Genomic DNA, 144,179 nt, shown 5'->3' on the forward strand with positions numbered 1-144,179 from the left:
CTTGAACTGTCTGTCACCTGAGTCTAGTGACCCAGTGTATGTATCCAAGTTAGGTACCAATATTTATTCTATCCAAACACCTTATCATTGTTTAATTATCATGTTGTGTAGGACAGGTGGAGTCCCGAGGTCATTGATTCACTAGAATTCACACTTCTGACAGTTTTTGTAAAATTTAGAATAAAATGTATAATGTTACTAGCATGATATTTAAACCCAGGGCACTGGAAATAAGAAGTCCCAGCTAGAAAGGAGAGCAGCCTCTCTTTGACTTTTTTTGGATTGTTACTGCAGATGATTAAAAGATCCCAAAGGTCACCTGAAGTGCCTCTGTGAACTCAGAAGAGGACTGAGTGCAACAGTTTAACATGTTTACTCACAGCCCCCTTCTGCCCCACTCCCATTTCCTCATTTTACAAATTGGGAGGAGCAGTCCAAAACCAAAGTGCTTTGTCAAGGTAACTCCAACGGCCTCCAGACATCCAGAGAAATGTTCTTCCTACTGTTACCCCACCCCAGTTCATTTACAGGTGACTCACAGGCCAAGTCCCAGGAATCTCTGACTCCAGCGGTCTGGCTGATCACCTTTTCACACTGCACCCTGGAGATTAAAAGGGTCTTAGACAAATGTAGAGTCAAGTGCCCACAGGACAAGATAGGAAGAAATCAACTGCAGGAGTGAAGTCCTGCCTGGCAACTGAATGAGAAGAACGCCCTCTGACTATTGGGTGGGTTTTTATGGCTTCCATTTCTTAATCTCTCAACTCAGTAAACATGAATTGAACTCCAATTTTCCAGGCCCTGTGCCAAGTGTAGTTTTCTCAGATGTAGAGAGTCTGAACCCTCAATAAAGGGAAGGGGGAAGGACAGGGAAACAACAAAGTCCTAAGTGAAGTGGCGGAAGAGGTCATTTGGTTGAAGAGAGAAGGTAGATGCAGGCAACTGTTTGAAGCAGTTCTCTTTTCTCATTTGATGTATGTGCACAACCGCTATCTCTCTCTTTATCGACCAGAGGAAAGAAGCTCAGAGATTGAAGAGTGAAAATTCAAGTTAACAGAGTTAACTAGTTACCGGTTAACTAGTTAACTAGTTAACTAGTTACCGGTTCCCACCATCCCTGACTCCAAACTGATGGTGTATTTTTACATCTCTCAGCTTTGGAGAAGAAAAAAGGCTGCTACTCAAAGAGCCTAGTCGCCTGATCAGTGCCTACCGGGGGGCTTGGACGAGCAGAATCGTGGGGGCATTCCACGAGGGGCAGCTTCCCAAGATGGCAAGAGCCAGGACACAGGGGAGAAAACATCCCGTTAAGCTAGAGCAACGCTGGAGACGTCTCCCCAGATGCCCGAGATCCTGAAGGGCTGGAACTCTGGGCTTGAAAGAAGACCCGGGAATGCAAAAGTTTGGAAAGGGAGGAAGGAAGGAGAAGTGGGGCATCCAAAGGAAGAGTTGGGGGTCCTAGCTCAGAGGGCGGCCCTGGGCCTAGCGCATCGCACCGCACAGTCCACTCACCCCGATTTTCTGCCCGCAGGGTTTCAAACCCCCGAGTCCAGCCTCCGTCGGACGCCGGCCGGTCCCCGAGAAGTTGCTTCTCGGCTCTTCAGTTCGGAAAGGACTTCCAGGGTCCGGCATCGGGGGTGCTGCCACGAGCCCAGAAGTCTCCGTTTGGAACCGAGTGGCCACAAGCTGCCGGGATCAAAGGCTCAGCACCCAGTAGTAGGGTTCCAAAGTGGGGAGCCGCTAGAGAGCGCCCGCCCCGAAACCAGCTCAGCTCCGCCCCAGCTGCGGGGGGAGCAGGGCCTGTTTGTGCAAGGACTCAGCCTCAGGCCCCCTTGGCCTCCTTTCTGTGGTTCTGACATGACTAACAGTGGGAAATGATGGAGGTCACTAGACATACTTATTGCAAACACAGGAATTGACTTGAAGATGAGTCTTCCACGTTCTTTTTGAGCCGTAGTCCAGATTTGAATGTAGTCTGGATTTGAATGGAGTAACTGTTTCTCAAAGTTCCTGCTTTGCAAGGGGGGAAAAAAAAGGCACGAACTCTTTGTTTTTGCTTTTTTTGTCTTTTTGACCCATACCCTGTTGTACTATCACTCTAGCACAAGAGTTATTGTTTGTTTGGTTGTTTATTTTGTTTTGTTTGGGGGCCATAAGGGAGATATATATAATATGCATTATATATTTTATAATTAATAATTATAATTGCTTATATAATTATTAATTATATATACCTCAGGGGTTACTATCGGCACTGCACTCAAGAACACCTAGTGGTATGGGAAAGGGGGACCACATGGGATGCAGCGATTGAACCAGGGTCAGCAGTGTGCAAGGCAAATGCCCTACCAAGCTGTACCTATCACTCCAGTCTCCAGGACAAGAATTCTTTTTTTTTTCTTTTTATTATTGAAACCATTGTGATCTACAAAGTCCTTCATAGATGAATTTCAGATATACATTAAGTCAGGGCAATTCCACCACCAGTGTTGACCTCCCTCCACCAATGAACCCAGAGTGCATGCTATACCAATACCCTTTGCCCTCAGACCTGTCAGTATACCAGTATACTGACATTAAAGTTTAGATTGTTAAAGTTTAGGTCTCTTGATTCTATTATTGTCTTTAATTTGGATATTTAGTTCTGTCCTTATTTTTCTCTCCACCAATGCACCTGAGACCATTTAGCCCTTGGGCCCCATCCTCTCTCTCTCTTCTTTTCTTTTCTGAACATCCAAGCATAAATGGTCATTTTGATGATATTTATTCTTCTAACCCTTGAACCTGGAATGTTCTTCCATTTCCTTAGGTCTTCTTCAATTTTTTTCTGAAGTGTTTTGATGTTTTCTTCATATAGATTTTTCACCTCTCTTGTTAAGTTGATTCCTAGGTACTTGATAGTTAACATCCTATTTTAAATGGGATACACTCTTTGATCTCTTTCTCCTCTGAGTCATTATTTGTATGAAGGAATCCAACTGTCTTTTGTGTATTGAATTTATAGCTGGCCACATTACTGTACTGTATTTTTGTTTCTAAGAACATTCCTGTGGACTCTTCAGGCTAGTTAATGTATATCATCATGTTGTCTCCAAATAGAGATAGTTTTACTTCCTCTTTGCAGGTTTAGATTCCTTTGATTTCCTTTTCTTGTCTGATTGCAATAGGCTAGAACTTCTAATACTATGTTGAATAAAAGTGGAGATCGTGGACATCCTTGTCTCATGCCAGACCTTAGTGGAAATGCTTCACAGAAGGTATTAAGGAAGATTCCTGTATTTTCGATGCTTTGGAAGAGTCTAAGGATCAATGGTGGTAACTCCTCCCTGAATGCTTGATAAAATATACCTGTCAACCCATCTGGCCCTATACTTATGGAGAGTTTCTTAATTACTGTTTCAATTTCCTTGTTTGTGATTGGCCTAATAAGGCTTTCCAATTCCTCCTCAGTAAGTATCGTGAGATGATATTTTTCCAGAAATCTGTCCATTACTTTTAGGTTCTCTACCTTAACTGAGAACAGTTGATCATAATTAGCTCTCATAATACATTGGATTTCTTGGGGTTCTGTTGTAATCTCTCCCCTTTCATTTCTGATTCAATTTATTTGAGTATATATCTCCATAAAGTCAAGAGGATAGAAATTGTACAGACTACTTTCTCAGATCACAAGGCACTGAAATTAGAAATTAACTACAAAGGGACACAGAAGAAAAACTTTAACACCTGAAAATTAAACAGCACACTGTTGAACAACCAGTGGGTCAAAGATGAAATCAAAGAGAAAATCAAAACATTCCTGGAAACAGATGGCCAAAAGCACATGAGTTCTAAAGTTTTATACATCACTAATCATCAGGGAAATAAAAATTAAAAGAGAGAGGTCATCTCACACCACAAACACTGCCCAAATAGGGAAAAACAAACAAACAAACAAAAACAACCAATGCTGGCATATATGTGAAGAGAAAGGGACTCTCATTCACTGCTGGTGGGAATGTAGACTTATCCAGCCTTTTTTGGTAAACAATCTGGATATTCCTCAAAAACTAGAAATTGAGCTTCTATATGATCCATCCATACCACTCATACCACACTAGGAGCACAAAAGCACATTACAGAATAGCTCTTTGCACTCCTATGTTCATCACAGCACTATTTACAATAGCCAGAATCTGAAAACAAGCTAGGTGCCTGACAACAGATGAGTGGCTAAAGAAACAGTGGTACATCTATACGTGGAATGCTATGCAGCTGTTAGGAGAGATGAAGTCATGAAATTTACTTGCATGTGGATAAATATAGAAATTATTATGCTGAATGGAATAATTCAGAGTGAGAAATATAGACTTGGAATAATATTACTAATTTATGGGATATCAGAAAAAATGTTTGGTAATAATATCCAGAAACAATAAAAAATAAAGATAAGAGGACTAGTCCATAGTAGGAAGCTTGCCACAAATAGTGCAGTTAGTTTAAGAAATCACTATGACAATGAACCCTAAAGACTCTACCAAAAAGCTTCTAGAAACAATAAATGCATATATCAATGTGGCAGAATACAAAATTAACACACAGAAATCAATGGCTTTTTTATATATCAATAATGATAGGGAAGAAATGGACATACAAGGCACTGACAGAACTTTATAAGAAAAAAACATCTAACCTCATTAAAAAATGGGGAGAAGAGATGAACAAACAATTTGTCAAAGAAGAAATACAAATGGCAAAAAGGAACATGAAAAAAAATGCTCTATATTATTAATAATAAGGGAGATGCAAAGCAAAACAACTATGAGGTACTATCTCACAGATGGTACCACAGAGACTGGCGCACATCACAAAGAATGGCAATAAGCAGTGTTGGCAGGGATCTGGAGAGAAAGGAACTCTTATTCACTACTGGTGGGAATGCCATCTAATTCAACCTATATGGAAAGTGATATGGAGATTCCTCAAAAAAACTGGAAATTGAGCTCCCATATGATCTAGCTATACTACTCTTAGGAATATTCCCTAGGAACACAAAAATACAATACAAAAATCCCTTCTTCACACCTATATTCATTGCAGCACTATTTACAATAGCCAGACTCTGGAAACAGCCAAGATGCCCTTCAACAGATGAATGCTAAAGAAACTGTGGTACATATACACAATGGAATAGTATGCAGCCATCAGAAGAGATAAAGTCATAAAATTTTCCTATACATGGATGTACATGGAATCTATTATGTTGAGTGAAATAAGTCAGAGGGAGAGAGAAAAACGCAGAATAATCTCACTCATCAAGTTTTAAGAAAAATAAAAGACATTTTTGCAGTAATTCTCAGAGACAAAAGAGAGGGGGGCTGAAAGGTCCAGGTCACTACATGAAGCTCACCACAAAGAGTGATGATGTGTGTTGTTAGAGAAATAACTACATTGAGAACTATCATAACAATGTGAATGAACGAGGGAAGTAGAAGCCTGTCTAGAGTACAGGTGGGAGTGTGGTGGGAAGGAAGGAGATTTGGAACATTGGTGATGGGAATGTAATGGTGAATGGTGGTGTTCTTTGCATGACTGAAACCCAACTACAATCATATTTGTAATCAAGCTGTTTAAATATGTATATAAAGAATTTTAAGGAGTTTTAATTAGTTGGTGAGTCCACGGGATCCCAGATTCAAATCAAACAGTCCCAGTTCTTTGTCTCACTAGGTAGCATGGGGGGGGGGGGTAGAGGTAGGTGCTGTTTTTGTATAATTTGTTTCAAAAATGTAGAAGTTGGGGCCGGAGAGATAGCATAGAGGTAAAGCGTTTGCCTTGCATGCAGAAGGGCGGTGGTTCAAATCCCGGCATCCCATATGGTCTCTGAGCCTGCCAGGAGCAATTTCTGAGCATAAAGCCAGGAGTAACCCCTGAGCACTGCCAGGTTGACCCCCCAAAACAAACAAACAAACAATAAAGCTGTAGAAGTGATTATTAGCAAAAGTCAGCTGCAGAACTCTGGATACAGAAACTAAAGGGAGGTTAAAAAGCATTCTAGTTCTTCATCTGTGATGTGTTCTTATCTGAATGATACCCCTGGTTTATGGCTCCTTGTTAACTATGATATTTCTTTATCTTGATACAACCAAACAATGTAGTTTATGGCCCTTCTTTTCTCAGATTTTAATTTCTCGATTTTAAGGAATTTACTGGGTTATAATAATATAGCAGCTCTTATGCCATCACAAGTCATTCAGGCTATGGTATGGATCTGGCTTTATATGGGAGCAGTTACATTTCTGGTATCTAGTGTCATGGCAGTACCTGGGCACAAGGTTAACAGAATTCCTCCTAATGTTCAGTATGCAATCATACCAGACCTCAGTGATAGAAAACTCCTTCATCGTGCTCCCTTCGGCAGCACATATACTAAAATTGGAACTATACAGAGAAGATTAGCATGGCCCCTGCGCAAGTTTGACACGCAAATTTGTGAAGCGTTCCATATTTAAAAAAAAAAAAAAGAGAGAGAGAAAACTCCCTCGTCGACATACCGTATTTTCTGGGGTATAAGACAACTTTTGAAACAAAAAAAGTCAACCGAAAATCAGGGGTCATCTTATACGCCGAGTATATCCCGAAAAATGTTTCAGTATGCCGCTAAACGAAAATTGTCTGAATATTGCCACAAAACGAATTTTCCAACTTTATTCTGCACCAATCACTGCTAGGCTGCTTGGACTGCCACTCTAAATCAGCCAATCCAAGCAGGCTTTTGATGCATGCAAATTAGACCATGTTCTGGACCCGAATCTACACTGTAAAAAGCCTGCTCAGATTGGCAGAGTCAGAGAGGACGTCTATTAGAGTATAACCTTTGAACCTTTGCTTGTTGTGCTTGGCTCACTGTGGTACATACAGTTGCAGCACAGGAACGTTCTGTCAGATACAGCAAATATAGGCCTAAACCTATGTTTTAACTGCAAAATTAGGGGGTCGTCTTATATGCCGGAAAATAGGGCACTTTCTTCATATATATATATATATATATATATATATATATATATATATATATATATATATATAAATGTGTGTGTTGTGTGTGTGTGTGTGTGTGTGTGTGTGTGTACCTCTTCTCCTTGGTGCTCAGGAAAATCTACCTGAAAGGCCAATTTTACTTATCAAGGAGATAGAACTTGACTAACTATGAAGTGAGTGAAACCAGCTCAGGTTTTACCCAGAGAAGCGGAATCTTAAATGGAAGGTGTTTAGAACTTAGAAGAATCTTTAGGTATTTCATTCCTTTCTTTTCAGCTGGTATAAATTGGCTTATGGTTTATGCTATTGTCCTTGTAATTCTGACTCAGAAGGGTTCATCCATATACTCTGTATCTTGCCTTTGTATTGGGTTTCTTGGGCTTCGGGTTACTCTCAAACAAACATTAGTATTATGAATAGGAGCCTGGGGTAATATTGAAGGTGACAGGTGTTCCTACCCTTTGGCCAGCAAGGGTCAACTTCCATCTTCCCTATGTGTTTGGGAGTGGGTATGTTTTCCCCAGGTGATGTCCAGGAAAGAACTGGCCCAAATCTGATGACCAGAGAAACTTTATTGCATTCTAACAATGTTTATATAAGGTAAGAGAACCTGGGATATGTACAGGGTGACAGCAACCAAGACACCAGATATGGACAGTCAGAGACATAGGCACCCAGGAGAAGTTTAACATAAACATTAAGGGTTAGGAACACCTCAGGAGTAACACAATGGATCATAAAGTTATCTTTATCTCTCTCAATCATAGCTCTTTGTGAAAAGAGGGTCATCCCTAAATTATGGGGGAAATGGTGTGGCTCCTTATGCATCCTTTCCCATCTCTGAATCTTTTGCCTCAAAGAGAAACCCTGGAGCAGTAGCTCAACAGGGTAATCCAAAAGAGTTACTCTATGGAGTTTTATCTGTCAGATGACTCAAGAACAGCATCACAGAGGGATCCAACAACAGGCAAGACTTTTCACTTCCTTTGAGACATGGAAAAGTCTGCTCAATTTTAAATTCACATTTGGAATGCCTATCTTTTGATACCTGTCACATTAATGGAGTCACTGGAAATGACATGGCACATGACATACCACATGACAATTAGGAAAGTTACTCTCCCAAGATAATCTAAAGTACAAAAAGGCATATTTCCTCCATCAGCACTTTTACATAGCATCTAGGGAAGCTGAATCATCAAGTACTTTCTGAACCACAAATGTCTTCCTGACTAAAATAAAACCTCTTTATTCTCCCCAGAAACTTTGGTATTAGTAAAGAACTTTCAAAATGGGCAACCTCCACTAAACTTATAAACTTCTAAAAGGACTTCTCTCCAGACCTTTTCTTTACTCTTACAGCCATAACATTACTGAACTCTTCAGCTGGATCTAGCATTCTAAGGTGAAGATATGGATAGATCCTTTACACCAGAAGCCAGAAAAATCTAACTCAACAGAAACCAAGAACTCAGGCTGCAATACTAATCACAAGGACAAAGAATACCAATGCCAACATCTGGAAGATATGAACCACTGAAGTTCTAACATACTGCTTCAAAACTTTCTGTTAAATATATAAGCAGTGATTTTATCTTCCAAGTCCTCAGTACTTATATACATGCCTGATTTCAATCTACATATATTTATGTATAAGATATTCCCTCTTTGTGGAGATTCATCCTCCACTGTTCTACATTTCTTATTAGCTCCTCTTCATCTCCTTTTTGTCTCCCAAGAGTTCAAGAACTCCAAAGAACTATTTAACCAATCATCTTAGAAACTAGCTCTTCCTCATCTAACTCTTTTATTGTTACCCCCTTCAGATGAAGGATGGTTGCGTTAGGTGTCTAAAGAAAAATTACCATCACTTTTACAGCAGAAAGCATCTTCAAAATACACTTTTTTCCCTATAACCACCAGGGGTAGATAGCCCTGGTAGTTCTTGAAAACCACTTAATACGGCCACATCACCCAACCTGAAGACTGAATTAGTAAACCCACATAACCCAGGTCTTACATGCATCATACCTCTTAAGCTATGGTGTAATAAAAATAAAGAGGAGGGCCCGGAGAGATAGCACAGCGGCATTTGCCTTGCAAGCAGCCAATCCAGAACCAAAGGTGGTTGGTTCGAATCCTGGTGTCCCATATGGTCCCCTGTGCCTGCCAGGAGCTTTTTCTGAGCAAACAACCAGGAATAATACCTGAGCACTGCCGGGGGTGGCCAAAAAAACAAAAACAAAAAACAAAAAACAAACAAAAAAAAGGAGTAAGTCCATTTGTTTGACTACCTATATTGAGTTCTCTTTGAACCTGTTTTCCTCCCTATAAAATGGAGGATTAAAATGACACATTCCATGCTGGAGAGTTAGGATGGCAAGTATGGCATCTGACTTATATGTAGCTGGGTTAGATTCCAATCTCAGCTCTGAGTATTACCAAGAACAATCTCTGAGCAAAGAGCCAGAAGTACACCCTGAGCAAAATCAGGTGTACTTCTCCACCACCAAAAAAGACAAAACTTTATGGTCAGAGATGTGACTCGGTTGTAGGGCACTTGAGCATATGCTTGCATGTATGAGACATTCAGTACACAGTGCCACAAAAGAAGAGGAAATTCATTAATTTAGAAATCTAAATGAATTTATTAACATTCATGAAAAGATTCATAATCCTATCTAACAGGACCTGCAAGGACTTGCACAGAATGGAAGGTCTTATAGTAAAAAAAAAAAAAAAAATTAAAAGTCTGATGTGATAAATAATAAAAAGAAGAGAGTTTTTTTATTTATTTGTTTTTTGGGGAGTTTTTTTTTTTTATGTAAAACCATCTTCTTTCAAGAGAAAGAAGATGTGGGGCTAAAGAAACAATACAACAGGGCCCGGAGAGATAGCACAGCGGCGTTTGCCTTGCAAGCAGCCGATCCAGGACCAAAGGTGGTTGGTTCGAATCCCGGTGTCCCATATGGTCTCCCGTGCCTGCCAGGAGCTATTTCTGAGCAGACAGCCAGGAGTAACCCCTGAGCACCGCTGGGTGTGGCCCAAACACCAAAAAAAAAAAAAAAAAGAAACAATACAACAGGTGTGGCATTTGCCTTGCATGTGGCTGACCCAACTTCAGTCCTTATTGTGCATCACAGTCCCCTGAGCACCACCTGAATTGGTTCTCAGGGTTTCACAAATTCAGGAGAAAACTGAGCAGAGCAGGGTGTGTTCACCCTACTGAACCCCCTGATAAAATAGATAACCTTTTAGATGTATTGTTCAGATTAACTCTTTGGGTTGAACAGGAAGTTTCAGATTGGTTACAATTTCCTAGAAAGATTAAAGCTGCAATAAGATTAGGCATTGTTCATTTTATGTCTAACCTTCTCCCTCTGATTCATTCAGCATAATACTCTCCATATCCATTCATGTACAAGCAAATTTTATTACTTCATTTTTCTTAACAGTATTTCATTGTGTAGATGGTCCACTGTTTCTTTATCCACTCATTTGTTCTTGGGCATTTGGGTTGTTTCCAGATTCTGGCTATTGTAAATAGTGCTGCAATGAACATAGGAATATAGAGGGCTTTTCTCTATGTTTCTCAGCTCCTAGGGTATATTCCTATCCTAGGAGTGGTATTGCTGTGATCCAAAAATGTTTGTGCAATACTGGAAAACGAATCCTCATCTCCCCTGAATAAGGAAAACTGTACTTTTAGTTATTTTGCATGTGGAAATATGAAACCAGTTCAAATTTTATGTCACAGGGGAGAAGCTATAAATGGTTGTTATTGTTGTTATTACTGTTGTTGGTGGTGGTGGTGGTATTTTGGATGCAAAGCCTGGAAATTAACTTTCACAATAATAGAAATATGACACAGTGTTGTTTTCTCTACTATATTAAACTATCACTGCAGCACATGACTTCTATCTGTGCAAATAAAAGGAAAAATTTCCTGCTAAATGCTCAATTTTATATTTTTACCTTTAAACTTAGTTTTTTTGTATTATAATATTTAAACTAAAAGACATTATACACACACAAAAAAAGATTAGGCATTGTTTCCAAGTAGAGCAATAAAAGACACCATCGGTGGCCTTTTGTTTTGTTTCTATTTTAATAGGAGTAATTCCTACCTTAGCTAAGAAGACCGCATGCATGCTCACGCACGTGCACGCAAAAACACAACACACACACACACAAACACAATCAGAACATTATGTATATCACTATAAAGCAGGGGAGAGAAAAATAAATATATAATTTTTAAATAGTGGTTTAGAACTCCATGGCCTTGCACACCTAGGACAAACCGTGATTCGATCCCCCAGCGTCTCATATGGTCCCCAAGCCAGGAGTAAACCCTGAGCATCACAGGATGTGCCCGGTGAAGGGGGGGGGTGTTCTTTTTTTTTTTTTTTTTACTAAAACCCAACCACAAACATGTTTGTAATCATGGTGCTTAAATAAAGAAAATTTTAAAACATTTTAAATAAGGATTAAGAGAGGTAGCTGAGTGAGCAGATTGGATGCCTTTTTTAATCCTCAGTACCACATGGTCCTTTGAACCCCCTGAGCCTGGAATATTCCTTGAGATTGCTATATGTGGAAATGATATTGCCTGAAGAAATAAATGTATATGAGCTGTTAAATATCTATTAGATAAAAGGGTTGTAACATGAAGACAAGTGATGGTTGATATGCTATTCTAACACACTGATCCTAAGGACTCCAAAGTTAGCTGATTGCTCTATAATAGTATCACCACATTGGTCATTTGCAGTTGCTCACAAAGACCAATCATTTTTTTTGATGGAAAGAAAGAGCACACACAAAGGTGCTGAGGGCTGATTTCTGGTTTGGAGCTCAGGAATCATTACTGGTAAAGCTCAGTGGGCCATAAGGAGTGCCAGGAATCAAACCAAGCAAGTGCCCTACCTACTGTACTATATCATTTTAGCCCCACAAAGACCTATCTTAGTGTTATAGAGCACACAAATTGGTATGAAGACCACTGAAGATTATCTGAAGGTTCATTTTCACAAGGTCTAAGTAAGGAAAAATAAGTCTCTCTAAACATTCCTGAGAAAGCAGAAAGGTTCTCAAATGAAACATGTGTAATTCAAGTCCTAAAAGGGCTTCTCAGAAATAATTAATAGGAGGCACATAAGAAGCACAAATGAAAGTGTAGAAAGAATACCAATCCTAATCATCCAAACATAATAAATCAACATAATTATCATTAAGTGAGCCTTTAAGTTCATAGCAACTACAGACAAACCACTTCCTTTCTCTGAACCTGAAAACCTCTTGTAAATTAGGGGACTGAGGTAGAGTCTATGCAAATGACAAATATTTAAATAACAATTGATAGTATTCAATATTCTATGCTCTGACAAATTTTAACTTCACAACAAAGAGAGAGCCTTGATGGATGAGTCTTGGTACTATTCCAGATGGGCTAGTCATCCCTCAGCTCTCAGCTCCTGTTAGAGCTCTGAAGATCTGATTAATGTATTTAGCAACTGCCTGGCTCTTCCTCTGAGCCTCTTATGAAACATTTCCTGTGTGGTAATGATCATGCTTTGTGACCTAAGGACTGAACAAGTTAATATCTTCCTCATCACTTAGAAATAAAAGTGTCTGTTCTGATTCTCCAGACATCCAAACCACCGCCAATCCCCTCCTCCAAGCTCTTAGCTCAGCCCTGCACCTATCCTGACATCCGATTTGTCTGTATTCCCAACCCAGGTGCCTCATCTCAGGGAGGGTTCTTTGGGCCCTGATTTGACACTCAGATTCTCAGGGTCACTGCCAATCAACCTGGCACCTCTGCTGACATCTTGCCCTTCCAACTCCATCATTCCAACCCACAAAATACAAAGAACAATGGGGAAACTATGGAGGACGACTGCAGTTGGGGACATGGAGAGAAACCTTTGCAAATCTCCTAGCCTATCAAAAACATCTGAGCCTCATAGTTGAGGACATAAAGTTAACACTTAATGCTTTAGCAACAGAAATCAAAGATGAACTGGCTAGCAAAATTAAGCAATCAATAGATAAACAATTCAACCAATTCAAAAAACTCTTTCAGAAGATTTCATACAAATGAAATTGAAGGAACTAAAAAATACATTAGCAGCCAGTAGCAGAATCATATAGGTAGAGGACTGCATAGACAAACTTGAAGACAGACAGATTATAAGCCACCATCTATAAAGACGTCTACAAAGAAAGGAGAGACAAAACAATAGAAGAAAAATTAAGGTACTTAATGAACAAAACCAAGGAAATAATCTTCGAATTATAGTAATACAAGAAGGGAAGGGGAAAAGGGGAAAATGATGTAGTGAGAGACTTAACAGCAGAGAACTTCCCCTTTCACTGGAAATAGGCTGATGTACAAATCCAAGAGGCCAAAAGCGCCACACAAAAAAATAGACCCTAACAGAACAATACCAAAACATAGAGTAATTAATCCAAATGGCAAAAAAAAAGAGAGAGATGGATTCCTTAAAGCAATAAGAGGAAGAAAAAACCATAATATAAAGGAAATAACAGAAGAATCAAACCAAATCACCCACTTGAAATGATCCAGGCAAGAAAAAAGCGAAATGACATATTCAAATTACCGAATGAAAAAATTTTTAGCTCAGAGTCCACCTACCCAGCAAACTTCTCATTTATATGGGAGGGAAGATAAAAACATTCTCAGACACAAAAGGTCTTGCAACACTCATGCTAACCAAAGTAGCTCTAAATAACTTCTCAGGGTCACTTATATAAACCAAGTACCCAACTGGAACAGCAACAACCCTACTCAATATAAGGACCCATTTCCATCAATAGTTTCCTCAAGTGTGAATGAAATGAACTCTCTCATCAAAAGGCACAGAGTAGCGGCTTAGATCAGGAAATAACACCCAACCATTTGCTGCTTGAAGGAACACTTAAAATCTCAGGATAGACACAGATTCAGGGTAAAAAGATTGAAAACGATTATACAAGTTACTAGAGGGAAAAGCTGGAATATCCATACTTATATCAGACGAAACTGCATTGAGCCTCAAGAAAGTACATAGAAGCAAGGATGGACACTACTAATTGATCAGGGGAAGAATAGACCAAGAAGTACTAACACTGATCAACATTTACACACCAAATATAGAGTGAGAAAAGTATGTAAGGCTTGTGCTCACAAACCTAGAGAAACATATGGACAGAAAAAGTGATATTAGGGGGAGATTTCAACATGATACTCTTACTACTGCACATATCTGTTACCACACCCCTATTTCTCCTGCGTAATCTTACCTGCTAATAGACCTCCCATTTCTGGGAGGGGTCTTGGAAAGGTTAGATAAGGCTTTGGCCGGAAGGGCAAGGGGATTTGCCTGGATGGAGAAGGAGCAGGAGGAAAGATGGCTGGAAAAGGCTAGACGCAGGGCTAGCTGACAAGACCATGTTTAAATAGGTTTATGATATAGGCTACACATGTTGACCAGGGCAAATAAAGATGTTATCTCTCTGGAAGCCTGACTGCATGTGAGTTTTCTACCCGCCACTCTCCTGAATCCAGATACCTACCGGTTGGGGGCATTGGAGCCACGTGGCCTGGGCTGGAGGAGAAAGGCCTCCATCACCATCCAAGCCCATCCTAAGGGCTCTGATGCAACAATATCTACTAGGCAGACATCAGAAAGGACATAAGAGCCTTATATGAGAAATTAAAAGATCTTGGACTAATGGATTTATACAGGACTTTTCCTCCTCATAAAGCTGAATATATTTTCTTCTCAAGTGAGCACAGAAGATTCTCTAGGAGAGATCATATTTTAGGGCATAAATCTAACTTACAAAAAATTATAGACATGGGGTCAGAGAGATAACATGGAGATAAGACATTAGTTTGAATCCCAGCATTTCATATGGTCCCCTGATCATGCCAGGAGCAAAAATCATAAATGTAAGATTCAAGCTAAGCAACTTATCAGACCATAATATTACCAAAATATCCATCAAAATGGTATTGATTATAAAAAGAAGTTGTAGATAAAATCTAACACCTAGAGACTAAACAATATGCTGTTCAATAACAGCTGGATAAAAGAAGAAATCAAGGAAGAAAGAAAGATTCTTTGAGACTAGTGATAATGAAGGAAAAAACTACCAAAATCTATGGAACACAGAAAAAAACTGTAATTAGGGTAAACTCATAGTAATACAGACCTACATAAGGAAATAAAAGAAACATAAAATTAAGTAAAGGCACAACTTAAATATCTGGGAAACCAACAACAAAGGAACCAAAACACAAGCAGAAGAAAATAAATAATAAAAACTGAGAAGAAATCAACAATATAGAAACAAAGAAAACAATACAAAGAATCAATGATATATCCTCTTACACTAGTGAGGATGGCTCAAAATATTGATTGGGATGTGAGAAAGGAATTCTCATTTGCTGGTGGGAATGTTGCCTGGTCCAACTTCTATGAAAAACAATATGAACAAGTCTCAATAAATTAAGAATCAATCTGCCATATGACCCAGTAATCCCACTCTTTGGTATCTGTTCTCAAGATAGAAAAATACATATCCAAACTATCATGACAATGTTAATGAGTGAGAGAAGTAGAATGCCTGTCTTGAATACAGGCAGGAGGTGGAAAAGGAGGATAATGGAGGGCATTGGTGGAAGGAAGATTGCACTGGTGAAGGGGGTGTTCCTTTTATGACTGAAACCAACTACAATCTTACATGTAATCATGGTGCTTAAATAAAGAAAAAAGAAAAAACAGTTATCCAAAATGAAATATGCTCACTGTTATTCTTGCAGCACACAGTACAACATCTAAGAGTTGACATCAACCTAGATGTTCAACAATACAAATATGCAATGGACTACTACATAGCAGTAAGGAATGATGTGATCTGTAATTTTCAGCTACATGGATGGAACTGGGAGAATAATAACAATAATGTTGTAAGCCAGAATAAAAAGGATAAATATACAATGATTTCACTTATGTGTGATATTGAGAATAATGGCATGTAACCCCATTGGATACAGGGGTCCATATGTGATAGCTGTGGTAGAACTGGGATGGCTGCAAGCAAGGCAAACATATTCCCTCTTGTATTATCTCTGCCCCTTATTATTTTTTAAAGTGTCTGCTAGTTTTTGTTCTCCATATACTTATTCTAAAAACTCATGACATAGTATACAGATGTAAGTGTATTTTCTTTACATATTAGGAGCATCACTTCAAAAATTATACTTTCTTTAATGATGTCCTCAGGTTTCAATTTATTTTAGCATTGTGATTATTTTTGTTTTATTTGAATTTTTTAGTTTTTGAAGGGTTATGCATCTGAAAGCCTTTAGTTGATCTAAACTAAGAATTATTCATAAGTAATTTTCTTTGAAGTGGTCACTCAAATTGAAATGAGTTGAAATATGATAGAGATATCAATCAAGAGACTCTTTGAAGGTTCAAAACTCTACCAGTGGGGGTTCAGGAGACAGATATTTAAAATAAATAAGCAAACAATGTTTTCTTTCCAAAGCATACAGTTCATTTGGATATCTCAAAATAAACATCTTATCATTTGCATACATTATTCAAACACAGAAAGATAAGTGTCTGCATACATAATCAAAGGGTTTGAACTGGATGCAAACAGATTCATTTGATAAACTTGTACAAAGCAATCTTGATAACTTTTTACTTATTTTCTCTAATTGGGGAAAAATTTATATACAATTACAGTTGTTGCATGAGCTAGGGAAATTATTTTATTTACTAATATCTTATTCTAAGAGCCATCATTAAGGATTTAAAATACCTGCATTTCTTTAATTGACAATTGATATAAGAGATTAAAACTACTCATCCTAATATATTATGTATGGTGTACTATTCAAACTGTGTCTTGCATTCTAAGACATATATTCCATATACTTATCTTTTTTGTTGCTACATTGTCATGTGGAACTAAAATCTTTTCTTAATATAACTGTGAGTTTGGGTTATGTTTTGAGATTATTTATATATAAGATTTTGAAAATCAAATAATGTGTGTTAGATAAACACTTTTAACTTAAAAGTTTAGTTTGGTTGGATTAGAATAAACAGTGACAGATTAATACTGGCTTGTTTTCTTATAATAAAAACTTATTTAAAACTAAAAAAAGAATAATAGCATGAAAAAAATGCAGTGGCTTAAATAAAATTGTCTAGAACATTTCTGGCCCCAGAGTATAGCAAGGATAAGTAAAGAAATTTAGTGGAGGAGGAAAAACACAATTATGAATATTTTGTCTTTGACAAAGAGTAGTACCTAAAATGTTAATTTCATATGTTACCAAGTATGAACATAAATAGCTAAAGAAATCAGAAAAAAATGGTCTTACCTATTTTTTCAGTTTGGCTTCAGCTGAAGGCATATTTTCTAAATAGGGCAACAATGGGAATCCACCTAGAAATAAACAAGAATTAAAATCAGATGAACAGGAAAAACATAAATATGTAGAATGGAGGCCAGAGGCCAAGAGGTCTCAGGTACATTGGTGGTGTTAAAAAGGAAAGAACTAAATATCCAAGCCAAAGTTAACAACAATGAAATCAAGACACCAAAAATATAACAATCAAATTTAAAATGAGCCTGCTTTGCTGGCAGGATGGGGATGGCATGGAAGGCACTTTGGTAACATTGGTGAAGAAAGGTTGACACTGATGGTGGGATTGGCCCTGAAACATTGTATATCTGAAGCCCAACTATGAAGAACTTTGTAAGTCATAATGGTATCAGTAAAATACTTTTTAAAAATTGGAGGAGTGGTAGTGCAATGGTAGAGCGTTTCAGCGTCCCATATGGGCCCCAAGCCAGGAGCAATTTCGAAGCACATAGCCAGAAGTAACTCCGGAGCGTCACCAGGTGTGGTCAAAAATACAACATAAATAATTAATAATAGACTGTTTTATGTAATTTACCATTTTACCATAATGTTCATGATTTTAGTTTGCTATTAGGAAAAGAACCTGGATGCTCAAGACCCTCTAGGATTCTTCATGGTATAGACTCCTTTTACAGTGCTCATTGCCATATCGCTTTTCTAAACTTGAAAATTATGATTTTTTAAAAATGCTCTATACACAATCTAACCCATAAAGCTTTTCTTTAGTAAAGTTTATCATCAACAATGATGATTGGCCTAGAATGGAAAAACTTTCCATCTGACTTGCTGGTTTATATATATATATATATATATATATATATATATATATATATATTTTTTTTTTTTGGGGGGGGGCCACACCCGGCAGTGCTCAGGGGTTACTCCTGGCTGTCTGCTCAGAAATAGCTCCTGGCAGGCACGGGGGACCATATGGGACACCGGGATTCGAACCAACCACCTTTGGTCCTGGATCGGCTGCTTGCAAGGCAAACGCCGCTGTGCTATCTCTCCGGGCCCTGGTTTATATATTTTTAAGCACTCTGACACATTCCACCTGGGTCAGCTTTTCAACTGTAACACATGGATCCATCCTCAGTGTCTTATCGATGTGTGTGCATGAGTGTGTGTTGGCCACCTCAATGTCTGTCTAATGTCCATCTGTAATACACATGATGCCTTCTATATTGTTATTGTCCTTCCCCCCACCCTTTGCTTACCACTTTACAAATCTCTTTATTGTTTTTTGTTTATTTGTTTGTTTTGGCTTGTTTTGTTTTGGTTTTGGGGTCACACCTGGCAGCGCTCAGGGGTTACTTCTGGCTCTGCTTTCAGAAATCACTCCTGGCAGGCTAAGAGGACCATATGGGATTGAACCTACAGATTGAACCCAAGTCCGTCCTGGGTCAATCATATGCAAGGCAAATGCCCTACTGCTGTGCTATCTCTCCAGTCCTAAAAAATCCTTTTCTAACTCACTATTCTTTCACCTCTAGTCTGTTATTTCCCCCCATTGAACCCTTTTTACCCTCAGTTACTAACTCCTCAGGAACTGGAACATTCCTCTTACACCAGTCGTTGCAACTCCCAAAGCAAAATTACACTTTCACAGCCTGCCTTGCTGCAGCTCCTTGAGAAGAAACTGCCATCACCACTGCTGCTAATTTACTCTCTGCAGCCTCTTTTCTCCCACCTCCCTTCGCTGTGGACTGTTGCTTGCTACATGATTCCGTTTTTGAGAAACCCCCAGCTCAAGAACATTTCCTGATATATGACTGCTGGAACCCATTTTTCAGAATCCACAAAACCTTATCGCATATGAAGCTGTGCTCAAGATTTTATCCCTCACCCCAGACTATTTCAAAAGACTTAAAGGGACATGTATATCTCCTTCAAATATTTCTTTAGATGTATTTCCTTAATAGGTATTATCCTTTTCTTAATACATAATATCTTTATTTAAGCACTGTGTTAGTAGGTATAATTCTTATTGTTTACCTTCTTATGTAAAAACAGTTTTCCCCATTCCTCTTTTTGGATCTATTTAGTAGGAAATTCTAGTAGATACTGTATTTTACAGCATATAAGACGACCCCCTAATTTTGCAGTTAAAACATAGGTTTAGGCCTATATTAGCTGTATCAGACAGAACGTTCCTGTGCTGCAACTGTATGTACCACAGTGAGCCAATCACAACAAGCAAAGGTTCAAAGGTTCTACTGTCATAGACTTCCTCTCTGACTCTGGCCAATCTGGGCAGGCTTTTTACAGTGTAGATTCGGTACAGAACATTGTCTAATTTCCATGCGTAAAAAGCCTGCTTGGATTGGCTGAGTCAGAGAGGCGTCCAAGCAGCCTTGCAGTGATTGGTCCCTTACCATAGGCACCTTTTCTGGCAATTCCCTGGTGACGTCAGTTAATCTCCCCCACTACATGAACCAAACAACACCCCATCCTCGGACCCTAGCACTGAACCACCAACACGGTTAGCTGGGTTTTGCCAGAAGTGGCCCCCAGATCTCCTGAGTACTGTTTGGGAGCCCCCAAGAAAGAGATTTGGAAACTCTGCGGCCTGATTTTTTTGTTTTGTTTAGCGGCATATTGAAACATTTTGGGGGGATATACTCGGTGTATAAGACGATTCCCGATTTTCGGTTGACTTTTTTTGTTTCAAAAGTCGTCTTATACGCCGGAAAATAAGGTAAGTTTTTCTTGTTCTCTGAGTTCATGTTAGAACGAGGTTATAGAGATTGTTTAGCTTATTATTTTTACCCCCATATGCACCTGTAGTACAATGTGGCATTGTTTCTTTTTACATAGGCACATTAAAATGGGTAAATCTTACGTGTGGTAGCAAGTTCTTGTATAATACGGATAGGAACACGTAAATTTTATATTGCAATGGGGGCTTACACTTGTCATAGTAACTTGACTTAGGCTTCAGAAACTCAAACATTGGCCATTCACCCCTGAACCTTGGATCTCATCTATGGAAACAGCACAACTTTCTTTTTTTTTTTTTTTTTTTATATGTGTGCATACATATGTATATATATTTGAGTGAAAGAAAGTGAAACTTTTTTTACAAATACTTTTCTCCCAGATAGTTTTACATCTTTAAATGATTTTCTCCAAAACTTAAATCCTGTATTCACCCCAAATTAGAATTATATAGCTTTTAATAATTTTTTTATTAATTATTTTTTTATTATTTTAATTATGACAACAAAGATGCAAAGAAAGAGGACAGGGTAAAGTTACAGTGGAAGCCCAATCACCCATAAACAGGATTCTCAGTAGTTCCATCGATGATATCCCAGCCTTGAACTTTCAGCCAAAGAACATTAAGAAAAACAAAACTGAACCCATGTACAATACAATTACTTTGTCCCTCAAATCCCCAGTTGTAGTACATATTGTTTCTTAGCAGCACACCATATAATCTAAAGATATTAGACTTATGTAACTCTTTAAACATTGAGGGCAAAGTACATTTATCTAGTTCCATGCACATGCTTACTAGTTTAAGTTAACCTCAAAAGTTTTAATGGGTTGTTTTTCTTAAGGATTGGAGTCAAGAGAACATAGTAAAAAACGATATTAAAGTGGCATTTGTTTGCATAGGCCCACCAAAACATAAGGGACATGGAAAGACAAATTATGGTCTAAATACATGGAGACCCTACCCCTGAAGTTTCCTGGCACAGGACTGACTCTAGGCTCCAGGCAAACTAGTTTGTCCAATTCAAGTCATAGTCTGTAGTGGCAATACACCTCCATTCCTCACATAGTCTCTGTTGTTGGTATCATTCTTCTGTATTAAAGATCCTGGAGTCTGCATATCCCATATTGCAGTCAGGATGGTGCAGAGCATCCTCTCTTTTCACCTCACACTTAAGGGGCAATAGAGAGAACCATGTCCTGTAGAGCAGGTCATCGTTGTTGTCATGTCTTCTCGCAGGTCATTGTTGTTGTCACGTCTTCTCAGTGTAAACGGAAGTGTCTTATTAGGAGGTCGATGTCACACCCTCGGTAGTGTCTTTCCTGGTAGAGGACTGCTTCCAACTGTTGCTATAAAAGACCTTGGATGTTTCGTAGATAGCTTGCCTGGTTCCAGAGTGAATGGAGAATGCCCATTCAACTGAGGCCTATGCCAGGTCATTATATCAATATTCAGGGTGTAAGGTACATTGTAATGAGATTTATTAGATAATAACTAATCTGTATGTATAGTGTTTTCCCATTTTAATGTGTCTATGCAAACAAGGATCAATGCCACGAAGCGTTATTGGTGCATCTGGAGGCAATAGGAACAAGACCAGCAATTTCCATGACATAGTTCAATCATAGGCATCAAACTGAGGGACAGTTCCACCACAATCCTTACTGAACAGCTTACAAAGAAAAGACAAGATGAAAAGTGGATAGAAACATCATGGTAGAAGAATATATAGAGAGTTACAGCAGTTAAAGAAAATAACCATAAAATATTCAAAAGATATATGTGTTCAATATGTGTTCGATTTGTGTCCTTCTAAATAGTTCTGGGATTTGTAAGATCTACTGTATGTCTTTGGTCAGAGATTGAAGCTGTGTGTTACTGAAGTTAAGAAGGGTAAATCTGGGGTACTGATGGTTGGGAGGAGCATATGATCGCGCGGGGGCGCTTGCCCCCGTGGAAACAGCACAACTTTCTACACCAGCACCAGGAATCGGACTTCTACGAGGGTAGGTCCTAATACTGCCCTGGCATTGACTAACTCTAGAGTGGGTTTATATGTCACCCTGATGACTTCCTAACAGCAGCAATCTGCTTTCAGGAAGGGTTCTCTGCACTGCCACCTAATGGTGAGATGAAACCAGAAGACACTCTGTCATCCTGACTTCAACATAGGATCTGTACAAAAATCAGGATCTCTAACTACAGAAACCTGACTGCGACAACCATGTTTATGATGAACTTTTACTGAGACCACAGAGAAAGATTTTGGGTTTAGACAACTCAATATTTCTGGAGCCTGTAGTTGGTCTTATGCCAGGAAGCTTCATGGGTAAAGTCTCCCTGTTTTTAGGCCAAAGTTTTTTTCTTTTTAATTTCTCCATATTTTGCTGTGCCTATGCAAAAAATAAAACAAAACAAAAACTGCCACACACACCTTTTTAATTGTATTTTTTATCTCACCTTTTAAATTGGGGCTCCTGCCTTATTCATAGAACCTTTGGACACGAAGTAGATCATTTTTCCAGATATTCTGGCATTTTTCTATAAAACTAAGAAGAAAAGAATAAAAAATGTTTGGGGGGCCAGGGCCAAGTGGTCTCCGATGCATTGATAAAAACATAAATAAGTACAGAACTAAATATCCAACCCAAAGTCAACAACAATAGAATTAAGGGACCTAAACTTTAATCATCTAAACTTAAAGGGACCTGTTAATAATTTTTCAGAAAGTAAAGTCCCAGTGGTACAGACAGAGGCCAACTCAGCCTTATTGGTGGTGTATGACTCTTAAGTACCCTTCCTGTGCTAGTCTAACTAACTACAGCACTTCACAGAGTGGAGTCTGGAATCAGGAGATCCCTTATATCTGCCTTTGATATGAAGATTATAATCCATGGATTATTGCATTAACCCTAAACGGACCTCCAGCATCTACCCATTTTCAAAACAGCATCTATCCAAAATAAACCTTAATAAATATAGGTTAGATTATGTCACTGCTCTGCATAAAATCCTACAATGGGGATCCAGAGAGATAGCACAGTGGTGTTTGCCTTGCAAGCAGCCTATCCAGGACCTAAGGTGGTTGGTTCGAATCCTGGTGTCCCATATGGTCCCCCGTGTCTGCCAGGAGCTATTTCTGAGCAGACAGCCAGGAGTAACCCCTGAGCACCACTGGGTGTGGCCCAATAATAATAATAATAATAATAATAAGAAGAAGAAGAAGAAGAAGAAGAAGAAGAAGAAGAAGAAGAAGAAAGAAAGAAAGAAAGAAAGAAAGAAAGAAAGAAAGAAAGAAAGAAAGAAAGAAAGAAAGAAAGAAAGAAAGAAAGAAAGAAAGAAAGAAAGAAAGAAAGAGAAAAAGGGGCATACCTGAATAGCTTAATGATGCAACTCATAGAATTAGAAAGTGCTCAACAAAAGGAACCAAAAATAGGGAGACAGATGGAAATAACAAAGCTGAGAGCAGAAATCAATGAAGTGGAAGCCGAAAATACAATCCGAAAGATCAAAGAAAGCAGAAGTTGGTTCTTTGAAAAAATAAACAAGATTGATAGACCACTGGCAAAACTAACAAAGAAAGAGAGAGAAACTTGATAACTCGTATTAGAAATGAAAAAGGAGAGATCACTACTGATATGGCAGAGATTCAAAGGGTAATCAGAAACTACTTTGAGAAACTCTATGCCACTAAAAATGAGAACCTGGAAGAAATGGATAAATTCTTGGACTCTTATAATCTTCCACGGTTGAATGAAGAGGATGTAGCGTATCTAAACAACCCCATTACTACTGAGGAAATTAAGACAGTAATAAGGGGCCAAAGAGATAGCATGGAGGTAAGGCATTTGCCTTTCATGCAGGAGGTCATCAATTCGGATCCCGGTGTCTCATATGGTCCCCCATGCCTGCCAGGAGCAATTTCTGAATATGGAGCCAGTAATAACCCCTGGCACTGCCGGGTGTGACCCAAAAACCACACACACACAAAAAGACAGTAATCAAATGTCTGCCCCAAAACAAAAGCCCAGGCCCAGATGGATTCACTAATGTATTCTTTCAAACCTTTCAAGAGGAACTATTACCAATCCAGGCAAGACTCTTTTATGATTTCATGATTTCGTGAAATCGAAGAAACGGGAACACTTCCAAATAGCTTTTATGAAGCCAACATCACCTTGGTACCTAAACCAGACAGGAGATGCTACGAAAAAAGAAAATTACAGACCAATATCGCTGATGAACACAGATGCAAAGATCCTCAATAAAATCCTGGCAAATAGGATTCAATACCTCATTAAGAAGATCATCCACTATGACCAAGTAGGTTTCATCCCAGGAATGCAAGGATGGTTTAACATCCATAAATCTGGCAACATAATACACAACATCAACAACAAGAAAAATAAAAATCACATGATTATATCAATAGATTCAAAGAAAGCATTTGATAAGGTCCAATACCCATTCTTGATCAAAACTCTCAGCAAGATGGGAATGGAAGGAACCTTTCTCAATATAGTTAAGGCCATCTATGACAAGCCTGTGGCAAATATTATCCTCAATGGAGAAAAACTAAAATCTTTCTCTCTAAATTCTGGCATATGACAAGGCTGTCCTCTCTCACCACTCCTATTCAACATAGCACTGGAAGTACTTGCTATAGCGATTAGGCAAGAAAAAGATCTCAAGGGAATCCAGATAGGAAAGGAAGAAGTCAAGCTCTCTCTGTTTGCAGATGACATGATACTCTACTTAGAAAACCCTAAAGACTCTACCAAATAGCTTCTAGAAATAATAGACTCATATAGCAAGGTGGCAGGCTTCAAAATTAACACACAAAAATCAATGGCCTTTCTATACACCAATAGTAATAAGGAAGAAATGGACATTAAGAAAACAACTCCATTCACAATAGTGCCACACAAACTCAAATATCTTGGAATCAATTTGACTAAAAATGTGAAGGACCTATACAAAAAAAACTATAAAACTGTGCTCCAAGAAATAAGAGAGGATATGCAGAAATGGAAGCACATACCCTGCTCATGGATTGGCAGGATTAACATCATTAAAATGGCAATACTCCCCAAAGCATTGTACAGATTTAATGTGATCCCTCTAAAGATATCCATGACATTCTTCAAAGAAGTGGATCAGGCACTTCTGAAATTCATTTGGAACAATAAACACGCTAGAATAGCTAAAGCAATCATTGGGAAAAAGAATATGGGAGGAATTACTTTCCCCAACTTTAAACTTACTCCAAAGCGATAGTTATCAAAACAGCATGGTATTGAAATAAAGACAGGCCCTCAGTTTAGTGGAATAGGCTTGAATACTCTGAGAATGTTCCACAGACATACAATCAACTAATAAAGGAGCAAGAAATCCTAAATGGAGCAAAAAAAGCCTCTTCAACAAATGATGTTGGCATAACTGGCTAGCCACTTGCAAAAAGTTGAATTTAGATTCCCAGTTAACCTCATGTCCGCAGGTAAAATCCAAATGGATTAAAGACCTCGATATCAGACCCAAAATCATAAGATATATAGAACAACATGTAGACAAAACACTCCAGGACATTGAGACTACAGGCATCTTCAAGGAGGAAACTGCACTCTCCAAGCAAGTGTAAGCAGAGATTAACAGATGGGAATATATTAAGCTGAGAAGCTTTTGCTCCTCAAAGGAAATAGTGCCCAGGATACAAGAGCCCCCCACTGAGTGGGAGAAACTATTCACCCAGTACCCATCAGATAAGGGGCTAATCTCCAAAATATACAAGGCACTGACAGAACTTTACAAGAAAAAATAAACATCTAATCTCATCAACAAATGGGGAGAAGAAATGGACAGACACTTTGACAAAGAAGAAATACAAATGGCCACAAGACACATGAAAAAATGTTCCACATCACTAATCATCAGGGAGATGCAAATCAAAACAACTATGAGGTACCACCTCACACCACAGAGAATGGCACACATCACAAAGAATGAGAACAAGCAGTGTTGGCGGGGATGTGAAGAGAAAGGAACTCTTTTTTTTTTCTAGTAATAACCACATGTTTAATACTGATATAATCAATAACAGAAAACTGGGCAATTTTAAGTGGTTTAGGAATAATTTGTAGAGTACAAGAATTTAAATAACAATGCATTTAAGGTTTCTAGACATGAACAAAATTGCAATTTTGCTACTTTCTCTTACAAAACAAATTCTATATTTAAATGCCCTACAATGAATGATTGGATTACATGTGTGCATAACATCATTTTAGTTTTTTTTAACAAATCACATGTGTATTTATAACCAAATTATAACAATAAGCAATAAAGAAAGGATACCATTCTTATTTTTTATAAAATGTTTAAGTTCATGATTACGAGGATGATTGTAGGTAGGTTTCACTCATAAACAGAAACCCCTCCTTCACCAGTGCAACATTCCCACCACCAATAATACCCCCCATTCTCTCCCCCCACCCCTGCCTATATTCGAGACAGGCACTCTACTTCTCTCACTCATTAACATTGCCATACTGGTTATTAGTGAGAAAGGAACTGTTATCCATTGCTGGTGGGAATGCCGTCTAGTTCAACCTTTATGAAAAGCGATATGGAGATTCCTCCAAAAACTGGAAATCGAGCTCCCATACGATCCAGCTATACCACTCCTAGGAATATACCCTAGGAACACAAAAATACAATACAAAAATCTCTTCCTTACACCTATATTCATTGCAGCACTATTTACCATAGCAAGACTCTGGAAACAACCAATATGCCCTTCAACAGATGAATGGCTAAAAAACTGTGGTACATATACACAATGGAATATTACGCAGCTGTCAGGAGAGATGAAGTCATGAAATTTTCCTATACATGGATGTACACGGAATCCATTATGCTGAGTGAAATAAGTCAGAGAGAGAAAGAAAAACACAGACTGGTCTCACTCATCTATGGGTTTTAAGAAAAATGAAAGACATTCTTGCAATAAAAATTTTCAGACACCAAAGAGAGAAGGGCTGGAATTTACAGCTCACCTCATGAAGTTCACTACAAACAGGGATGAGTTTTGTTAGAGAAATAACTACATTTAGAACTATCCTAATAATGAGAAATAGAAAGCCTGTCTAGAGTACAGGTGGGGGTTGGGTGGGGAGCAGGGAGACTTGGGACATTGGTGATGGGGATGTTGTACTGGTGATGGGTGGTGTTCTTTACATGACTGAAACCCAAACAACACAGTCATGTATGTAATCATGGTGTTTAAATAAAAAATATATTTTAAAAAAGAGTGGTTTTAGAAAAGAATAAATTGTTTCAAAATAAAGATCTTATTTGTAAAAAATGGAATAAAAGAAATTTATAGTGTAGGATGTTAATAAATAGAAGTTAATGAAAGAAGAAACTTGAAAAAAAGTAGTTAGAAAAATAACTACACTGACAACTATCATAACATTGTCAATGAGTGAGAGAAGTAGAAAGTCTGTCTCGAATACAGACGGGAGTTGGAGGAGGGAGTGGGGGGCATTAGTGATGGGAATATTGCACTGATGAAGGGGGTGTTCTTTATATGACTGAAACCCAACTACACTCATGTCTGTAATCAAGGTGCTTAAATAAAGATATTATTTTTAACAAAGAAAGAAAATAACTGTGATCAAACTATATAGAACCAAATAAATTATTATAAGTACTTAAATGGTATTAATATCTGTAGTATATTTTATATTAGTGGGAGATTTGAGGAACAAGAAAGATAGTAACATCAATAGAATGTATTGCTGCCTTCCTCTTTCACCCAACTGTTTCCCTGGGGAAGTGCCTAAAGAATTGAGCTAATCAAGTTGCCTATTAGCATGAACAAGGACCACCTGTAAAGTATGGACACCAATTCCCAGAAGACATTTTCCAAGTTTGATCTGGTCAACATGATGTCCAAAATGTGAGAACTGATATTACTCATCGAAGTTTTCTGGGAGCTGTGGTCTCAAGCTGGACTGATGGATTGTTCTTTTTTTTTTTTTTTTTTTTTTTTTGTGGTTTTTGGGTCACACCTGGCAGTGCTCAGGGGTTATTCCTGGCTCCAGGCTCAGAAATTGCTCCTGGCAGGTACGGGAGGACCATATATGGGACGCCGGGATTCGAACCGATGACCTCCTGCATGAGAGGCAAACGCCTTACCTCCATGCTATCTCTCCGGCCCCGATGGATTGTTCTTTGCAAGAAAAGAAAACTCAATACTGGCCTTCACGTGAACTACATTTTCCAGATTTGTCTTCTGCCTTACAAGAAAAGAACTTCAGGAGGAGCTGAACAGAGAACTAAAATAGTTTTATTTAGTAAATAGGAAAGGAGAGAGAGGAAGGAAGATGAGAATATTTCATAAAGAGAAAGGAACAAAAACAGTAAGAGAAAATTGTGTGTCATGGTTTAAAATGTGGGCGATTCCTAGCTTACCTTTGCAAAGTTTGCTTTATACAGCTTTTACCAAACTCACTTTCGGGATTTCTATAAGACTTTCTGTTTCTAAGTGTATGGTGAAGGGAAAAGATCTTTGAACTTTGTCAGTATTCATTCATGTTCTTATAGCTTTGGGCTCCTAATGGAATTTCTCCTCTTTAAGGGTAAATAAAGTAAATGTTGGATATACAGATTCCAGGATCTTCAATACAGAAGCATGATACCAACAACAGAGACTGTGTGAAATAAAGTAAATGTTGGATATACAGATTCCAGGATCTTCAATACAGAAGCATGATACCAACAACAGAGACTGTGTGAAAAATAAAATTGTATTGGTGGGGCCAGTGAGGTGGCGCTAGAGGTAAGGTGTCTGCCTTGCAAGTGCTAGCCAAGGAAGGACCACGGTTCCACCGTTCGATCCCCCGGCGTCCCATATGGGCCCCCAAGCCAGGGGCAATTTCTGAATGCTTAGCCAGGAGTAACCCCTGAGCATCAAATGGGTGTGGCCCGAAAAAAAAAAAAACTGTATTGGCACTACAGACAATGGCCTGGATTGGACAAACTAGTTTGCCTGGAGCCTAGAATTGGTCTTATGTCAGGAAACTTCAGGGATAAGGTCTCCTTGTATTTAGGCCAAGGATTTTCCTTTCCATGTCCCCCATACTTTGGTGGGCCTATGCAAACGATAATTGCCACACTAACATTGTTTTTACAGTGCTCCTTTGACTCTAAACCTTTAAGAAACCACTAGTAAAATCATCTGGAACTGCACTTTGTCTTTGTTTAATTTCAATTTCCATTCTTGAATATGTCTGTTGGTGTTTTTTACTATTTGTTTCCATTAAGTCTTGAGTGGCTGTGAGATTCTAAAACTATGTTTATTTCCTCTGGATGATTCAATTTAGTTATATAAAATGTGTATACTAATCTGAAAAAAAAAAACGGTTATTGAAAAGTCAAGCATTTGGCTTTAGGTCTCTCTCTCTTTCCCTTATACCATTTTTCTCTTCTCATTTGGATTCAAAATCAAATGGTTGTTGAATAACTTGAAAAATCACAAATGTTAATGTATATTGAAAAAACTGGCAGTGATTCTGTACAAGCACATACTTTCCACAGAAAGACTGATAATTGCTAAGTGTCTTAATCACTATGTAAATTAATAGGTATTCTATCAAGGATTAAAGAAATTGAGATATGTGAATTTAGATTAGCATTGTGTTTTACCATATTTTAGACATCTGACTTGTTATTTGTCTAATATTTTCACTGTTATGCACTGCTTTTCATCTCAATAAAAAATAATTCCTTCAAACTAAAAAAAATCAAAAAAATAAAGATACAAAGTATTGCAACTATGAAGGGCTCAATTCCACAGCTAGTCAAGAGTCACTCAAATAAGAGACACAGTGATAGATCAAAAAAGAGCTTTAGGGACAGGAAAGATATCATGGAGGTAGGGCATTTGTCTTGCATCCATAGGACAGTGGTTTGAATCCCAGCATCCCATATGGTCCCCTGAGCCTGCCAGGAATGATTACTGAGTGTAGAGTCAGGAGTAAACCCTGAGTGCTGCTGGGTGTGACCATAAAACAACAACAACAACAACAACAAAAAGGAGCTTTATTGGTAATAAGCCAGCAAGTTGTTGGAAGAGGCAGACTTTGTATAAAGAGAATAAGAAAGCACATATTTTAGAAATGGTGTCTTCCAGATTACAAGAATTAGCAATAAAATACAATCATGGGCTGGTCTCCAAGACATATTCCATCTTATTTACAAGCTTTAACAAAGTAAGAATTCCCAAAGACTTGGGTAAACTGAGAACCGACTGTCTTCATCATTAGACTTTGGGACTAAAACAGTTGTCTTTGTCTAATAATTATTATCCAGTATAAAGATTCCTAAAACTGATCATTTTAGTTTGTAAATTGTTTATGTAGTCTTCCAAATAAGTGAAGACACTTTTTATAAAATACTTTTATGAGGAAGCTGAAGAGATAGCATGGAGGTAGGGCATTTGTCTTCCATGCAGAAGGATGGTGGTTCGAATCCCAGCATCCCATAGGGTTCCCTGAGTCTGCCGGGAACAATTTCTGAGCATAGAGCCAGGAGGAACCCCTGAGTGCTGCCAGGTGTGACAAAAACCAAAAACCAAAAACAAAAACAAAAACAAAAATACTTTTATGAATTTTATCATGAGATCTTTAAGTACATTTAGTCTTGATTTTAAAAGAACAAAATTTTAATTGCAATATTAACATCTTTGATTAAATGAATAATTAAGTATGTTTCATGATAATCTGTGTAAATGTTTTAAATCTTTTATTTATGTATATGGAGATACTCAGGAGTTACTCCTAACTCTAAACGCAGGAATAACTCTCTGCAGGGTGCAGGGGACCATATGGAATGCCAGGGACCAAAAACAAGAGCCCTACCCACTGCACTCACTCCAGATCCTGGCTTTTTGGTTGTTGTTGTTGTTGTTGTTGTTTTGGGGGGGGCACACCCAGTGAGGCTCAGGGTCCAACCCCTGTTTTAAACCTTTTAATAACTGAGACAAGATTTCACAGGAATGAGAAGTATAAAATAACTACAACAACAACAACAATTTTTTCTTTTCTGGCCATTCGGTGATGCTTAAGAATTACTTTTGGATCTGCACTCATGAATTATTTCTTAAATATAGAAATTATTATCTAAAATTATTTCTGTATCTGCATTCAGGAATTATTCCTGGCTGGCTTCGAAGATTATATGAGGTGTCAAAAATTGAATCTGGTGTTGGCCATGTGCATGGCAAATACCCTACCTGCTGTTCTTTTACTCCAGTCCCCTAAAATCTTAATTGGCTAAGGAGAAAGTATATACGGAAGATGTTAGAAAAGCTCCAAATGTATCTCATACTACATATTTTACCATAGAAAGAAAGGAAAGTAAGAAGAGGTAGAAAGGAAGTAGCAGGGACAAGGGTGAGGGGCCCTAATACACTGTTAGTATAGAGGTGAAGTATGTGTATATGTCTGAACTGCAGAGCCAACACTGCAATCAGGAGATTCAATCTTTAATAACTAAGCTTAAAAGCATGTCTGCCAAGAAGTAGTTTGAAGGGTGAGAGGGAACCTGGGGATATTGATGGAGACCATATCACTCTGGTATAGGATTAGTGTTGGAACATTGTACACTTGAAACTTCTCTTCTGAACAATTTTGTAAATAGTGGTGCCTTGGTTTTTGATGAGTATATAAAATAAATAAATAAATAAATAAATATTTCTCCCATATACGGGGTCGGAGCGGTGAGGCAGGCAGTACGGCATCTGCCTTGCACGCAATTGAGTGCAGTTCCATCCTCAGGCGTCCCTATGGTCCCCGGAGGCAGGAGCAAAGGATTTCTGAGCGTCACCGGGTGTGGCCCAAAAACAAACAAACAAACAAAAATTCTTCCTTTCTTATAGAAAGAAAAACACTTAAAACTTGAGTCTCCCTGGCTTCAACAAGATCTGTAAAAACAAAAAACTAGGATCTCTGATTAAAGAAGCCTGACTGCAACAACCCCGACGAGATAACTTTTCCTAGGACCATGAAGAAAGACCTTGGGCCCTAATACCTTTCACCATGCTTGAACACAGCCTCCTTTCCAGCCTTCCCGCAGCCTCCTAGTGATGGGTTCCAGTGCCATCACTATTCATCTGCCCCTTGAGACCTGTAAGGGAGGGAACAGGGAACCTCACGTTTTAATCCCTTCCACCAAATGCAAATAGGGCTCTCTATTTGGGTCTTTTCCCAGCCTCCTTCTGGATCCTAGAGTCATTACTGATTCTTTGTCAGGCCTGTGTCTGGGCAGGAACAGGAAGGCTCCAGTCTAATCCCCTCCACCAAACTCAAAAGGAGCTTCCTCTTCAGCCTTCTCTCAGCTTCCTTTGGGTTCCAGTGTCATTACTAACCCCCACCTCCCTTCCTTCTCATCAGTCCTCCCTTTCCAAAACTGCTAGGATGCACGAGCTATTTCATTTCCATTTATATCATATACTTCCTGGAAGATTGGATATAGCACTTCTCTCTCTTAGAAAATATACAGCTCAAAGAACAGCTGAACAGATCAATAAACTAGTATGCAATATTTTTTAATCACACTTAGACAATCTTGCTAGTTTAGAAAAATAACCTCTAAGAAGATATACCTTGAGCCACATTTCATACAAATAATTCAATAGATCACTTTCTTAAACACCCTGATACTCCAGCACTCCAAACAACTAAATGCAAAGATCAATGGGAAAGCTAAAGAAGACATCTACTGTGGAGGATATGGAAAGAAATTCTGGGACATCTCCACTTCCACCCAAATACCTGAACCTTATAGATAAGGACCTAAAATCAACCTTAATGGTTTAGCAATGAAAATCAATGAGTCACTAACATGTGAAATTAAGAAATCTAAAGAACAATCAACTCAAAGAAGAACTCTTTCAGAAGATTAGAGAAATGATACAAATGGAACTGAAGGAACTAAAAGACATGTTAGCAAACAAAAATAGAATTACACAGATGCAGAATTGCATAGAAAAACTTGAAGACAAATTACAAGCCAGCAGTGATTCAGCCAAAAAAGAAAAGCAAGACAAAACCCTGGGAAAATGTAAGGTACTAGGGCTGAAGAGATAGCACACTGGTAGGGCATTTGCCTTGCATGCAGCTGACCAAGGAGGGACCTGGTTCAATTCCTGGCATCCCATAAGATCCCTCAGCTTGCCAAGGGCAATTTTTTTCTTTAAAAAAAAAAAACTTTACTTCTTTATTGATTGATTAATTGATTGGTTTTTGGCCACACCCGGTGGTGCTCAGGGGCTGCTCCTGGCCTTGCACTCAGAAATCACCCCTGGCAGGCTGGGGGACCATATGTGATGCTGAGAATCGAACTGAGTCCCTCCTGGGTTGGTCACATGCAAGGCAAAAGCCCTACCTTACCGCTGTGCTATCTCTCCAGCCCCCAAGGGCAATTTCTGAGTGCAAAGCCAGAAGTAACACCTGAGCACTGCTGGGTATGGCCCAACAACCAATCAATCAGTCAATAAATAAATAAAGGGGTTTTTTTTTCCTAGTAGATTGTATTTTTTAATTTATTAAAAGAAAATAAATTTCATAGTTGACATAACTGATCATAATACATTTGTTTCAGGATGACAGAAAGTGAAGTTATTCAAACAGAAAGAAAATAGAGAATTAAAAAAAGATGGAAAAAGAAGGGGAGAGAGTTTATTAGCAGTTTTATTTGTGAAAATTATTTAATCACCAATAAAGTTGCTAATACAATATCTGAAGGTTTATACACTCCCCCCACCCCCCTTTTTTTGAGATGGGAGATACACTAAAAGAGAAAAAATATAAAATAAAATGTGTGTGTGGCAGGTGTCATTTATATTGGCACAGCAAAATATGGAAGGAATTGAAAGGAAAGACCTTTGGCCTAAATATGTTCCTGGTGCTGATGTAGGAAACCACGTTTGTTTCATAGATGGTATCCATGGTTCAGGGCTGAGTGGCCGTTGTCCAATCAATAGGCGTCTAGGGTAAGTTACTATGCCAAGTGTTTAGGGTATAAGGTCACAGTGCAGTAGAATAATTTTTTGTTCCTATCTCTATTAAATAAGAACTTGTTTGAGGCCCAGAGAGATAGCATGGAGGTAAGGTGTTTGCCTTACATGCAGAGGAACAGTGGTTCGAATCCCAGCATTCCATATGGTCCCCCGAGCCTGCCAGGAGCGATTTCTGAGCATAGAGCCAGGAGTAGTCCTTAGCACTTGCCGGTGTGACCCAAAAACCAAAACCAAACAAACAAACAAACAAAAAGAACTTGTTTGAATCGTTAATTTTTCCCATTTTAATGTGCTATGCAAAAAGGGACAATGCCAGAAGGTATTACTAGTGCTGGGGGGGGGGGGGGAGGGCAGAAATGTCAAGAACAACAGTCTCCAGGACCTTTTGCTTACATGATTTCTGAAGAGAATAAATTGCTGCAAACGTGTTAGCGTCCCTAAGAAAAAACTTAGTGGGTTAGATAATTCTTACTAGGAATAAGCGAGTACACAAGGCGGACGAATATGAAATATGAAAATGAAATAAATGAGACCACACAAAATGAATTGTATGGGGACCCACGTCCAAGGGACGAGAGACAAATTTATTTTTCAGCTGATGACATTTTTAAGCACGAGCTCTGGTATGCAGGGTGTCGTCAAGGAGAACAAAGAGTAGGAGAGCAGTACAATGGGGAAACAGGCCTAGAATTTATATATCAGATGACTATTCTATAGGTGAGAAAGACCCCTGTTGGAGGTTGGTGGTGGAAGTTTGGGTAAGCAAGTTTTAACAAGGATACAGGAGGAGAGAGATAGAAATATTTATGATGTTTATCTAGTTGCCGGAAAATAGATTTTGGGGGGGACAGAAATAATTGTTTACCATCATAGAGCTAGACTCAGAAAAACAAGCTGCTGGCGCCAGGTTATACTAGAAATATGAGTCACAAATAAACTAGCCAGCAGGGAACTTTTGGCGGGCTTTGGTACCGACATTTCTTTGTTTGCAGGAAAGCTAAGGCCGAATTTCTATAGTGGGCAGAAATGAATTAAAGGGAAAAATGTTGAGTCACTACCATGTAGGAAGTATGACAGAAATATTGCCAGTGATCCACGCAAAGGGTCAATGATAGACCTCTAAATGGGCCTTCTGGCAGATATTTCTTGGGAGAAAAAATTAGACACTCATCAGGAAGGCAAAAAGCCATGTCTGGTGTGTGCTCCCCTAAGTGGGGGGTAACAATAAATAAAGTTTTTTTTTTAACGTAAGGTACTTAATGAACAAAGACAAGAGAAATAATCTCCAAATATTAGGAATTCCAGAAGGGGAAGAAAACGGGAAAGGGGAAGAACAAGTAGTGTTGGAGATAATAGCAGAGAACTTCCCCACTCTTGGGAAAGATGTTTCTTTCCCAAATCCAGAAGCAAAAAGAGTGCCAAACAAAGTAGACTCTAACAGAACAACACCAAAACATTTAGTAATCCGAATGGCAAAAAAAAAAATAAAGAACGAGATTGACTCTTTAAAGCAGTAAGGGAGAACCGGAGAGATAGCATGGAGGTAAGGCATCTGCCTTGCATGCAGAAGGATGGTGGTTCAAATCCTGACATGACATATGGTCCCCTGAGCCTACCAGGAGCAATTTCTGAGCATAGAGCCAGGAGTAACCCCGGAGCACCGGAGCACTGCCAGGTGTGACCCAAAAACAAAAACAAAAACAAAAACAAAAAAGCAGTAAGGGAGAAAAAAAAAACTCAAGTATAAAGGAAACAGCATAAGAATCAAACCAGATCTTCCATTTGAAACAACCAGGCAGAAAAAGAGTGGAGTGGCATATTGAAACAGAAATTAATATACAATCCCATTTACAATTGTGCTTCAGAAAATCAAGTCATGTTGAATCAATTTAACTAAAGAGGTGAACAACATACACAAAGAAAACAACAAAACAATATTTAAAGGAGTAAGAGAGGTCATGAGGAAATGGAAACATACCCCTTACATATGGCTTAGGAGGATTAACATAATTAAAATGGGAATACTCCCCAAAGCACTATGAATTCAATGCAGTTTTATAAGGATACCCATGTTTTCAAATACATAGATCACATACTTCTGAAATTCATATGGATCAATAAACCTCCATGCATAAATAATACAATCCTTGGAGAAAGGAAGATGGGAACATCACTTTTTCCACCTTAAACAAAATTACAAAGTAGTAGTAGTTAAAATGGCATAGTATTGAAATAAAGACAAGCGATCAAATAAATAGAATAGAAATGAATGTCCTGGGACAAATCCCCAGGTACACGATAAGTTAATTTTTATAAAGAAGCAAAAAAGATGAAGTGGAGCAAGGAATAACTCTTTAACAAGTGATGCTGAGAAACCTCATCATCTATATGCAAGGAACTGAACTCACAAAAAGTCAAATCAAGATGAATTATTGATCTTGGTATCAGACCTGAAAACTTAAATAATATAGACAAAACTTATGAAGAAATCTCCATGTCATTGAAACTAATGGTATCTTCTAGGATAAATATGAACCAAACAGTACATGCAAAGACAAATAAATTAGAATACATTAAATTTAGAAGCTTCTGCACTTCAAGGAAATGAGTACCATGATAAAAAGACTTCCCACAGAATGGGAGAAGATATTCGCCCAATATTCATCTGATAAAGGGTTAATATTTAAGATATATAAGCTATGGTACAGCTTAAAAAGAAAAAACATCAAATATGGGAAGAAGAGATGAACAGAAATTTAATATGCAGCTATTAGGAAAAGTGAAGTCAAGAAAGTTGCTCATACAGGGATGAATACGGAGAGTATTATACTGAGTGAAATGTGTCAGAAAGAGAGGGATAGACATAGACTATTTACATTCATTTGTGGGATATTTTTTAAATCTATATATTTAATAATATTTAATATAATATATTTAATAATACCCAAAGACAAAAGTGATGAGGAGCAAGAGGACTGGTCCAGAAGAAAACTTGCCACAAAGATCAGGGGCATGTAAAAAGGGCAGACACTGGACCACTATGACAATAAAAGTTGAAAATGATTACTCTGGTCAAGAACTGGGTGCTGAAAGGAGGTAAAGTGACATGCATGATATCCAGTCAGTAATCATATTGCAAATGCAGAGTTTAAAGAGAGTAAGGATAGACTGAAAGCTGAAGAGAAAAAGAAAGAAAAATAAACCTCTTCCATAGAGGCAGTCAGCGGAGAGCGCAGGATAGAGGACGAGAGGGAAACTGGGTGGCTGGAAATGCCCACTGGTGAAGGATGTTGTACATGATATGACTCAAATTCAATCGTGAACAACCTTGTTATTGTATCTCATGGTGATTCAATTAAAATAAAAATAGCATGGCGGAAGAAATTCCAGCTATTTATAATAATACGGATGAGCCTAAAGATCATTATGCTAAGTGAAATAAGCCAGATAAATAAAAATGAATTATGCATGATTTACTAATATTTGGAACAGTAAAACCCATAGAAAGATAAAAATGTGATTGACAAGGGCAGGACACAGAGGAATTAAAAATATTGGTGAAAAGTTACACAATAAAATTCTAATGTACACCAAATATAACTATTGAAATGGGCAAGAAGGTATATGCTAATTGTGAGGCTGTAAATTGTTTTATTTTTTACTTGTTTTAAATTCTTTTGTTTAACACCATTGTTTACAAGATTGTTCATAATAAAGTTGGCTTTTTCCACAAAGTTTTTCATGATTGAGTTTTAGTTATACTGCATACAACACCCTTAATAGCTCATATTTCCTGCTACCAGTATCCCCAGTTTTACACCCACCATTCCCCTAGCTCTCTCCCCTGCCATCCTCTGTGGCAGATATTTTACTTCTCCTCACACATGCTTCTTTTCTCTCTTCCTATTTCATTTTTTTTTAAAAACTGAGGCATATAATATTTTTATTGAAGGGGTATCATGCATATAACTGTATCTCCATTCAGAATCTAGTTCCAGAGTGATCGTTTCCATCATGGTCAGTTTTATAATCCTTGCAATCCCTAGCTGCACTCATTTCTCTACTCTAAATGGACCCCCTGCTATTTATGGCAAGCTTCCTACCATGCACTGGTCCTCATGGCCCACGTTTCTATTGTATACGAATAATATCATAGTATCTTTTATTTTATTTTACAAATTAGAGCAATCATTCTTTGTCTATCTCTCTCCCTCTGACTCATTTTGCTCAGCATACTATTCTCCATATACATTCGTGTATAACCAAATGAATGTGCTTATATTTGCTTAAAAGCAAATGAATTTGTAATGAAATTTCGTGATTTCATTTTACTAATAGCCTCATAGTATTCCATTGTGTATATGTGCTATACAGTTTCTTTATCCAATCATCTGTTCTCAAGAATTTGGTTTGTTTCCAGATTCTGAATATTATGGATAATGCTGCAATGAACATAGGAATGAAAAGTGTTTTACTGCATTGTGTTTGGGGGCTCCTAGAGTATATTCTTAGGAGTGGTATTACATGGTCTTATGTAAAGTCTATTTTTATTTTTTTTGAGAAATATCCACATTGTTTTTCAACCTGTTTTTCCCAGCATCCATACCATGACTGGTGTTCTTGATCATTTAGATGTGGTGTAAGGTGATATCTCATTGTTTTGATTTACATCTCCCTGATGATTAATGATGTGGATCATTTACTCATGTGCCTTTTGGCCATCTGTTTTTCTTCTTTGAGGAAATGTATGTTCATTTCTTCTCCCCAGTTTTGGATGGTTTAGGTGGTTTTTATTTCTTGCTAAAGTCTACCAGGGCCTTAAATATCATGAATATTAACCCCTTGTCAGGTGTTTATTTTGTTAATAGTTTCTACCATTCCCACACATGGGCAGTCTTTGTATCCTAGTCACCATTTCCTTTGTTTTTGTTTTTGTTGTTGTTGTTGTTGTTTTGGTTTGGTTTGGTTTTTGGGTCACACTCAGCAGCGCTCAGGGATTACTCCTGGTTCTATGCTCAGAAATCGCCCCTGGCAGGCTCAGGGGACCATATGAGATGCCAAGATTCGAACCTCCGTCCTGGGTGCAAGGCAAACACCCTACCTCCATGCTATCTCTCTATCCTTTAAGGTGCAGAAGCTTCTTAATTTAATCTAGTCCCATTTGTTTATCTTTGTTTCCACTTGCTTGGCCAGAGGTATTTCATCCTTGAAGGTGCTTAGCTTTAATATCATGGAGTGTTCTGCCTATGTTTTCCACTATGTACCTTACAGCACATGTCTAATAACAAGGAACATTTTGATTTGACACATTTGCAAGATATTAAAGAGAGGTCTAAGGTCTATTTTTTATGTAGTTGATCCACTTACCCAACACAACTCGTTAAAGAGACTTTCCTTGCTCCATTTTATATTTCTCATGCCTTTATCAAAGATTATTGATCATATACTGGAAGGTGAGTCTCAGGTCTATTCCATTTATCTGAGAGTCTGTATTTATTCCAATATCATACTCTTTTAATGGCTACTGCTTTTTAGTACAATTTGAAATTGGGGGCAATGCCTCCCATCCTTTGCCCCATGGATTGCTTTAGTTATTAGTGAGGATTTATTATTTCACATAAATTTTGGAATGTCTGTTCTATTTCTTTTTTAAAATGTCATGAGTATGGTACCGGAAAGATAGCACAGCGGCGTTTGCTTTGCAAGCAGCCGATCCAGGACCAAAGGTGGTTGGTTCAAATCCCGGTGTCCCAAATGGTCCCCCGTGCCTGCCAGGAGCTATTTCTGAGCAGACAGCCAGGAGTAACCCCTGAGCACTGCCGGGTGTGGCCCAAAAACCAAAAAAAAAAAAAAAAATGTCATGAGTATTTTCAGAAGGATTACATTAAATCTGCACAATTATCTGGGAAATACTGCCATTTTAATCATATTAATACCCCCAATTCATGACCTAGGATGTGTTTTCATTTCCTTGTGTCCTCTTTTATTTCTTTTTTGGGGGAGAGGGTAAATCTGGTGACACTCAGGGGTTACTCCCGGCTATGCGCTCAGAAATCGCTCCTGGCTTTGGGGACCATATGGGATGCCAGGTTCGAATTGCAGTCCATCCAAGGCTACCGCCGGTAGTAAGATGCCTTACTGCTCTGCGCCACCACTCCAGCTCCCCTCTTTTATTTCTTGAAGCAGTGTTTTGTAGCTTTCTTTTATTAGGTCTTTCACCTCTTTAGTTGACTCTGAGGTACTGGGCTTTCTGAAGCACCATTGTGAATGGGATTGCCATTTTAATATTGCTGTTTTCTCTTTCATTATTTATATATAGAAAAGCCATAGATTTTTGTATTAATTTAGTAGCCTGCTGCTTTACTATATGAGCATATTGTTTCTAGAAGCTTTTTATGGAATTTCTAGGATTTTCTAAATATAGTATCACATCATCTGCAAACAAGGGAAAAGGACATAGTGGACAAGAAAAGGAATAAGTAGGCCTGAAGCAGTGGCACGGCGGTAGGGCGTTTGCCTTGCACACAGCTGACTTAGAACAGACCGCGGTTTGATTCCCAGCATCCCATATAGTCCTCCAAGCCAAGAGCAATTTCTGAGCACAGAGCCAGGAGTAACCCCTAAGTGTCACCAGGTGTGGCCAAAAAAAAACACAAAAAACAAAAAACAAAAAAAAGGAATAAGTTTGACTTCTTCCTTCCCTATCCAAATGCCCTTGGTATCTTTTTCTCGCCAACTTGCTACACCAAGTACTTCCAGTAGTGTGTGCTTCCTTTTATTTTATTTAATATTCTCTGCTCTCTAAAAAGAGCCCACATTCTATTTTTTATTTTACTGAAACAATTATGATCTACAGAGTTATTCATAGTTAAATTTCAGATATATAGTGAGTCAGGGTCATTCCCATTACCAGTGTCAACTTCCCTCCACCTGGTCCCAGAGTGCATCCTACACCACCACCTTTTACCCCTAGCTTGTCAGTATAACAGGCCCATTTAAGTTTAGATTGTTAAAGTTTAGGTTCCTTGAATTCTATTGTTATTGACTTTGGTTTGGATATTTGGTTCTATCCGAGACCACCACTTGTCCCCTAGCCCCCAGTCTTTCTTCTTAGTTTTATAGAAAAATGTGGGAATATGTGGTAAAAACAAATTAATCCATGTCCCAAGGTTCGATATAAAAGGTGGGAGCCCCTACTTAAAAGATAAGAAATAAAAAAAAAGGAAAAGAAAAGAAAAAATGGTGTGTGCGTCTATATGTGAGTTTGTGTGGGGGTATGTGCCACAGCCTCCTTGTCCAGACACTTTAGGGAGTTCTCTGGATCCCCAGGAAAGTGGGTGCAATGTTTGGTGAAGGAATGAGACATTCAGTTGTTGTGGTGGATGATAATTGTGTAACTGTTTATTGAATGTTACAGTGGTGTATTTAAACATGACTTCTATGTGTGAAAGACTCCTACATCTGCTTTCCTGCAAGGTTAAAAAAGTTGTACTTTCTTGTTAGCAACAAGCTTATCAGTACATCCTATTTGATCTATAAGTTTCTTCACTACAGATAATTCACAGGCCTTTAGTTTGGGTTGCAAATCTTCTGAATAATAAATTCCAATTAAAAGACAGAGGGGAGTCGAACCAGAGATTTCTCTAGTATCTAAGGGCAAAATTTAACATCCTAAAGTATTTTGCTCCTAGGCTGGACCTTGGGTGTCAATTCTGATATAAATTAAGAGATTAGCAAGTTTGTCAGGTGTTCCCAAAGGGCTTCTTTCATCTGAGTGAGCAGAATATTTTTTAAAAGACTAACTTTACTTTGAGAATTACAAAGTTATTTTTATTTTTTCTTGATATTGATTTTCCCAGGTAAAGTGATATTTAATCAAGGCCATGTTGTATGTACTGATTTTATCATCTGGAAGTAAATGTTCAAATATATACATATTTAACACAGCAGCAGAGAGATTCTAATTAGACCAAATATATGTTTGCAACTATTGTTTGAAACTATTACTATTCTTGGATTTAAACTTAAATCCAGGTACTGGATTTTCTGAGGCACCATTGTGAATGGGGCTGATTGTTGTTTTAATATTGCTTTCTTCTCTTTCATTATTTGTATATAGAAAGGCCATAGATTTTTGCATATTAATTTTATAGCCTGCTGCTTTACTATACAAGTACTCAAAGTAGTAAGTTGACAAGAAAAAGATACCAAGGATATTCAGATAGGAAAGGAAGACGCCAAGCTTATTTCTTTTCTTGTTTACTGTGTCCCTTTTCCTTGTTTGCAGATGATGTGATACTATATTTAGAAAAAATTATATTTAGAAAATAGACTCCAAAAAAACTTCTGAGTATTTTAAAACATCAAGGTACACACATTAAAAAAAATATAATTTTAGTAACAATTAAATATTAACTTTATGAAGTTAATACCTCAATGAAATTGGAAATAAAGAAAATATGCTGGAGGCAGTTTCAATGGAGTAATATATTCAAGTCTGAGTCACTGAAGTGTGTTTTGCTTTTTTATGAAAGTCTGGATAAATCATGATAATTCTCTGAATCTGTTTCAAGTACTGTCGATGGCATCTGCCCTTTTAAGTTTTTGTGAGAATTAAATGAGACAATGTATGTAAAGTTTTGACAGTGTCCTGCATAAAAATAAAAGTTCAATGTTGAGGCTGAAGAGATAGTATAGAGGGTAGAGCACTTGTCTTGCATGCAGGCAACTAGGGTTCAATCCCATCACCCCATGTGGTCCACCAGTACCACCATGAATAATTCCTGAGTACAAAAACCAGGGGCAGCCCCCTGAGTATTGCCTGGTTTAGCATAAAAACAAAACCAAAAAAGCTCAATGCTGACTAATATAATTGTTTAGTTTAATGTTGCATTATTAATAACATAGCAATTAGGCATGATATATTCTTATAATATAGTAATAGGGTTATTTATTTCAATCCCCACTTGTCAGGCAGGCACCACTACAAATTTCTCTGTTATAATGACAAAAATACAGAACTAGTCACAGGCTACTTGAGCTCATCTTTGGTATGCCAGTTCTATGCTTCTTCATTGTTTAAAAATTATAGAATGAAGAAACATCACTCCCTAGCTAACTAAATTAGAATGTAGGCATCAAAAAATTTCCAAGACACCTAGCAACAGTGTTCATTTGTTCTCATTTGTTAGTTGAGAATACCCACAACATACACGTAGTCCCAATGCTAAGTATTAGGAGGTAACCTGGTAATGCATGTATGAGAAATCACCTCTTTCGACACTCAAAAGTTTAAGATACCCCAAAATGAGCCTCCAAATGAGTCTGTGAGTTTTAGTGGGAAGGCAGCCCGAACAAAATGGTGATGTGTCTGTCAGCTTTCCAGTTATGCTGGAACTCTGTGGGAAGATAATTTTTTTAATATCTTTATTTAAACACCTTGATTACAAATATTATTGTAGTTGAGTTACAGTCATGTAAAGAACACCCCTCTTCACCAGGGCAACATTCCCATCACCAAAGTCCCAAATCTCCCTCCTCCCCACCACACCCCGCTTTTAGTCTAAACAGGCTTTCTACTTCCCTCATTCATTCACATTGTTATGATGGTTCTCACTGTAGTTATTTCTCTAAATGCACTCATCACTCTTTGTGGTGAGCTTCATGTCGTGAGCTGGAACTTCCAGCTCTCCTCTCTTTTGTCTCTGAGAATGATTGCAAAAATGTTTTTCATTTTTCTTAAAAACCCATAGATGAGGGAGACTATTCTGCGTCTATCTCTCTCTCCCTGATTTATTTCACTCAGTATAATACGTGGGAAGATAATTAAAAAATAATAATCAAATCAGTTCAATACTTGGGAGAAAAAAATAGATGCAATAGGGAATCGATTCCTTTCTGAACATTAGCCTGGACGATGCGAGCGGGAAAGACAAGTTAGAAATAAGGAGCAGCTTTCCTATGTGGATGAGAAAGCAACTTAACGTATCAGAACTTCGACCTAAGCCAAGATGACTAAAAGTCAAGGGCACTTCCGCCTTAGGGAGGCGGGGTGGGTGAGACGGGAGATATGCAAGGGGCGGAGCAGAGGGAGAAACTTCCGGGGCGTGGCCGCGCAGGCGCAGATGCACTCTGACGCCCGGGGTGTGGCCGCGCAGGCGCACTCTGACCATCAGGGCGCAGACCGGTCACGTGACGCGCCGTACGGGCCCGGACTGTCCTGCCCCAACATGGCTTCTTTGCTGCAGTCCGAGCGGGTCCTGTACCTGGTGCAGGGAGAGAAGAAGGTTCGGGCCCCGCTCTCTCAGCTTTACTTCTGCCGTTACTGCAGCGAACTGCGCTCTCTGGAATGTGTGTCTCACGAGGTGACGCAGGGGCGCCCCGAGTGTGGGGTGGGTGTGGGTGTGGGGTAGGCCTGCGCCTTGAATGCTGATTCAGATTCATTCCTTCCTTCCTTCCTTGCTTGCTCGATGTCTCTCTCGATGTCATTCAGTTCCGCGATTTCCTTCGCTCCTGGCGGTCCTTCCTGGGGTGGGGCTTGGAAGTGGGGGACAGGGAGAGGCCTAGGACCTCGGACCAGGCAAACAGTGCTGCTCTGTTGCCCTGGCTGCAGATGGAGGGAATGGGTGGGCCCTCGCTGAGTGACTTTGGGAGAAGAAAGTGCGGGGTTGCTTAGTGGGGGCTCCTGGGGCCACGAGGGCTTCTTCCCGAGATTGATTGGGACCCAGCGATGGGATTAAGGCATGCACACGCCTTATGTTATATATAACATATATATATATATATATATTACACACATATACACATACACGATGGGGGGTAAGAAACGCACAGGCACCCGCATATATACACACTCCCTACACCCTCACACACACAAACACACACACATACACACACAAACACCTACCTACCTCTCTGGTCCTGGAATTCTCTCTCTCTCTCTCTCTCTCTCTCTCTCTCTCTCTCTCTCTCTCTCTCTCTCTCTCTCTCTCTCTCTCTCTCTCTCTCCCTCTCTCCCTCTCTCCCTCTCTCCCTCTCTCTCGCTCTCTCTCTCGCTCTCTCTCCCTCTCTCTCCTCTCTATCTCTCTCTCCTCTCTCTCTCCCCCCCCACACACACACAGTCCTGGAATTCTCTGCCCTCTCTTGTATACACACACTGATTTCTGGCTCAGGCCAACCTTGTGGCAGGCAAGGTGTTGGGATTAGTGAGCTAAGTGGAAAGCGAAGGAATAGGGTCTTTTTTTTTTTTTTTTTTTTTTGGCCCTCAGAAACTCCAAGTTGCAACCCATGTGGGCGTTGAGGTGGGAATACTCAGAATTGAAAAGAATTCCGTTCTAAAACTTAAACAGTGCCTGGCACATCTTACTCATTCAGTAAGCACTTGATATTCAAAAAAAAAAAAAAAAAGAAATGGTGATAGGACTTTTGCCTTGCACGCGTCCTGGCATCCCATATGGTACCCCAAGCGTGCCAGGGGTGATTTCTGAGCGCAGAGCCAGTAGTAACCCCCCGAGCACTGCCGGATGTGATCCCACACCCCCAATATGGTAAAAATCAGATTCTGCTGTAGATAAACTCAGTCAAAATCGAAAATGAACAGAAAAATTACATATACTGCTTATTCAGTATATTGTATGTGCCTTGTATTTTTAATTGTCCACAAAACTAGTGAGTATCATAGAATGCATACTTTGTTAAAAAATCATTTTTACAGGTAAAGAAGCTGACATGTGATTTTGCCCTAAATGAGTCTTAGAAATGGGAAGGAGGGTCAAAATCGAACTCAAATAGTACATCTTCATTGAGTACCACTGGATTGTTAAAACGCACACACACAGACACACACACACACACACACACACACACACGAAAACATTCCTATAGAGACCACTCTACACACAGTAGTTTGTAATAGGGGAGAACTAATAAGCCTAATCATAGAAAATCAGTTAAAAAAAATACAACAGAAAAATCAATGCCATATATGTAAAATGACAATGACGTTTCTTGTACGTTTCTTCTCCTATTAGGATTTCTCCTACTCTCTTTCTTTCTCTTAGCTTCCTTAGCTACTTTTTCTCCTTTAACCATAATTTCTTTCTTTCTAGTTCTCCATTGGTGGGCATGAGGGAACTGTCTCTATGGACAGTTACTGATGTCATTAGTTAGGAATATTCCGCCTGTAAGTGTATCTTATTGGTGGGAAGTGGGATCTTACTCTGCCCCTCCACCATATATTCAGTCCGTTGCTTTATCTTTGGTCCCATAACTGCATTTTTTGATACAAATTGTGCCCATGAAGTGGAGGTTACTAGGTTACATCCTTTTGGGAAAGAATGTGGCAATTGGTAACTGCAGCTGTTCAGAAATGCAAGGTGAAGTAGAATAAGGAAAGCTGTTATGGATAACTGGAACTTGGAGAGGCAAGGAATGAGTTATATGCCTTTTATGATGAGTCACTGTGAATATTGTATTATAGCAAATTATATTATAATTATATAATATATTATAATTATTGTGAATATTATATTATAGCAAAGCTGTGTTCTTGGAGATTTTTGGGAGACAACAGCTTTATTAATCTTCTCAAATATGGTCCTTTTTTCAACAAATGATAAACAAATAGCCACTTTCAAGTCAATACGTTTTTCCAGTTGCAGGTGACTAGAGTCACATAGGGTCTATGGACATTAAAAAAATGTATTTAGAACTTAAAACACAATAAATTTAATGGCTACACTGTTTTTAAGTTAAATGCAAAAGGGTTATCTTTTTGTTTTGTTTTGGGGTCACACCCAGTGACCTCAGGGTTTACTCCTGGCTTTGTGCTCAGAAATCACTCCTGGCTGGGGTGGGGGATTGAACCAGGGTCCTTCCTAGGTCAGCCTTGTGCAAGGCAAATGCCCGACCGCTGTGCCACAGCTCAGGCCCTGGTTATCTCTTTCTGAATGGTTTCATTTGTGATTGAAATTTTTAATTGGTTGGCCACAGCTAAATTTCTTTGTGTGGGGGGCACCCTTAATACTCATGGGTTATTCCTGGCTCTGTTCAGAAATCACTCTGGCTGTGCTCAGGGAATCATACCTCCATAGGCCATAAGCAAGGCAAGTGCCTTATTCTCTGTGATACTGCTGTCCCTACAATTGAATTTCTAATTGTTAATTGATTTCTGTTCTTCAGCAAGTCTCTTCAGTAATAAGAAAACTTGTTAAAGTGCTTCTAATTAGGTGTGGTCAAGTTATAGCTATTTGATAAATTTATAGAAGATATTTGATCATAGTTTTATGGATTGAACTATTATTCTGCTCACTAAATTATAGTTTTTCTTATGTATACAAATTTTACATATCTAATGCTTAAAATGCTGATAAAAAGGAAACAGAAAGATGAGAAAGGGAAAATAAAAGGGCTTGGAAAAATCTGAATTCTTAAAAAAAAAATCCCAAAGTGTTGGTTGAGGAATAAATTCTAAGCTGAAAGCAGTCCAGGTTCTCTGCTAAATCTGTTTTTTTTGACCTGCTAGTGTACTGTTTTAAATTATACTTTTTGGCATACTCACATATACAAACAAAATTTACATATTTTCCTTTCATATTTTTTTAGTTGCAACCATTGTGATTTACAAAGTACTTCATTGTTGAGTTTCGGGCATACAATGTATCAGGCCAATTCCACAACCAGTATCAACCTCCCTCAACCAATCCAAAAGTGCATCATCCCAGGCCATGACCCCTGTCCCAACCTGCCACATAAGTCCCATTTAAAATTTTGATTGTTTTCATTGTTGTTGACTTTGGCTTGGATATTTAGTTGTCTCTTTTTAACACCACTAATGCACCTGAAACCTCTTGGCCCATGGCCCCCACCCTTAGTATTTATGTTTCTCTTATTCATCTGATTTTAATTTTTGTTTCTCTCTAGGTGGATTCCCATTATTGCCCTAGCTGTTTAGAAAATATGCCCTCAGCTGAAGCCAAACTGAAAAAAAATAGGTAAGACCTTTTTTTTTTCTTTCTGATTTCCTTAGCTATTATTTTCATACTTGGTAACATATGAAATTAACTCTTTTAGGTACTACTCTTTGTCAAAGATGAAATATTCTATTTTTAAATAAACTTTGTTTTTAGACTTAGAATTATTAGGAAGTTAGTTAGTACAGAGAACTTCTATTTTCTCCATACAAATCTTTCCTCTTCTAGCATCTGGCATTAGTAGAGTACATTTATCTCAAGTAATAGTATTGATACATTATTATTCAATAAACTCCATATTTTATTCAGGTTCCCTAGGGCGTTTTTCCTATTGGGGGGAGGAAATCCTATTTAGGCTACCTACATCTTTTGTTTCGTTTTATCTTAATATCTGCACATAGCACCCATGTCCTCACATTCTTATATTTAATAGTTAAATTTCTTAGATTCATTTGTGACTTTTTTTTTTTTTTTTTGGTTTTTGGGTCACACCCGGTGGTGCTCAGGGGTCACTCCTGGCTGTCTGCTCAGAAATAGCTCCTCGCAGGCATGGGGGACCATATGGGACACCGGGATTCAAACCAACCACCTTTGGTCCTGGATAGGCTGCTTGCAAGGCAAACGCCGCTGTGCTATCTCTCTGGGCCCCGTTTGTGACTTTTTTAAGACTGTGCTCAGTTTCTATCATCTTTATAGTTTTGAATACTGTTCATATTTTTTGGAGATTGTCCCTCAGCTGGAATATGTCTCATATTGTGTCAGTTTGCGGAGAAGGGTGCCCTTTAAGGATCAGGGATTATGTGGTGCTAAAGGTTGAATCCAGGGTTCCCACATAGCAAAGCACATATTTTAGTACTTTTCTTTTATAATTATCTTTATTTAAACACTGTGATTACAAATATGATTATAGTTGTATGATTACAGTCATGTAAAGAACACCCCCCTTCACCAGTGCAACATTCCCAACACCAATTTCCCAGATCTCCCTCCTCCCCACCACCCCTCACCTGTACTCGAGACAGGCTTTCTACTTCCCTCATTCATTCACATTGTTATGATAGTTTTCAGTGTAGTCATCTCTCCAACTGCACTCATCACTCTATGTGATGAGCTTCATGTCATGAGCTGCACCTACCAGCCCATATCTCTCTTGTCTCTGAGATTCTGTTAAAAATGTCTTTCATTTTTCTTAAAGCCCATAGATGAGTGAAACCATTCTGCGTCTTTCTCCCTCTGACTTACTTCACTCAGCATAATAGATTCCATGTACATGTATAGGAAAATTTCATGACTTCATCTATCCTGACGGCTGCATAGTATTCCGTTGTGTATATGTACCACAGTTTCTTTAGCCACTCATCTGTTGAAGGGCATCTTGGTTGTTTCCAGAGTCTGGCTATTGTAAATAGAGCTGCAATGAATATAGGTGTAAGGAAGGGATTTTTGTATTGTATTTTTGTGTTCCTCGGGTATATTCCTAGGAGTGGTATAGCTGGATCGTATGGAAGCTCAATTTCCAGTTTGTGAAGGAATCTCCATATCGCTTTCCATAAAGGTTGTACTAGACAGCATTCCCACCAACAGTGAAAAAGAGTTCCTTTCTCTCCACATCCCCGCCAGCACTGCTTGTTTTCCTTTTTTGTGATGTTTGCCAATCTCAGTGGCGTGAGGTGGTACCTCATAGTAGTTTTGATTTGCATCTCCCTGACAGTGATGCTGAGCATCTTTTCATGTGCCTTTTGGTCATTTGCCATTCTTCTTTTTCAAAGTGTCTGTTCATTTCTTCTCCCCATTTTTTGATGGGGTTAGTTTTTTTTTTTTTTTTTTTTCTTGTATAGTTCTGTCAGTACCTTGTAAATTTTGGATATTAGTCCTTTATCTGATGAGTATTGGGTGAATAATTTCTCCCACTCAGTGGGTGGTCTTTGTTTTCTGGGCACTATTTCCTTTGAGATGGAGAAGCTTCTCAGCTTAATATAATCCCATCTGTTTATCTCTGCTTCTACTTGTTTGGAAAGTGCTGTCTCCTTAAAGATGCCTTTAGTCTCAATGTTCTGGAGTATTTCACCTACATGTTGTTCTACATACCTTATAGTTTCAGATCTGATATCAAGGTCTTTGTACATGGTGTTAGCTGGGGGTCTGAGTTCGCTTTTTTGCAATTGGCTAACGAGTTGTGCCAACACCACTTGTTGAAGAGGCTTTCCTTGCTCCATTTAGGATTTCTTGCTCCTTTATCAAAAACTAGGTGCTTGTATGTCTGAGGAACCTTCTCTGAGTACTCAAGCCTATTCCACTGATCTGAGGGCCTGTCTTTATTCCAATACCATGCTGTTTTTATAGCTATTGCTTTGTAATGCAGCTTAAAATTGGGGAAAGTAATGCCTCCCATATTCCAACATATTCCAAGGAGTGCTTTAGCTATTCGAAGTTGTTTATTGTTCCAAATGAATTTCAGAAGTGTTTGATCCACTTCTTTGAAGAATGTCATGGGTATCTTTAGAGGAATCGCGTTAAATCTGTACAATGCTTTTGGAAGTATTGCCATTTTAATGATGTTGATCCTGCCAATCCATGAGCAAGGTATGTGTTTCCATTTCCATGTGTCCTCTCTTATTTCTTGGAGAATGTTTTATAGTTTTCTTTGTGTAGATCCTTCACATCTTTAGTCAGGTTGACTCCAAGATATTTGAGTTTGTGTGGCACTGAGGTGAATGGGATTGTTCTCTTAATGTCCATTTCTTCCCTATCATTATTAGTGTATAAGAAGGCCATTTATTTTTGTGTATTAATTTTGTAGCCTGCCACTTTGCTATATGAATCTATTATTTCTAGAAGCTTTTTGGTAGAGTCTTAAGGGTTTTCTAAGTAGAGTATCATGTCATCTGCAAACAGTGAGAGCTTGACTTCTTCCTTTTCTATCTGGATTCCCTTGATATCTTTTTGTTTGTTTATTTATTTATTTATTTATTTATGTATTTTTGGTTTTTGGGCCACACCCGGTGGTGTTCAGGGGTTACTCCTGGCTGTCTGCTCAGAAATCACTCCTGGCAGGCACGGGGGACCATATGGGACACCGGGATTCGAACCAACCACCTTTGGTCCTGGATCGGCTGCTTGCAAGGCAAACGCCGCTGTGCTATCTCTCTGGGCCCTGATATCTTTTTCTTGCCTAATCACTCTAGCCAGTAATTCCAGTACTATGTTCAATAGGAATGGTGAGAGAGGACAGCCTTGTCTTGTACCAGAATTTAGAGGGAAGGATTTTAGTTTATCTCCATTGAGGATAATATTTGCCACTGGCTTCTGGTAGATGGCTTTAACTATATTGAGAAAGGTTCTTTTTCCTATCTTGCTGAGAGTTTTCATCAAGAATGGGTGTTGAACCTTATCAAATGCTTTTTCTGTGTCTATTGATATGACCATGTGATTTCTATTTTTCTTGTTGTTTATGTTGTTTATGATGTTGATAGATTTATGGATGTTAAACCATCCTTGCATTCCTGGGATGAAACCTACTTGATCAAAGTGAATGATCTTCTTGATGAGGCACTGGATCCTGTTCGCCAGGATTTTGTTGAGGATCTTTGCATCTGTGTTCATCAGGGATATTGGTCTGTAATTTTCTTTTTTGGCAGCATCTCTATCTGGTTTTGGTATTAAGGTGATGTTGGCTTCATAAAAGCTATTTGGAAGTATTCCTGTTTTTTCGATTTCATAAAAGAGCCTGGCCAGGATTGGTAGTAGTTCCTCTTGAAAGGTTTGAAAGAATTCATTCGTGAATCCATCAGAGCCTGAGCTGTAGTTTTTGGGCAAAGTTTTGATTACGGTTTTAATTTCCTCAATAGTGATGGGGGTGTTTAGATATGCTACATCCTCTTTATTCAACCGTGCAAGGTTATATGAGTTCAATGTATACTTCCTTTAAACCTGAAAGTGAGTTTTGCTGGGTGCAGTATTCTTGGTGAAGCATTTATTTCATTGAGTTTTGTCACTATATCCCACCACTGTCTTCTGGCCTTGAGTGTTTCTGGTGACAGGTCTGCTGTAAATTTCAAGGATGCTCCCTGGAATGTAATTTCCCTTTTCAATCTTGCTGCTTGCAGTATTCTATCTCTATCTGTGGGATTCATCATTGTGACTAGGATGTGTCTTGAGGTGTTTCTCCTGGGGTCTTTTTTAGCTGGTACTCTTCGGGCATGCAAGATTTGGTCACATGTTTTCCTTAGCTCTGGTAGTTTCTCTGTGTGATGTTCTTGACTATTGATTCTTCCTGGAGATTTTCTTCTTGGGTCTCTGGGACTCCAATGATTCTAAAGTTGTTTCTGTTGAGCTTATCAAAGACTTCTATTTTCATCTTTATCTTTGAGTAACTTTTCCATTGTCTGATCCTTTGATTTAAGGCTTTTTTCCAATCTCTTCTGCTGTGTAAAGTTGTTATGCATCGCATCTTCCAGCGCACTAATTCTATCCTCAGCTGCTTTTAACCTGTTGGAAAGCTCATCAATTATGTTCTTCAATTGGTCTACTGAGTTTTTCAGACCTGTTATTTGACCTGATATTTTAGTTTGGAGTTTTCTGATTTCTATCTTCATATTCTCTTGATTTTTATTAGTGTTCTGATTTATACTTTTTGAGTTCTGTGAGCAATATTTCTTCTCTAAGCTCCATTTCTGAAAGACTGCTTAGGTGGTTGGTCATTGTTGGGTCATCAGAGTTTCCATCTTCATTCTGTATGGCTGAAGTTGGTCTGTGTCGTTTCCCCATTGTCACGCTTATGCTGTGGGTTTTTTTCTATGTGTTGTGCTGGTATTCATTGGCTAGGTGGAGTTGCAGAGCGGCTGCGCTCCTCTCCTTCTACCCCTTATAGGTGGGCTAAAGGGGGCCAGCAGAGTCAGCTTTATCCGCAACTTCGGCCCGAAAACACTCACCTCAGCAGAGGCAAAATGTCAGGGGATGAATGCCAGAGAAGATCAAAGTTCCCAGGTTGAAGCAAGCCCGGATATTTTAGTGCTTTGAACAATCTCTTAACACTTTTTTTTTGTGTGTGTTCAATTTGTTCAAACTTTGATCATTGAGAATTCCTTAGTAGATTTCTGTATTCCTTTTACATACCTACATCATTGGGGTAATTAATTAGTGGATTGAACACACTTTTTTGACACTAGAAGATACATTAGACTCATCCTCTGTATTTTTGCCTCAGTCTTAAAACCTTCTGAAACACCACCCATCACCAGTGCAAGATTCCCATCACCAATGTTCCAAGTAGTTTTCTATTGTGCATTTACCTGTCCTTTTTTGTTTGGGGGCCACACCTGGCAATGTTCAGGTGTTACTCCTGGATGTGCACTAGGAGTCACTCCTGGCAGTTCTGTGGAGATAGTGCAAGATGAGGGGGATTCAGACCTGCTTGACCATGTGTACTCCTTTCTTACCCACTGTACTTACTATCACTTCAGCCCAAAGGCCTGTCCTCTCTTTTTCAGATCATCATGGCCTATACAAGCATAGAAAGAATCTGAAGTAGTTAACTTTGTTTTTACTTTTCTTTGGGGCCACACCCAATGTTGGTAAGGACTTATTCCTGGTCTGTGCTCAGAGGCTCTATAGGTTCTTCAAAGACCATATGCAGTGCCCGGGATCAAACCAGGTCTGACTGCATGCAAGGCAGGCCCCTTACCCCTGTATTAATTATCTCTGGCCCAACTTACAGAACGTTAATACTGATTCCTTTAATGTAGTATTGGTTCAGGTTCTAATTTTTTCAAAAAAAATTCAGTGATTTTAACTTTTTAAAAATAATGAGGATCAAAGCAAGTGCTTAGCAGGGTCTCTTTTGAACACTACCAGGAGCAACTCTCAAGCACAGATCCAGGAGTAACTTCCAAGCACTGCCAAAATAATTAAATTAAAAATACAAAAAAGTATATAGTACTTAAGAAATCTTAAAACAAAGCTTTTAAGTATCTAGCCCTCAAAAATATTTTGTCCTTCTGCTTTGAGAGACAGTTTATGTATATAATTCTCTTGAATGCGTAATATCTAAGACAGTTGTTGAATGAATGCATGAATGACTGGTTGGTTGTTGTGTCCTAGATGTGCCAACTGCTTTGACTGTCCTGGCTGCATGCATACCCTCTCTACCCGGGCAACAAGTATTTCCACACAGTTACCAGATGACCCAGCTAAGACCACCATGAAGAAAGCCTATTACCTGGCCTGTGGGTTTTGTCGCTGGACATCTCGAGATGTGGGCATGGCAGACAAGTCTGTGGGTGAGTAAATTTTAACATAAGACAGAATTTGGCAGTGGTGTAATTGCCCACACAATCATTAGTTTCTTTACCCATTGGTCATATAATATAAAGTTAGAGTATTTGGTCATTAAATCTTTTGTATTCCCCATTCTTTTCCATAGGACAGATTGTTTCATCTAAGGCTGAATAATCTACTTAGCAACCATGAGTTAATAAAATAATTTTTGTGAGTCTAACACTTTCTTAGACTCCAATATTAACGTTTTTCCTATAAAAAATAAATAAATATCCCTAGGTCCTGGAAGATAGTTCAATAGACTAGAGCACCTTACATTCAAGAGGCCCAGATTTTATTCCTGGCACTGCAAGGTACAGGAGTGACTTTCTCTAAGGGGGAGGTGGGGGCCCACACTCAGCGACACTCAGGATTACTCCTGGCTCTGCACTCAGAAAACACTCCTGGCTGGCTTGGGACCATATGGGGTGCCAGGATTTGAACCACCATCCATCCTGGTTCTGCTGCGTGCAAGGCAAATGCCCTACTGCTGTGCTATCTCTCCAACCCCTCTAGACTTTTTTTTTAAGTTTTCATTTTTAATTATAAGAACAATGATGCAAAGAAAGAGGACAAGGTAAAGTTACAGTGAAGGAGTCACCCATAAACAGAGTTCTCAGAAGAAATCCCCTTGCTGACGCCTAAATTTTGAACTTATAGTCAAAGAACATTAAGAAAAATAAAACAGAACCCATGTACAATTACTTTGTCCACAAGTCCCGAGATTGTAGTACATATAACATTTCTTAGCAGTGCCATGAAATTTATGTGACTCCTTAAACATTGAAGGCATAGTATTTTTTTATTTACATGCTCATGCATATTAGTTTAAGTTAACATCAAAAGTTTAAGTGTTTTTTTTTAAGATTTAGAGTCAAAGGAGCACAGTAAAAACAGTGTTAGAGTGGCAAATATTGTTTGCATAGGCCCATCAAAATATGGGGGACATGGAAAAGAAAAGCCTTGGCCTAAATACAAGGAGACCCTACCCCTGAAATTTCCTGGCATAAGACCAACTCTAGGCTCCAGGCAAACTAGTTTGTTCAATCCAAGTCATTGTCTGTAGTGCCAATATAGTTTTATTTTTCACACAGTCTTTATTGTTGGCATCAGGTTTCTGTATTAAAGATCCTGGAATCTGCATATCCTACATTAAAGTCAGGCTGGTGTGGAGCATCCTCTAGTTTCACCTCACAATTAAAAGGCAATGCAGAAAGCCCTGTCCAGTAAGCAGGTCGTTGTTGTTGTTGTTAAGTCTTCTCAGTGTTAAGTGAAGTCTCTTTTGAGTAGGTCGATGTCAGAGCAGCGGTAGGGTCATCCCTGGTAGAGGATTGCTTCCAGGTGATGTTATAGACAACCTTGGATGTTTCATAGATGTCTTCCCTAGATCAGGGGTGAATGAAGAATGCCCATTCTTCTGAGCCTGTGCCAGGTCATTATGTCAATGTTCAGGGTGTAAGGTCCCATTGCCCTACAAGATTTGTGGGTTCCCATCTCTATTAGATAAGAACTTATTTGTATGTATAATATTTTCCCATTTTAATGTGCCTATGCAAACAAGAAATAAAGCCATGTGGCGTTATCGGTGCATATGGGGGCGTAAGAACACGTCCAACAATACCCGCGACTTGGTTCAAACATAAGCATTAAACTGAAGGACTCTTTCACCAAATTCCTTATTGAAAAGTTCACAAAGAGAAGAAAAGATAAAAAATGGGGGAAATCGTCACTATATAAGAAAATATTCAGCAAGAGCTATAGCTGTCAAAGAAAACACACGTAAAATGTTGAAAAGATATACGTGTCCATTTTATGCCTTTTGAAATAGTTGGGGATGGTGTTAACTCTAGTGCACCACTTTGGTCTGTGACTGAGGACTCTGCAGTACTGAAGGTAAAAAGGTTAAATGTAGAGTAATGATGGTAGGGGGTGAGAGAGTTAAAGAGAAAAATGAGCTTTTGTAGGGGTGTGCAAAAGGGCAGAGTACAAAATGGACATTCTGCATACAAAAAACATAATTCAAAGATAGGGAGTACTATTAATGTATCTTGTGCTTGCAGGGGCACTAGCCCCCGCGTGGTTTTGAACATATAGATTGGTAAGAAATTACCAGTGACTGCTTTAGTGTCACCGAGCAACTCTCAGCACCCACAAGTTAAGCCTAGGGTAATCTTCAAGCTCCTCAAGGGACCCACCTCGCTGGCTTGCCCAGGCATGTGGCCCAGGGGACTTTTGACTCTATTTGTATCGGTCATTGTCTTACTACTTAAATTGTACTTTATCTCTATGTATCTTATTTTTTCTGTTTGTTTGTTTTGGTTTTTGGGTCACACCCGGCAATGCTCAGGGGTTCCTCCTGGCTCTATGCTCAGAAATCACTCCTGGCAGGCTCTGGGGACCATAAGGGATGCCGGGATTCGAACCACTGACCTTCTGCATGCAAAGCAAATGCACTACCTCCATGCTATCTCTCTGGCCCCTATTGTTTTGTTTTATGCCTTACTGCAAACAAAAAATTTTGTATCTAATTTTAATATTGGTTTGCATAATTCTGGGGGAATGCATTTTAGAGTTTTGAAAGTTCTCAGCTATCCTGGTGCATGTTTCCCAATTGCTATGTTATATTGTGTTATCTTACGTAATAATTTATACATATATCGCTGTTGTATCCCTGTTATAGATTTATCAATAATGCTTCTGTAATAATACAAAAAAGGGGGCCCGGAGAGATAGCAAGTGGTGTTTGCCTTGCAAGCAGCCAATCCAGGACCAAAGGTGGTTGGTTCGAATCTTGGCGTCCCATATGGTCCCCCGTGCCTGCCAGGAGCTATTTCTGAGCACTGCCGGGTGTGGCCCAAAAACCAAAAAAAAAAAAAAAATACAAAAAAGGTGGAGAATGTGGGTCTCCCCTCACCCAACTTCTTATTTCTCCTACCTGAGTGATCAGAACTGCCCACACCTGGAATGGGCGGGTGAAAGAGGCTGACTTGGGGGGAGACAAGGGATAAGAAGGAGAGTTAGAGAAGTGTAGGAGAGGCATCATCATTAGAGATTCAGCATTAGCAATTGAGCATCACTAAAGGGAGTTAGTCAGCCTTTTCTTATGGTGCATAAAAAACTTGAGTATCCTGAGATTTTGACATCTGTCCCTTAATGTGTTGGAATCATACCCTTAAGGATTTTAGAAAACAAAATAGCAAAATACTTATTAAAACTTCATGCAATAGGTTTTAAGACTGATGAGTCTATTCAAAGGGCTGTGATATATACTTTTTCTAAAATGAGAACCCTGGGTTCAATACCTGGTACCACAGTTTTCCTTTGTAACACCAGAAATGCCCATGGTTGGAGAAAGGCTATGGAGAGAGGAAACTGTTAGGTATTAGAAAGAATATATAAAATAGTGCTTCCTAAACTGTCTTGGAGATAATTTGACATCCATTACAGTTTTGTATTGCTCTTATTTTTTCTGCTCAGTAATCCCCATGTGTCTATCCTGAAGCACTGAAACATTAGCTCAGAAATAATCAATAACAGAAAAATGTTTTTGTGCTCAAAATCACTTAGGGTTTTATTTTATCTCTCTATAATTTGAGTGCTTCAAAGCAGCAATTGCACTTTATTAGGTAACTTTTTTATATTTCTAGTGCTCCACAATTAATGAAAGAAAATGAGAGTATTCAATATATTCAATATCAGTTCAAAATTTATCCATTACCATTTTTCTCCACTCCTTTTCTTTTGCTGCTGCTGTTGTGTTAGCTAGGGGTCACAAACACTTAGTTGTATTGATTCCTATGAGTCCACTTTTGGTTACAGTGCTCCCATTTCTGACTATAGTGTTTGCTAGGGAGTACACAACTTTTTATTGGACTTTAAGCACATGCTACTGGGGGTCACATTCTCACATTCTTTTATTTCTGATGCTCACTCACATATTATTTATATTAGGTATAATATGTCTTTAATTGTGGCTCTCTCTAGGGTCACATTCTAATAGTTGCAATTTTCAGACATACTTATGGTGCACACTCTGTCATCTTACAGGGCTACTTAGCAGGATCACATTTGGAACATGTAGACAGTCTCAAGTGTCCTAAGAACTCTTGGCCTCAGGCTAGAGAGATAGTATAGATAGGAATATTAGTGGATCGTGTACTTCCATTGCATACAGCTGACCTGGGTCCGATCTCCAGCCCCAAGCAAGAATGATACCTGGGTTCAGAGCCAGAAGTAACCCCTGAGCTGGATATGCCCTCCCTTTCCACACCCCACCACACCCCCTTCTGCACAATATAACTTGGTCTCATGCTTGTAAAGTCGCTACTTTATCCCTTGAGCATTTATCCCTATAATAATCTTCTTTTTCATTCAAACACAAAGATGTTTGTAATTGAATTTCAATCATACAATGTTCAACACTTTCACCAGTGTACATTTCCCACCACCAGTGACCTTATTTCCCTCTTTCCGACCCTTCTAGCTTCTGCCTCTATTGCTGGTATTCTCTCTCGCTCTCTCCCCCTCTCTCCCTCATACTCCCCCTCTTCATTTCCCTCTCCCTTTTCCTTTTAGACCCTGTGGTTTACAATAATGTTACCTAAGGTATATCATGCATATTTCTTTATCTTTTTTCAGCGCCTAGTTGTTGTTCAGAGCGATCATTTCTAGCTGTCATTGTCATAGTGATCCCTTCTCTGCCGTAACTACACCCATCCACTATTTGTGACAATCTTCCTGTCATGGACTGGTTGGTTCCCCTGGTCCTCCTGGTCCTTGTCTCTATTGGCTTTTATTCCCAGGTGTTGTTGGGTTTTCTTTTTTTGTTTTTTTGTTTTTTTGTTTTGTTTTGTTTTGTTTTGGGGTCACACCCTGCCACGCTCAGGGGTTACTACTGGCTGTACACTCAGAAATCTCTCCTTGCAGGCTCGGGGGACTATATGGGATGCCGGGATTCGAACCACCAACCTTCTGCATGCAAGGCAAACATCTTACCTCCATGCTGTCTCTCTGGCCCCTGTTGTTTTTTAATGTATATTATTCTAACTGATGTGAGATGATGGTTCATTGTCTTTATTTGAATTTCCCTGATTTTCCTTTCTCCAAATCTTGGATGTTCTTTCCATGTTTTCCTCAATGTAGTTTCTGAATTCTGTCCTGATCTTGATTCTAGTTAGATCCACTTTGAATTGACTTTTGTGTCTGAATTGAGGTTGCCATTTCATTTTCCTCAATAGTGATAGGTTTATTAAGGTATTCCAGATTATCTTGGTCAGTTTTGGGAGCTTATAGGAGTCCAATAATTTATCCATTTCTTCCAGGTTCTCATTTCATGGCATAGAGATTCTCAAAGTAATCTGTATGGTATCTGTAGTGACATCCTACTTTTCATTTCTGATTCAGTTTCTTAAGTTTCTCTTCTTCTTTGAGTCTTGCTAATGGTTTATCAATCTTGTTTATTTTTTTCAAAGAACCAGCTCTTGCTTTCATTGATCTTTTGGATTATTTTTGGATGTCTAGTTTATTTAATTTCTATTCTCTCCTACCTGCCTTTTGGCTCATTTTGTTGGTCATTTTCCAGTTTCTTAAGCTGTGATGCCATTAAATTACTTATGTATGCCCTTCCTGATGAATGCTTGTAAAACTATAAATTTTCTCTTAATACTGCTTTTACTGTGTCCTAGAAATTCTGATAATTTGTGTCTTCATTCTCATTTGTTTCCAGGAAACATTTGATTTCCTCTTTGCTGTCCACTCAGTTCCACTGGTTGTTGAGTAGTTGCTGATGTTGTTAGTTGGGTCTTTAGAACTACCATTTTGTTCACTAAATGTGGTGGTGGGTTGCATTGCTTTCCCATTGTCACCTTTGCAGTGTGGTAGTGTATTTTAATGTGTTGTGGGGCTCACCACAGTGCATAGCTTCAGAGCAAAGCAGAGAGACTGCACTCATAAACTTAGTTCAAAATGGCTCTTTTGATTTCTAAAAGCTGCCTGCGACTACTGATTGTGTCTATCTCATTGTCACACATTTTTCTGGGTGCACTTGCCTTAGTTTAATATTCAACAATGTCGGGGCCGGTGAGGTGGCGCTAGAGGTAAGGTTGTTGCCTTGCAAGCGCTAGCCAAGGAAGGACCGCGGTTTGATCCCCCGGCGTCCCATATGGTCCCCCCAAGCCAGGGGCAGTTTCTGAGCACTTAGCCAGGAGTAACCCCTGAGCATCAAATGAGTGTGGCCGAAAAACAAAAAACAAAAAAAAATATTCAACAATGTTTCTTTTTTTAATTTTTATTTTGATCATAATGGCTTACATATCTTTCACAGTAGTATTTTAGGTACATATCAACATTGAATCGGGAATACCCATCACCAAATTTGTCCTCTCCCTATCTCAGTTCCCCTTCTGCAACCCATATACCCCACCATCACCCCCCTCCCAGACTGCTAGAGTAGGTGGTCCCCTCTTTGTGCTGCTCACTATTAGTGATCATTGATCTGTTAGATCCTGGTACCCTCCCCATCTCCCCTTCTATTTAAGAAGCGGAGCTAGATAAAATAGAGTTATGTGGCTTTATATCCAACAATGTTTCTTTAGGTATATGAGTAGAAGCTTTATAAACTTTGCTGCCCCCATTGTTTAGTACATATATGTTGGTAAGAATTAGTACTACTTGATCTTTATTTTCCTTATCCAGTTTATCCCTATCTCTAAATACTTTTTTCACATGGTATGACTCTCCATTTTGGTGGAGGTCTTTTGTTTTTGTTATTTTGGGGCCATATCCAGCAGCGCTTGGGTTATTCCTGGCTCTGCGCTCAGAAATCTCTCCTGGAAGGCTTGATATGGGATGTCGGATATTGAACCCTGGTCGGCCATGTACAAGGCATATGCCCTCCCCTCTGTGTTGTCACTCAAGCAGCCTTGCTGCTATCATTACTGATGATTCAGGTGCTATTTGGTTGGAAAAGTCCACTGAAATGGCTTTAAAGGAACCCAGTGAAGACTGGCTCTAACGGGTTAATAGACCACATCTTTTGACTTTAAGGTTCCCTCAATCTCAAACTGAGATATGTGTTTGGTGTAGATTATTATTCAAAAACAGATTTCTCTCTGTGAATCTGTTAGGAGAAATTGGAATTGAGAGGTTCTCATTATGATGCTAGCCCACACTCTCATTCACTGCTAGTGGGAATGCCAACTGGCTCAGGATTTTTGGGAAACAATATGGCTATTCCTCAAGAAAATTAGAAATTGAGCTTCCATATGACCACACAAGACTATACCTAGAGATATAAACTGGGAACCCAAAAACACAATGCAGAAAATCCAACTGCATTTTATGTTCATTGTAGCACTATACACAAAAGCCAGAATATGGAAACAACCCAGGTGGCCGAGAACATTTGAGTGGAAAAAAAAACTGGTATATCTACATAATAAAATAAGATAGGGGCCAGAGCAGTGGTGCAAGCAATAGGGTGTTTGCCTTGCAAGTGCTGACCTAGGATGGACCATGGTTTGACTCTCCCCCCCGCATCCCTATGCCCCCCCCCAACCCAGGAGTAATCACTAAGCATCACTGGGTATGGCCCAAAAACCAAAATAAATAAATAAGATACTATGCAGCTATTAGAAAAAGTGAAGTCATGAAATTGTATCTATGTATTTTACACATAGATGGACAGATATGAAGAGTATCATGCTGAGCCAAATAACTCAGAGGGATAGACATGGAATGATTGTACTCATTTGTGCAACATAAAAATAAGATAGTTTGATAATAATACCGAGAGATAATAGAGATGAGGGCCAGGAAGACTAGTCAGTGTTAGGCAGCTTATCATAAATGCTGTCAAAGTGCAGTTAGAGACCACTGTGACAATCATAGTTAGAACTGGTCACTCTGGATAAGAACTAGGTGCTCATATGGGATAAAGTTGTATGTGTGATACCCCTTCATCAATAGTATTGCAAATCACAGTGTCTAAAAGGAAAAGGGGAGGGGAGTAAAATGCCTGCCCTGGAAGCAGGCAGAAGGAAACTGTGAACATTGGTGGTAGGGGATACATGGTAAGACTGAAACTTAATCACGAGTTTTGTAACCACAATGTTTAAATAAAAAGAAAAAATTTTAACAAAATGATACTGGCCACAAGAATATGAAATGGAAAAAGACAGCCTCTTCAACAAATGGTGTTGGACAATTGAATAACCATATGTAATAAATTAAAAGTATCAGATGGACCTTATATAAAAGTCAACTCAAAGTGCAGCAATGACCTTGAGATCAGACCTGAATCGAAATAAAATACATTGAGGAAAATATAGGCAGAATACTCCAAGACCTACACTAGTCAATGATATGATACCAATGACAAAGGCTACAAAACCAAATTGAACAAATGGGATTACATCAAACAAAAAAACTATGAAAAAAAGAAACATGAGCTAAGGGGGCTGGAGAGATAGCATGGAGGTAAGGCATGTGCCTTTCATGCAGGAGGTTATCGGTTCGAATCCCGGCACCCCATATGGTCCCCCGTGCCTGCCAGGAGCAATATCTGAGCATGGAGCCAGGAATAACCCCTGAGCACTGCCAGGTGTGACCCAAAAACCACCAAAAAAAAAAAAAGAAAGAAACATGAGCTAAAACTTAAAGATAGCTGAGCGGGGGAAATTTTGCATTCAATACATCAGATAACAGATTGATATCTAGGATATACAAAGTACTCACAAAGATTTAACCCCCTCCCCCAAATAAAAGCCCCTTCAAAAATTGGGAGAGGAAATGAACAGAAACCTCTTTGAGGATGACCTCAAAGGATGATCCTTTGAGGATCACCTCTTTGAGGTGGCACATGAAAAAATGCTCATCATACTTATCATTAGGGAAATCCAAATCAAGTTTCTTGGCCCTCCCTTGCTTGGTAATACTAGTTTTGTAATTTAGGACCAAGATTTGCTATCATTAATTACTGAATATATTTAATGGTAAAATTTCTTTAAGCATTCTTGTCTACAACTCTTAGATTTACGATTTTATGTTTAACTTTAATTTTAACATGATACACAGGTGACCTGTATTTATAAAAATGAAATTGAGTTGGAGTACAGCAGATAGGGCACTTGATTGCATGAAACCAAGCATAGTTTGATTCTCAGTATCACATGGCTCCCAATCCCTGCCAGTAGTGATTCTTGAGTAGAGTACTGAGTACTGCTGAATGTGACCCAAAAACCAAAGCATTGTTTCCTTCTTGGGCCACACCCAGCATTCTCAGGGTTTGCTCCTGGTGTATGAGGGTAATAATTATGGGATGCTGGGGATCAAACCTGGGTTGGCCACATGCATGGCAAGCAGCATCCGAACCCAGTGAACTGTTACTATGGCCCTACCAAAACATTTTAATGAAATTGTCAAATTATTAAGGTTGTTTAATGTCTTTGTTTTGCAGCTAGTGGTGGTTGGCAAGAACCTGAAAATCCTCATACACAGCGGGTAAGTAAAGAGTCATCAGAGAAGTTGAAATGGGAAAAGACACAACGAAAGACTAAAGCTCTTCCATTTTGTCAATGGAAAATCAGTCTATATTTAGCAAGCCTATACTTACGGACCAAAGAGGTAATACAGAAAGGGCACTTGCCTAACATTTCAGTGACATTGGTTCCCAGGCATTCCCAACCCCTAAGAACTACTAAGAGTTATAAACAGATAAGAGTAAACCCAAAATGCTACCAGATGTGACCCAAAAGTGGGTGGCGGGGGGCTGAATTGTTTGATGGGATCATAATATTTTGGTTTCTTCTACCCATAGAAAGTGTTTCTCAACAGGCAGAGTATTTGCCTTGTACACAGCTATGTACTCAGATATGATCCCAAGCACCCTTTATTCTCCCGAGAAAAGAACCAGAAGTAAACCCTGAGCATTGCCAAATGTCACCCAAAAACAAAAGACGTTTCTTTTCATTCAAAGATATTAAGTCACAGTGACCGTTTTCCCAGTCTAGGTGGTTTTATTCTACTCGGGTTGTGGTACTTTAGGTAAAGAGAAAGATATAAACTAACTTTCCCTATATTTTTATCCCTGTTAAAGTTGTATGTGTACTCAGTAGGTTATTTGATATAAGCAAAAATGACATACCTGTCTCTAAAATTGTAAAATATAAATTTAAATTGGTAATAGATAATACTTGTGGGATAGGTGGCTTTGGACAGTAATTAAAAGAGAAGCTTTATTTTTATTCTTTGTTTATTTTACAAAAATTTTATAATTGAACTGCTTTTATGAAAACTTATAGTTTAAAAATAAAATGACATGATCAATTCATTAGGAAAATGTGATAGAAAATGTCACATTCTTAGGTAATCCTGTAAGCATGAATCTTAAAAATAGCAGCAACTATGAGAAGAAATAAGCAATGAAGTCAAAGACCAGTGAAAGCATGAAATTTCCAAACTTGTTATTGTCAAACCTGTTTGGAATTTAAGTTTCCATTTCAATTCTGAGAGTAGATCAATCATAGAATGAAGAAAAATCATCATCAAGGAGCAAAATTGCTTTGCTTAGTAGTTTGTCTTTAACTGTCACATCAATATAGTTGATTTATTTTGTGTTTCTGTTCATTTTACTAATGAAAAATATACTTTATATTTCATATCTTACAGATGAACAAACTAATTGAATATTACCAGCAACTTGCTCAGAAAGAAAAGGTTGAACGAGATCGTAAGAAACTGGCACGACGTAGAAACTATATGCCTTTAGCTTTTTCGGTGAGGACTTGGCATAAAAAGAGTTTGTGAATTAATTCAGTGTCTCAAACTGTGGGAATAGGGGCTGGAGTGATAGCATAGTGGTAAGGCATTTGCCTGGCACAGGGCCAAAACAGGATGACCCCCCCTGACCCCAGTTCCCATTAGAATTTCGCCATCCCATATGGTCCTCTGAGCCTGCAAGGAGCAGCTTCTGAGTGCAGAGCCAACAGTAACCACTGAGCACCTCTGGGTGTGACCCAAAAACAAACAAACAAAAAAATAAATGGTATCTTTAATGAGGTAATTAAGTCATTGTCAGAAGTTTAGTTAACTCTTCTTGCTAGCTAACCATTCTTTTACTTCATTTGTTTCTGAATATTAGGTGGTTTCAGATACACATTGGTGTCTAGATCATTGTCTTACAAGGATGACATTGTTTAGCAAAAGTGGAGTTATCAAGTGACCTCGAATACAACCTCAGGGTCCAAAAATTCCAAATACTGTTGCTTGTGGCTTTTGTTGGACATGTTTTTGGCTGCCAAATGCCAGATGGGGGGGTGGGGGGTGGGGTGGGAAGTGCCTGCACTCACTCCAAAAAAAGTCCTGGTGATATCAACCCAAATACCAGCATACCTAGGGTTTTGTTCAGATTTGTGTCTCTACATAGACTCTTAGAAATTTCCACGTCACTTTCCTTTATTACAATTTATTTCCCCCAAGAGACTTTTGTATAACTTTATCAGTATCATAAAGCTCTTCAAATTTCTGGATATTACAAAATGTCAGGTAATGGGTTTTATCCGTATTAATACTAATCAATATATAAAACAGAGACTTAACACAATGAATTTGTATGTTTAAATAAATAGTAATCTGTGCAAGAATAAATTTATTTTTGGAGTACACCTGGTGGTAGTGAGGGGCTATGCACCACTCTTCAGCATGACGCTTAAGCCATACTGTTATAGGGATCAAAACTGAAACTCATTCAGGTAAAACATACACTCCAACTCCAGCCCTTTGAATCATATCTCCATCCTGTAAGTATAACTTTTGGTAGAAATTATTTATGAAAGTTGAAGCTTCTGTTATTGACTCTTAAATTTTGTTTGCTGCAAAACAGTTTATTTTCTGTGTATTTGCTGGGAGCCACGCAGGATAAATTATATTTATTGAATAACAATGATAGATATCAAGCACTGTACTAATAAGCATCTTTCTATTATTTTATTTACCACAAATAATCCTATAAAATTAGTTTGTTACACTACCCCCACAAGAGAATTAAGTATTGATACTCTTATGATTAGTTCAGTTCCTATGAAAATATTTAATTTAAAACTTAACACTAAAATCTGCCAAAGCATCTAATTTGACTAAGACTTTAATGACGTTTTAATGAATTTTCTCAACTACGTGACATACGGTATGATCTATAGATAGGCAGTAGTATATTTAGAAGAATTAGAAATTAAATATATTTTTCTAACATTTTTTTTACTACCTGCTTTTTGTATGAGTTTGCTTCTATCTTATGCTGCACTTTTTTTGTCTCTGTTGCACCCTGCTGCTATTTGGGGGCCTACAGCAACACACTATTCATGTAGTGGTAAGTTCCCTTTTATGTTTGCTAACCCTGAAAAAGTTAGCAGATGGTCACATGTTACAAGAAGAAATTTAGTTTAAATCATGTATTTTAGACATTTTCACAGTCTAGACTAAGCTATACTTTATTAGATATTTTTAGATTAACAGTAAAAAAACATTACATTTCTCAGTTTTACTGTATTAGCATGGTTTAAGTTATTGTATGTTGCTTTTATAAACTTTCTTGGTAAAAATCATACAGGGCTACATACTACACACATTAAAAGAAAATTTTAAGTTAGCTTGTATTCCTTTGCTTACCCTGTGCTTCTCATGCTTTCTTTTGATAAATGTGTAAACATGGGAATTGTTTTGAGGGGTGAATTGGTGTTTGGAAGCTACTTTTGCCTCCGTGTACAGGGGGGTTACTTCCAGCAATGCTTGAGGAACCATTCCTTGCTGGAAATCAAGTGAAGATCAGCTGCATACAAGGAAAAAATCCTTTAACCTCTGCATTATCTATACCTTTGGCCCCTAAATATGGAATCTAATAGGAATTTCTGAATTTTGTTCAGGACAAATATGGTCTTGGAACCAGACTTCAGCGTCCACGAGCTGGTGCAACAATCAGTACTCTTGCTGGGCTTTCGTAAGTTCGCATATTAAATTAATATAAGAAAAGTAGAAAAGAAGAGAAAAGCAGTTATCAGAATATATACTGAAGCAAAAATAAACATTTTAAAAAATTATTGGTGAGAGCTATAGTACAGTGGATATAGCACTTGCCTTATATATAGGAGGCCTAGTACCACATGCAGGAATGATCCTTGAGCACAGAACCAGGAGTTAGTCCTGAACGGTACCATGTTTGATCAAAATAAACAAAACAGGGGCCGGGAAGGTGGCGCTAGAGGTAAGGTGTCTGCCTTGCAAGCGCTAGCGTAGGATGGACCGCGGTTCGATCTCCCGGCGTCCCATATGGTCCCCCCAAGCCAAGGGCCATTTCTGAGCACATAGCCAGGAGTAACCCCTGAGCGTCAAACGGGTATGGCCCAAAAACCAAAAAATAAAAAGTAAAACAATTTTAAAGAATGAAAAAAAGTATTCATATTTATTTTTTTTAACTAAATAACATTGCTTAATCATTTTTCTTTTTATTTTTTATGGTACCAGGGATCAAAACCCAAGTTCCATATATGCTTAGCATGAACCTTAACAACGTAATGGTGAACCACATATCTCCAAAAACAGATTTTTTTTAATTGGTCAGAGTTTTTGGCCACACATAACAGCATTCCAGAGGAATTCCTGGCTCTGTGTTTGGGAGTGACCCTTGAAAATTCAGGGGTGGGGCAGTGGGGATGTCATATGTGGTTAACCAACATGTAAACAAGTACCTTTCTTCCCATACTACATTTCCAGCCCTCAAACACCCCCACCCAAAAAAAGGTGGTAAAATGTTAACACTGCGATACAATACATGAAAAGTGAGAATTATGCACATACTGTTTAAGAAATGTGATTATCCCCTCAACACTCCAAAATTATCAATGGGGAAACGATTCTTATACATAGAAAAAGCCTAAAAAGAAAGTATAATACTTGCTTACATAGGTCACTTTGATACATATGAAAAGAATTTCTAGTTCTTTGCAATAGAAGAATACTTCTATTAGTATCATAGAATTGAATATTATTAAGTAAAATCAGAAGAATTACTGCTTTTATGTTTTAGCCTTAAAGAAGGAGAGGATCAGAAAGAGATAAAGATTGATCCAGCTCAGGCTGTAGATGAAGTGGAACCACTACCTGAAGACTATTATACAAGACCAGTAAATTTAACAGAAGGTAATTTTATTCCTCGTGGTTCTTTTTTTTTGTTTGTTTTTTGTTTTTGATTTGGGGGGGGGGGTCACATCCGGCAGTGCTCAGGGGTTACTCCTGGCTCTACGCTCAGAAATCACTCCTGACAGGCTCAGGGGACCATATGGGATGCCGGGTTTCAAACCACTGTTCTTCTACTTGCAAGGCAAAGGCCTTACCGCCATGCTATCTCTCCATCCCCTCCTCATGGTTCTTTTATTTTTATTTATTTATAACTAATTATGCTTTTCTTAAATGGTATTATGAGGCTTTTTTTTTTTTTAATTTCTTTTTCCTTTGGTTTTGGGCCCACACACAGCAGTTTTAGGAGCTTGCTTCTCCTGGCTCTTGCTCAGCACTGCTGACAGTGCTACAACTTTATGTAGTGCCAGGATAGAGCCCAGATCAGCCACATGCAAGGCAAGCAACTTAACCCCCAAATTATTTCTCTGACCCTGCCTCTCAAATTATCCCTTCCCTCCCATTGCAACTCATCAGTTGCACACTTCACTTTGATGCTCTTTTGGGGGAGGGAGGGTGTCATACATTTTGGTTGTGGTGTTAGCACATACTTGATTGTGGTATCTGAAAAACTAACCTTTATTGAGGCACTAGAGATCACAGATTGCAGTGTTGCAGGATTGCATGTAGAATATGGGAGAATGCTGGGGATAGGATTCTTAGCCTCATGCCTAGTGCTCTAGGTAAGTGCTCTACCACTGAGCTCTTTCTAGCCTCTGTGTATGTTGAGATTTCTTTTCTATAATGCATAGTTGTTACTAAAATAATTACGTAAAAAATGAGATACCCCTGACAAGAGTTACCTCATTGGTGTTGATGTTCTTATAGCAGTGGGCAAAGCAAATGACCCTTATTCATTCTATCTTGATGCCTGGGTTGGTGACCAGAGCTATTTCATGCTTAGGGCAAATTAAGAAAAAAGAAAGCAATAGTTATTCATTTGAAGAACTTTAAAATGTTTGACAAGTTTCTATACTGTTTTGAAACATTTCTCAAAGGCAATATCTTCTCAGTAGTTAAAATATGCTGAACCTAGTTTCTGCCTTTCATGATAGTGACTACTCTTCAGCAGCGCCTTTTACAGCCTGACTTCCAACCAGTTTGTGCTTCGCAACTGTATCCTCGTCACAAACACCTTCTGATTAAAAGATCCCTGCGCTGCCGGGTAAGTGTTCCAATTTATTATGTTCATATTTGTGCAGAAGAATAGCAAATTAAATGTGATTTATATCTGTTCGTGACCAAAATCCCTGAAATGTAATAGTATATAAAATATTTAAGAGAATGTACTGTGTGTTCAAGGCACTCTTTTAGGAGCTGCATTTTATTTTTTGAGAGATGTGAGGGGTGTGTTAGGCACTGTTTTTAATTCTAACCTGTTGAACTTTTGCTAAATTGATCTCTCTGAAGCTAAACTTCATAGTGCTAATTCCCGAAAGAATAGTGAAAATCATGGACAGTTTTTAGGTTCATATAGAAGGACTACAAAGTCTTAATTAAAAATAAACCAGTGTAGGGGCCGGTGAGGTGGCGCTAGAGGTAAGGTGTCTGCCTTGCAAGTGCTACCAAGGAAAGACCGCGTGGCATCCCATGTGGTCCCCCAAGCCAGGGGCAATTTCTGAGCGCTTAGCCAGGAGTAACCCCTGAGCATCAAATGGGTGTGGCCCAAAAAAAACAAAACAAAAATAAAATAAAGTAAATAAATAAACCAGTGTATCAGAAGCAATTACCCTGTGGATAAGAGGGAAGTGGACATTGGACAGGTGTTGATGTATACCTGAAACTCAATCATGAATGTTTGTAATTTCACAGTGACTACTTAAAATTTGCTTAAAAAATTAAAAAAAAACCAAGGGGCCGGATAGATAGCATGGAGGTAGGGCGTTTGCCTTGCATGAAGAAGGACGGTAGTTTGAATGCCGGCATCCCATATGGTTTATTCCTGACTCTGAGCTCAGAAGTCACTTCTGGCATACTCTGGGAAGTCCAAAACGTGTTTTGTAAATTTTGATCATTGGTAACATGCATTATCTTTTAGAACATTTGGTCTTTTAAGTACAATATAAATTTCTAGAATTTAGTGCTATGTAAAAAGGACATCTGATATGTACTATAACACTTGTTTTTAGAAATGTGAACACAATTTAAGCAAGCCAGAATTTAATCCAACGTCTATCAAATTCAAGATTCAGCTGGTTGCTGTGTGAGTATTTTAAGACTGAATTTTGTTACTGTTTCTTTGGGGTTTTTATTGTTTTTAATTACATGTTAATATATAAAAGATATAAAAGAATAACAAAAAATAAAAGAACAATTCGTTTCTTCCTTATAGGTTTTTAAATGGATAACATGAAGTTTAACGCAAGCCTGTTAGCAAAGTATCAAGGATGCTTGTTTACATCTAGTTCAGGAGTGGTGTGGTCTGGGATATTATGGCACATTGAATATTGAAAAGTCACTACCCATTTATCACAGATTCTTTTTTTGTTTGTGTTTGTTTTTATTTAGGGGGGGCACACCAGACAACACTCGGGGGTTACTCCTGGCTCTATACCCAAATAACTCCTGGCAGGCTCAGGGGACCATATGGAATGGTGGGGATCAAACCCAGGTTCTTCCCAGGTTAGCCACATTGCAAGACAAACGCCCTACCACTGTGTTATCACTACAGCCCTTATCACAGATTTTTTTGGGGGGGTTGGTTTTTGGGTCACACCCAGCAGCACTTAGCTCCTGGCAGGCTCAGGGGATCATATGAGATGCCAGTATTCAAACCACCGTCCTTGTGCATGCAAGGCAAACGCCTTACCTCCATTCTATCTCTCCGGCCCCAAGAGTGTTTTATAATTTTAATCACCATAAGATAATGGTTTTCTTAGTTTATTTTACAATGTAGAACTTTTAGAAAGGAACAGTGTTACAAAAATGGTACAAATTTCATTCCTGAGTAGTAACTATACTTTATAGAAATTATAAGTTGCAGGACATTCTTATCATCAATACCTTACATTTGATTTGAAAAAATGTCTTTTTCTAGTAACACTTAGGAATCATTTGGGGAAGGGGAGGTTTTGCACCCAGCATTGCTCAGGGGTTGCTCCTGGCTCTGTGCTCAGGAATTACTCCTAGAGGTACTTGGATCATATGGGATGTCAGGGCTTGGCCCCAGGTTGGCCACATGCAAGGCAAATGCCCTACCCACTGTACTATTACCTGGCCTCTTACCTAGGAATTTTAATACAGATACTCTGGCTATTGATCAAAACCATTTAAATTCAGGGGCTAGAGAAATAGCATGGAGGTAGGGTGTTTGCCTTACATACAGAAGGATGATGGTTTGAATCCCGGCATCCCATATGGTCCCCCGAGCCTGCCAGGAGCAATTTCTGAGCATAGAGCCAGGAGGAACCCCTGAGTGCTGCCAGGTGTGACCCAAAAACAAACAAAAAAAAAAAAAAAAAAAAACAACCAAATAACAGATTCAAATCTCCATTAGTGGGATTCTTGAATTTAAGTTCTTTAATTCTGGTGGTGATCATAAAAAATACATAATTTGAAGCTAAATAATCTATTCAATTCTAATATAAATTAATCCCAGCTATTAGTGTTTTTGCAACAATGTTTTGTCTTATGTTAATTTATTAAGAATAATTAAAAATTAGGCATGTTTGGACCGGAAAGATAGCATGGAGGTAGGTCATTTGCCTTATATCCAGAAGGACGATGGTTCGAATCCCGGCATCCCATATGGTGCCCCGTGCCTGCCAGGGGCAATAGCTGAGTGTGACCCAAAAACCAAAAAACCAAAAAAAAAAAAATCGGCATGTTTTAGATGCTTTCCCACCTATTATTTGAGAAACAAAGATAAAAATAATCTGAACGTATAAAATCTCAAAAACTGGGACCCAGGAGATAGTTCAAAGGGTGTGGAGCACATAACTTGCATGCATGAAGCCCCAAATTCTGTCTTTGGCATTGCATTACCCAGCACCACCATTATCAACACTACTGTCTCACACTGCTCTTCGGAGTGTAGCCCTAGTGACACCCAAAACCAACCTTGATGACTTTACTGATCTCTATCACTGGTGGACCAAATAATATTGTTGCGATTGGCCATTGGGTTCTAACACTACCAGGAGTAAATAAGTAGATAATGACTAGATAATTCAGAAAATATCCACACATATTTGTATTATATAAGAAAGTTATCTGCCATTATGTACATACTTAGATGCCTTAAACTAGAATATATAAAATTACAGATGAAACTCACTGCCAGTTCAGACCTGAGTTTTCACTTTTTTTGGCCAGAGGTTGTTAGGTTCTGGGACCATACCAGGAATAGTTTAGAACTTACACTTTGCTCTGCTTAGAATTACTCCCTATGGGGCTGGAGCAGTGGTGCAAGCGGTAAGGCATCTGCCATGCCCACACTAGCCTAGGACGGACCGCGATTCGATCCCCCGGCGTCCCATATGGTCCCCCAAGCCAGAATCGATTTCTGAGCACATGGCCAAGAGTAGCCCCTAAGCATCACTGGTGTGGCTCAAAAACCAAAAAATAACAACAACAAACGAAATTATTCCCTGTAATGCTCAGGGCCATGCTTACATACAGTTTTGGGAGTTGAACTTGGGTTGACTGGATATGGGAAAGCACCTCTAAAAGACTGCTGGGTTATTTGGCATGTCAAAATCTATATGAAGAATGAGTCTTTGCTTCGCCAGCTATAGAAAGTAACAATTTAGGGACTGGAGTGGTGGCACAAGCAGTAGGGCATTTGCCTTGCATGCGCTAACCTTGGACAGACCATGGTTCGATCCCCCGGTGTCTCAGGAAATTGCCAGGAGCAATTTCTGAGCGCATAGCCTGGAGTAACCCCTGATTGTCACCAGGTATGGCCCAAAAAAGCAAAAAAACAAAAAAGTGACAATTCGAAAAGACTTCAGTGAATATTAATATCTTTTTTCTTCTACATAGCAATTATATTCCAGAAGTGAGAATCATGTCAATTCCTAACCTTCGTCACATGAAGGTTAGTAACATATTTATTCCAGGAATCAAAAGAATGGATCAAATATGTGTGGGTTTATGTTGGTGATGGCCATTTATGTATTTAGTATGCGATGCAACGATCAAGATATAGAAAAGAAGTTTGTAATATAGAAACAAACCATTTCTTTAAACTAAAACTACTTCTAATATCATTTCTAAGGTGCGTGTGGAGGGTGTTGTGTACATTATTTGGAAATACAATCTTATGTGCAGAAAAGAAAAAAGATGGACCCATACCCAGCCTCCATCCCCAGACAGCTTTATCTTTTCTCCAGTCAAAGAACACTTCACCATCATGTGTGCCTGTATGGTGTTACCAGAAATCAGCTAGCTTTTTTTTTTTTTAACCACAAATTTTCTTTGAAATTCTGTATGCCCTTTCCTCCTCGCCCTTCCCAAGTGAATTACAGAATATTCTACAGCAGTTCCTTTATTTTTCCTTATATGCTGCTCAGGGAGATATTTATATACTCCTGTTTCAATTTAAAATTTATTTTCTAATCTTAAAGAGTATACCAAACAAAGAGATATTGTAAGTTAAGGAGTCTTTAAAGTCTTTACACCTGGTAGGAATGATCCTGATCACTTAATCCCATGCATTGTTGGAGATCAAATCTGAACCTCCCTCATGCAAAACAGCATTTCTGTCCTGTTACTTACTTATCTTCCCATCCCTAGATCATAAACTTTAAATTTAGCTAAAGTCACTTAGAATGAGTAGACATTCCTCAAAATTTTGCATCTAGTAATTTTTTTTACATCTAGTAATTTTTGCATCTAGCCTATTCTAGTGGGTTTGTTCTGTTTCTTAAATAAATTAAGCATAATTCCCGAGAGTATATAGCTTATTACATAAATAATAGACCAGGAATTAGTGAGGACTTTGAGAATTCAATGATACAGAAACATGGGTATTTCAGATACTCTGAAATAAGGGTGTAGAGGAATATGGTAAGGATACGATGGTTTTGTGAAATATTTGAAAGAAGCGTTTTCTGTTCCCCAGGAGAGCCAGGTCCTCCTGACTCTCACGAATCCAGTAGAGAACCTCACCCATGTAACACTGTTGGAATGTGAGGAAGGGGATCCTGATGATATAAACAGCACTGCCAAGGTAAGATTATGTCGCCTTACATTGGACTAGAGTGGTTTTATTTACCTGACCTAGAACTGCACCATCTTTTATTTAAACATCCATATAGTTGTCTTTTGGTACTATCCTGTTTTGAACTTCAACCTCAAATACACTTCTGTTACCGTATTTGAAGGTCTTATCATTTCTTTTCCAAATGATAGTTGTAACTTCCTAATTGACCTTTTTTTTTTTTCCTTTGACCCACCTCGCTCCCATCCTCTGTCTCATCAGAGTTATCTTTCTAAAGCATCACATTAGTGCTAAACATTTATTTGGCTTCCCTCTAATTGAAGTGAAGTCCAAATTCTTGGGTAACATAATTGCTCCTTTATGTCTCTATCTCTGGTTTTATTTTTGGGATTTAGGGGGGTCGATGGTAGCTGGGGGTAGCTGGTTGTTTTATTTCTGGGCTTCTGGTGGTGCTTAGGGGCTACTCCAGTTCAGTATTCTGGTTTGCTGCTTACAGTTTTAAGAGGACGAGGCAGTTCTGGAGATGGAACCCAGGGTTTCAACATGACAAGTTTGCTCTAAGCCCTTGAGTTACTCTCCAGCCCAAATGTCCTCTCTCTGTTCCTGCAGAATATTCTTAAAGATGCCTAAATTTAGCATTCTAGATAAACACTACATATTAATGTTATTCTCCAAGCAGATCCAGTGGTTATGAACTTACATGCTGAAAAATTGTGTGTGTTTAGGGATGGTGGGGGGTGTTTGGGGGCCCTACCTGACAGTACCTGAGGATAATCTCAGCTCTGCTCACAGGAATCACTCCAGTGATTACTCGGGAGGACTATATATAATATCAAGGATTGAACCCAGGAAGAGCCTTACCTGCTGTACTATCTCACTAGGCCCTAGAAAGTTGTTTGTCTCTTCATTTTATTCAGTAGGCCTTCTTTCTTTCCTAACCTATGATGATTATAGCCATACCTTTCTCTTAGATCAGGGGTCTCAAACTTGCGGCCGGCCTTCAAATATCGCAGTATTCGTGATTATTCGCTTACTTTTTTTGTGTGTGTGAAATTCCTTATGCGGCCCTGCTTTACCCCGACTTTGCCTCCTGCAGCCCCCAGGTAAATTGAGTTTGAGACCTCTGTCTTAGGTTAATGCATTTAGGAAGAAATGGGGGGAGGGTGTTGTTTGGTTTTTGTAGGGGCCGTGCCTGCCTATGTTCTGGGCTTACTTCTGGCTCTGTACTCAGGGATCACTGCTGGTCAGGCTCAGATATGGAGTGATGGGGATCAAACACAGTCAGCCACTTGCAAAACAAGTATCCTTTCCCCTATTCGATCTTTGCAGTAGGAAATAACTTTTTTTACTTTATTTAAAGATTATGTATCACATAGTTGAGATAGTTGGTCATTTTTAATTTTTAATTTTTTTTTTGTCTTTTTTTTTTTAACCACACCTGGCGATGCCCAGGGGCTATTCCTAGCTTTGCTCAGGACGCCTTCCTGGCATGCTCAGGGGGCCATGTGGGATGCCGGTGACCGAACTCAGGTCAAGCACATGCAAGGCAAGCGCCCTACCTACTGATCTATCGCTCCAGCCCCAGTTGGTCATTTTTAAAAGAACAGAAAAGAAAAAGAAGAGAAGGGAAAAAATACAGCGACAAGCAAATTTGTGAAAATTATTGTATCTCCAATGAAGTCGTTTTTAGAAGGTTTAGTAAGCTCTTGTTGCTAGCTGTTACTTCATTTGTTTTAGAGCAATAAATACACATTGGTACCTAACTTTTTATGTTACTTATACGGATGAAAGTATTAAACAAAAATGAAGTCATTTAGCTGCACAGTCAGGAATTCAAAGCACAATTTCTGCTACTGTAGTTTTTATACATAGAGTGTGTTTTCAGCTGCTAGATCTTCCAGAAGTATGAGAAAGCAGGGGAAGGGTGCCTGCACTCATTCCAAAAAAGTTCTGATGATATCAGTTCAAATATTAGCATACCTGAAGTTTGGTTAAATTGTTGTCTCTACAAAGAGCCATAGAGGAATGGTGAGGTAGGGTCATAAGCAAAGTAGTGATTATGGGTGATGTATGCAGCAGTCATGACTTTGACAGGACGGGTGCTTGGCCCACCCTCTCGTGAGATTACTTGCTTTTAGCTGCATGGCTGGTGTAGCCATGATTTTTCACAGCTAGATTTATAGCTCTAAAACAGTGAGTCTATGGAACTGGACATGTACAGACGTAGTGATGAATTTTGTTTCTATTGAGTTTATCAAAGACTTCTATTTTCATCTCTTCACATTCTTGTTTGTTTGATTGTTTTAAGGCTCTTTTCAACCTCTTGTCTTGTATGGAATTGTTCTGAATCTCATCTTCCAGCTTATTCTGTCCTCAGCCATTGTTACTCTGTTGGAGAGGCTTTCCAGTGAGGTTTTCATTTCACCTACCAAGTTTTTCAGTCCTGTTATTTCAGTTTGGAATTTTCTCAGTTCTGTTTTCAGTTCCTCTTAATTCTTATTTGTGGTTCATTCAACTTGGTCCATACTTTTTTTGAGTTCTATGAGGATCCTCCATATTTCTTCTCTAAACTCCTTATCTGAGAGGCTAAATTGGTGGTTGGCACTTTTTGGGTCATCGAGGTTGCCATCTTCATTCTCTATGCATGGTGAAGGCCTGCAATGTTTCCCCGTTGTCATGCTTGTAGTGTGCTGTTTTCTACTGTTGCACTGGAGTTCATTGACTAGGAGATGTACGGCTTCAGAGTGGAGTGGCTAGGCTCATTGGCTCCACCCTTTCTTTAATTATCTCACTTATTAGCTTCATTCCCAAAAGGAATAGAACTTAATCTATCCTTCCCTTTTTTGTTGTTTTTAATTTTAGGTTTTTGGTTTGTTTATTTGGCTGGTTTTGGGTTTTGTTTTTCCTATGACACTAGTAAGTTGTTAAAAAAAAAAAAAAAGACAAAAATAAGAACCTCGTGCTTATATCTAGCTTAGTACTCTTTTTCTCTCCGTAAGCCCTCCAGCCACACTTGTATCGTAACAGAAATAAGGTTGACATTATCTGTTAGCCTCCAGTATAGTAGGTGAAGTATAGTTATAGCATTTGAGTCTGAAGAATACTTGACTATTTTCCATGTGCATAAACATGCCAAGCATCCCCATTTCAGAAAATACTGTTAGAATCAGTGTTTCTACTTTATAGTTCGTTTGATTTTGGTTTTTGGGTTACACCCAGCTATACTCCCGACTACACTCAGCTAGATGCTTGGGGGACTGTACAGTGGGAGATCAAATTTGGGCTTCACACATGCAAAACATGCATTCTAGCCCTTTAAGCTATCTCTGGTCCCATTTTTTAAAAAGGTTTTTCTTTTATTTAATTAAAGAACCAAGGTTACAAAGTTGAATTTTAGCATATTTCAACATCATTCCCACAACCGTTGTCAACTCCTATCACCTGCTTTTCCATAAATTTATTATCCTCCAACCCCCTAACAAACCTCCCCTAGCCCCTGCCTGCCACCTTAAAATATTAAAGTTTGGTAGTTTTAGCTTAGATTTCATGCTTTCAGTGTTGCTGAGTCTGTGCCTTGGGTATATATATATATACACACCATTCTCCTTCATTCCCACTATAACCAAAGCCAGATACCTGTTCCCCCATTACTTCCCTTTCTCATCTTCTTCCCTCCTTGATTTCTTTTCTTCTCTTTCCTTTTCCTCCCAAGGCCCTGGGTCGAGGATGGCCTGAATTTCAGTCATACAATGTACAATACGCGTTACCAGTGCACATTTCCAGCTACCAATGTCCCCACTTTTCTTCCTCCCACCATTCCCCCCTGCCTGCCTCTGGGCCATTTTTCTTTTCTCCTCTTCTGGGAGTAGTACTGCTGGGTAAAAGGAGACTCAATTTTCCAAAAGACTGGGCCAGCCACCCCAGCAGTCCCATATCTACACCAGCACTGGTTGTTCTTTGTGTTGTATGCCAATCTCTGTGGTGTGAAATGATATTTCATTGTTGTTTTCTTTAGCATCTCCTTGGTCTAAATGATGTGGACCATTTTTTCAGGTGTCTTTTAGCCATCTGTATTTCTTTGAGGAAATGTCTGTTCATTTCTTCACATTTTTGGATAGGGTTAGATTTTTTTCGTTTTTTTCTTTTCTTTTTTTTTTTTTAACTTTGGGCCACATCCGGTGCTCAGGGGTTACTCCTAGCTATGCGCTCAGAAATCGCCCTGACTTGGGGGAACCATATGGGACGCCAGGGGATCAAATCACGGTCTGTCCTAGGTTAGCTACATGCAAGGCAAATGCCCTACTACTTATCCACTGCTCTAGGTCCAATTTTTTTTTCTTGCTAAGCTCTACCAGTGCCTTGAAGACCGTACATATTAACCCTTTATCAGATGGAAATTGGATAGTTTCTCCTAATACAGTAATCTTATATACTACAGATAAGTGAGATTATCCTGCGCTTCTCTTTCTTCTTCTGACTTACTTCACTCAACCTGATTTCTTCAAGTTCCAACCAGGTTGCATCAAATTGCATGATTTCATCATTTCTTGCAACTGTGAGTCCTGGGGATAAATACCCAAAAGTGGAATTGCTGAGTCATGTGGCAGTTCAATTCTGATTTTACAGTGGTCTCTATACCATTTTCCACAGTTGAACCAGACATTCCCACAAGTAGTGGGTGAGTTTCTTTTTAACCACATCCTCAACAGCGCAGATTGTCCCTCCCACTTTTGATATGTGCCATTCTTCACTGATATGAGATACCTTATTGTTGTCTTGATTTGGATTTCCCTAATAAGTAATGCTGAACACTTTTTCATGTGATTAATAATTCACTTTTATTCCTCTGAGAGGTAGTTGTTTGTTTCCTCTCCCCACTTACAGATAAATTTTGAAATTTTTTTGTTGATTAACATTATTACTTTATATATCTTGAATATTAAGCCCTTATCTGAAGTAGTGAAAGAGAATATTTTCCCAGTTAGCTGTCCTTAGTAACCTATGTTTCTTTTGCCATGCAGAAGCTCTTTAATTTGATGTAGTCCCATTTGTTTATCTATGATTTTGTTACCTTTGTCAGTGGTATTTGATTGTAACACCATTGAAGTCCAAATCTTCCTGTTTTCCTCAATGTATTTCTAGCCAAGTCTAGTTCTTTGATCCACTTTGAATTGACTTTTATGTAAGATATGGATCAAGTTTTAATATCTTACATCCAGTTTTTCCAACACCATTTGTTCAAGAGGCTATCTTTAGTACATAACATGTTTTTAGCTCCTGTACCAAAAATTGTCCATATATATGGGATTTTGTCGTTGGGTATTCAATAAATTCTGATTCAGGTAGGGTAGTCATTTTAACAATATTGACTCTTCCAGTACATGAACATGGAATATTTTTTTATTTTCTATGGTCTTCTCCTTATTTCTTTCTTTCTTTTTTTTTTTTTTTTTTTTTTGGTTTTTGAGCCACACCCGGCGATGCTCAGGGGTTACTCCTGGCTCTCTGCTCAGAAATCACTCCTGGCAGGCACGGGGGACCATGTGGGATGCCAGGATTTGAACCACCATTGGTCCTGAGTCAGTGCTTGCAAGGCAAACGCGCTACCGCTGTGCTTCTCTCCGGCCCTTCTACTTCTTTCTTAAGCAACTTAAAGTTATCATGATATAGATCCCCCCACATCTTTTGTGAAGTTGATAACTTGGTATTCTTGGATACTTTTTATTTTACAAGTTTTTCACAGTTGTATTTCAGTAACATAGTGACAGTGAATTAGAGCCGTTCCCACCACCAGTGTTGAAGTCCCTCCACCATAGTTCCCAGAATACATCCCTTACCTCCACATCTAGCCCCCTTAGACTGCTAGCATAACAGGTCCATTTTGTGTATAGCTTGTTATAGTTTGGGTTTCTTGATTCTACTGTCATTGAGAGCTAATCATTTTTATTTTCACTCTATGCTCCTGGGACCGTTTGGCCCCTAGGTCCCATCCACATTTTTCGTTTTCTCCTTTTCTCAGTTTGTAGGGAGACATATAAATGTGAGGCAATACCAAGTAATTCGTGTTCAAAAACAAATAAATAAAAATAAAAAAGACAAAGACCAAAAAAAAAAAAAAAAAATGAGTAAAAAAGGGGGGGGGGCAGGGGCCCCTATCTAAAAGCTATAAATATAAGTAAAATTGAAAGAAAAGAAAATAATTAAATTGTGGGGGGACAGATTTGGCAAGTGGTTTTTTGTTGTTGTTTGTTTTTTTGTTTTTGTTTTTGTATAGATGCAGTAAATGTTGGGGAAATTAGAAAGAAAATTTCTTTAGCCTAAGAGATACAGGGTATCCACCCTTGAAGGACACTGTCATGAAACTAACTATAGGCTCCAGGCAGGTTAGCTGTCAAATTTGGATACTATTTTAAATGGAATAAACTCCTTGATCTCTTTCTCTTCTGATTTATTTTTTTGTATATAAGAATGCAGCTAATTTTTCAGTATTGCTTTTTATAATCATCTTGGTTGCTTCTAGGAGCATTTCAGTGGACTCTTTAGGGTCTTCTATGTATCTATGTCATCTATAAATTTATAAATTTCCAATTTGTATCCTTTTGATTTGTTTTTCTTGCCTTATTGCTGTAGCAAGGTTTTCTAATATTACAGTGAATAGTGGAGGTAGTGGACATCCTTGCCTTGTGCCTGATCTCAGAGGAAGTGGTTTCAGTTTTTCACCAGTAAGAATGAGACTAGCTCTGAGTTTGTTATAGATGGACCTTAATACCTTGAGGAAAATTTAAGAGTTTCTATCATGAATGAGTGTTGGATCTTATCAGAAGCTTCTCTGCATCAATTGATATGTTATCATATGATTCTTATCTTTCCTTTTATTAATGTGAGATATTACGTTGATTTGCATATGTTAAAAAATATACTTGAATCCTTGGAATGAATCCCACATGCTCAGGGTATATGATTTCTTTTTTGATAAGTTGTTGGGTTTGTTGGCTATAATTTGTTTTCTATAAGCAGCAGATGGTTGGATATTCTTTCCTGATCCACCCAGCTACTCTTGTCTTTTTATAGGGAGTTCAGTCCATTGACATTGAGAAAGATTGGTAGTAATAGGTCTGTGCTTTCATTTTTGTATACGTGTGTGTGTGTGTGTGTGTGGTGTAATCTGGTTGTATTGCAAGAGTCTATTGTTTATCTTTCAGTAATTCTTAGAGGATTGGTTTAGTTGTTGGAAATGGTGTTTTGATTTTTTGTTTGAAAAAATTATTTCTTTTCCTCCCTCAGTCAAAATGATATTTTTTCAGGTTAGTGAACTCTAAGCTGGAATTTTTTCATACAATATTTTGAATATTATTCCACTCTTTCCTAGTTTGTAAGATATCATATGGAAAGTCTGTTTGATTCTTACGTTATTTACCCTGTATTTGAGTGTATTTTTTTTCTCTCAATGCTTTAAGTAGTTTTGTCATTTGATTTTACCATCTTGATTACTGTCTTAGTGTTGTTGTGTATGTTTGGTACTCTTTGGGCCTCTTAAATCTGTGCAGAAACCTCTTCAGAGATGAGAAAGTTCTTAGTGATTAATTCTACCTCCAGCCATTCTTCCCCTTCCTTTTTTCCTCTTCTATCTGGTATTCCATGATTCAAAGATTATTCCTCTTCCTATTATCTATCACAAATCTTACATTTTCTTCCATTCACTTATCTAATTTCCTTTGTCACTTCATTCCTTGTAATGGCCAGTATTTTGGCTTTGTTATCACTGTTGAATATTGAATGTTCAATATTTGTTGAACATTGAATTTTCTGCGATGTTAAATTTTGTTGTTATGGCTGGCTTTTTTTTTTTAAAGTTCTTTAATTCTACTTGTATGGACTTTTGACACCCTGATCAGTTCCTCTTTCAGTTGGTTAAATTGTTTTTCCAATGATTTCCTTATTTCTGTGGTTATTGCATGGAGCATTGCTTAAGTTCTCATTAATGAGTCTTGGGGCTTTGTTTGAGCTTGATAATTTGGCAGGACTAGTGACCCTATCTACCAAAACATGTGAGTTCCTTTGTTTCTTCATTGATTTTAGAGATTGTGGGCTCTGTGATTTGATATTCAGATTACCGACTGTCTGAGATCTAAAATATTTTTATTTCAGGGGCCAGAGTGATAGCACAGTGGTAGGGCATTTGCTTGCATGCGCCCAACCCCGGACAAACCTGGGTTCAATCCGCAGCATCCCATATGGTCCTCTGAGCCTGCCAGGGGTGATTTCTGAACACAGAGCCAGGAGTAACTCCTGAGCACCACCAGGTGTGATTCAAAAATAAAATAAAATATTTATATTTCAGTACAGTGTAACTCTCTCTATAAGCTGTTAATCTCACAAGGTCAGTGCCCTAACATACTGTTTCAGTGTTTATGCAGAATAACTCGTGAACCTCTTTGTCAAGAGGGCTGTTATATTGAAACCAGAAACCCCAGTTAGTACAGTGGAGGGGTGAAATTGCCACATGGTTTTGGGTTCTAGAAGTGGATGGTGATATAAGCATCCCATGCAGGGCATCCAGGGAGTAATGGCACAAGGTGTGAACCCAGCTCCATTTTTTAAAAACACACCAAACTTTTCAGATACATTGGAAAGTATAAAGAATAATGCAACCAACACTTATGTATCCTTATCATAGTGCTGGGGGAAAAAAGCACAGCCCATAAAAACTTGCCTTATATACAGAAGACCCAGACTTCATTCTTGGAACCCCTTATGGTACCCTAAACACTACCTGGAGTGCTTTGGGGTTTTACCCAAAAACTTAACAGATTAATAAAGCATTAAAAAAAACACTGTTGAAACCTCCATATTCACCCACTTAAGTTCCCCAAAGCAGTCCCAGGAAAGTAAGCACTTTTGTCTATATCCTTCCCTCAAATTTTCTGTTCTTTATTTTGTTAAGAAAGTTTAATATTTCTGCTTTTATTTTTTTTATAATTTTTATTTTAATCATAGTGGCTTATATATCGTTCACAGTAATATTTTAGGTACATATTAACATTGTATCAGGGGAATTCCCATCACCGAATTGTCCTCCCTCCACCTCTGTTCCCATCCTGCCTCCCATATCCTCCACCCTCACCCTTCGGGCTTCTAGAATGAGTTGTCCCCTCTGTGCCTAGCTTACTACTTAGTGATCTTACAACTGTTTGGTCATGGTACCTCCATTATATCCCCCTCTAATTAGGAGGCGGGACTAGATAGTTTTTATGTGGTTTTGTTTGAAGAAAAGTAATAAAATGGGGTAAAAATCCAATATGCCAAAAATGGGCGGAGTCCTTCTAGAGGCTCTCATCCTCGGTTTGAGAGACAAAGGGGGAAAGAAGGAGAAATACCACAACGGTATAAAAAGAAGTACCAAATAAAATATCCAGTGAGCACTACAGCAATAAAAATAGGCACCACATAATAGCTATGGTCTTGAAATAAAAAACATGACAGAGCACAAAACAGAAGAGAAAAGAAGAAAGAAAAAATAAATAAAAATGGAGACAAGTTTAATATCCACACCAAATCAAAGAAATTGACAAAAACTAGATAGATAAATAAAAAAGATTATATTGTGCTTTTTGTCTTTTTTTCTGCTTTTACTTTAATTTTTTTTTAGTATTTCTGCTTTTACTTTTTTTAATAATTTACGTAAATGTGTGCAATGGTGTTGATTATATGGATGTATAAATTTATTGCAATTCACCAGTAACAAAATGTTCCCTTTTTTGCCCCTTTTTTTTTGGTATGTAAATATAAGTAAAATAATGGTATACATTTTGAAACTTCCTGCTTACTTCTCTGTGTGTAGGTCATTGTAATGGTTTGCATTATTCCCTTGAATGAATGTCCTACAATACACCGATCTCTTGTGAAGCAGGTCTCTGTATTACTCTCCAGGTGGTGGTGCCACCCAAAGAGCTTCTATTAGCTGGCAAGGATGCAGCAGCAGAGTATGACGAGTTGGCCGAACCACAGGACTTTCAGGATGATCCTGAGTGAGTGATACTTTTGTGAACTACACACTCCATAATTGCCTCATCCGAAAGGGACACGTGCTATTTTTTAATAATTTATTTCTTCCTTCTTATAAAAAGAACTACTATGAGAGAGTACTTGCCTTACATGCAGCCAGTCCCAGCACCAAAAATGGTTCACAATCCTGTGTCAGAGCAAAATACAGAAATATGGGCTTTGAAGCTGAAAAATAAATTGGCACAAGGAAATTCCAGCCTATAGACAAAAATCATTACTTCGTCAGTAAGAGAGCATAAAGAAGTATAGCATGGGATAGGTTGAAAAAACTGAGTGAGAACAAAGGTGAATTAAAGTTGGTGAAGTTAATCAGTGGCAGATAAGGCTTAACTTTAAGAAGTGGCAAGGCTGGTGATTGATTACTGTATTGCATCCCAGAAGTTTTCTTCTTTTCAAACTAGGGTCACTTCTGGTGAGGCTTAGGTATATGGGATGCTGGTGATTGAGCCCAAGTTGTCTGACACCAGACAAGTTCCTATCCACTGTACTGCTGTACTATCTGCAATCAACCCAGACCCCGCCTCCTTTTCCATTTTTAGCTTGAAAGTAAATTTATTTAATAAATTTAATACAAAATTCAGTTACTACAATACAAAATATATTCTTTAATACTTTTTGTAGATTCTTATAGAATTTAAGGTAAACTAGAAGAATTATATAAGATAGAAATTATAGTTAGATTTTACGGTAGAGTGAAATGTTGATTCTATTGTACTTTGTATTTTATGGGAATTTTAGATCTCTAGAAATTAGTGTTACCGTATTTTCCGGCATATAAGACGATTTTTGAAACAAAAAAAAAGTCAACCGAAAATCGGGGTCGTCTTATACGCTGAATATATTCCGAAAAATGTTTCAATATGCCGCTAAATTAAACAAACAAACAAAAAAATCAGGCCGCAGCGTTTCCAAATCTCTTTCTTGGGGGCTCCCAAACAGTACTTAGGAGATCTGGGGGCCACTTCTGGCAAAACGTAACTGTGTTGGTGGTTCAGTGCTAGGGTCCAAGGACGGGGTGTTGTTTGGTTCATGTAGTGGGGGAGATTAACTGATGCCACCAGGGAATTGCCAGAAAAGGTGCCTATGATAAGGGACCAATCACTGCAAGGCTGCTCGGACGCCTCTCTAACTCAGCCAATCCAAGCAGGCTTTTGATGCATGCAAATTAGACAATGTTTTGGACCCAAATCTACACTGTCAAAAGCCTGCTCAGATTGGCCAAAGTCAGAGAGGAAGTCTATGACAGTATAACCTTTGAACCTTTGCTTGTTGTGATTGCTCACTGTGGTACATACAGTTGCAGCACAGGAACGATCTGTCTGATACAGCAAATATAGGCCTAAACCTATGTTTTAACTGCAAAATTAGGGGATCGTCTTATACGCCGGCAAATACGGTATATGATATTCTATGAATATATAAAGGTTAATTCTGGTAGCTTCTGAGATAAAGTTATCATTTTCATAGTTGATTGAATTCTGTTCTTTTCATTTCATATGTAGTGGAGAAAAATGACAGTGCCTTTAACTTACTGAAAGCAGGTTATTAAGATGATGCCCATTTATACAACTGGTAGTCTTGAATATGGTTTAATTACCAAAATGGCAGTCACATGTTAATGTAAAACTTAAAGTACACTTAAAGAAAAAAATTGTACTAGAAATAGCAACTAAAGAGAATTTTTTATATTCTAATATACTAATTTATAGGAATTATATGTAAATTATATGATTTAGTGTTGCAGAAATCCCTTTAAAGCTCTGAGTCAATGTTTTTATGGAAAATATACCGCATGATGCAGAGGTAAATGTTAAGGGGTATTTATAGCACCATTGTATGTAGTGGAGTGAAGTGACAACTGCCTCATTGTAGACAGTTACAGTAAATAGATAATAGAATACTATGCAGCCATTCAGTACGACAGAAGAGAATATGTATTAATATATGTATAAAGGTATTTGTGGGGGCCAGAGAATAGTATTGTGGATAAGGTGCTTGCCTTCAAGCATGCAGCCAACCTGGAATTGATCCCTGGTATCCTATACAGTCCCCTGTGCCCACCCAGAGTGATTCAAGTGCAGAGCCAGGAGTAACCTCTGAGCACTGCATATTATGGTATGCCGTCACCCCAAAAAATGTATTTGTGGATTATTTTTAAGGATATACTTTTGTGTTGATCAAAAGCACAAGCATGTGATTGAGCTCAATCTAGTAGATTTCTTGTGCTGAAAGGGGAAAACTTACTATTTTACAACTAAATTTATTTTGTAATATTAAAAAAGTAAAGAGATTAATTTTTTGCTGAAGAAACTTTATTGCTGATAAACAGATAAGGACATACCTTGCCATCAAAGATTTTTTGTTGAAAAAAAAATTAAATATTAAAAGGTTTTGTTGTCAGTAAAATAACTAAGACTTTGTGGATTGGCTGAACAATGAGCTGCCTAACATTTATGCTTATTTCCTTCCATAGCATCATAGCCTTCAGAAAGGCCAACAAAGTGGGTATTTTCATCAAAGTGACCCCACAACGTGAGGAGGGTGAAGTGACCGTGTGCTTTAAGATGAAACATGATTTTAAAAACCTTGCAGCCCCCATCCGCCCCATGGAAGAAGGTGACCAGGGCACAGAAGTCATCTGGCTCACCCAGCATGTGGAACTCAGTTTGGGCCCACTTCTTCCTTAAATGTTTCCCGTGGCAGGCAGAGTCTAAAGGATAGATTACCACAAACATGTATTAAAATTTGGAAGCTACTATTTAGGCCTTATTTATAACAGTGTAGTTATTCTCGATTGAATCCTGTTCCATGGAGATAAGGTGGTAGAGGCCAGGTTTTGAGAACATAGGCCAGTGGTGTTCCCCTTACTTTCATTACTGTTAACACTAGTAAATCTATGTTTACCACACTGAAACTTGCACGCTGAATAACAACATTGTGGTTCACCCTAAGAGAGCAGATGACTTAGAGTGGCGTTAGATTTGCCACCTGAAAAACTGACCATGCTGTCTTCAAAATTAACCACAAAGGATCACAGTCTCAGATAAAATTGGAAGATAAAACATTTTTAAAGCTTTTATTGCTTTCTGCATTCCATTAGCTATAACCTAGAAATCTAAACAGACCCGTTCAGTTGACATCATGGTTTCAACTTTTCATAAATTTCTATTTGAGGGGAAAAGTAAATATTAACTTAATGTGTCTGATTGAAAAATAATCTGCAATTTTTAAGGTGCTCTCATTTGGTCTTGACTCATTGAATACAAGATCATTATCAACAGTAATTAAAAGTTTTTCCAGTACAATACTGAACTTTTAAAGAGAATTTGAAAAGCAGATAATTGATTATATGTTATGCCAAAGGTGGGGGCAAGGGAGAGATGGAGGAGGGTTGTAAAAATGCCTTTTTAATTTAAATGCTAATATCCCTGGGTTAATTACTACTAGAAAGCAATTTTTATATGTCTCACTCCTTTTCCTTTTCTTCTCTGGCTCTTTAAAATCAATAAATTGGGAACCTGAGTGATAGCACAGTGGTAGGGCATTTACCTTGCACACGGCAGATCTGGGACCAACCTGGGTTCGATCTTCATAATCCTATATGGTCCCTTGAGCCTGCCAGGAGCAATTTCTGAGCACAGAGCCAGGAGTAACCCCTGAGCACTGCTGGGTGTGGCCCAAAAACCAAAAATAAATTAAAAAAATAATAAACTCAGTAAATTGTGCTGTGTATTTGGGACCTGGGAAAAGCCCAATGAAATTTGATAGAAAAGTTCTCTTGTGGAATGCAGAAAACATGAGGCTATATTTTTAGCATGGTTTGAATGGATGTTATTGCCATTGAATTAAAACAACTATAATCTCTTGAATCCAGAAATGTATTTAAGTTTTTGACTTTCATCAGATGTGTAAGTAGTTCAGCAAATAGCCAAGAACACTTCCTTACCTAACACATGCTATTTTTACTTGTTGTCCTGAAGTTGCTAACCCTAATTCTGTGGTATTATTAAAATAGCACTTAACAAAGCAAATTACCAGCTGTACCACAATTTTTGGTATAGTAACCACAGATTTTGGAGGGAGGAAGAAATTTTTTTTAACCCTGATTTTTTTTAAGTTTAAGCCTTTAGGTTTTTGGTTTTTTATTTTTCTTAAAGCAGGTACCCTAAGATAGAACATAATAAGGTCATCTTGAAATAAAATATTGAGGAAACTTTTAAATACAGGATAATTTTAACAAACACTACTCCACAGAGTAACGTTTTTGATGCATTCTAAAAAAACAAACCTGACAATGAAAAGTACAGTTTAGCTTAGAAGTGGGGGGAGGGGGGCAGGGAATTATAATGACAAGTTTTCAAACCACAGAAGTTAATTTCATTTTTTATAATACAGTAGAGTTATTGTTTTTCAACATGCTAGAGCCTACTTTGAAAGTGGTCAAAGTGGTTTCAAAGATTAAGGTGTTTACATGCTTGCATAGACTGTACACTAGTTGTAGTGCATTTATAGCATGTAGCTTATATTTGTTCCCAGAAGTAATGTTGAATTAATTGGTCTCCTAACCTCCATTTGACGCAAAAATGCAGAAACACTTGTAAATCATAGAACTTTTTACTCTGAAGGCAATTAACTGCAGAATATCAGAGCCACTGGTTTAATATTTCCTTCCTCAAGTTAGTTTTCAATGTAAACTTACATTCTATATAATTTTTGCTTAACGAGATAATAAAATAATTGATTCCATATCTGTAGCTGGTAATTTGGAATTATATTAGATCAAGTGCAAAATTTTAATGCAGCAGGATTAGATATCCTTAGCACTTGACACTACAATTTAAGGAATTTAAGCCTTTGATTTGATTGGCCTATCAATAAATTCTTTTGTTCAAAGTGCTTATCGGCATAATAAGCTAAATGTTTTACATATTTGTGAAGAAGATCCTGTTTGACCCATTTGGAGAGTAAGAGGCACTCATGATCTTTATGAATGTCAGGTTACTGTTTTTGCATCATTGCTTAACAATGTAGTAAAATAAAGAACAAGACAAAGCTTTGATGTGTTTTTGTTTGGTGTCGTGAAAACTGATTGGAGTAGCATAATATTCTACTCAGAGGATGGGGTTATCTCTAGGAATTTAATATGAGAATCAGTGGGTGGGGTATGTTCCTTTCCATTCTCTTAAATGAACAAATCCAAGACCATATTAAAGGTGCTGAGAAGATAGCTCAAAGGGCTGGAACATATTTTCTGCTTGTGGAAGATGGTTCGATTTCCAACAGCACATCGTTTCTGAAATATTGCCTTAAAATAAAAAGAAAACCACAGATAGTCTGGTCCAGGCTGATACCACTCTGGCATTCTTGGAATTGTCAGGGGGCAGATTCTCCTTTCTATGTGAATCACAGCAGCCCAGTGCCATACCCTACCAGTGGTCCTCAAATTTTTTTAAAAGGGCCAGTTCACTGTCCCTCGGACCATTGGAGGACTGGACTGTAGTAAAAACAAAAACTATGAACAAATTCCTATGCACACTGCATATATCTTACTTTGAAGTGAAGAAACAAAACAGGAACAAATACAATATGTGGCCCGCGGACTGTAGTGTGAGGACCACTGCCACCCTCCTATAGCTCTGCAACTTAACCATATCAAACTGCTAAGCTATCAAATTTATTTCAGATCTACAAGTGGCCACATGCTAACTGAAAATTTTATCGTCTTGTCAACCCAGTAGTATCACAGGAAATCTGCTGGAAAATGTTACTTAGTAATTTACCAAGCTCAGTGAGCCTAAACAGTAACACAAAAGGTTCAACTCCCACCAATCACAGCCCAATAAATCCTTAGTCATTGACTTTAATAACACCGTGGAGATGTAACAATCAACACCATGACATACCACGTTCGTAATATAGTTGTTTCAGGCATTAAATGTTCAAACATCAGTCCTGCCACTAGTATAACGTACTTTTCACCAATATCCCCAAATCTCCCAACCATCACCAAACCCTGGCACCATGCAGGAACAACAGATTGACTTCATATTGTTTGTTAACAACACAAGTCAAATTTGGGCTAACAATGTTAAAACATTGCATTTGGATATATACAAACTTTAAAAACTAATTTTCAGAAGTTACACAATATATAGTGGTACTTCTTATAGTTTCAAGTACTTTGAGTGTGTGTGTGTGTGTGTGTGTGTGTGTGCAGTCACGCATTGCTTCTACCCTAACCCCTGTTGTATTTCCCAGTCTCAGACTTGTTTTACAATAAGCAGAGTATTTCATAGAGAAGTTTATATTCCCTGCAGATCAGGAAACTATTTGTATTTTTGGCTTATTGTTACATCTCAACGATCTAAATGCCTTATACACATTTCAAGTCTCAGGCAGAAATAATATATTGTGAGGAAATACAATCCATAAACTAATACGTAGGACTGAAAATATTCATAGAGAAATTGCCTTGCACACAGCTGGTCTAGGTTCAATCCTCTGCATCCCATATGGTCCTCCAAATGCTACCAGAAGAGTGTAGTCAAGAGTATCCCTTGAGAATCGCTGTGTATATATAGCCCAAAACCTGAGGGGAAAATTAACATTGATAAATTTTTTTTCCTTTTTTTTTTGGTTTTTGTGTCACATCCAGCAGTACTCAGGGATTACTCCTGGCTCTGTGCTCAGAAATCGCCCCTGGCAGGCACAGGGGACCATATGAGATGCCGGGATTCGAACCATCCTTCTGCATGAAAGGCAAATGCCTTACCTCCATGCTATCTCTCCGGCCCCACATTTATAATTGTTAATGGAATTCTGGCCCAGTTAGTGTTTGCCAGAATGACTGCTACAATGTAGACCTAGTTTATCCCAGCACATCCCTACTTAAATGATTTTATTTTTTCCCTTAGAAGAAAGCCTTTGGGAAACTTCACCTGACCCAAATGTTTATTCTATAAAAACCGTGACTTTATTCCCTCTGAAGAAGCCTGTGCTCTTGAATATAAAGAAACCTGTATTCTCTTCTCTCACATTTCTCTAGTTTTTTTTTTTTAATAAAACTTTTTACATACACGCAAGCTTTTCTCAAAACTTCTACCAAAAGAAAATAAATTGACTGGAGCTCTGCAGACCCTGTTTGCTTTGGCAGCACGAAAGAGGGATTGTTGACAATGTGGGAAATGTATGAAGCCTTGCCTTGCCTTGCCTCCCCTGGCCAACCCCCTCCCTCATAAAGAGCAAAAAGGCCCAAGTGCAGTAAAACAGAAAATCCTGTCTTCCTAAAGTACAAGTATAGACCCATTGATGGTAGGTAGGACAAGAGAAAGAAGGGAGAAGATTTAATACTGAGTCTAGGATTCATACCAGTACCATTCAAGGCCTATCGCTGAGAGAAGAGGAAACAATGTCAGTCACAGATAAGAAGTTTGGCTGACAAAAGGGACAAAATGCTGAGAAAAGACGCATTTCCCAAACAGCAGTTGACTTTCTACCAACTTACAAAGCACTAAATAACAAACATCAACTGCTAGGATGTGGGGGCAAGACTTTAGGAGGCTAACCTCTGGTGCACTAAACAGTAGAACTGAGAAAGCAAGGACAGAAAGGTAACAAAAGTAGTTATTGAGCCGGAGGGGTGGTGCAGTGGTAGGGCGTTTGCCTTGGACGTGGCTGACCTAGGATGGACTGCGGTTCGATCCCCAGACTTCCCATATGGTCCTCTTAAGCCAGGAGTAACCCCTGAGCATCACAGGGCATGGCCCAAAAACCACAAAAAAAAAAAGTAGTTGTTTGTTGTAAGGGCAAATACTGAGGCTTGATGGTTGGCTGGTTGTCCAGGGGTTCACAGCTACCACATGCAACTTGCTTTTAGCCACTCACATTTCATAATATTCACCATGTTTGTATTTGTGCTGACCCTCCGGTAGGCAGAAGGTGCAGTGCACAAGAAACCAGACTCACAGGAAAAGATTCATTTCAGCCACGGGGTGTTGAGCAGCCCCTTGGATCTTAATGAGCCAGCCAAGTTTCTACTCTGCTGCTTTTCCCTGCCACTTCTATTAACCAGAGTTCAACATAAATCACCTGAGTGTCAGGGTTGACATAATTAAAGGTACTTGTGCCAATCAGCTCAAAAGATGAAAGGAAAAAAAAGTTATAGGTGTATGAAAACAGTTCGTCAACAATAATAATAATAAGCACAAAATAATGTGAGAGTGTGAAATTTGCAGTGCATTGAAGGCCACCATAGCACTAACAAAAACTGCAGCTCAACTCCTAACTAGGTAGAACAAACCCCACTCAAATGGTTTTATAGAACAAACATCCATTTCTAGGCATTAATAATTAACATGCAAAAATCAGTGGCCTCGTACACCAATAATGAGAAGAAATGGACTTTAAAAAAACAATCCCATTCACACATTAGTCTCACACAAACTCAAATATCTTGAAGTCAACTAAAGAGGTGAAGGGCTTCTAAAAAGAAAACTACAAAATCCTGCTTCAAGAAATAAAAGATGACACAATGGAGACACATATCCTGCTCATAGATTGGAAGGATTAACATTAAAAATGGCAATATTGGGCCCAGAGAGATAGCACCGTGGTAGGGCATTTGCAGCTGACCCAGGACTAACGTTGGTTCGAATCCCTGCATCCCATATGGTGCCCCGTGCCTGCCAGGAGCGATTTCTGAGCACAGAACCAGGAGTAAACCCTGAGTCCTGCTGGGTGTGGCCCAACCCCACCCCAAAAATGGCAATACACCCCAAAGCATTGTATTTAATGCAATCCCTCTAAAGATACCCATGACATTCTTCAAAGAAGTGGATCAAACACTCCTGAAATTCATTTTGAAAAATAAACAACCACGAATAGCTAGACTACCCAACTACAATCATGTCTAATCAAGGTGCTTATATAGACTTTTAAATTATATAATAAAAAATAAAAATATAATAGTACCTCAGTTCGTTATATAACAGGCATCTGATTTTTTTGTTTGATTTTGTTTGGGGCCTACATTCACCAGTGCTCAGGGATTATACTAAACTCTCTCGGGAATCCTGGCAGTACTCAAAGAACCATACGTGGTACTGGGGATAGAACCCAGATGAGCTGCATGCAAGACAAATGCCCTAACCACTATACATCCTCTTCAGACTCAGCAGTTGATATTTGGGGAACACAAAACAAGACTATTCACTGGTGGTGGGAATGCCCCTGATTCATTGTAACTATGTACCTTAAATATTACTGTGAAAGATTTTTAATTCAGATCGGCTACAATAAAAATTAAAAATATATAATAAAAATCTCTACATATGAGAGAAATAAAAAAAAAAAGACTAGTGGGACTGCAGCACATGTTTTGGTATTCAGGAAAAAATAAGTTCAACCCCTGGCACCTCATGTCCCATCTCCTGCACCGCTGGTGTGCCTCCCCACAACAAAAATTTTTTTAAAAATATATCAATTGTTTCAAAGTACATTAAATTCATAGAATATTGGCAGGTGGATCTGTATTACTATTTTTACCCACCCTCCATGTATAACTATTTTAAATATCAATTGATCCAGAATATTCTTCATTTAGAAAAAAATATCGACTTTGAATCAGTGGATTCACCACAAGTGACAAAGAAGCAAGCTTGTCTTGATTTTACTTTTGTAGAAAAGAGGAAATAATAACTTTTCAGAATAGTGGCTGCCAGATAATGAAATAAAATAAAAATTGAACTACATGTTGAGTTTTTGCTAGACAAATCTGGCCACCCTGAGGAGGAACTAGAGTCTAGTTCCTAGTCTTACTAGGAATGACTAGTATTATAACATTTTTATATCTTATTATATTTATTGTGTAATTGTTATAATCATATATTTATATTACATATTTATATATTTATAAATATATTTATATGTTTAAATAAATATATATTTATATATAATTATATACTAGTATTCCTAGTATTATTAGGCTGCTCAGTAGGAGTTAATGTGGGGTCTTTGTTTTTGTTTTTTTTCTTGGTTGGTTGGTTGGTTTTGGTTTTTGGTTTTTGGAGCCACACCCGGCTCCCGCTCAACTCCGAAAGCGCTCCTGAGTGACGTCACGCGTCAGCGACACGTCGAGCGCGAAGCCCCGCCCTCTCGAGATGGCGCGCGCCGCTTTAAAATGACGTCCAAGCCCAGCCCGCGCGGGGGCTGACGGGATTGTGGCGGTCCGTCCCAGGCCGTCCCGAGTAGGAAGCGGCCGCCACTTCCGGCCGCGCTCAAGATGGCGACCTCTCTGGGTTCCAACACGTACAACAGGCAGAACTGGGAGGATGCGGTGAGGGGGAGACTGCGGGGTGCAGGGGTGGAAAAGGCAAAAAAAGAGGGCGGCAAGGCTGCGTCTTCGGCGGCTTCGGCGCTGCCGTGGGGCCCCAGTGGGAGCGAGGGGCGAGGGGGAGAGCGCCGAGGCCTAGCGGGTGTGCAACTAGCAGACAGACCCACAACCTCTTTTCCCCCTTTGCACCAGGACTTCCCGATCCTGTGCCAGACGTGTCTTGGAGAGAACCCCTACATTCGAATGGTGAGGTCCGCGGGACGGCGGGCATCATGCTTAGGGTCTGTATGGGGTGGTATTTGCATCCTGGATGAAGATTCTTTCTTTCCCTCTGGGCCCTGCAGCAGTGATCCCTGATCAGGTTCCTTCCCAACTAACCCCAAGCATAGGACATTTATTTGCATGGGAACATCCTGTTGTTCCCTCGCTTTGAAATTAAGAAACAGTCCTGTGATACACGGATGGGGTGCATAAGAATAGCTGTTACTTTTAGCAGTTGTTTCCCAGGAAGGAGATCTAGTAGAGGCTTTCAGAGTTGAACGTCCCATCAGAAAGTGGAGCCGAGATTGAACTTCAAAATAGTATGAATTGAGGGGGGCCGCCGGAGAGATAGCATGGAGGTAAATAAGGCGTTTCCCTTGCATGCAGAAAGGAAGGTGGTTTGAATCCCAGCATCCCATATTGTCCCCCCCCTGAGTGCTGCTGGATGTGACACACAACCCCCCCAAAAAATATTATGAATTTAAGTTCAAAATATTCCTCAGTATCTTAGGGGGAGGGGAGAACAAAACAAAAGGAATTATGTTTTCTGACTCGAGCAGTTGTGTTTCGGCCTCTACTCCTGGTCTCTTTAATGGACAATCTGTTCTTGGAAATAAGGGTAAATTTAGTGGCATCAACAGTTAAGGCTGGAACATGATCAGTCTCAGAGGAATTACTATTGAAGCGTTCAATATCTTATTTGGTTTAGGGGCAGTGCATACTAGGCAGTGCTGCAGGCTTACTCCTGGCTCTGTACTCAGGGATTACTCCTTATAGTGCTCAGAGGACCATATCGGGTGCTAGGGATTAATTCAGTGACAGCTGTTTACAAGGCAAGTGCTTTCCCTGCTGAGCTAACTCACCAGCCCCTACATTTCAGATTTAGCACAAGGATAACTTGTATTGCCTTCTGATGTTACTTTGTACCAGGACTGTGGAAACGATTAGGAATTTTAGTGCTTAGAATGGAGCTTAGGAGCTTGAAATGAAGAGTGTAGCTATGAGAAAACACATACTTACCTGGCACCCTATATATGTATATATTCCTTCTCCCCTGCTGCCCCTAAGACCAGAATCTCTATACTAATTTCAGTTTTATTTAGGGAGGAGCATTGTTGTTGTTGTTGTTTTTTCTTTCTTTAATTCTTGTTATTTTTTATTTCAGACCAAAGAAAAGTATGGGAAGGAATGCAAAGTAAGTGTGTGCTAAGTATTTAATGTGCATAATATAAAAACTAGCTTTTTGTTTTATATTGATTTGTAGGGTTACTCCCTGCAGTGCAGTGGGAGTAGACTAAATAAAGTTAGCCACTTGCAAAGCAAGTGCCTTATTTCCTGTGCTTTTTTTTTTTTTTTCTCCACCTCTCCCCAAAAGCAATGAGCCTTTTTATGGACTGGATGATTTTTGAACTCTGCAGTTTTTTGTTTATTTGGGGACCATACCTGGCTGTGCTCAGAGCTTACTCCAGTTGTTTGCTGTGGGGCACAGGTTACCATATGGGATACCAGGGGTCAAACCCAGGTCTGCTGTGTACAAGACAAGCACCCTACCTTCTGTATTATTGTTCCGATCCTATTCCTGCAATTTTATGCTAAATGTTGAGTATCTCTGAATATGAGCATTTTGCCTGAGAAGGCAAGGACCTTTCCTTTGAATTCTCCATCTCTTAGACTCCTGAATTGCTTGACCACATTGGGACTAGTAACGTTCTGTGACTCTTATTTTCTATTAAAGATCTGTGCCAGACCTTTCACAGTATTTCGCTGGTGTCCTGGGGTCCGGATGCGTTTTAAGAAGACTGAAGTTTGCCAGACCTGCAGTAAACTGAAGAATGTCTGTCAAACCTGCTTATTGGACCTTGAGTATGGTATGTGCCCCTTGCTAGTAATTGGTGCAATTTAAACTGGTTTTGTGTTTATGTTTCAGTGTTTTCAGTGACCTATATAGAACTAAGGGCCTCACGCATGCGAGACAAGTACTTGTCAGTGAGCTAGACCCACATAGATTGGAAAGTAGGCTCAGGGATGACTTGATGTATTTGGGGTGCCAGGATTGAACCTGGTCAGCCAGGTTTCAATCAGCCAGGGTTTAGCCACAAGAGTTCCTAAAGCAAATGCCCTCCCCCCATTTCTAACCCCTCTTTGGATGTTTGCTATAGATTTTTTTTCCCAGCAAGAGGAGAATCATAAAACAAGTGTGGGTTATTTTTTTTTTAATTTAAGCACCATGATTTTGAGGTTGTTTATACTTGGATTTTTATTCTCCATAGATAAAATCGTTCATAATTGAGTTATATTCATGCAATGTGTAACAAACTTTACAATACACATTTCCCACCACCAAAGTCAACAGTTACTCTCTCACACCCTCCCATGCCCTCTTTTCTTCCACCACCATCCCTCTCTTGCCTCTGGGGCAAGCATATTACTTCACTCTCTTATTTTTTGGTGGTTTGCACTGCAGCTAATGAAGGGAGCCATGAATGTCCCTTTCATGGTTGACCGTTCTCTACTCTAGCTACATTCTGCTCCTTGTAGCAAGCTTTCTACCATGGACTGATCCTCTTTTTATTTATTTGTTTATTTTGCTTTTTGGGCCACACCCGGTGATATATAGGGGTCACTCCTGGCTATGCGCTTAGAAATTGCTTCTCACTTGGGGGACCATATGGGACACCAGGGGATCGCACCAAGGTCCATCCTAGGTTAGCTCATGCAAGGCAAACACCGTACTAACCACTGCTCTAGCCCCAGGACTGGTCCTTTTTTTTTTTTTTTTTTTTGGTTTTTGGTTTTTCGGTCACACCCGGCAGCACTCGGGTTATTCCTGGCTCTATGCTCAGAAATCGCTCCTGGCAGGCACAGGGATGCTGGGATTCAAACGGCCATCCTTCTGCATGAAAGGCAAAAGCCTTATCTCCAGGCTATCTCTTTAGCCCCAGGACTGGTCCTCTTAATCCTCAACTCTATTGTCTCTAGATATCATCCCCTCATTATCTTTTATTTTCCTTATGTCTTACAGATGAGTAAGATTATTCTATGTTTATCCGTCTTCTCTGACTCATTTTTGCTGAGCATAATACTCTCCATGCCCATTCATGTATAAGCAAATTTCATGACTTCATTTTCCTAACTGCTACATAGTATTCCATTGTGTAGATGTACCACAGTTTCTTTAGCCATTCATCTATTGTTGGGCACCTGGGTTGCTTCCAGATTCTGGCTATTGTAAATAGTGCTGTGATAAATACAGGGGTGCGGAGGGTAATGAGTGTGTTTTAGACCCACCCTATAAAAGTAGGAATTGATCAATTGGAAATGAATCAGAACTTGTCTAAATCGCTTTCATTAACATCTCTGATCAAAGTGAGTTTGAGACATTGTTCTCTTTGTTTTGTTTCTGAGTTTTGTAGGGAGAGATGGTTGGTTTGGGGACTATACCTTGCAGTGCTGGGAGCTACTACTTTCTCTGGTTGGGGTCTTCTAGGTAGTGCTCAGGGACACCCTGGGATACCAGGGAGTAAACCTGAATCTTCCATATACACTCGGCCCATTCAACTATCTATACAGCCAAAGGATTCTTCTTTTTTAGCCAAAGGATTCTTTTTTTTTTTTTTTTTTTTTTTTTTGGTTTTTGGGCCACACCCGGCGGTGCTCAGGGGTTACTCCTGGCTGTCTGCTCAGAAATAGCTCCTGGCAGGCACAGGGGACCATATGGGACACCGGGATTCGAACCAACCACAGCCAAAGGATTCTTATGATAGCTAGTGTTGGATTACTGATCCTACACTAATTAATAATTGTACTCCACCCTAGGGTGTGATCTGGTGATAGTATATTGGATTATCCCCTACTTGGTATTCGTCTCCCACCCAAGGGTGGGACCTGATTCTTGTTAATGAAAGCAGGGGTCTGAGGAAGGCAGGGGCTCATTTTTGGGTCTTCCACTGGCCATCTTAGGAGCAGAAAGCTTAGGTAATTTGAATTCCTCGTTTGACCACTGGATTTCTTGAACCCGTTTTTGTACCTCTACACTGTGTGAATTATTTCCTACAGATTTCTACAACTGGGAACTGTTCCCCCTATTCTAGTTGAAGAGGGGATGGGAACTGCCTTTCTTGTCTGGGAGCTCGGTGGGAATCAGATCTCAACCAATCTAGAGAATGTGACTCATCAGCTAGTTTCCTTACCTTGGGCTTCTTTCTAGATTTAAAATATTTTCTTTTTATAAAACTCCCACCAAAAATTGATATACTGAAAACTCAAGTTTTTGACTAATCTATGCTGTTAGGAAAGTTTTTAAAAATTGTAAATTAAGGGGCCGGAGAGATAGGCACAGCAGTAGGGTGTATGCCTTGCACGAAGCTGATTCAGAACGGACAGTGGTTCGAATCCTGGCATCCCATATGTCCCCCCTAGCCAGCCAGGAGCGAATTCTGAACAACCAGGAGTAACCCCTGAGCACTGCTGGGTGTGACCCCCTCCCCCCAAAAAAAAAACCTTGTAAATTAACACTTATGAGGAAAATAATTTTCAACATGAAATCATTACCAAAAAATTGAAAATGAATTTCTATAATGTTAAGTTCAGAAAGTTGTTCTTATTGAAAGTCCCAGTCTCAATATTAATATAATTTTATGATGCTTTAAGAAGATATTTTGGAATCTGGTGACCCTGATTGACTATGACTCTACATGCTAAATTTGGACCACTTTTTACATTTATTTTAATATGGGTTATAATAATAGCTAAATACATTTTTAACCAACAAATTAAATCTGACTTTAACTACAGTTTGCTTATCTGTAAGTTTTCCTAAAATAATTCTCTTGATCTTGTTTCTAGAGAGTTTGCAATTTGAATAGTCTTACTACAATATTTGCATGATGCTATTAAAGATTAAGTAAAAAATAAAGTTTCTGATAGAAAATAGAAAAGTGATTACTCATGTTCCTATTCTCTATGTTTATTTTATTTTATATTAATTTTTTGCTTTTTGGTTTTGGGACCATACCTAGCAATGCTCAGAGCTTAGCCACACCTTGGGATCACTCTTGGTGGTACCCCAGGGACAATATAGGATGTTGGGGATTGAAGCTGGTTCAGGAGCAATCAAAGCAGAGGCCTTCCCACTAGACTATTATACTGGCCCCTATATGGGAATTTTAAAATATAATCCTTTTTTCTCCTTTTCTTGGTCCCAGGCCTACCTATCCAGGTTCGTGATGCAGGGCTATCTTTTAAGGATGATATGCCCAAGTCAGATGTAAACAAAGAATACTACACTCAAAATATGGAGAGAGAGGTATATTGCTACTTTCTTAATGTCATTTTTAATTTGCCAATAAAAGAATATTAGAGGTTTGACAAGAGTTATATAACAAATTTTTGACTTGTCATCTTTGTCTAGATTTCTAACTCTGATGGAACACGGCCAGTTGGCATGCTGGGAAAAGCCACCTCCACCAGTGATATGCTTCTCAAACTAGCACGGACCACACCCTATTATAAAAGAAATCGTCCCCATATTTGCTCCTTCTGGGTAAAAGGAGAGTGTAAAAGAGGAGAGGAATGTCCATACAGGTAAGAGCTGAATTCCATTTTCAGTATTTGCTTTCTGCTGATAGTCATCTAAGAAGTAGGAAATACTAACTCAAACTAGTTCTGCCTTATTTGTTTTTTTGTTTTGTTTTGTTTTGGGGCCACATCCACCAGTGGTCCTGGCCCTGCACTCAGAAATTGTTCCTGGCAAGCTTGGGGGACTATATGGGATGCCAGGAATTGAACCTGGGCCCTCCCAGGTCAGCCGTGTGCAAGGCAAACACCCTACTGCTGTGCTATCTCCAGCCCCAAGTTCTGCTTTAAAATCTAAAGGCGTATACAACTAGTGTGGTATATGTTAAATCTTATGTCTTTTGAGAAAAGTAGCTGCTGGCCATGTAATACAGATGTGATCTTCTTTCTTTTTTGTTGCGGGGGGGGGGGGGGCTGTTTATGGGTGACACCTGGCTCTTTGCTCAGAAATCACTCCTGGCAGGCACGGGGGGACCATATGGGATGCCGGGATTTGAACCTCCTGAATCAGCTTCATGCAAGGCAAAAACGCCCTACCTCTATGCTATCTCTTTGGCCCACTTTTTTCTTCCTTCCTTCCTTCCTTCCTTCCTTCCTTCCTTCCTTCCTTCCTTCCTTCCTTCCTTCCTTCCTTCCTTTTCTTTCTTTCTGTTTGTTTTGAACACCTAGCAATGTTCAGAACTTACTCCTTGGTCTACTCAGGAATCACTCTTGCTTGGACTCAGGTACCATATGTGGAGCTGAAGTTGACTGAGTGCGACGCTATTTCCCTGTCTTAACTGGTTTTTAGCTTAAACTACCTTCCCAGCCAAAAAAAATCATATATATATACCCTTTTTCCCCCCTTTCTTTTGATTTTTGGGCCACCCAGCAGTGCTCAGGATTTATGTCTGGCTCCATCTTAGGGATCACTCCTGGGGCTTGGGGACCATACGGGGTACTTTTAATTGAACCTGGGTCAGTCACATGCAAGGCTGACACCGTAACCGCTGTACTTTTGCTCCAACCCTTATATGCTCTTTCTTTTAAGAAATGTGATTTTTAGGGAGCATAAGAGATAGCATGGAGGGAGGGCATTTGCCTTGCATGCAGAATGACTATGGTTCGAATACCGGCATCCCATATGGTCCCCCGAGCCTGCCAGGAGTGATTTCTGAATGTAGAGCTAGGAGGAACCCCTGAGCGCTGCTGGGTGTGACCCAAAAACCAAAGAGAGAGAAAGAGAGAAATGTGATTTTTAATGTTTTCCCCTTTTCTTTGCTGTCACACATACATGGCTGTGTTTGCACACTTAGGGACTCCCAGGGTCTGCAGTGTTTTACAGGGGTTTGCACCCTTTATATTGTGATGATTTCACATTTGCTTATCAGTCTATACACATTAGTTGTATTCAAAGCATTCTGATTGTGGGGCTTGTGGTGGTCATTTTAGTGCTTAATACTACGAGTCCCACAGTGCTTACACATGATCGGTTTTGACACTGGAGATTGCACACTTCTTTTTACATATATATTTTTTATTTAACTAACATGATCATAGTTGGGTTACAGTCACAAACAGAACACCCCCCTTCACCAGTGTAACATTCCCCCTCCCCCCTTCCCATCCCCTGCCTGTATTCGAGACAGGCATTCTACTACAGTTACTTGTTTTTAAGTTCAGTAAATTGTAATTTTTTTTCCTTAAAGGATAAGAGTAAAAAAATATTGTAAAGGTATGATAGTGGCAATCGCCGTTATTTGCATAGGTCCAGAACAATATGGGGAAAACGGGAAAAAAATCTTTAGCCTGATTACCAAAAGGCCTCACCCCAGAAGTTTATTGGCATAAGACCGACTTTAGGTTCCAGGCATACCAGTCTATCCAAGCCGAGTCATTCTCTGTGGTCCCGGTGAAACTTTTTCACACTTTAGCTGTTGTTGGTATCAGATTCTTATATTTAAAGATTATAGATTCTGGGAGATTGCACACTCTCAATTGTGCTCATACACAACAAGGCATACAGAGATTATACACCAATGTGGCACCAGTGAGCCCAGATATCAGTGCCAGGGATCGCCTTTGGTGGTACTAAGTGATACCAGAAATCAAACTCAGCCTCATGTTTATATAGTAAATGGTTTTAGCCACTGAACCATCCCCAGAGCCCAAGTATAACTTTTCCTACTATTGGCCCTATAACTTATTCACTCTAGAGAATATAATAAAGGCTTGGAGATAGATTGTGTTAAAAACATTTCTTCTTGGGTTTTTTTTCTAGGATTTAATTTGTTTGGCTTTTGGGGTTTTAATTTCTAAGTTAAAGCACCATGATTTACAGTCATTTATGGTTGAGTTTTGGACATGAGTGTTCCAGCTCTAATTCACACCAGTATCAGTTTCCCTCCATTAATGTTTCTAGATTTCATCCCATACCTTCCCTTCCCAGCCTGACATCTTTACTTTTTGGGGGAGTGGGGGCACACCTGGGTGCATTCAGGTTACTCCTGGTTCTGCATTCAGAAATCACTTCTGAATTATTTGGGATGGCGGAGATTGAGCCTGAGTTGACTGCATGCAAAACAAATGCCCTACACATGATCGCTCTTTCCGTATGATTGGTACCTTTTTTTAAGTTTGGTTGTTAAAGTTTAGTCTCGTGATTTCAGTAAAGACATTTCTTTAAGAAAAATAGATGGCCACATAAATGGCTTTTGGAGGTTATTGTTTCCTACTTATATAACTATTTTGGTTATATTTTGGCATGGCTATAGTTTTTTAGCTATCACAAGGGAGATGTACTATTTGTAAATGTCTCCTCTTAATTCACCTTTATGTTTTATTCTTCTTTTTTTGAACCATAGACATGAGAAGCCTACGGATCCAGATGACCCCCTTGCTGATCAGAATATTAAAGATCGATATTATGGGATAAATGACCCTGTGGCAGATAAGCTTCTAAAGCGTGCATCGACAATGCCCCGACTGGACCCGCCAGAGGATAAGACTATCACCACACTATATGTCGGTGGCCTCGGGGACACCATTACTGAGACAGATTTAAGGTTTGTGGGTGTAATTTAGTAGACATTTTTTGATTTTAAATTACCTTGGAATAATTCTTCACACAAATATAAGCAAAGATTATAAGCATACATTTTGCTACTATTAAGTATCATGCAGACTAGTTTTGGTTTTGGACCACATCCTCTGGTATTTAGAGGTGATTCCTGGCACATGAGTCCAGAGACATTCCTGACAAAGCCTGGGGGAACCATGTGATACCAGAAAGCAAACAGTTCTCTTGAATGCAAAGTATGTCCACTAGGCCATTGAGCTATCTCCCCAGCTCCCCACACTAGACTTTTTTTTTTTTTTTTTTTTTTTGGTTTTTCGGGCCACACCCATCTGATGCTCAGGGGTTACTCCTGTCTAAGCGCTCAGAAATCGCCCCTGGCTTGGGGGGGATCATATGGGATGTCGGGGGATCGAACTGTGGTCCTTCCTTGGCTAGCGCTTGCAAGGCAGACACCTTACCTCTAGCGCTACCTCATCGGCCCCTCCACACTAGACTTTTTTTTAAAAATGCCAGAGAGGTAATTTTCATCAAGATTGCTTTTTATGGGGGCCGGAACGGTGGCACAAGCGGTAAGGTGTTTGCCTTGCACAAGGCTAACCTAGCACAGACTGCAGTTCCATCACCTTGCGTCCCATATAGTCTCCCAAGCCAGAAACAATTTTTGAGTACATAGCCAGGAGTAACCTCTGAGTGTCACCAGGTGTGGCCCCCCCCCAAAAAAAAAAAAAAAAAGATTGCTTTTCCCATCCTAGATGGGATAATTGTTTCTTGTTTTTACCTAGTAGCCAATTAAATTTTAAAGGAGGGTACAATCTAAATACGATTAAGTCGGAGGAGTCTTTGAAATGATAAAACTTAGTTTAAATTTGTTGTTGCTGCTGTTTTTGGTTTTTGGGACACACCTAGTGGCACTCTGGGATTACTCTTGGTTCTGCTCAGAAGTTGCACCGGCAGGCTCGGGGGACCATATGGGATGCATGGGTTCGAACCGGGGTCCATCCCGGGTCAGCTGTGTGCAAGGCAAATGCCCTACCGCAGTGCTATCACCCCAATTTATTTTAAATCTTTGACCTTTTTTAAGGCTTTTATTATTTTGGGTTTGAGGGCCATACGTGGTAGTGCTGGTACCAGGTTGTTCCTAGTAGTGGCCAGGTGACCATGCAGTGTCAGAGATCAATCTCAGACCTCCTATAATTAAAGCATATGTTCAATCCTTGAGCTATATGTTCCTAGCCCTAAATTGTTGCTTTCTCCCCCCCCCACCCAATTTTGGGGGCCACAGTTGTTAGTGTTCAGGGTTAACTCCTAATTCTTTGTTTAAGGTGAGCTTTGGGGACCATATATAGTGCCAAGAGTGGACCCAGGTTTGTTGTGTGTAAAGCAAGCATTTTACTCCCAGTATTTTTTCTCCAGCCCAAATTGACTCATAAGTGATTGGAGTTTGGGAAACTTATTGACCTGTATTTTACTTGACCATACGAGATACTTGAACAAGCGTTGATAGAAATGACTTGCTCCATCACTAAAGAAGAGATTCCTCTATGTTTATAACCTTTAGTAGAATATTTCTATTAAATCCTGTTAAAGTAAACTAGACCAGTGGTTTTCAGTGACTGATGCTAATCTACACATATAAATAAGGTTGAAAACCACTAAGCTAGACAGTAGTCAAAATTGTTGTGGTTTTTTTTTTTCTTCTCTGTATTTTATTTATTTGGTTTTTGGGCCACACTCAGTGATGCTCAGGGGTTACTTCTGGTTATGCCCTTAGAAATCGCTCTTGGTTTGGGGGACCATATGAGATGCCGGGGGATCGAACTGCAGTCTGTCCAGGTTAGCGTGTATAAGGCAGATGTCCTACCGCTTGCGCCATCACTTCGGCTCCTTTTTCTCTTTTTAGAACCTTAAAAAATAAGCATTCTTAGTATATGGAAGTGTAGTTTTCCAAACCATTATTTAGGGTTTAATGCCCTAAAGGATTACTCCTGCCTCCTTTTTTTGTTGTTATTGTTTGTTTTTAGACCAAACCCTACCATGTTGGGGGGGATAGGGGAAGGTTCTGGCTCAGCACTCAGTAATTACTCCTGGCGCCATTCAGAGGACCTTATAGCAAAGAGCCTACCTTTTGTACTATCACTCTAGTCTGTTTCTTATCTTTAATGGAAAAATTCCTGGGTTTTTTGATTTACTAGTTCCTTCCCTCTCAGTAAGCAGCATAATCCACTATAAAGTTTGACATTGGGGGAACTACTTGCAGGTAATCAGGCATATAGCCATGGAACCAACTGCTTTCTGGTATGTCAGTGTCTTAGTTCATATTTTACTTCCTAGAATGTTTACTAACTGTTGCTCTTTCTGTTCCTTCAGGAATCACTTCTACCAGTTTGGAGAGATTCGGACCATTACTGTTGTACAAAGACAGCAGTGTGCTTTCATCCAGTTTGCCACTAGGCAGGCTGCAGAAGTTGCTGCTGAGAAGTCTTTTAATAAGTTGATTGTCAATGGCCGTAGACTCAATGTGAAATGGGGAAGGTAAGAATTAAGACTGTTTTAAAATACCTTTATAGAAGATATTTTTCAGAATTTGTTTCATTTTCTGGAAATGAAAATAAACTTTTTGGTTAAAGCAATAGGCCCTTTAAATAATTTAAAGTCCCTTATTAAATGATTATTTTTAATCGAACTTAAATATTACTGGTATCAACAACTTATAAAGTTACAGAATGGGATATGCACATACAATGCATATATCTAGTTGTTTGTTTTTGTTTTCCAATATGGGCCTCTCTTCTCCCGCAGTGCTGAGGCCCCTGGGGGCCATGCCCATGTGGCCTGAAAGTTTGGTGCTTTAAATTTTTAATTCTCTAACAGCACTCCCAGACATATTTGATCTTGCCCCCTTTTCAGCAAAAATATTTCTTGCTCCTTTAGAAATGAAAAGAACCCCTCAGTTGCACCCAAGGCTACTGCTGCCTCTGGATTACTGGGTGTCCCCAAGGGGTCATTTTGCTCACTTTGAGAAAGACTCCCCAACATCTTGGGCCCTACCTTGGAAATGTTTTCAAAGTAATGTTTCTTCAAAGGGTTTTGTTTTTTGTGACCAGCTAGTATAAGCCAAGTCTAATGCCAGAAAGGTAAATTTGAGAATTGGACATAGATTAGAAGAATAGCTCATTTAAGATTAGAAATGATATTGTTCAGGTAGGTTCAAGTAAAATGTCCTGAAAGTTCTCTAGGGAACCTGTCTCTAGTTTGAAAGCAGGGAAGAGACTGCTAGTAGTAGCAATAACTCTTCAGGAGTGTTTCCTGTGTGCTGATGAAACACTGACACTCTCTTTGGAATTCTTTTTTTTTTTTTTTTTTTTTTTTTTTTTGCAATTTTTAGTGCTGCTTTTTTTTTTTAATGATATTTTTTTATAATTTTTCTAATGTTTTTTTAATGATATTTTATTTAAACACCTTGGTTACATACATGATTGTGGTTGGGTTTCAGTCATATAAGAGGACACCCCCCCCCCAATCACCAGTGCAACATTCCCGCCACCAATGTCCCAAATATCCCTCCTCCCCACCTCTATTTCTCTAACTAAACTCATCACTCTTTGTGGTGAGGCTCATGAAGTGGGCTGTAACTTCCAGCCCTCTCTTTTGTCTCTGAAAATTATTGCAAGAATGTCTTTCATGGGTTTTAAGAAAAATGAAAGTTGCTTGGAATTTTGATAACTTTTTTGTTTGTTTTGGGGCTACAGCTTTTGATGCTCAGGTGTTACTCCTGGCTTTGCACTCAGAAACTCCTAGCGGGCTTGGGGGACTATGTAGAATGCCAGGGATCAAACCTGGGTCAGCTTCGTGTAAGGCAAATGTCCTACCCACTTTTCTATTGCTCTGGACCCTCATTTTTTGTGTTGGGGCCATGTCCAATGGTGCTCAGGAGTTCCTGCTGCTTCTGTACTCAGAAATCATTCCTGACAGGCTCAGGAGACCATATGGGATGCTGGGTGTTGAACCAGAGTTGGCTGTGTGCAAGGCCAATGCCCTACCTGCTGTGCTATCACTCCAGTCCACGCCCCCCTTTTTAATTTTTGTTTTTGGGGGTCAGACCCAGCAGTTCTTGGGGTTTACTCCTGGCTATGAATTCAGATAATTTCTAGCAGGCTCAGGGGGACAATATGTGGGACTAGGGATCAAACAAAGCAGACACCCTGCCTGCTGTACTGTCAGTCACTCTGGCCCCTCTGACATGTTTTGAACTTAGGTCTTTCTGAACTGCAAAAGCCCTTTATTGTATCTATTTTGCACTATGGAATTTGTAGGAAAAGATTGTATACTGAGGAGACCTCAAGAGTGAAGGTACTTTATTGGGCTTGGAAAAATAAAAATTAGAGGTATGATGGATGATGGACCAATGTGTGAATCTATGTGTGTCTGTTTCCAAGGTCCCAAGCAGCCAGAGGAAAAGAAAAAGAAAAGGACGGAACCACAGATTCTGGGATCAAGCTAGAGCCTGTTCCAGGACTGCCAGGAGGTCAGTACAGACTGCTACCCAATATCTTATAACTTCAGGTGCTCAGCTTGCCCTTATATTCTTGGCTTTCAGCAGAACCCAGTTCTCTTTTTCTGGCAGGACTTCCCAGCATTAAAGATGGCGGAGCCTATATCATTGCCTTTGCCACTCACTATGGACTGTTTTCTCTTCTCAGCACTTCCACCACCCCCTGCAGAAGAAGAATCCTCTGCCAACTACTTCAACCTACCCCCAAGTGGTCCTCCGGCTGTGGTGAACATTGCCCTGCCACCACCCCCTGGTATTGCCCCACCTCCACCCCCAGGTAATATCTTCTTTTTAGTAGGTGGGGTGAGCAAGATAAGAAAAGCCATGCTCAAAGTTCTGCAGCCACAGTTTACTATTAAGTCTAACACATCTAAGTCTTTTGAGTTTGCCCTATAGAAGTCTTTAGACATCTATATTCAGATAATTTCCTGGTTTGCCAAAGCGGAAGCAGTCGTCAGTTTTCAAAATCCCAGATGTATGTACAGATTTCCCCAGCAAAGTATCTTGTTCTTATTTGGTAGATTATAGTCTCTGAATCTAGGAGTGTTCAAAAATTCTTCATAAATTAATGGTAATGGTAATGAAAATGGTAATTTTCAGACATGAACACTTCCTATGTAAACAAAGTGCATAAATCATAGCCAGTTCTTTTTAGAATTGCTGTATTATTGAGGAAGTCTTGATTTTTTTTTTTTTTTTTTTTTTTGGTTATTGTTGCTTGGTTTGGGGGCCACACTTGGCAGTGCTCAAGGCTGGCTCTACACTCAGGAATTATTTCTGCAGTGCTTGGGTGAAGGATAGGGTATTCCAGGGATTAAATCTGGATCAAATGTGTGCAAGGCAAACGGCCTACACATGTACTCTCTTCAGCCTGGAAGTCTTGGTTTCTGAACACTAGCCATTCTGATAGTGTTGAAATTATAATGATCATAAGCACCCTGATCATGACCACGAGCAATCTAATTTCTGACATTATAAATACTGATGGGAAAATCATGTTTGATGGCTAATAGAGCTTTAAATAATATATTTTCAGATCCCTGAGTCCTTTAGACTGTTGTTTTATGTCGAACCTATGGCAAAAATTTCTGAAGCAAAGGAATACAGGCCGGCATTTCTAAGCAAATGTCAGGAATGGCATTTTCCAACTCATCACATCAACTTAATTTATAGGTGTTTATTTTTTATTTGTTTTATTTATATTTGTTTATAAATTTCTAAGCAAATGTATAGATTAGTAGTTGATTTTGACCTTCTTCAGGGATTTCAGAAGTTGTCAAGGAATTGGAATCCTAACAAGTTTGTCCTCTCCCATTTGCAGGTTTTGGGCCACACATGTTTCATCCAATGGGACCACCCCCTCCTTTCATGAGGGCTCCAGGACCAATCCATTATCCTTCTCAGGACCCTCAGAGAATGGGCGCTCATGCCGGGAAACACAGCAGCCCCTAGCACATTCTCCCCACTCTGAGGATTTGCCGAAGAAAAGGCACGTGAAAATCTCAGTAAATGAACCTTGGAATAAATATAATTTCCCTTCCTTTGTAGTTTTCATGGTAGCTGAATGTGTTCAGATATGGGCAGTTGGGAGACAGCCATGCTTTCCTACATGTATTCAAAGGATTGATGGACTGCAGATAAGCTGCCATTAACACATCTGGTTACTGCTATTACACTGCTAATTACATTTAATGTTATTTCCCCTCGTGTCTAAGGGGAACAGGAACTGTGTGAATTGCAAAGTCAACTGAGTTACCATCCCAATTAAAATTTGCTTTGTATCATTTGTGGGGGAGGGTCAGGTTGGAATGAATTGACTGTGCTTAAAAAAGTCAAAAACAAAGTTTTGATCATTTTTACATCCACTGAGTATTTTCCGTTTTTTATTATCTAAAAGAAAAGATTCCTAGTACTAATCATTGTAGTGACCTGAGTGTGATTTAATACTTCAGAAGTTACGCCCCCCAGAAAGGCAAGTAGGAACTGGCACCCAGCATGACCAGGTCTCTCCTTGCCTCTCTGCCGCAATTATTAACCACTAAAGGGATTGCTGATGATTTGACTTCTCTACGCTACCAAAAGAGTCAAGAACTAAAATTCTTATTTCTGTCGGTCGAATGGAAATCTAAGTGTCTTGAGTATGTATCATTGAAGAAACAGTTTTAAAGAACTTCCTATAAAACACTCACAAACTGACATGAAAAAGCACTGGAGAATATTTGAGCAGAAGACTCGTGGCTCACAGCTGGAACTCTGACCTTTAGCATTCACCTTCGTGTGTCTTCAGTATCTCATTTTAATTCCCTGCATCTGGCAGGAGACTGTTTAGTCGTAGACTATTTGGATCTAACTGAATTGTAGATGGTAAAGAATTGGATGTATTGGTTTTGTTTTTAAAATATTAAAATGGGTCAATTTTCCAAATGTCTTAGGCATATTTATACATTTCTGCTTATTCTTTGGGTTTATAATGAGAAACAAGTGAATCTGTTTCATTTATGTTTTATTTAAATCAAAAATTAAATTTTGATTTCTGTTTGGTTTTCTTTGGGGGCACACTAAGCAGTAGTCGGGGTTACTCCTGGTTCTGTATTCAAATATTCTAGCAGTGTTTGGGGAGCCATATGGGATGCCAGGGATCAAAGCCTGGTCAGCCACATGCATTATGTATTATGCTCCTCCCTCAATTTTATTTTTAACTCTGTACCCATTCTATGCTACAAAGTCTCTGGTCTTTCCCAGAGTTGTGTGAAAGGTTAATTGTGAGGTTTGAAACGGGTAATAAATACTCAGGAAGCCTGAGGCAAAGTTATGACATCATTTTTAGGATCATAGTTTTAAAAAGTCAGTCTAGAACAGGGGATATAACTAAGCAATAGAACATTTGCTTTGTACCTTTGAAGTATATGTGAAGCAATCTCCCAGTCTCTCAAGAGTCATCTTAGGGGACTGGAGATAGTTTAAATATGCTTTTAATTTTTTCTCTTAAAATCAAGGTTGTTAACAAACAGCTCAGTAAATTCTCAGTGACACCACTGAGATAAAAAAAAAAAAACCACTGTTGTCAGATATGGTTTTCACAAATGTTTTACCATTTATTATAACAAGCAATATAAAATAACTTAATTGTGCCTGCTAAAGAGCCAGCAAAAATAGAGATATGGTAGAGAAAGGTCACACTGATGGTGGGATTGGTACTGGAACAACGAATGCCAAAGCAACTGTATTATAAATAAACCACAGTGCTTAAATAAATTAGAAAAGAAATCAGTGACAGAGAAAATACAGAAAAGTGGAAGCAAGGGTAGAGAAAATAGGGAAAAGTATCTGAGGGCCTTGTACATGGCCAGCGTAGGTTTGGTCCTCAACACATCTATCTAGTCCCCCAAGCACAGCCAGAAATGATCTATGAGCATAGAGATCCCAGGAGTCATCTCTGAGCACTGCCTGGTGTAGACTTCAAAACATTAGCAAAAATATGGATACGTTTCTAGCAGAAATAGAGATGGGACCAGAGAAAGAACTCAGTGGGCTGAGCACATGTTTTGCAAATGGGGATCCTGGGCTCATTCCTCAGCACCAATGCTGAAACTTACCTGAGCATAGAGATATGAGCAGCACTAAGAACCAGGGAGTATAGCCTGAAAACAATATCAGTAAGTAAGGCAATAGAAACTCAACAGTACACAACTAGAAACATGGAACAATGTGAAACATTCAGATGAATCCACAAAAGGGGAAAAGAATTGAAAACTACAAATCCTATTGTGCTCCAAAGAGTGAAGAAAGGTAGAAAAAAGAAAGGGCCTTGAATGTGGCCAGGACCAGTTTAATCCCCTGAACAAATCCCAGAATTCTTGAGAACAGAGCCAGGAGTGAACCCTGACACTGCTGAGTGTTGCTCCAAAATGAACCCCTATTTAAAGATACGATAATCAAGAATTAACCTAACTTATGGGAGGAACTAAACACTAAGTGCAAAAAGAAAAATATTTCCAAACAGTAATTCCAAAGAAACAAAATGGCAAAAATGAGGGGTCCATGGTTCTGCAGTAGAGCACTGCTTTGTAGCTGGCACTGTCTTATTTGCAAAATAAATCCCAAAAGCACAACACAAAAGTGTATGTCCCTGTTGAGCCATACCCATTGCAGCCGAGAGTTCCAGCTATGCACGTTCCAAATATATTCTGGTATGTTCCATAAGTTTGCATATATCTTTTGTATATTGTACATTTCTGGTATGTAGTATTTGTATACTCCAAATGGGAATAAGAACATTATTTGGGCATAATGATTAAGGACTTAATACAAAGATATATAACAATATATATGCATCAAATATACCAAAATTTAAATAAATTGCTAATAGAATCAAAGCATGACATTGAGAATAATATTGAGAGAAATTTTTTGGATAAGGCCATACCTGGAGGTTCTCAGAGTTTACTCCTATCTACACTTCGGGATTACTCCTGGCAGGGCCCTGGTGGACTATATGGAATGCTGGAAGTCGACCTGGGTTGGCCAAATACAACGTAAGTGCCCTACTTGGCTGTATCATCTCTCCAGGCTCAATAATAGATCATTTTAATACCTCACTGAAAACCATGACAGGCTACCAAGAGTAAGGAAATAAAAATAACCTTTAAGTAATAGAATAGATGGCAGGGCCCGGAGAGATAGCACAGCGGTGTTTGCCTTGCAAGCAGCTGATACAGGACCAAAGATGGTTGGTTCGAATCCCGGTGTCCCATATGGTCCCCCATGCCTGCCAGGAGCTATTTCTGAGCAGACAGCCAGGAGTAACCCCTGAGCAAAAGCCGGGTGTGGCCCAAAAAAAAAAAAAAAAAAAGAAGAATAGATGGCCTTAACATTTACAGAGCAACTTACCCAAAAAGTGTTTTCTCAAGTGCACATAGAATAATCTTTATTTTACACTAAAATTTTTGTAATTTTATTTCACATGGCTAATTTTAAAATAAAATTTATTAAGATATGGTGATTTACATAGATATTTATTGTTGAGTTTCAGATATACAATGTTCCATCACCAATCCTATCATCAAGTGTCCCTCCAACCAATGTCCCTAACTTCTCTTTCATCTCACAGCCTGACTTCTTGCAGGCACATTTTTATGATATATTTAAGCACCATGATTTGTAGTTGGGGTTCAGTCATAAAAAGTACACTCCCCTGCACCAGTGCCACCTTCCAGCCACCAGTGCCACCTATCTTCCTCCTCCCCCACTTTCTGCCTGTCTTTGAGACAGGCATTCTATTTCTCTCACTACCATTGTCATGGTAGTTGTTGATGTAGTTATTTTTCTAACTGCAGTCACCACCTTTTGTGGTAAGCTTCATATGGTGGGCCGGTCCATCCAACCCTCATCTCTCATCTCTGGGTATTACTGCCATACTATCTTTTTTTTTTTTTTTTTTTTTTTTTTGGTTTTGTTTTTGGGTCACACCTGGCAGTGCTCAGGGGTTACTCCTGGCTCTAAGAAATCTAAGAAATCAGCCCTGGCAGGCTCAGGGTGCCGGGATTTGAACCACTGTCCTTTTGCATGCAAGGCAAACACCTTACCTCCCATGCTATCTCTCTGGCCCCTATCTTTTGTTTTTCTTTTTTTTTTTTTTTTTTTTTTTTTTGGTTTTTGGGCCACACCCGGCGGTGCTCAGGGGTTTCTCCTGGCTGTCTGCTCAGAAATAGCTCCTGGCAGGCACATTTTAAACAACAATTATAATTTGGGTTTCATGCTTATAGCATTATCTCTATCATTTAGATATATACATATACCTCAGTATGTCCATTGTACCTGACCCTTAACTCTGTTATCTCTCACTCATCATTCATCTATTTTGCTCTACCCCCTTGCTTTCTTTCCTATCCTTATCATTTTTGTAATCTATAGTCAGCTGTTTCTAGGTATCCTCTATTTGGTACTTTACATTCCCTCCTTCTGTTATTCTGTATGCCACAGATAAGTGAAATCATCTTTCCTTTGTCTTTCTTTTTTTGTGGGGGGGGTGTTGGGATTTTGGGCCTCACCCGGTTACTCCTGGCTATGCGTTCAGGAGTCGCTCCTGGCTTGGGGGACCATATAGGACGCCGGGGGATCGAACTGCGGTCCGTCCTAGGCTAGCGCTGGCAAGGCAGACACCTTACCTCTAGCGCCACCGCGCCGGGCCCTTTTCTTTGTCTTTCTGACTCACTTCACTTACTTAACACCTCCAGTTTCATGTAAGTTATGGAAAGTTTCTTTTTAAATAATTTTTATTTTGACCGAAGTGGATTATAAATCTTTCACACTAATATTTTAGGTACATAGTGACATTGAATCAGGGGCATTCCACCACCAATGTTGTCCTCCCTCCATCCCTGTTCCCAGCATGCATCCTATATCCCCCTCCTTTGCCTCTGGGCTGCTAGTATAAGTAGTCTCATCTATGTCTAGCTAGATTGGGTATTGATTCTGTTGATGTTGGCTTTGGATTTGGTGTTTAAGTCTGATCATTTTTTTATTTCTATTCAATGTTCATACGACTGTTTGGTCTTGGTACCCTCCATTATTTCCCCCTCAATTTATGAGGCAGAACAAGATAATTCAAGTTATGTGGTTCTGTTTGAAGAGGGGGAAAAGGGGCAAAAATCAATTAAGCAAAAAATGAGAGGAGTTCTTCTAGAGGTTATAAATATCAACTTAAGAGAAGAAAGGGGAAAATGAAGAAAAACATAACAATACAAAAAATACAAAAGAAATTGAAAAGCACCACAGCAATAAAGACAACAACCAAACAATAACCACGGTCCTGAAATAAAAACAAAACAAAGCAAAAAAAGAAAAAGAAAAAACAATAACAAAAAATTAATTTGTGCTCTCTCTCTCTCTCTCTCTCTCTCTCTCTCTCTCTCTCTCTCTCTCTCTCTCTCTCTCTCTCTCTTGCATGGGCACAGTAAATATTGGGGAGATTAAAAAGGGAATTTCCTTAGCCTAAGAGATACAGGATTTCTCCGCCCTTGAAGCATACTGTCGTGGGAATAATTCCAGGCTCTGTACATGCTCTCTTACTCTCCCTTAGGTCCTTTTGTGGTGTCTAGAAACTTTCCACTCAATGTGGATGATAAAATCAGGCCTCTGTAACTAGAGATCTTGGTATTTGCACAAGTGATAGGCTGGAGCCTAGAATGGAGTCTTTCTTTAAGGTTCTAGATGTTGCATGAAGATTATCATGCCTCCAATGAGGTTATTAAGTCATTGTCAGAAGGTTTAGTAAGCTCTTGTTGCTAGTTGACCATTCTGTACACTAGGTGGCTTTAGATACACATTGGCATCTGACTTGGTGTCTTCCTACAGGAATGTCAGTATTAAATATAAACGGAGTAGTTGCATTTGCAGTTGTGCATTTCAGAAATTCAAAGCACTATTTCTAATACTGCAGCTTTTATGGGTGTATTTTTCAGCTGCTAGGTCTTCCGAAAATACAAGAAAGTGAGAGAAGGATGCCCACACTCACACCCAAAAAAGCCTTGGTAATATCAGCCCAAATACTGGCATACCTGGAGTTTTGGTCATATTTGTGTCTCTGCAGAGAGTTGAGGGAGCGGTGAAGCTGGACCATTGACAAAGCAACAATTGTAGGTGATAATTGCAGTGGGCGTTGGCTTCAGCTATGCAGGGGGTTGGCCCAAGATTTCCACCTTTCAGCTGCATAGCTGGTATTCCTATAATTTTTCCCCTTTTCTCTTTTGATAATGAAGTGAGTCTATGGAGTTGGCCGGATGCAGACGTGGCAACTGAGTTTTTCCCATATTCTTTTAATGGTTGATTTCTAACTTCATTGTGACCTCAAAGGATGCTTGGCATGATTGCCATTTTTATAAATGTATGTATATTTGAGTTTTGCCTTAGCATGTTGACCTATCTTGTCACAGCCTGCTTGGTCCAGACACTGAGAGAGTTCTAAGGGTCCCTGTTCTAAAAAGGTGGTTCACAGAATCAGCAATGGGAAACAGAGGTCAGAAGTGGGGTTCAAATTCTGTTCCACTTATTGAATGTTAAAGCTGGAATACGTGTACTTAATTTCTTGGCAAGGTATTATAATTGCATGCATAACTATTAGTTCTCAAACTGTACCTAAACAAAATATACAGGGCAAGCTGCTCTTTACCGACCTAGCACAGCCCTCTGCTCCTCTACTATTTTGTTTGAAATTTCTGCTAGCAAGGTCAAATTTTTTAGACTGGTGGTTTTTTGTTGTTGTTGTTGTTGTTTTGGCCTTTGTTACAGTTCATGCATTCTGAGCTGAGGTCCAAAATATTGACCCTTAATATGACTTAATTAGGCTAACAGCAAATCTAGGTTTGATGATTAATAATTTTGTAAGACTAATAAAAGAATTGTGTAAGCATACACAAATGCTTGTGACAGGGTGGGGTTTACAGAAAGCTGGTGATCTTTAAGAGAGGTTCAAAGAAATGTCCTTAGGATGCTAGTGAAGTTAATGTCTCAAATAATATTTATGCCACCTCCCCTATCAGTTTCCCCATTTCCCTGAGTGGCTCATGGATAGTTAGCCAAGATCACTCAGTGCCTAATGCCCTCTCTTGTGAATACAGGCAGTTAAAGCCTCTTGAGCCTGGTGCCCTCCTTTAGCAATAGCACTATCCTAGAGAACATTACAAATGCAAAAGATAAAAATCTAAGCTGGCTTCTGGTGCCTTGATCCTGGAGGCCAGCTCTTCCCAGGTATGGGGTTAGGGGACACCCTATGCCGGTGGCATTCTTCCTACATTGGGGGGTGCTGGGAGGCTTGGCAGTCCTCCAGCTGTTCCCCTATTTCCTCCCCTACTCCAGACCTTCCCTGGTTGCCAGCCCAGGTGGACTCTATTGTGGTCCTCAGGCTTTCCCCCTTTCTCACCCAAACACTAAGGGTGGGGGGGACATATGGGGTGGATGGTGGGCCAATGCAGCACAGGTGTATGTTGGGATAATACGTTGTGACATTCACTGGTATTTTTTTTTCTCATTGGTCTCCATTTCAAAAACTGCGCGGTTACCATGTATATTCAAAATAAAAATGGGAGGATGGACTCTCAGGTTGGGAAGAGACCCAGTTTGGGTGGGGGGGTACCATATATTTTCAAAATAAAAATGAGAGGATGGACTCAGGCTGGGAAGAGGCCAGTACTCTTTACCTACTTGTTTACTCTCAGTGGCCTCTTGGCTTCTTCCTTCTTTCATTGTGTAACTGTGGTTGCTACCATACTAGGTTTCTGATTAGTTCCCAGAAACGATGACAATTGAGTCCACTGTCTTAAGTTAGATTCCTTATTTTCCCCACTTTTTATCTTTTCTCCTCTTTGTGAACTGGTTCAATAAGGTATTTTGGTGGTAAGAGTGCCCTCTCTCCTCTATCTTTCCTTCCCTTTGTTATTTGTTAAATAAGGAAGTTTGTAGAAGTGTCCCCTCCCATTTAACGTTTATATAAGAACCAAGTCCTTTGGATTGTTGGACTTGTTCTAGCATCCCCATAGGCACCAATCTCGCCATGTGATACTGTTCTTCCTTTGCATAGGTACTTTAAAATGGGAAATTATATACAAACACTTTCTTATCTTATAAAGATGGGAACACACAAATTTTCTTAAACAGTGACAATAGTGTCCACTAGTCCTTAAATTAGGTTGTTTATTTTCCCCACTTTTAATCTTTTTTTTTCTCTTTGTGAACTGTTAAATAAGAAATTTGGTGAAAGAGTCCCTCAGTTTAATGCTTATGTTTGAACCAAGTCACGGGGATTGTTGGACCTGTTCTTGTGGCCCCCTTATGCGCTGATAACACCAGGTGGCATTATTCCTTGTTTGAATGGGCACATTAAAATGGAAAATACTATACATACAAATAAGTTCTTATCTAATAGAGATAGGAACAACACAAATCTTGTGGAGCGTGGAACCTTACAAACCCTGAACATTGACATGATGACCTGCACAGGCCTCAGAGAGGTTTTGGGCATTTTCCAGTCACCCCTGAAACCAGGGAAGCCATCTATGAATCATCCAAAGTTTGTCTATGACATCACCTGGAAGCAATCCTCTACCAGGGAAGACCCTACTGCTGCTCTGACATCGATTTACTCAAAAGAGTCTTCCCTTAACACTGAGAAGATTTAAACAACAACAACGTCCTGCGTACTGGACAGGGCTTTCTGCATTTCCCGTTAATTGTGAGTTGAAATTAGATGCCGCTCCACACCATCCTGACTTCAATATAGGATATACAGATTCCAGGACCTTCAATACAGAAACATTGAGACCAACAACAGAGGACTGTGAAAAATATAACTGTATGGACACTACAGACAATGACTGGGATTGGACAAACCTAGTTTGCCTGGAGCCTAGAAATGGTCTTATGTCAGGAAACTTCAGGAGTCAGGTCTCCTTGTACTTAGGCCAAAGTTTTTTCCTTTCCATGACCCCCATACTTTGGTGGGCCCATGCAAACGATAATTGCCACACTAACATTGTGTTTACAGTGCTCCTTTGACTCTAAACCTTTAAGAAACCACTAGTAAAAAATATCTGGAACTGCAAAAAAAAAAAAAAAAAAAAGGTTTACATTAGTGTTAAACATATATGCTTTTAGTTACACTAGCATTCTAGGGGATAAAGGGAGGGAGATAAGGGAATATATGCTTGGGAACAGGGATGAAGGGAGGACAACACTGGTGGTGGAAAGGCCCTCATTTATTGTCACTGTTGTACCTTAAATATCACTGTGTAAGATTTGTAATTCACTTTGCCCACAATAAAAATTAAAAAAATGTGTATCTAGTTTTTGAAGATGAATACTCTGTATATGTTGATAAATCCTTGTTTTTTCTGATCCTCATTTAGGTCTATTGGATCTTTACTGATATTCGTAACTAGTTGATTGTCTAGCAGTGAAAGTAGAGTGTTGAAGACTCACACTCATATTGTCTCCATCAATGTGTTTCCTTAAGTTTGTAGGCAAAGTTCTATGAAAAGTTCTGTGAATTTTGCTGATCCTTTATTTGGTACACTTTTATTGATAATAGTTGGTACTTCTTTTGATTGTCTATTTGTTTTGGGCCCTCATCTAGAGATGCTCAGCATTTACTCCTCTCTGCATTCAAGAGTCCAGGTGACACTTACCCTCTGCCCTACACATCTTTTCTTAGTTTTTGTTTGTTCGATCGATTGATTTTTTTTTTCTTTTGCTACATATGGTGGTGTGTTCAGGGGTAACTCCTTGCTATGCACTCAAGATCCACTCCTGGGGACTCAGGGGACGATATGGGATTAGCAAGGGATCAAACTTGGGTCAGTTACATGCAAAGCAAAAGAGTAGGGTACCCCTCATGCAGTAGGTATACCAGCGTACTATTACTCCAGGCCTCTGTCTTAGCATCTTTCATCACAGCTTCAGTAATGCTGACATTCAAAACCAAACTAGACTTATGATGTTTTTATTGAACAATAATAAAAAAGAAGACAAAAGAATAGATATGAAAACAGTAAAAAAAAAAAAAAAAAGCAATGTTTCACATTTGAAAAACAGTTTATTTGGTGACACCAAAAGTCTAAAGATAATGTAATTCTATTCAAAGAGAGAAAATAAAAACAAGTGGCAAAAGACAATTTAGGGTATCTAACTTAGTAACTTGGGCAAGGCTAACATTACTCTAGATCCAAAAGGGATCTTAAGCTAACTGAACCAAAAAGACTCATCAAGACACAATCAAGTGCTGTGAATAGACTGGTCTTTCAGAGATTATGTCAATTTTTTGAGTCCTTAATGATTGTTAGTTGTAGGAAATAAAATTTCCTCTTGGTATAGACAATAAGAAATCTATATGTATAAAATTTATCTACCAAAAAATAATGTTGCTGTCAAATTTTTTGAGAGCTGACCTGTCTGAAAAAAATAGCTGGTAGTTGTATCTATTATTGAGATAATAAAATAAAGATTCCTGGGCCCGGAGAGATAGCACAGCGGTGTTTGCCTTGCAAGCAGCCGATCCAGAATCATATGGGACGCTGGTGGATTGAACCACAGTCTGTCCTAGGTCAGCCGCAGGCAAGGCAAACACCCTACCCACTGTGCCTCCGCTCCAGCCCTCATTTTTCCTATTTTTTTAAAATTTTTTATACAGATACTCAAAGACTATGCCCTAACTCTGTTCCTTGGAGGTCATTCTCCAGTGGTGCTTGAAGGAAACATGTAGCAATATTTGTAACTAGGCTTTTGCCATACAAATCATGCACTCATTTCAGCCTGCAACACACCACTGTGCTGGTATCAATTATACTAATTTTTATTTTATTGAAACCATCATGATTTATAAAGTCCTTCATAGTTGGGTTTCTGACATACAATGATTCAGGGCCAATCCCTCCACCAATGTTCTCCCTTACCACCCTTCTGCGCCCCAGACTGCCAGTTTAACAGGTCCATTTTAAATATAGATTGTTAAAGTTTGGGTCTCTTGATTTCACTGTTGTTTTCCTTGGCTTGGATATTTGGTTTTGTCCTTTTTAGACCACCAATGCACCTGAGACCACCTGACCTCTGGCCAGCATCCTTTCTTTTTTGTTTCTCTCTGTCTTTCTTTCTCTTTACTATACTTTGGGACCTGTATTATTTTTATACAGGAAAAAAACTATGAAAAAAACTACAGTTTTCTATAAAGAATTGCTTATCATTCAAATTAGATAAGTTAATTAGCTAAATTTTTAGAATCTAAATTTTACCTATCTAATATTGAGTGACGACTTTTAATACAGAATTATATATAATTATTTCTTTTTTAACTTGATTTATTGATTGATTGGTTTTTGGCCACACCCAGCAGTGCTCAGGGGTCACGCCTGGCTCTGCACTCAGAAATCGCCCCAGGCAGGCCCATATGGGATTCCGGGAATCAAATTGGGTCCCTCCTGGGTCAGCTGCATGCAAGGCAACACCCTATCACTGTGCTATCTCTCTGGCCGCATATAAATATAATGATCTTGTTAAAATAATACTTATATTTTGGGGCCGGAGAGATAGCATGGAGGTAAGACATTTGCCTTTCATGCAGGAGGTCATTGGTTCGAATCCAGACATCCCCTGAGCCAGGAGCGATTTCTGAGCATGAAGCCAGGAGTAACCCCTGAGCGTTGCCAGGTGAGACCCAAAAACCAAAAACCAATAATAATAATAATAATAATAATAATAATACTTATATTTCTACATTTGAATCTATACACATGTATATATTTACATACTTAAAGAATCCCACAATTCTAGAAAAAATCTAACTGTTGCCAGCAGTTGTTTCTGGTATGTGGGAATAAAGCAGGAAACAAGGAGGTATGTGTGAATGAGACAAATCTGTGCAGGTATTTGACAGGAGCCTTGTAAAAACACTTTCACATTTACTGTGTTTATTTATTTTTTAATTTCAATAAGCAGTTTTACAACATCAGCAAAACTCAGTTTATTAAGAGAAGAAAGGAACAAGAATCAGCAAACTGCCTCCCAAGTTTTCCTCTTCTGACCTGGGAGATATAATTATTCTCCAAAGCAACCCAAGGCAACTCAATGTTTCTCTTATGTGTTTCATATACCGTACTGAGGCTTGCAGCTATTAGGAACATGACTTTATTTTTTTATATATATCTTTATTTAAACACTGATTACAAACATGATTGTAGTCGGGTTTTAGTCATATAAAGAACACCGCCCTTCACCAGTGCAACATTCCCAAATCTCCCACCTCCCTACCCCTTCCTGCCTATATTTGAGACAGGCTTTCTACTTCTCTCATTTATTCACATTGTTATGTTAGTTACAAAAGTGTCTTTTATTTTTCTTAAAACCCATAGATGAGTGATACTATTCTGTGTCTATCTCTTTCCCTCTGACTTATTTCACTCAGCATAATAGACTCTATGTACATCCATGTATAGGAAAATTTCATGACTTCATCTCTCCTCGCAGCTGCATAGTATCCCATTGTATATATGTACCACAGTTTCTTTTTCTTTTTCCTTCCTTTTTTTTTTTTTTTTTGGTTTTGGGATCACACCCAGCAGCACTCAGGGGTTGCTCCTGGCTCCATGCTCAGAAATCTCTCCTGGCAGGCTCGGGGGACCATATGGGATGCCGGGATTCGAACCAATGACCTTCTGCATGAAAGGCAAAAGCCTTACCTGCTTGCTATCTCTCTGGCCCCAGTACCATAGTTTCTTTAGCCATTCATCTGTTGAATGGCATCTTGGTTGTTTCCAGAGTTTGGCTGTTGTAAATAGCTCTGCAATGAATATAGGTGTGAGAAAGAGATTTTTGAACTGTATTTTTGTGTTCCTAGGGTATATCCCTAGGAGTGGTATAGCTGGATCATATGGGAACTCAATTTCCAGTGTTTTGAGGAATCTCCATATTGTTTTCCATAAAGGCTAGACTAGACAGTATTCCCTCCAGCAGTGAATGAGAGGGAAACATGACTTTAAATGGTAGTTTCGAAATCCAAGATAGCACATCAATCAATTGCAAGCAATTGTAAGTATCAGGTTGCTTGCCTATTGAGACAGTGTAAAGCATGGTGAAACATCAGAGCAAAAGAAAATGCAAAACCATCCCACAAACCAGGAAGCCAGAAAGATTTCCAAACTTCCCTATCCTCCAAAGAGATACAGGAAGTGGTAATTCAAGTTTAAAGACACCTAGACAGTGACCAGAGGTTTTCCTTCAGACAGACTGCATTTACTACAAGAACATCTTTTCCAGTTGTTGCAGGATATCTAATCATGATTGAACACTTATTATATCTGTATCTTATGATGTTCACAAGCCTAACAAGGGCTTTCTTCTGTTCTTATCCTGATTACTGCTGTAAGTGGAGAAACAGAGGCCCACTGCTGTTGAAGGTGAAGTTAGAAATAGATAGCAATGCAGCCATTCGACTACCAGCCTGAATTCTTAACCTCTAAATTCTAAGTAGGATGCCATAATCCAGTGATCCAGTAGGCATGGTTACTGCTTTGGACATTTTTTCATTGCAGTGGGACACCCACTGGAAGTAGAATAGATTCCCAATTTTTTATGTCAAAATCTGGGACAACACACTACTCTATTTGAAGATTAAACACATATGTGATTTGGGGACCACCATCTTTCTTGCATAGAGCTGTACTGAAAATTAGAAATATCATTGTGTAGAGTCAACTCAAGGTTCTGAGACTTACAATAAAAGTCCTGCATAACTTAGTTGTCCACCACCACCTTCATTATCATCAGTCATCTTCACTTGATGATCTCTCTTCATTTCTTTTTTTTTTTTTTGGGGGGGGGGGAGGCCATACCCAGCTATGCTCAGGGGTTACTCCTGGCTGTCTGCTCAGAAATAGCTCCTGGAAGGCACGGGGGACCATATGGGACACCGGGATTCGAACCAACCACCTTTGGTCCTGGATCGGCTGCTTGCAAGGCAAACGCCAGCTGTGCTATCTCTCCAGGCCCCTCTCTTCATTCTTAATGAACCTGGTGGAGACAAGATCTACCCTAGTACCAGCTTAGGATGGTAAGGAGATAAAAGAAAGGATTCCTTTTAAATGTTCCACACCTTTGTATCTACTTTCACACCTATGGCCAAGTTCCCCCAGTCCAGCTTTACTTCTCTTTATGCAACCCAGGTCTTACTTCCTTTCCAATTTTTGTTCTACTTAGTACAAAGGAAACAGCTTAACCTCCTCACCGAATGTTTCCTTAGTAATGCCACCCTACTCTGAGTCTTATTAACACCTCTAACAATTGCCCCCCTTCTCCATAACTCCTTATGTCTCGTGACAATTTGAGACTTTTACACATTCACTTCCACTCATGCGAACATCCATTCCACATCACCCTTTGCCCATTGATAGATAACTGAAGCAAAACGTATTCAAATGACAGGTTACTACATTGTATAGTGGACTTTCATTTCTATACTGAGGTCACTCTAACCCTTTCTGAAATCCTGTCTCACAACATTTAGGAACCTTCTCTTCTGCCTTCCTGCACTTGTCTTTTTCAATTGTTAATAGAGTACACTTCAGGAAAGTTTAGATTAATTACTGTTTCTAGATTATGTCTTTCTACAATTCAGTATATGCAAGAAATACTAGATAGCATAGACACCTTTTAGTATATACTTTCAAGTACATACTCTCACATACATAAGTTATATACTTCATTTACCATCTAAACTTCTATACTATTTTACAATATGGACTTATATAATGTAGGCATAGGCACATACTCTTTCTGGCCCTTGAAACAATATCATGCAAACAGTAGGTGTAAGGTGAATGCTGACAGAAAGACTATACACATCTCACTGAAAGGAAAGACTTTTCTCTTTGTTGTTGTTGTTTGTTTGTTTGTGGGTCACACCCAGCAAAGCTCAGAAGTTATTCTAGGAAATTTACTCAAGAAATCACTCCTAATTCTTGGGCTCAGGAACCATTTGAGATGCAAATAAATTTATGTGTATGAAAGACTTTTGTAAACGTGAAGGGCCTGTTCAGTGGTCTTGGCTTCAGATGTTACTCAAAATCATAGAACTGGGTAATTGAAAATTCTCCGAGGGCCTATAGCTCCTCAGATTCTGGAAGGTTTTCGGACCCAGCCTTGTGGCTACTCTGTTGGAAACTGGGTCTGAGACGAAGGAATTCCAGGCCACTGGTGAGCTCCGAGAGATGAAGGGGAGTGCATGCTTTGGGGGATGATATCCCCCACCAGGGGTCCTCCAAAGGGGCACTGGGGGTCCTAGGAAAAAAAAAAGAATAGCAGAGAGGTGGGCTGTGTGGCAAGGAATGGCAGAATATGGCATTCTGGTCACCAGTTATAGTGATTTTCTGAGCCTCAGGTTTCCCCTTCTCTTCACCAAAAATTTTATTTATTTGTTTTGTTTGGAACCACTCCCTATAATGCTCAAGGAATTACTACTGGCTCTGCACTTAGGAATCACTCCTCATGGTGGCTTGAGGATCTATATGGGGGTTGCTGGGGATCTAACCAGTTTTAGCCAGCAGTTTAGAATAGTGCCTTACACACTATTCTCCAGCTCCTACACCAAGGTCTTTTTTTGTGTACCTCTTTAATAGATCTTTTCAACACCTGTCAATTTTTAAATTTGCTTATAGTGTCTGGCAATACTGCTTAGAAATAAACCTTGTTTTTCAGTATTAGATTGGGTTTTCCTAGGAAAAATTTTTAATTTTCCCCAATGGGAATCCATTTGAGACAATAAAGCCTTTGTCTCCCTTTTGTCACACACACCACAACACACACACACACAGAACAATACAAATAGTGTTTCCCTCTCCACAAATTGGAATGAGAAAGGAAAATTGGAACAGTTACTGAGAATTGGGAAAATGCTGCTTATAATAGAGACATGCCCTTACTGATCTTTAAGATGGTCAAGAAGGAATAATGTGTCATCACTAATACATGGTTGATTGGAGGAGAATTCCTACCTTGAGAATAATTTTAGTGGAGTATTTTAATCTGAAAAAGTGTGTACTGTGCATTAGTAGCTCTACCTGAAAGTACATTGCCACAGGAAGCCTAGCATGAAGGGATGAGGAAGCAGGTGTGAACAGTGCCTTAGTGGACAAACTAGAAATGACTCAGATGCTCATTGTTAGATAAATCAAGAAGCAAACATGTGTTCACATGACAGGATACTATATTGTATGTGGAAATAAATTAAAAGTCTTATATGCATTAGAGTTCAAAATAAAACGCATGATGTTGAATAAAATAAGCAAACAAGTGATAAAAAGAAATGTAAAGGATCCGCATACACATATGCCTACAAAACAAGCCATTATCCTTAAACATGTGCTGTTGTTTATGGAAAACTGCGTTAAGACATGAACATCAACCTGACAATAGTGTTATCAGTATGAAGGGAACTGGGATTAGAGGATGGTGAACAAAGAGACTACCTTTATTTGTAGTTGCATAGTTCTTTTTTTGATAAGATAATAGGGGGCGGGTGGCTTAAGGGACAAAATGGATGGTGTATTGAACTATTTATCTACTACTAAGTCTGTGATTTAAAATTTATTTATTTATTTATTTATTTGGGGGGGTTTGGGTCACACCCAGCAGCACTCAGGGGTTACTCCTGGCTCTATGCTCAGAAATCACTCCTGGCAGGCTCAGGGGACCATATGGGATGCCAGGATTCCAACCACCATCCTTCTGCATGCAAGGCAAATGCCCCAACTCCATGCTATCTCTCTGGCCCCTTAAATTTATTTTTTAATTTTAAGAAGGGTATTGCTGTTTTTCTGCGTGAAGTAACCAAGAAGATGACAGCAAACATCTTTAGGGTCCAACACCCGGTAAGCTGCCCCCATCCAATAAAGGTGGGGGCTGATGCTTGCCATGTGTTTGGGCACAAGAGAGCCATTATAAAGGACTGCTGCCTTGCTCCCTGTCTGCTTTTCTGAGTGAGGCAGCCAAGAAGATGACAGCAAACATAATCTCTTCAGGGCCCAACACCCGGTAAGCTGTCCTCACTCAATAAGGTGGAACCAGAGGAGCAGGGCCACTCTGCTTCACTCCGGGGCCGCACACATCTTCTCCCATGAACCCCACCACAGCACATCGTCAAAACCACACCACAAGCGTGGCAATGGGGAAACAATGCAGGACAACCCCATGTACAGAGAATGAAGATGGCAGCTGATGACGTGAAAAGTACCAATCAGCTAGGTATCCTCTCAAATAAGGTGTTTACAGAATAAATATGGAGGATGTTCACGGAGCTCAAAGAAAGCACAGATCAAGTTAAATGGAAAACAAATAAGAATCAAGAGGATATGAAGATAGAAATCAGAAAATGGGGCCAGACAGATAGCATGGAGGCAGGGTATTTGCCTTGCATACAGAAGGACGGTGATTCAAACCCCAGCATCCCATATGGTTCCTCGAGTCTACCAGGAGCAATTTCTAAGTCCAGAGCCAAGAGTAACCTCTGAGCGCAGCCGAGTGTGCTTTCCACCACCACCCCCCAAATAAAAACAACATTAGTAATGGCTACAAAGAGCAGAGAGTGCATTTAGAGTAGAGAAGGGTCTTATATGAAAGGGCCATTCACGTCACTCCTTAATTAGCAGTAGTGAAAACCACAATGTCAAAAAAGGAGAGAGAGACAGACAGAAAGAAAGAAAAAAGAAAATGCTTGCCACAGAGGCAAGTGGGAGAGGGTGGGTGGGAAGGAAGAGGGTATAAGGGAGGGTGAGAGGGAAACTGTTGACTGGGTGGGAAATGTGCACTGGTGAATGTTGTTATACGCTGTATGACTAACTCAATACCAACTTTATCTGTGAAAAAGAAACAGTAGTATGAACAACCTTGTAACCATGGTGTTTAAATAAAAAGGAAAAAAATTAAAAACAGTATAATTATAACATAATCAATCATAGACATCACTACTTGTTTTTCAACAAGTTTATTACCTGCCATAAATTTTGTCAATTGCTTTTTCACATCATCTTAGGAAGTAGGCACTATGATAATAGATTTTATATGTTGAAAATTAAGTCTTAGTGGGCTTAAGCACTTGCCTAAGCCTCTTGCCTAAGGTCACACAATCAGGTGTGGAGTTAGCATTTGGCTTACGTTGAAACCATTTGCTTTCAACAGTATGAGTCATTCTGCTGTGGCTCTCAAATCTGCTGGCTAAACTTTCAAAGCCAATTCTCACTTTGGAACAGCCTCAAAGCTATTTCCTAGGCCTCTTCCAAATCACCAATAAGAGTGAGAAAAAGGCTGAGCTTGTCTGAGATCAGTAAGATATGGGTCCCGGGGCCAGAGAGGTGGCGCTAGAGGTAAGGTGTCTGCCTTGCAAGCACTAGCATAGGACGGACCACGGTTCGATCCCCCAGTGTCCCATATGGTCCCCCCAAGCCAAGAGCGATTTCTGATCTCATAGCCAGGAGTAACCCCTGAGCGTCAAATGGGTGTGGCCCAAAAACCAAAAAAAAAAAAAAAAAAAAAAAAAAAAAAGATATGGGTCCCCTACACAGAGAAAGGAAGTGATGGTGGGGCCAGAGAATTACTACAGCAGTTAGGATAGTTACTTGCATTGTACCCCTACATGGTCCCCTGAAACCTGACAGGAATAATTCCTTATTGTAGAGCCAGGAGTAATCCCTGAATCCCCCTAAGTGTTGCCCAACAGGCAGAATAATAAATTTTAAGAGTAATGGAGAATAAGAACATAAGCTGAAGAGTAAGACAAACCCAGACTGAGTTCCAGCCCTTTGACTGCTTGATTTTTTTTTGGGGGGGGGGGTCAGCAGTGCTCAGGGGTTACTCAGAAATCGCTCCTGGCAGGCTCGGGGGACCATATGGGATGCTGGGATTCAAACCAATGACCTTCTGCATGAAAGGCAAATGCCTTACCTCCATGCTATCTCTCCGGCCCCTGCTTGATTTTTTAATTTTGGGCAGTCTTTGGTATTCATGAATTGTGCTCTGTGTGCAAAAATGAAAAATTGCAGTATCTGTCTCCCTGCTGTGGAATGAAATTTGTTAGCAACTTAGGTAGTACGTTCACCTATTCACTTTCTAATATATACTTAATGTACTTAGCACCTACTCTGCTGAGGCCAGTATTCTATTGAGCTCTGGTAAGGTTCCAAAGGCTGGAGCCAGAGAGTGATAGCACAGCAGGTAGGACATTTGCCTTGCATTCAGCCAACCTGAGTTGGCTCATATGGATCCCTGAACCTGCCAGGAGTAATTTCTGAGTGCAGAGCCAGGAGTAACCCTAAATGCCACCAGATGTGACCCTCCCCCCTCAAAAAAAAAAAAAGGAGTCCAAAAGATGTGTAAAGCCTTCAAAGGGACCTGGCAGGCCAAGCATGACCAGGAAATACAGAAACTACTGTTAACACTCTCTCCTCAAGCCCTGATCCCATCTTACTTGTTGAAATTTCGATAGCTGGCAGGATGGGGGATGTGACCTCCTACATAGCTCTGGAAGTGTCTGGAGCTGCCCATCTCCTGCCATGGACAGTGATAACCCTTGGGGATGGCTGTGTGGTTGAACTTCTCAGGAGGAACTCCCTTCAGAGGCTCAGCATAACCTGCAGAGGGAAGCATGGCATGTGCCAGGCAGGCAGGCAGAGCAGACTGTCCCACGTTCTCACATATACACACCCCTGAATAGGACTGATTGGGGAAGGGAAGTATCTGGTGAGACATAGAGCTGAGAGAGAAGCAGCACTGCTGTGACTTAACTCCAGCACAGTGGGCCCATTTTGGTCCTGGAGGCAAGGAGCAGTGGACTGTGTATTCTCTATGCACAGGGACTCTGGACAGCTACATGAGCCTGGACACTGCACTCCTTGGGCTTGTGTTTGGCCAGTGATGTGATATGTGTGTGCATATGTGTATCTATCACATGCTTATATGATTTGTGGAACCTCTGTCTGGTGTGGTGTGCATGATGTGGTGTCTAATTTGTGTGCTGTGTGCCTTTGTCATATGTTTATGTGTATGGTTCATGTAGCAAGCGGTGTACAGTATGTATTTGTAATGTATTTATGTGTGTGGTTTGTGGTATGGATTGGTACTGTGTGTATTATAATGGGACAAGTCTTGTGCTGTGTGTTGTAATGTGTCTTATGAATGGAGTGGTATGTGACTTACTACCTCCCAAGGAATGTACCCATGCTCCACTTCTTATCTAAGTCCCCCTGGTCACCGAGTTCACTCACCTGGTGCCAGAGCACTGGGGCTATAGGCATCCTTCATAGGGCCTATCAGCTGTGAGTTCCCAGGAGAACCCTTGAAGTTGTGCAGGTCTGACAAGTAGGTCTGCTCTTCTGGGCCATTGGCAACCTGGTCACAGAGGACTCAGTGGTAGGGAACTCTACAGCCCAGCTGCCCAGCCCGCCCCCAAGCCCACCTTTCTGTGGGCTTCCCTCCATGCTCACTGTCCTCTGCTCCACTCTTCCAGTCACTTTCTCCTGAGCACCTCCAGTCAAGACCTGTGACAGGTACAGCAATCCCAGAGAGACTCAATGGGTCAAAGTGCAAAGATATCACTAAAAAGTAAAAGATCTACTAAAAACTCAGGTAGGAGTCTAATCCCAGCTCGCCAAATTCCAGTAAGGTTGTGGGGCAGTTGGGGGAGGATGGAAGTTAGCTAATAGGATAATAGTGCACAAATCTAATGTCTGGACAGAGAGCTGATAGTTGTTGTATAATATTGAGCAGATACTTAACATCCTCAGCCTTCAACTTCATTTCTCTGTAAAATGGAAGTGATGATAACAATCAAGCTCATAGGTCTTGACTAGGATATAATTCAAGTACTCACTAGCTTAGGTGCATAACAAGAAGGTATTTTTCCCATTTATTGCTTTTCAGGATGAGTTTTTCTCGATCACCTCAATATAGTCTGTAAATGGAATGGTGCGTGAGAGGGTGATCCCTGAGTTCACTACAAAACCTGAAGCCATCTGTTGTGTTGGAAAAGCTATTCTCTAAGGGCCTCTACCAGTGCATTGTTTCAGGGCCTTTCCCTTCTTCCAATAGGAGAAGTGCAAGGAACTGTTTTCTATCTTAGATCAAATCAAATCTAATCTAAATTTTGTTTGCTAAAAGTACAGCCCAGAGCATCACTTGGCTCTTCATCTGACCTTTTGTAGAAATCACTTCACTGCTTGTTCATCCTACTCACTTTATGCTTTGTATCTGTGGCCATACCTAAGGAGCTACACCTAAGAACACACTGTAAGGCAGGAGTTTCATTTCAAGGATGTCACTGTTTTTCTCACATGCAGTTGAGAGTTTTTCCAGATATTTTGAGTCTTCACCTGGTCAGACTAACAACTGACCCTCTCTGGACTCAGTTTCTCTACCAGGATAAGTGAGTCACTCACCTCCTGCTGGCTGGCTGCATACTCAAAGGTGAATTTCTGTACTCGGCGTTGTCTCTTCTGGAAGAGGAGAGATCCTCGATTGTTGTGTAGTGATAGTTCCTCCATCATCAAGTCTTGGGGTACACTCAGTTTCTTGCCCAGATTCAACAAAGGGACTTCTGAGAGAGATGAGCAAGGACTTAGCCCAAGCCTCAGAGAATCTATGCGTGAAAAAACCCCTTTACCCACTTGATAATGTGATACTAAGGAGCATCATTTTGTAGAATATTTACACACCTAAAGAGTAGAAATAACATTTCAGAATTTAGTATGTATGTAGTTGATACTCAATGAAAGACACTATTTCATGTGTCTTGCAACCATTTTTATTTATTTCCATGAAATTCTTCTGCAGTTCAGGTGAAAATGAAAAAATAAACAGGTTCTATATATCTTTTATTTGTTTGTGTTTGATTGTGTGGGGAACCATATGGAGTACTAGGGAATTGAACCTGGATTGGCCTCATACAAGACAAGTACATTGCCCATCTTTCTGGACCCTCTCTATATATTTTTTAATTTCTATATGGTATATTTTGAAAAAATCTATTCATTGCTTCTCCCAGTTATGAATCAGAGCCACTTATGAGATGCATTTTTATACATGCATTTTGTTTTGTTTTGTTTTTGGGTCACACCTGGCAGCATTCAGCAGTTACTCCTGGATCTATGCCAAGAAATCTCTTCTGGCAGGCTCAGAGGACAATATGGGATGCCGGGATTTGAACCACCATCCTTGTGCATGCAAGGCAAATATCCTACCTCCGTGCTATCTCTCGGCCCCTTATACATGCATTTTATGCAGTTAGAAAATTGATCGTGGTTGAGTTTCAGTCATACAATGTACAACATCCTTATCAGCGCACATTTTTGTCACCAGTTTCTTGAGTCAGTTTTCTCCTTCCACCCCTCCTGCCTCTGCCTGCCTCTATGGCAGATATTTCTCTCTCTCTCTCTCTCTCTCTCTCTCTCTCTCTCTCTCTCTCTCATTTTAGACATTGTGTTTTGCAACATTGTTACTGAAGGGATATTATGCCTATCACTTTATCTCCTTTCAGCACTCAGTTCATGTCCAGAATGATCATTTCCAACTATCATTTTCATAGCGGTCCCTTCTCTGCCCTAACTATACTCCCATGCAATTTGTGGCAAGCTTCCTACCATGGACTGCTCCTCCTGGCTCTCATCTCTTTATCTTTGGATATTAATATCATTTTATCTTATTTTTTAACTATTTGTATTTTATACATGAGCCATGGGACTAGAGAGATAGTGAATAGGTTAAAGTGCTTGCCTTGCATGTGACTGGCCCTGGTTTGATCTTTAGTATGGTTTCCTAAGCAGTTCAGGAGTGATTCCTGAGCACAGGAACTAGGAGTAAGACCTGAGACCACCATATGTGGCCCAAAAATCTAATTAAAAAGTGAGCCAAGGGATGGTTGGAAAGACAGGTTAATGGGCTGAACAGGCCTGATTTGAATGCAGAAGACCTAAGTTTATCGAGCCCCCCTCCACACACACCCAGCAGAGAGCCAGGAGCAATTTACAAACAGCACTAGATCAAGGCCTCAAACAACAAAATAAATAATAATAACAAAAACTCACAAATATGGGAAGAAGAGACAGAAAAGGGAGTTGGGGGCCAGAGAGAGAGAGAGAGAGAGGAGAAGAAGAGGAGGAGGAGGAGAAGGAGAAGAAGAAGAAGAAGAAAAGAAGAGGAGGAAGAAGAAAGGAAGGAAGAGGAAGAAAAGAAGAAGAAGAAGAAGAGGAGGAGAAGGATAAGGAGGAGGAGAAGAGAAGAAGAAGAAGAAGAAGAAGAAGAAGAAGAAGAAGAAGAGAAGAAAGAAGAAGAGGAGGAGGAGAAGGAGAAGAAGAAGAAAGAAGAAAAAGAAAGAAGAAGAAGAAGGAAGAAGAAGAAGAAGAAGAAGAAGAAGAAGAAGAAGAAGAGAAGAAAGAAGAAGAGGAGGAGGAGAAGGAGAAGAAGAAGAAAGAAGAAAAAGAAAGAAGAAGAAGAAGGAAGAAGAAGAAGAAGAAGAAGAAGAAGAAGAAGAAGAAGAAGAAGAAGAAGAAGAAGAAGAAGAAGAAGAAGAAGAAGGTTTCCCTATGTGCTCTACCAGCCAGAAGCAGTAGCCACTCCAAGATAAGAAAAAGGCTGCCAGAGCAGAGAAGAGAAGAAAGAACAGTTCCAAATGTGTGCTTTTTAACTTTTCTTTTTACTGTACTATTCTTTTACTTCTTTACTTTGGTGGTGCCATGAATCAAATCTAGGGTACTACACATACATGACAAATGCCATTGAGCCACATACCTGACCCCTGCTCTTTTAATTTAAAAAATAGCCTTGGCTCAGAAGAATGGGCATTCTCCATTTACCCCTGATCTAGAGAAGACATCTACAAAACATCCAAGGTTGTCTATAACATCACCTGGAGGCAATCCTCTACCAGGGAAGACCCTACAGCTGCTCTGACATCAACCTACTCAAAAGAGACTTCCCTTAACACTGAGAAGACTTAACAAAAACAATGACCTGCTTACTGGACAGGGCTTGCTGTATTGCCCTTAATTGTGAGGTGAAACTAGAGGATACTCCACACCAGCCTGACTTCAATGTAGGATGTGCAGATTCCAGGATCTTTAATACAGAAACCTGATGCCAACAATAGGACTGCATGAAAAATAAAACTGTATTGGCACTACAGACAATGACTTGGATTGAATAAACTAGTTTGCCTGGAGCCTAGAGTTGGTCTTATGCCAGGAAACTTCAGGGGTAGTGGTCTCCTTGTATTTAGACCAAGGCTATTCCTTTCTATGACCCCCATATTTTGGTGGGCCTATGCAAACAATATTTGCCACTCTAACACCATTTTTACTGTGCCCTTTTGACTAACCCTTAAAAAAAAACCTCATAAACTTTTGATGTTAACTAAAACTAATATGTATGTGTATGAATATATAAAAATACTATGCCTTCAAAGTTAAGGAGTCACATAAATCTCATGGCTTTAGGTTGCTTTGTGTACTGCTAAGAAATGTTATAATGTACTACAATCTGGGGACTTGTGGACAAAGTAATTGTACATGGGTTCTGCCTTATTTTTCTTAATGTTTTTTTGACTGTAAGTTCAATATTTAGGCATCAGCAAGGGGATTTCTTCTGAGAACTCTGTTTACGGGTGATTGTTCTTTCACTGTAACTTTACCTTGTCCTCTTTGCATCATTGTTCTCATTAAAAATAAAAAATTAAAAAAAATAGCCTTGGGGTAGGGAGGAAAATGATAGTACAGCAGATAGGGTGTTTGCCTTGCACGTGGCCAACCTGGCATCCCATATAGTACCCCAATCCCTCCTGAGCAAAGAGCCAGGAGTAAGCTTAGCACCACCAGATGTGACCCCAAAACAAAAACAAGCCTTCAGGTGCCACAGGTAAGGCAGGTAAGGCCTTGGCCTGTGTATCAGGTTCATTCCCATGTGGCCTCATCCTCTGGGCCTGCCAAGAGTGCAGAGTCAGGAATAAACCCAGTCAAATGTGGCCCAAACAAACAGTAAATAAACAAATACATTTTTTTCAAATGGCCTTTGAGGGACTGGAGAGAGTACAGTGAAGAAGGCACTTAACTTGAACACAGATAACCCAGGTTCAATTCTCAGTTTCCCTTATGGTAAACCCCACCAGTAGTGATCCCTAAGCACACAAGCATGAATAAGCCGTGAGCACCACTAGAAGTGACCCAGGGCAAAAAATACAACCTTTTGCAATTAAAAAATAGCATCTCTGTACATTGAAGAAACTTTGTAAACATATATATGTATGAAAAAATATGCTGCTTTCTTTTTTAAAGTTAAAATAACCTGGTTTTTATTTCAAAATGAATTTATAATTATATAAATTGAACAATAACAATTATAACAATACTACAGAAAATTTAAATTGCTATAGTACTGTTATTTGTCTCATAAGCCATATTGAAATCATGCTAGATTTTCCATGAATGCCCTTCTTTGGTCTAATATCCAATCTGGAATATAAATTAAAATTCAGTTGTTATAGTTAATCCCATGACAGTCTACTTCAGGCTAAGGGAATTCCCTCTATAATATTCTCCTAGGCTAAGGGAATTCCCTCTATAATATCCCCAATAGTTACTGTGCCTATGAAGGGTGAAAGAGAAAAAATGCGGGCCCAGAGAGATAGCACAGCGGTGTTTGCCTTGCAAGCAGCCGATCCAGGACCAAAGGTGGTTGGTTCGAATCCCGGTGTCCCATATGGTCCCCCGTGCCTGCCAGGAGCTATTTCTGAGCAGACAGCCAGGAGTAACCCCTGAGCACCGCAGGGTGTGGCCCAAACCCCCCCCAAATGCACAAAATAATCATATTATCCACATATATTTTATTTATTGATTAATTTTTTGACTTCTTTATTTTGGTGTAGATATTGAAGTTGATGTCTCCAATTTTATTTTATTTTATTTTATCTTATCTTTCTCTTTCGTTTTGCACTCTGGCATGGTTTGATTTCAGGACCGAGACTATTGTGTGGTGCTTGTCTTTATTGCTGTAGTGCTCACTGGATATTTAATTTGATATTTCTTTCTGTATTGTTGTGGTGTTTCAATTATCTTTTTCATGTCCTCTCTCAAACTGAGGTTGAAAGCCTCTAGAAGGACTCCCCCATTTTTAGCTTATTTGATTTTTCTTTTCTTTTTTTTCTTTCATTTTTATTACCCCATTCTATTGCTTTTCTTTCCTTCAAACAAAACAACATAACTTGAATTATCTAGCTCCACCTCTCAAATAGAGGGGGAAACAAGGGAGGGTAGCAGGACCAAACATATATATGATCACTAATAGTAATCTAGACAAAGAGGGACCACCTATTCTAGCAGCCCGGGGGGTGATGGTGAGGAATATGGGTTGCAGGAAGGGAACGGGGAGGGAGGGAGGGCAAATTTGGTGATGGGTATTCCCCTGATTCAATGTTAATATGTACCTAAAATACTACTGTGAAAGATATGTAAGCCAATATGATAAAAATAAAAATTAAAAAAATTCAGTTATTATAATTTATTTTTTGTTTGTGTTTGTTTTGTTTTGTCTTGTTTTGTTTTGGGAGGTTGGGGGGTCACACCCAGTTATTCCTGGCTCTGCATTTAGAAATTACTCCAGTAGTCGCTATGTTTGAACCAGATCATCTCCATAGACTCACTCTTTTCTTGAACAAGATGTAGGTCCCTCCTTCGTTCCCGATGAGAGCTTGCAAAGCTATAAATTTTCTCTTAATACTGCTTTTGCTATATTTCACTAATTCTGATCATTTGTGTCTTTATTTTCATTTGTTTCCAGGAATCTTTTGATTTACTCTTTGATTTTTATTACTATTTCAAATTCCTCAATAGGGGCCGGAGGTAGGAGGTAGCATGGAGGTAGGGCATTTGCCTTGCATGCAGAAGAACAGTGGTTTGAATCCCAGCATTCCATATGGTCCCCTGAGCCTGCCAGGGGCGATTTCTGAGCAAAGACCCAGGAGTAACTCCTGAGCACTGCTGGCTGTGACCCAAAAACCAAAAAAAAAAAAAATCAAATTCCTCAATAGTGATAGATCTGCTCAGGTATCCCACATCATCTCGGTTGAACCTTAGGAGTTTATAGGAGTCCAAGAATTTATCCATTTCTTCCAGATTCAAGTTGTGGCATAAAGATTCTCAAAGTAATCTCTGATTATCCTTTGGATGTAGTATCTGTAGTGAAATCCCACTCTTTCATTTCTGATTTGATGTATTAAGTTTCTCTCTTTCTGTCTTTCATAATTTTAATTGAAACCAATGTGAATTATAAGTCTTTAACTGTTTTATTAAAGGGACACAGTGACAGTGAATCAGGGCCATTCTCACAGGAGTGTTGACCTCCCTTCGCCATAGTTCCCAGCATGCCTCCCATATCTCTACCCTTATTCCCCTGGACTGTTAGTGTAATGGATCCCTTTTGTGTATAGCTTGCTGTAGTTTGGATCTCTTAATTCTATTTTCTTTGACTTTGGCTTGGGTATTTAGGTTTGACCATTTTTTATTTCCACTCAATGCTCCTGAGACCACTTGGCCCCTCGATCCCACCCACTTTTTTTCCCCTCTCAGTTTGTAGGAAGACATAAAAATATGAGGCAGAACTAGATGATTCATGTTCTATGTATCTGTATAAAAAAAAAATAAAAAGTGGGCAGGAGCCTTCGTCTAGAAACTATAAATACCGTATTTTGTTTGTTTGTGTTTCTTTGTTTTAGGGTCTCTCCCGGTGGCGTTCAGGGGCTACTCCTGGCTCTGAGATCAGAAATCACTCCTTGTAGGCATGGGGTCGGGGTTGGGGCCATGTGGGATGCCGGGATTTAAACCACGGTCCATCCTGGATTGACTGTGCCCAAGGCAAATGCCCTACCGCTGTGCTATCTCTCTGGCTCCTAGAAGCTATAAATATAAATAAAATTACAAGAAGAAAGAAAGAAAAAATAAAATAATAAATTAAAAACACATAAAAATAAAAACAATTAAAAACAGGGCAGATGTGGAAAGTTTTTTTTATTGTTGTTGTTTTAGTTTTTGTTTTGCATAGGCACAGTAAATATCAGGGAAATTAGAAAAGGAAATTCCCTTCGCCTAAGAGATACAAGGGGTCTCTACCCTTGAAGCATACTGTGATGAGACTAACTACAGGCTCCAGACATGTTAGTTTTCAAAGCCCAAGGTCTTTTTTTATGGTGCCAGGAAACATTCTGCTCACTCATGATTGTCAAAGTCAGTCTTCTGTAATTAGTGATCTTGGTTTTTGCACAGATCCTAGGACAGAGGATCTTCTGATTTCATCTGACTGTTAGGTGATGAGGTAGGGCAACCTGCTCATACATCAAAATTGTTGCTGTTTCCTTGTCATCAGGGGTCATATGAACCTACCCTGGCTCAAGTTGGTGCCAGAGCGGTAATTTTCTCTCTTTCTTGGTCAGTCTTGCTAGTGGTTTATTTATCTTGTTTATTTTTTCAAAGAGCCAACTTTTGTTTTCATTGATCTTTTGGTTTGTCTTTGGGGTGTCCAGTTCATTAATTTCTGCTCTAAGTTTTATTATGCCCTTCATGCTGCCTGCTTTGAGTTCATTTTGTTGCTCCCTTTTTAATTTCTTAAGCTGTGTCATTAAGTTATTTATGCAGGCTTTTTCTTCCTTCTTGATAAATGCTTGAAAAGCTCTAAATTTTCCTCTTAACACTGCTTTTTCCATATACCACAAATTCTGATTATTTGTGTCCTCATTCTCATTTGTTTCCAGGAATCTTTTGATTCCTTCTTTGATTATCTCTCTGACCCACTGATTGTTGAATAGTGAATTGTTTAATTCATTATTCATTTAATTAATTAAAGTTATTCTGTTTGTAATTCCCTTCTATTTTCAGGACATAATGGTCTGAGAAAATAGTGATACAATTTCTATCCTTTTAATTTTATGGAGGTATCTTTTGTGGCCCAGCAAGTAATCTATCTTGGAGAATGTCTCTTTTGCATTGAAGAAGACTGTATATTCAGCGTTTGGGGAGGATGAAAAGTGTGATATATATCTTCTTTTTTATTTTTATTTTATTTTGGGGGGGTTTTGGGTCACATCCAGCTGCACGCAGGGGCTACTCCTGGCTCTATTCTCAGAAATTGCCCCCAGCAGGCTCAGGGGACCACATGGAATGTCGGGATTCAAACCACCGTCCTTCTGCATGCAAGGCAAATGCCTTACCTCCATGCTATCTCTCCGGCCCTGATATATATTTTCTAAGCCACTCTTACATTTTTTTCTTCAAAGCCAATAGTTCATGTTTAGTTTTAGCCTGTTTGATCTATCAAGAGGTGACTGAGCAGTGTTGAAATCTCCCGCTACTATTGTGTTACTGTTGATATTTTCTTCAAATCTATTAGCAATTGTTTTAAATTTTTTGCTTGCCACTTATTGGGTGAATATATTTTTAAGAGTTTGATTTCTTCCTAATATACATATTCCTGATTATTAAGAAATGAATCTCCCTGCAAATCAAAACAACAATGTGATACCATCTCATGCCACAGAGACTGGCACATATCACAAAGAATAAGAACAATCAGTGCTGGCATGGATGTGGAGAGAAAAGAACTCTCATTAACTGCTGGTGGGAATGTTGTCTAGTCCAGCCTTTAAGGAAAACAATATGGAGATTCCTCCAAAAAAACTAGAAATTGGGTTCTTTTTTTTTTTTTTTTTTTGGTTTTTGGGCCACACCCGGCAGTGCTCAGGGGTTACTCCTGGCTGTCTGCTCAGAAATAGCTCCTGGCAGGCACGGGGGACCATATGGGACACCGGGATTCGAACCAACCACCTTTGGTCCTGGATCGGCTGCTTGCAAGGCAAACACCGCTGTGCTATCTCTCCGGGCCCAGAAATTGGGTTCTTGTATGATCCAACTATACCACTCCTAGAGATATACCCCAGGAAAACAACAACAACAACAAAACCACAATACAAAAATGCCTTCCTCACACCTATATTTATTGCAGAGCTTTTTACAATAGCCAGACTTTGGAATCAACCACAATTCCCTTCAACAGATGAATGGCTAAAGAAACTGTGGTACATATACACAATGGAATACTATGCAGCCGTCAGGAGAGATGAAGTCATGAAATTTTCCTGTACATGGAATCTATTATGCTGAGTGAAATAAGTCAGAGAGAGACAGATAGACACAGAATAGTCTCACTCATCTATGGGTTTTAAGAAAAATAAAAGACATTATTGTAATAATGCCAGAGAAAATAGAGATGAGGGCCAGAAGGACCAGCTCACGATATGAAGCCCACCACAAAGAGTGGTGAGTGCAGTTAGAGAAATAACTACACTGACAACTATAATAACAATGTCAATAAGTGAGAGAAGTAGAAACTTGTCTTAAATAAAGGCTGGGAGGGAGGAGGGAGATGGGGAACATCGGTGGTGGGAATGTTGTATTGGTGAAGGGGTTGCTCCTTATATAACATACCCAACTATAATCATGTCTGTAATCAAGGTGCTTAAATAAAAACATTATAATTAAAAAAAAAGAAATGAATCCCCCTCTCTCTTATAACATTTTTTTGTTGTTGTTTCTGGGTCACACTGGCAGCACTCAGGGGTTCTCCTGGCTCTATGCTCAGAAATCGCTCCTGGCAGGCTCAGGGGACCATATGGGATGCAAGGCAAACCTCCATGCTATCTCTCCAGTCCCTCTTATAACATTTTTATGCCATCTCATATTAGTTTGGCCACATCAGCCTTTTTTATTTTCATTGGTTTTTGGGCCACACAGAGAGGCTCAGGTGTTACTGTTGGCTCTGTACTCAGAAATTGATCCTAGAAGCCTCACAGGACCATATGGGATGCCAGGAATAGAACTTAGGTCAATGCCTTATCTGCTGTGCTATCACTCCAACCCCAGCCTTTTATAAGGTTTGCTTGAAGGTTTGTCTTCCAACCTTTTACTTTGAGCCTGTGTTTGCTCTTGTTATTAAAATGTGTTTTTTGTAGGCAGCAAAATGCTGGATTCAATTTTCTGATTTATTTTGCCATTCTTTGTTAGTTGGTTGTTTAGTCCATTGACATTGAGAGAGATATTGTCATGAGATTTTGTGCAATCTTTTTGTAGAAGTTTGGTGTGTCTGTGGAGTTAGTCTTGGCTTAAAGTAGAACTTTCAGTTCTTTTTAGATTGATTTTTAGTTTGTAAAGTTCCTGAGTTGTTGTTTATCCATGAAACTATATTATCCTTTCAGTTTGTTCACAATAAAAAATAAATTAAAAAATGAGAAAAGGAAAAAAAAAGAAAGAAAAAATAAACTATATTATCCTTCCTTCAAACCTGAATGACAGTTTGGCTGGGTAAAGTGTTCTTTCATTGAGATGTTCATTTCGTTGAGATTTTTTTCATTCTATCCCACCACTACTTTCAGGCCTGGATGATTACTTATGATAGATCTCTTGTATATAAGGATCCTTCTTTGTATGTAATTTTCCATTTTTTCTTGCTTCTTTCAGTATACTATCTCTGTTTGATTGTCATCATTGTGACTAGGATGTCTTGGGTGCTTTTATTTGGATCTCTTTTAGCTGATACTCTTTAGGTGGGTGCAAGCAGTCTTCATCTCTGGGAATTTCTCAAGAATGATGTCTTTGACTGTTCCTTATTCACAGAGGTTTTCTTCTGATCCTCTGGGACCAAATTGATTCTGATGTTGATTTTGTTGAATTTATTGCAAAGGTCTCTTTCCATCTCTTTTCTTATTTTGAGAATTTTTTCGATCTTCTGTTTATTTGTTTTAAGGGTCTTTTCTGACTTCTTTTGTTGTATGTTATGCAGCCCATCTTCCAGCTTACTGATTTTGTCCTTAATAGCTGTTACTCTGCTGGTGAGACTTTCCAATGAGCTTTTCATTTCACCCACCATGTTCTGTCATTTCTCTTTTAAGTTTTCTCATTTCTACTCTCATATCTTCTTGGGTCTTATTTGCTATCTGTTCCCTAGTTTCTTTGAGTTTTTTGAACATTCTCAACATTTCCTTTCTAAAGTCTTTATCAGAAAAGCTATATACATGGCTCATATCAGTTGTGTCTTCAGAACTATCATCTTCATTCAGTTATTGTGATAGGATTCTGTATTACTTTCCCATTGTGAACTTTGCTGTGTGGTGGTGTTCTTTGTGTGTTGTTATGTGCCTCCTTGACTAGAAGAAATGCTCTTCTCTGGGCACCCTTACCTGATGTCAAAATGGGTCTTTTGATTCAAAAACTCATCTTTGCCAGTCACCAGTGCTATCTTTCTCATGATCACACTACTCTCTCTTTTTTTTTTTTTTGGTTTTTGGGCCACACCTAGCGGTGCTCAGGGGTTACTCCTGGCTGTCTGCTCAGAAATAGCTCCTGGCAGGCACGGGGGACCATATGGGACACCGGGATTCGAACCAACCACCTTAGGTCTTGGATCGGCTGCTTGCAAGGCAAACACCGCTGTGCTATCTCTCCGGCCCAATCACACTACTCTCATGGCACACTAACCTGAGATAAAATGGGTCTTTGAATTAAAAAAGCTTCCATTGCTGCCACAACTTACTTGTCCTGCCTGTCTCTGTATCTTTCTCTGTAATGTTACTATTTGCTGTTGGAATTGTTTTATAGCCGTTAAAACTTTCATCCTATGTTTATCTTTAGAGCAAAATGGGTCTCTTGAAGTCACTGAAAAGTTTTTTGTTATTGCTGTTTGATAGATTCTGCTTCTTTATAACTTTTGATTGGTGAGCTCCTATCTTTGATATTTAATGACATTATTTATATACTAAATATTTGAATTTTTGTAATTATTTTATGGATGTCTTTGTAATTTGTACCTATTCTTTTATTCTTTTCTATTTGGTATCTATATTTTGTGTATATTTGTTTTTTTAACTTTATATGTTTCTTCTAACAACTTTGTTTATGAGATTAGCACAAAATGTATATTAAAGTTTTATGCTAACTCATAATTGAAATTTGAAAAATGAAATATAATAAAAAAGACTTTGATGTGTGGATTGGGGGGGTTGGGATTCCTATTCAGTGATGCTCAGAGGTTATTTCTGACTCTTCTCGGGAATTTCTCCTGGAAGTATTCAGGGGGTCATATAATAAACCAGATAGCCAAAACGTCAGTTATTTGCAAGACAAACACCCTACTTGCTTATCCTATTGCAGCAGTTTCTAAATAACAGGGTTTTTTGGTTGGTAATTTCATCATTGTTATTTGTTTTTATTGTTTTGAGGTCAAATCCAGTGATGAGCTCTGTGCTCAGGAATTACTTCTGGTGATGCTTGGAGACCATATGGGAGTCTGAAGATTGAACTCAGGTCACCTGTGTGCAAGGCAAACACCCTGCTGTACTGTCATTCCAAACCTCAAAATAACATGGCAAAAGAACTTAAAGTTAAATTAAAATACTTCCTACTGAATGGAAGAAAATATTTGTTCATAATTCATTGAATAAAGGTAAAATATTCCAGATAATAAAAATAACTCACTAATATCAATAGTAGATAAACTAATAACCCCATCAAAAACGGGGGAGAGGAGTTTAACAGATACTTATGCAATGGACAATCGATAGGTATATAAAAATTCATTGTCACTTCTCAAAAAAATGTAAATCAAAGCAGAAGTGAGAGAACATCTAAAACCAGTGAGAATAGCACATATCAAAAGGATTTGAACCAATCAGTGTTTTAGAGAATGCAGTAAAAAAATAATGAATCCTTAGAACCACCATTTTCCCAGTGCCCTCCACCATTACCTTCTACATTTTCCTTTGGGGACATTAATCTGACCAA

General features: G+C 39.1%; 4 protein-coding genes and 2 non-coding genes across 7 annotated transcripts in view; 4 read left to right on the plus strand and 2 right to left on the minus strand.

The window, feature by feature from the left end:
* Positions 1 to 1,695, minus strand: part of SMIM3 (small integral membrane protein 3) — a 22,341-nt gene extending 20,646 nt beyond the window's left edge. The window contains exon 1 of the mRNA XM_049771908.1: positions 1,513 to 1,695. The gene's annotated coding sequence lies outside the window, so the exon portion shown is untranslated. The remainder of the gene's footprint in view (positions 1 to 1,512) is intronic.
* Positions 1,696 to 6,384: 4,689 nt separating this feature from the next.
* On the plus strand, positions 6,385 to 6,491 carry LOC126008440 (U6 spliceosomal RNA). The gene has a single exon (XR_007495771.1). It is a non-coding gene; the product is annotated as a U6 spliceosomal RNA (small nuclear RNA).
* A 37,973-nt stretch (positions 6,492 to 44,464) lies between these two features.
* On the plus strand, positions 44,465 to 88,870 carry DCTN4 (dynactin subunit 4). Of its 2 annotated transcripts, XM_049771856.1 has the most exons (14): positions 44,465 to 44,636; positions 48,193 to 48,263; positions 54,342 to 54,520; positions 64,012 to 64,055; positions 65,223 to 65,330; positions 66,901 to 66,921; positions 67,475 to 67,548; positions 68,635 to 68,747; positions 69,839 to 69,948; positions 70,913 to 70,986; positions 73,767 to 73,821; positions 74,848 to 74,955; positions 84,877 to 84,974; positions 87,485 to 88,870. In XM_049771856.1, exons 1-14 carry the CDS (start codon positions 44,502 to 44,504, stop codon positions 87,696 to 87,698), a joined length of 1,404 nt encoding a protein of 467 aa, XP_049627813.1. In that variant the 5' UTR covers positions 44,465 to 44,501; the 3' UTR covers positions 87,699 to 88,870. The 2 variants fall into 2 exon arrangements, with proteins under 2 accessions (XP_049627813.1, XP_049627814.1); XM_049771857.1 differs by lacking the exon at positions 66,901 to 66,921.
* LOC126008038 (small nucleolar RNA SNORA48) lies at positions 69,568 to 69,696 on the plus strand. Its single transcript, XR_007495463.1, has one exon. It is a non-coding gene; the product is annotated as a small nucleolar RNA SNORA48 (small nucleolar RNA).
* A 6,307-nt stretch (positions 88,871 to 95,177) lies between the features above and the next one.
* RBM22 (RNA binding motif protein 22) lies at positions 95,178 to 111,210 on the plus strand. The gene is made up of 11 exons (XM_049771867.1): positions 95,178 to 95,344; positions 95,534 to 95,587; positions 96,768 to 96,797; positions 97,338 to 97,470; positions 100,807 to 100,907; positions 101,013 to 101,185; positions 104,020 to 104,220; positions 106,602 to 106,766; positions 108,671 to 108,759; positions 108,935 to 109,063; positions 110,108 to 111,210. The coding sequence occupies exons 1-11, from the start codon at positions 95,291 to 95,293 to the stop codon at positions 110,236 to 110,238; spliced, it is 1,260 nt and encodes a 419-aa protein (XP_049627824.1). The 5' UTR covers positions 95,178 to 95,290; the 3' UTR covers positions 110,239 to 111,210.
* Positions 111,211 to 125,426: 14,216 nt separating this feature from the next.
* Positions 125,427 to 142,269, minus strand: MYOZ3 (myozenin 3). The gene is made up of 6 exons (XM_049772726.1): positions 142,200 to 142,269; positions 131,751 to 131,908; positions 130,800 to 130,853; positions 130,581 to 130,704; positions 129,785 to 129,947; positions 125,427 to 125,604 (listed from the first exon to the last, which is right to left on the minus strand). Exons 1-6 carry the CDS (start codon positions 142,267 to 142,269, stop codon positions 125,427 to 125,429), a joined length of 747 nt encoding a protein of 248 aa, XP_049628683.1.
* Between the last annotated feature and the right edge of the window lie 1,910 nt (positions 142,270 to 144,179).

The sequence above is a fragment of the Suncus etruscus genome, chromosome 4 (assembly GCF_024139225.1).
Source record: "Suncus etruscus isolate mSunEtr1 chromosome 4, mSunEtr1.pri.cur, whole genome shotgun sequence".
Taxonomy (NCBI): domain Eukaryota; kingdom Metazoa; phylum Chordata; class Mammalia; order Eulipotyphla; family Soricidae; genus Suncus; species Suncus etruscus.

Excerpts from the sequence above, each read along its gene's own strand:
- DCTN4 (XM_049771856.1), top strand. The coding sequence starts at position 44,502 with ATGGCTTCTTTGCTGCAGTCCGAGCGGGTCCTGTACCTGGTGCAGGGA. Across the intron at positions 68,748-69,838 it reads ACCAGTAAATTTAACAGAAG|TGACTACTCTTCAGCAGCGC; the intron begins GTAATTTTATTC and ends CTTTCATGATAG. Across the intron at positions 69,949-70,912 it reads AAAGATCCCTGCGCTGCCGG|AAATGTGAACACAATTTAAG; the intron begins GTAAGTGTTCCA and ends ACTTGTTTTTAG.
- RBM22 (XM_049771867.1), top strand. The coding sequence starts at position 95,291 with ATGGCGACCTCTCTGGGTTCCAACACGTACAACAGGCAGAACTGGGAG. Across the intron at positions 96,798-97,337 it reads AGTATGGGAAGGAATGCAAA|ATCTGTGCCAGACCTTTCAC; the intron begins GTAAGTGTGTGC and ends TTTCTATTAAAG. Across the intron at positions 104,221-106,601 it reads ATTACTGAGACAGATTTAAG|GAATCACTTCTACCAGTTTG; the intron begins GTTTGTGGGTGT and ends CTGTTCCTTCAG.
- MYOZ3 (XM_049772726.1), bottom strand. The coding sequence starts at position 142,269 with ATGGTGGGTGAAATGAAAAGCTCATTGGAAAGTCTCACCAGCAGAGTA. Across the intron at positions 131,909-142,199 it reads AGCTATTAAGGACAAAATCA|AAGTCCCTTTGTTGAATCTG; the intron begins GTAAGCTGGAAG and ends CATCTCTCTCAG. Across the intron at positions 130,854-131,750 it reads ATGCAGCCAGCCAGCAGGAG|GTCTTGACTGGAGGTGCTCA; the intron begins GTGAGTGACTCA and ends TACCTGTCACAG.